This window comes from Dermacentor silvarum, chromosome 4, assembly GCF_013339745.2.
Source record: "Dermacentor silvarum isolate Dsil-2018 chromosome 4, BIME_Dsil_1.4, whole genome shotgun sequence".
Taxonomy (NCBI): Eukaryota; Metazoa; Arthropoda; class Arachnida; order Ixodida; family Ixodidae; genus Dermacentor; species Dermacentor silvarum.
The window spans coordinates 174,887,581-175,031,759 of record NC_051157.2 but is presented as its reverse complement, the minus strand read 5'-3'; the positions used below and the strand labels follow the sequence as shown (position 1 = coordinate 175,031,759).

The window sequence follows — 144,179 nt, the reverse complement described above, 5'->3', positions numbered from 1 at the left end:
CTGAAGTCGTCGCCAGGCCCCAACAGATATCTCCGGCTGCATCATTCAGCTACGCGGAATTCGTCGCCAGGCCCCACCCCTTCCCTCAAGGTGGGCCTCACACTTAGGCCGACGTCTTCACTGTGCCCCGACCACAGCCCGCAATGCCACCATATCACCAGCCGACCCGCGCAACGCGTCCTCCTACATGGACGGGGCCCAACACATCGAATCGGTGGCGTACAGCTGACAACCGGCCTATCTGTTTTGCGTGCGGCTACGCAGGTCACGTCGCACGCTACTGTAATCGCGTGCAGTCGCCTAGCGCTACAACATATGCGCCAAGTCGTATGGTCGGTTCTCCCCGCCCATATTACGACGACTCTTCGGCATCGTCACCTACGGTCCGCCCAAGCCCAATACCCGCCGCTCACCTTCTCCACGCCGACGCTCGCTATCACCGATGCGGCCTCGTCCCGCAGCTCGGGAAGAGGAAAACTAATCGTCGCAGTCCACGAGGCAAGGGCTGCGACGCCAGCGAAACGCGAAAGTCCTCAGGATAGCCCGACGAATGTGATAGACGTGTTTGTTGATGGTGTTCACACATCTGCACTCGTGGACACCGGCGCCGCCGTATCAGTTATAGACGCAAAACTTTGTCGCTTGATTCAGAAAGTTACGATGCCCGTTACTTGACTGTCCCTTCGCACAGCCGGCGCACAGCGTGTTCACCCGTTAGCGGCATGCACAGCTCGTGTTGTTATTGAGGACGTTGTATACGCCATCGAATTTATTGTAATTTCGTCGTGCTCCCATGACGTTATCCTCGGCTGGGATTTTCTCTCCCGCCACAATGCCGTCATTCATTGCACACGAGCCGAACTAGAGCTGTCGCCACTCTCATATTTGACGCTCGCCGACAATGTTTCACTTCCGAACAAACTACTCGTCAGACACGACACCACCGTTCCTCCCAACTCGTCAGTGGTTGTCTCTATGTACTGCAGCAGCCTCTCCGACGCCGTCGCAGTACTTTCTCCGTCAGGCCGCTTTTTCACTCGAAAAGGTCTACTGCTACCTTTTGCGACGGTGAACATCATCACACAGGGCTCTACTGTTATATTTATTTGCAACCCGTTCCCGTACCCTGTGTTGCTACTCCAAGGATAATGTCTGGGCAGTGTGGAAGCTATCGCAAACGTACAAATTACGGACGTTCCCGAAGACCCATACTGTGCCCGTTACAGTACGCTCGGCTCGATTTCCACGTCTGGCTCATTGCCTATCGATGTGTTCAATTCTTCTATTGCCGATGTCCTTGCACCGGGCCAGCGATCACAGCTACTGTGCATCTTACAAGAATTTCGTGCTTCTTTCGACATCGGGCAACCTTCCCTGGGCCCGACGTCAACTGTTACGCACCACATCGATACTGGCTCTCAATCGACATTGCGGCAACGCCCATATCGTGTATCGGCTACTGAACGTCGCGTGATTAATGAACAAGTGGCCGATATGCTCCGCCGCGATGTGATCCGACCTTCCCACAGTCCATGGGCATCTCCCGTCGTCCTTGTTACGAAGAAATACGGTTCTGTACGGTTCTGTGTGGACTATCGGCGCCACAACAAGATCCCTCGTAAGGACGTTTACCCGCTTCCGCAATCGACGACGCTATTGACAACCTACAAGATGCCGAATGTTTTTCATATCTCGATCTGCGCTCAGGGTATTGGCAAGTACCTATGGCAGATGACGATCGAGCGACGACAGCCTTTGTCACGCCCGACAGCTTATAGGAATTTAACGTCATGCCGTTTGGACCTTGTAATGCGCCAGCAACTTTTGAGCGCATGATAGATACCGTTCTGCGCGGCTTGAAATGGCACACGTACTTGTGCTAATTTGATGACGTCGTTGTTTTTGCTCCGGACTTCTCCACGCACCTTCAACGCCTCCGGCGTGGCTTGACGTGTTTGCGAAACGCCGGCCTACAACTAAATTTAAAGAAGTGCCGATTTGCAGCGCGGCAGCTGACGATACTGGGTTACGTCGTTTCCAAGGATGGAATTCTACCCGATCCAGCCAAGCTTCGTGCCGTCGCCGAATTCCCTAAACCTACGTCCATCAAAGAACTGCGAAGTTTTGTAGGTTTGTGTTCCTACTTCCGACGCTTCATTCGCAATTTCGCCGCCATCATATCACCTCTGAGGAAGCTCCTTGAAAGCAACGGACCCCTTCATTCGTGGTCGTCAGAGTGCGAGGAAGCGTTCGCAAATCTCCGTTGTTTGCTGACTACTCCCCCAATTTTGTGCCAATACGACGCGACGGCCCCTACAGAGGTACACACAGATGCCAGCGGTGTTGGCCTCGGCGCTGTCCTTGCGCAGCGCAAACCTGGCTTTCCTGAATATGTCGTGGCCTATGCCAGTCACACCCTTACGAAAGCCGAGACCATTTATACTGTCACGGAAAAAGAATGTCTGGCGATCATCTGGGCTCTTACTAAGTTCCGGCCTTATTTGTATGGCCGCCCATTTGATGTCGTCACGGACCACCACGTACTATGTTGGCTGTCATCGTTGAAGGATCCTTCAGGTTGTCTTGCCCGCTGGGCACTTCGCCTGTAGGACTACGATATCCGCGTGCTGTACCGCAACGGACGCTAACATTCTGACGCCGACGCCCTATCACGCTTTCCCTTGCCTGACGACAATACCTGCTGCTCACTATCCCAGCTCGCTGTTTCTTCAATCAACCTTGAGACTATCGCTTGCGAGCAGCGCAAGGACCCGTGGATTGCTTCGATTATAGGCTTGCTTGCTGACCCATCACCACAGTCAACCACTCGTACGTTGCGTCGTCAGGCTCGTCATTTCACGGCTCGCGACAACATGCTTCACTGACGCAGTTATACCGTAGACGGCCGCCAGTGGTTGTTAGTGGTTCCTCGCAGTCTGCGCTCCGAAATCTGCGCATCCTTTCACGCCGATCCAAATTGCGCACACTGGGGAGTTTTCAAAACCTACCAGCGCCTTCGACAGCGCTACTACTGGCGAGGAATGTACCAGTACGTTCAACAGTTCTTTCGCTCCTGTCCCGACAGCCAGCGCCGGAAATCTTCACCCCAGCTCTCGCCGGCTAGTCTGCAGCCTCTACCCTGCCCTACCGGCCGTTCGGGTGCGTTGGAATTGATTTGTATGGGTCACTTCCCTTAACGTCGGCTGGTAACCGCTGGGCCATTGTGGCAGTAGATCACCTCACACAATACGCCGAAACCGCCGCTCTCCCAGCAGCTACAACGCGCGATGTTGCCTCATTCCTGCTTCGCCGATTCATGCTGCGGTATGGCCCACCCCAGGAATTGCTCAGTGATCGCGGACGTGTCTTCCTGTCGGAAGTGGTTGAAGCCATTCTTAAAGAGTGCCACATTATTCATCGCACCAACTCCCCGTACCACCCCCAAACCAATGGCCTCACAGAACGCTTCTACCGCACGCTCGGCGACATGCTTTCCATGTACGTCGCCTCCGACCACACGAACTGGGACGCCATTCTGCCATTCGTCACCTACGCGTACAACACCGCTACTCAGAGCACCACTGGCTTTTCGCTCTTTTTCTTACTCTACGGTCGGCACCCGTCGCACACCATCGACACAATTCTACCTTACCGGCCGGATGCATCCGACGGCTCGCCTATTTCTGCCACATCAAGGCATGCTGAAGAATGCCGTGACCTCGCACCTGCGTTTACTTCCAACGACAAAGAGCGCAAGAAGAGCACTCGCGGCGACTCCACTTCCGCGGTCAGCCTGCTTCCTGGCGCGCTTGTGTGGCTCTCTGTCCCGTTCACCGCCCCTGGCCTCTCATCGAAACCACTCCCGAAGTATGAAGGCCCGTACCGCATAGTAGAACGCGCATCTACCTTGAATTTTGTTATCGAACCAGTTCAACCGCCTCGGACCAGCGCCGTCGTGGACGAGACATTGTCCACGTCGACCTGCTCAAGCCATACTACGATCCTGTCATCCTGACGAGCTGTTAGGTCGCCGGACGGCTCCCTTATCACTCCCGGGGTAATTGTAGCGAAGAGAGACGCTAGTGGGTCCAGCTCTAGTCTTCCCAGACGCTAGTGGGTCCAGCGCTTTGGCTCGCCACGGCGCTCGTGCTTGAAAGCTGTGGCTCGTTTGACTGTCGACGCTGCGCTGCTCCGATCTCTAGTAAACCCTTTACAACCTTTTATATATATATACCTTTATATATATAAACCTTATTATATATATATATATAACTCCGACAATTAACATATGGCCCTCAGTCTCCTGTGGCTGCGGAGCACCAGACCAAGGCGGCGGTCAGACCTGCTACGTGGCCGAGGGTGCTAAGAATCTCTGGGTCGGGACAGGCCGCCAATGGAAACTGAACCTGGCAACGTTCAACACGCGCACCCTCTCAGGTGAGGCTAGCTTAGCCAGGACTATTTGAAGAATTATCAGGCATTGCCTGGGACAATATTGGCCTTAGTGAGGTTAGAAGAACTGGTGAGGCTTACACAGTGCTGACTAACGGCCAAGTCCTATGCTACAGAGGCCTTCCAGATAAGAAAGAATCCGGGGTAGGATTTCTAGTCCATAACAACATAGCGGGCAACATTGATGAATTCTACAGCATGAATGAGAGGGTAACAGTCGTCGTAATAAAGCTGAATGGAAGGTACAAAATGAAGGTAGTACAAGCCTACGCCCCAACCTCTAGTCACGATGATGAAGAAATAGAACAGTTTTATGAAGATGTTGAATTAGCAATGAGAAAGGTGAAAACTCAGTATACTGCAGTCATGGGCGACTTCAATGCAAAAATGTGGAAAAACCAGGTTGGTGAGCAAGCAATTGGCAACTACGGCATCGATTCTAGGAATGCAAGAGGAGAGATGTTAGTAGAATACGCGGAAAGGAATAGGCTCCGAATAATGAATACCTTCTTCAGGAAGCGCCGCAACAGGAAGTGGACCTGGAAAAGCCCTAATGGAAAAACAAGGAACGAAATAGATATCATACTCTCTGCCGATCCAAGCATAGTGCAGGATGTAGAAGTGTTAGGTAAGGTAAAGTGCAGTGACCATAGGTTTGTGAGGTGTAGGATTTCTCTCAATTTGAAGATAGAAAGAGTGAAATTAGTCAAGAGGAAACAGGCCAACCTAGAGGCAGTAAGGGTAAAAGCAGACCAATTCAGGCTGGTGCTCGCAAACAAATATGCGGCTTTAGAAAAGGAAGATAAAGACAACATAGAGGTAATGAATGAAACCGTAACTAGGTTGATCTCAGAAGCAGCAATTGAAGTAGGAGGTAAGGAACCAAGGCAACCAGTAGTTAAGCTCTCCCAAAAAACAAAGGACCTAATAAAGAAACGACAAAACATGAAAATGTCCAACTCAAGAGATCAGATAGAATTCGCTGAACTGTCAAAACTGATCAACAAGAAGAAATAAGGGATATTCGAAAATATAACGTGGGAAAGATTGAGGGAGCCGTAAAATATGGACAAAGCATTAAATCAGCAAGAAGAAAGCCTGTCATAAGACAAGGGAAGATGTATGCACTGACAGATAAGCATGGTAATATCATCAGCAATTTCGGTTGCATATTAAAAGCAGCGGAAGAATTCTATACTGACCTTTACAGTTCCCAAAACAGCCAAGCTACTTTCATTCGAAATAGTGATGAACCGGATACAGAAACTCCTTCTATAACTAGCGATGAAGTTAGAAGGGCCTTGAAAGACATGACCAGGGAGAAAACGGCTGGAGAAGATGGAATAACAGTAGATTTCATCAAATGATGGAGGAGATATCGTGCTTGAAAAGCTTGCGGCCCTTTATACCCAATGCCTCACAACCTCAAGTGTACCAGAGAGCTGGAAGAACGCCAATAATATACTAATCCATAAGAAGAGAGACGTTAAAGAATTGAAGAATTATAGACCCATTAGCTTGCTTCAGTATTGTATAAAATATTCACCAAGATAATTTCCAATAGAATCAGGGCAACACTTGACTTCAGCCAACCAAGAGAACAGGCTGGCATCAGGAAGGGATATTCTACGATGGATGATATCCATGTCATCAATCAGGTAATCGAGAAATCTACGGAGTACGATCAACCTCTCTATATGGCTTTCATAGATTATGGAAAGGCATTTGATTCAGCAAAGATACCAGCAGTCATACAGGCATTGCGTAATCAAAGAGTACAGGAGGCATACGTGAATATCTTAGCAAATATCTACAAGGATTCCACAGCTACCTTGGTTCTCCACAAGAAAAGTAGAAAGTTACATATCAAGAAAGGGGTCAGGCAAGGAGACAAAATCTCTCCAATGCATTTCACTGCATGCGTAGAAGAAGTATTCAAGCTCTTAGACTGGGAAGGCTTAGGAGTGAGGATCAACGGTGAATATCTCAGCAACCTTCGGTTTGCAGATGACATTGTCCTATTTCAGCAACAGGACCTTAATCGAGAAAGTGTAAGAATTCCGTTGAAGATGAATATGCAGAAGACAAAGATAATGTTCAATAGCATGACAAGGGAACAAGTATTCAGGATCATCAGTCAGCCTCTAGAGTCTGTAAAAGAGTACGTTTATCTAGGTCAATTACTCACAGGGGACCCTGATCACGAGAAAGAAATTTACAGAAGAATAAAATTGGGTTGGAGTGCATATGGCAGGCATTGCCAAATCCTGACTGGGAGCTTACCACTGTCGTTGAAAAGAACAGTGCACTAATCATTGCATTCTACCGGTGCTAACATATGGGGCAGAAACTTGGAGGTTAACAAAGAAGCTCGAGAACAAGTCAAGGACCGCACAAAGAGCGATGGAACGAAAAATCTTAGGACTAACGTTGAGAGACAGAAAGAGAGCGGTGTGGATCAGAGAACAAACGAGGATAGCCGATATTCTAGTTGACATTAAGCGGAAGAAATGAAGCTGGGCAGGCCATGTAATGCGTAGGATGGATAACCGGTGGACCATTAGGGTTACAGAATGGATACCAAGAGAAAGGAAGCGCAGTCGAGGTCGGCAGAAAACCAGATGGGATGATGAAGTTTGGAAATTTGCAGGCGCAAGTTGGAATACGCTAGCGCAACACAGGGTTAATTGCAGATCGCATGGAGAGGCCTTCGTCCTGCAGTGGACATAAGATATACGCTGATGATATGATGATATATATATATATATATATATATATATATATATATATATATATATACAGAGAGAGAGAGAGATAAAGAGAGAGCAATAAACCACAGTTGTGCCCAAACGACGACGCATCGATTGCGATAGCAAATTAGTACACAGCGATACGAAATAAGGGTAGTAGTTTTATCGGCCGTATAAACTTGTAATATTCGTTTGCTAACTCAATAAACAAGCATGGTGTCAGCGCGCACAGGCAAACATGAACACATCACACTCGATGACCGCGGACACTCGCTGTCAAAACGCTGGTGCCTGGAAGCGCGGCAGCAGCACCGAGCGAAGTGACCTTAGTGCTGTGTATCGTTTCAACGCAAACTGAGCGACGAGAACACCGCACGCATAAAGGTATGAGCCGACTGAAGATTGCTTTCAAGATAAGGTGCGCGCGACCACGGGCGACCGTGCAAGGTACAAGACCGTGCACCCGTGCAATAACGTACGCAGTTGGTGCCGGAGTCAAACGCCGCCTCCCCTCCCTCCACCGCTGCCTGCCTTCTCCGCGCGCGAGATTAAGCCGCAATCGGTGGGTCCCATGCACGCGGTCGTAAAATGCGCACTTGCCGTCGGAGATCACAATGGTGGTCATCCCATTCCGTCTTCTGAAGCAACGGGAATATGGTGGTGTGCCTTCTCGAGGTCAAGACTAGAGAATATCGTGCATCAGCGCAAGCCCATCGTGAGTTTGGATGTTGGATAAGGGGCAGCGGTTTGAAACAGTTTGCCAAGTTTAGGGCTGGGTAATCCCCACCTAGCCGCCAGCTCCCAATTTTTTTCGGAACCATGTGCAAGGGCGCCGACTAACTGCTTGATGACGGGCAAGCAATTTCGTTCTCAACGATGTGCTCGGACACCTCACGTGCAATAGGGAGCTTTTCAGGTGTGAGACGACCTGGTGTGGTATGGGTCGGCTGGCCTTTGGTGACGACGCGATGGAGGACGTCATCCACCACAGGTTTAGTCCAGTATGGTGCAGCGGTGCTAGAGGGAAACCCCCGAAGCAAATCCCCGTATGGTGCTGGAACTGCCACAAGAAGAGCAAAAGCGAGCGGGTAGAGGCGACAAGTACCCATGAGTGAGAGACCTGTGATGGAGCCAAGGTTTTCTTTCGGGCCATGTCAACCAGAAGATAGATGGATGGATGGATGTAAAACTTTAATGAAAGTCCTGAGATACGCGACTCAGCGCGCAGCGGGCCGCTCCCACGTTGGGACAGTCAGGCCATGCCCGACCGCCGCATCGTGGGCCCTCTGGACAGCCCATAGTTGCGCCCCGGCATCAGGCTTTTGATAGCGGAGAGCCACTTGTCCTCATTGATTTGTTCCGTGTCTCGCAACGAGGGGCGACGCCGTAGAATATGGCCTAGGCTAGCGAAGTCATTGCAGTGCCTGCAAGAACTACTGGCATAAGTGTCGGGATAAAGCTTGTGTAATAAAGCCCGGCTGGGATACAAGCCTGTTTGCTATAATCTGAGCGTGAATGCCTGCGCTCTATTTAACTTCTTGTGAGGAAAGGGAAAGTCTCTCCTCCCGAGATAAAAGTGCTGCGTAATTTCGTTAGATGCGGTCGGTTGATCTCTGTTCTCCACCACTGCGAGTTGGCCGGGGAGTTCTCCATGGTCGCGGAAAGCGAGACCTCGCGCCTTAGAGTGGGCCACCTCGTTGACGTTTGTGGGGCCTCCCATGATGGATCCCATGTGAGCGGGGAACCATGTGAGAGTGCAGGTGGCGATGCTTTTGCCGTCGAGGATGCGACAGGCTTCCTTACACACGCCGCCAACGCTGAAGGCGGGGATGGCTGCCCTGGAGTCACTGAAGATATTGGCATGTTTGTCGTCCAGGAGGGCCAAGGCAATGGCCACGTGCTCAGCCGCACATGACGACGTGCTTCGTAAACGGTCGAACCCCTGTGGTTGATCGATACTATTGTGAAATTTTTGCTGTTGCCATATTGCGCCGCGTCAACGAAGCCGCTGCAGTCAGGGAGTTCTCTCGTCCGGCGTAGCCGCGCCGCGGCCCTGGCCTTCCTTCTTTCCACGTTGCGCTCGGGATACATATTGCGCGGGGCGGGGGATATGATGGTGTGGTCTTTCTGCTCTTTCGGAAAGTCCTGGTAGGAGTCTTCGACCCTAGCCGGGGGAACGCCCATCTCTGTTTGGAGTCGTCTGCCCGCCGTGGTGCCGGAGAGTCTGAGAATCTGTGCCCTTTCTTGTGTTTCTGCAATTTCTTCCAGTGTATTATAAATACCCAACCACAGAAGTCGGTCGGTGCGTGTGTAGTTTCGTAGTCCGAGCACGCTCTTGATCCCCCTCCTTATCATGGCATTTAGCTTGTCTCGCTCGGCCTCTTCCAGACGTGCATGGCCGTTACGTACGTGAAATGGCATAACAAGAAAGCATGGACTAGCCTTATCAGATTCTCTTTGCTCAGGCCTCTCCTTCTGTTAGCTACCCGCTTGATTAGACCGATGACGCTATCCTTCTTCTTTGCTAGTTTGTGAATGGTGATACTATTTGTGCCCGCCCCTTCGAGTGTCATTCCCAAGATTCGAATGGACGCGACTTTGGGAATCGGATCTCCGCACTTGATGTAGAGATTAATGTCGATTTCAGTGGGGGATTTCCAGTTCTGTGGCTTGCGGCGCTTTCATGTTGGGCTGTAGAGAAAGAGTTCCGATTTCTTTGGGGAACACCGGAGTCCCGTGTCCGTTGGAAAGCGCTCTGTAGTGTCGACAGCTTCCTCCAGAATGGGTTCGACTTGTCCGTCATTGCCTCCCGCGCACCAGACAGTGATGTCGTCTGCGTATATTGTGTGACCGATGCCCTGGATCTTGCCTACGTATCTCGAGAGGTCGACCATTGGGATGTTGAAGACTAGCGGTGAGATGACTGACCCCTGGGGGGAGCCTCTTCCGCTCAGCTTCATTTTCTCTGATTCCAAATCTCCAGCCTTGAGGATGGCGCATCGTCTGCTCAAGAAAGACCTGACGAAGGCATGGAAGGACGAGCCCAGGTCGAGTTTGGAGATGACGTCGAGAACAAACTCGTGACAGATGTTATCAAAGGCCTTCTGCTGGTCTACACCAAGGATGGCTCTCGTGTCGCGAGTGCAGCGTTCTAGGATTTGGATCTTGATAAGCCTCAAGGCGTCCTGGCTGGAGATTCCTGGCCTGAAACCTATCACGTTGAGAGGGCAAAGGTTGTTGGTCTCGATATACTCGATAATTCTGTTATGGATGGCGTGCTCGGCCACCTTCCCTACACATCACGTCAGTGAGATGGGGCGGAGGTTGTCCAAGCTCGGTGGTTTACCGGGCTTTGGGATAGTATGACCTTCGCCATCTTCCATTGTTCCGGTACAATTCCCTCCTCCCAAATGCGATGTATCTCATCTGTGAGAAACTCGACTGATTCGTCCTCTAGGTTTCGTAGAGCCTTGTTGTTTATGTGATCCAGGCCGGGTGCCGACCTACCATTGAGGTCGTGCAGGGCGCGGCGGATTTCACAGACTTGGAAAGGCTCGTCCAGCGCGGAGTTCGGCTTCCCTTTGTATACTGGGTGGGCCGCCTCATCGGCCACAGTTTTGAGCGGCAGGTACTTCTTAGCTAGCATCTCTAGCACTTCCTCTTCCGAAGGCGACTTCTTGGCTTCGTGGAGCGCTTTAGCGAGGACACTTCTCTGGTTTGACTTGATGTCGGAGTCGTCGAGCAAGTGTTTGAGAAGATTCCACTTGCCTCCCGTGCGCATCTGCCCGTCGATTGAAGTGAAAATTTCGTCCCATTGCTGCCTAGACAGGGTTTGGCAGTGCTCGTCGATCTGTTTGTTGATGTCGGCTATCTTTTTCCTGAGCTTGCGATTAAAGCGTTGGCTTTTCCACCTCTTGAGGAGTGATTGCTTGGCCTCGAGTAGGTGTGCTAGCCTGTTATCTATTTTGTCTGTCTGTAGATCCGTCTCTATGATTTTGGTGGTGGAGCAGACATCTTGCAGAATTAGTTCGGACCACTGGACGAGACTCTCGGGCTTTTCTCCACGGGCGGCGCGGGCCTTGCGAACCTCATGGAATTTGTCCCAGTCAGGGATCGAGAAGGCCTTCTTTATTTTCTGCTCCACTTGTAGGCTGGTGGCCGTGATGTAATGATCGCTACCGAGGTTTATGAGCACATTCGACCACATGGCTGAGCCAGCGTTTTTAACAAAGGTGAGATCCGGGACAGAGTCCCTGGTCGAGGAGGTGCCGCGTCTGGTGGGAAAGGCTGGGTCGGTTAATAGAGAAAGTCCCGCATCTCCCGCCTCCTGCCACAGGCTTCTGCCCTTGACCGTGTGGGGCGTTGAAATCGCCGGCCACAACCAGTGGAGAGTTTCCAGCGAGTTTCGTTGCCCTAGTGATGATGGTTTTGAAACGTTGTCTGTGATCGCTTGGGCTGCTGTATACGTTAATTATAAAAGTGCTGGAGTTGTTGGATTGACTTGGGTTGACTTTGACTAGAGAGGTCTCCGTCTTGCTAGGCCGGACCCCTAGATCATATGCGACGAAAGTGAACTTGCTGCTGACTAATGTGCAGATTCCTCTGCCATCCCCACGGAGAGCAAGAGCTTTGTATCCCTGGAGTGAAACCTCATCAATCATCGTTTCTTGCAATAATATAACATGTGGCTTTTCTTTGTGAGTGCGAACAAACTGCTGCGGGGTGCATCTTTTATGGTGGAGTCCGCTGCAGTTCCACTACCAAATCCTAAATTGAGTGCGTGGCTCCATCCATGCTGTATAGAGCGCCTTCCGGCATTGCTACTAGGGACTGGAGGGAGGGAGGTCCGGGGATGTGCAGTGGTGGCGGCGTAGGTACCGACGCGCCATCCGGGAATAAAACTGGACGTATGCGGGTCGACGACCTGATGTCCATTTCCTGCACCTTGGACTCTATTTCTTGCATTCTGTTTTCTAAGCATTGAAATTTGACGTTTTGCGCGTCTATCTTCTGATCCACTACCAAGAGTCACTGATCAACTGCAGAGAATCGTTCGTTAATCTTCTGGATCTCGAATCAGATAGAATTCAACATTTCTCTGATTTCGCACTTGGCTTTAGCCTGTACATTTAGCGCATGCTGAGAACGGCCTTTCTTTTGGCTGGATTGCCCGAGTTGCTCGCCTCCACGACCACGGGAACATCTGCGGATGTCTGTGTAACGGGGTGAGGTTGATTACAATGATTAGCCATTGGAACTTCTGCGGGTTGGGGAGAGGGGGTCCCCGAGGGGGTTGAACTAGGGGCTGGAACGGGGTGAGGTCGATTAGCCTTTCTGAGCTCTGCTATTTCGGCTCGCATTGACTCCATTATTCTGCGCATCTCGGCATTTTCTTTCCTAAGCTGAGCTATTTCATACGAACCGTGCTCTGGCACAGCGCCCCCCGTTATCTTTTCGGCAGGTCTCCCTCCGCTCCGCACCCTGGCTGCCCAAGCGGCGCCTTGTTTCCCAGGACCGGTTGGCTCCTCGAACCGTACGCTGATCTGTGGGCCCCGGGAGCGGCCTCCCGATCGGGAGCGGTCCCGGGATCTGGACCTGGAACGGCTCCTGGACCTCGAGCAGGTTCTCGAGCGGGAGCGCCTGCTCGAAGGTATAGCCGGTTCGCTGCCAGGCGCTTGTTTGTGCTGGTGACGGGTCTCGATTCCTCGATTCCGCATTTCTTTCCCTTCTCCTCTGCCGAACGATGTACGGGAGTTGAAATCTTTACTTGCAACTCTTGTCCGCTGTGGCGTGCGGGGGCCCCGCAGAGGCCACAAGTAGGCGAGCAGGTGTGGTTTTCGTCGGGGTTGTTGGCCCCACATTTCCTGCATAGTTTTCCCTCTGGCGTTGGGCAGACGTCGGCTCTGTGGCATAGTCTACCGCGGGCATAGTAGCCGTCGTACTGCCTGAGGTACAAGGAGCACTTCACCAACACGGAGCCGTAGAAAACGAAGTTGCGGACCTTGTAGCCGTCGAAATCGATTACTACCGTTTCGCTATTCTTGATTCGCTTGGCTTCGAGGGCTAAGATATTTCTCTCGTTGAGAATGCTTCTCTCCTGGTTGGCCTGGCACTCCGACACCTCAATTTGACGTATGACATCCTTGCACGTGGCGTGCGGCGCGGCTCCGTAAGTGCTGAGTTTGTACTGTTTGATTCCCAGGGTGATGCAATTCATTTTTAGGTAAGCATCTGCGTTATTGCGAGACGCGGTGCTGAGGACGATGATATTTTGTGTTGCGTTGGGGCAGACGATGTCGTGGCTAGCTTGCTCGGACGTGAGTCCTGCCGCGGCGGCGACGCCCCGACTAAGCCGAGTGGAGCCCGTCTTCTGAACATCAAACCCCCCTAGGGCGGGCGATAATCTTCTAGTGTTCCTTCGGGAGCTGGGGCTTTCGCGATGACTTGATCATCTTGTTCTTTAGGCTAGTGGGCTTCCTGTTGCCATTGAGACGCTCGCGCTGCCACTGGCTGCTTGCCGGTTCACGGGTGCTGTCGCGACGAGAGACGCGCAGGGCATTTTTCTTGGCAGCGGCGGAGCGCCAGCCGTGCTCCGTACCCAATCCTTCCGGTGGAAGATCGTCTACTTCCATTACAACAACCATGCGCTCTGTCATGACGAGGCCGGCGGGGTACGGGACTAACCCTGCCCGGCGAACGCTGGTTAGGCGTTGCCGTCAGACTGAAGGGAGCGCGGCGTCACGGTAGAGAAGCAGTTCGAAAAACCTACGAAAAGGCCACCCACCATTGAACAATTGGTATCCGTGGGTTCCTCTTGTCCTTCTGCATCCGTTGGTGCAAAAATCATCGAGATCGAGAATTTCTCACTGAAGATATCGAGGAAAGCAGTAGCCGATGTGAGCACGACCGTACTACTCGGCGCCTTCTTCTTCTTCCAACCAGAAGATAGAAGTGGGAATTAAATCTGATCCTAGTATAGCGTGGCTCATGTTGGCGACGAGACAAATCCAAGCCAAACGATCGGCGCAGGAAGGTGCTTACAACAAGCGATCAACGTCGGTATTTAGGAATGCTCTTATCATTCACCTTTTGAAGATGATAGATGGGTGAAAGGGCATGGTCGAGAGAATTTGCGGGCAGGACACTGGCCTTGGCGCCAGTATCGACAAGAAACTTGACTTTGCTTGTTGTGTCGGTAATGCAAAAGCGGCGAATTTGAGTGTCGAGAGCAACTCGTCGCCACTAGTGGTCCCTGTCGTCGCTTTCCGGCTAGGCAGACGGGCGTGTGCAGCACTCTGCGGCAGCGTTGTAACGCCGATGGTAACAGCAAAGGCGAGTGCCAAGTTGCGGGCTGAGTGAGCGGTTCGGGAACGGGGATCGAGTGCGGCACCTGGTGTAGCGTGTGCAGGATTTCTTGGATGATCCAGAGAGCGAGCCGGGGTTTGCCATTTGGATGGGCTTTCGAAAGCATGGAACCAACGCGTCCTCGGAGGCTCTTGATGTCTTGGCACAGTACCAAGATCTAGTTAGGTGAGTTGGCAGACTGAGTTCTGACGTTCTTCAAGGAACGTTTTTAACACCGACATGAATGACTGTAGACGCGGTCCTGGGTAGGTACCACTGTTCGAAGAAAATCTGACGCCGGCTTGGAATACTGGGTGTGTGCCACTCGCTCTGTGGTAGTCTCTAATGAACGTCTTTGATACTAACTTGGGTTACTGGGTATGTGCCAATATGTGTGTATGTGCAAGTAGGTCCCTTTAGTTTTTCCTATGCGGGGCGCAATCGAACCCACATCCCAAGGGTTCCTCAGGGACTGCAACCCGACGCATTTGAAGGCTGCGCCAGAAATGCACTGTGTATGTGCCGCTTTTCAATGATCGCCTTTTACGCCAAGGTTTTAGCGAGCTGTGCCATGAATGCGTTGCGTATGTGCTGCTCTTCAGTGAACCTCTCGCCAACTTGGGTCAATGAGAATGTGCCACTGGGTGTGCAACAATGGAGGGAACAGTTTTCTGCGGTCGCTGGCACCGGCGTGCCAGCTTCTCGTCTCGGAGGACAGGCGTGAACTTCTCGGCAGCGCCACTCGATGGAGCAGCCTGTCTAAAAATAAGCGCGAGAGAGGATCCCGGTTTCCGCTTGACGCGTTTCTCAGCCTTCGCAACCATCAGCGTTCCATGTATTTTGGATGCCACATGCAGGTTTCGCGACGGCACTGCTAGATGGCAGTGTGTGCTCTTCAAAAAACGCGAAAAAGGAGTCCCGCTGCAGTGCGCGCCTTGTGTATAACTCGTTTCAACGGTGGCAATACGTTGTTTCGCTATATTATTCAATGTTAAACGCATTACCGTCGACAGTCGTCGTGAGATAGGTCCTTGCCGTTTTTTTGTGTTTGAGTGGCGACATATTTATCGGCCGAGGCCACTAAAGAAGAGCACGCTGGCGGCTGCCGTCTTCGAGGTGGGAAGAGTTCACAAACACAGGAACCTACATATTAAAAAGGTGAGTGCATTTGTTTCGCGTATGTAGGGGATATTATAGGACGCCAGATGGGGGTGTACTAGAAAATGGCGCACAAAGTTTGAGTGTTTTACAAGCATGTTTAGATTATTTATATTTCTCGAGACTGCTGCCTTAAAAAATCCACCCAGCTTCGCAATGCGTTTCTTTCTTGTCACCTGAATTCGATCGTTTGCAGCTGAGTTACTTGTAGAAAGTTCTCGCAATGTTTGTGGTTGCTTTGTAAGCGTTCCAGTTTATTTCGGTTCATCTAGTTACTGTACAGCATCCATTTGTCAATTTGAGACAGTCGAGAGCACGGTTTCTGTTTGGCTATTGGATGATTGTGTTGCATTTCTGTGCTATAATCATGTCTTATAAATCCAGGTTGACTAGAAATTCAAACTACAGCTATTTATGAATAGTTATTGCAGTTTAAGTTTGATCAGAAAATATGCATTCTTTGAAAGTTATTTTATTTAAATTATTATTTTCATACGCCCACAAGCTTCGTTCCTAAATAGCCGTGTTCACCGTGGGAAAATTGTGCTACCGCACTCAACTCCTGCCTATGCGAGCATTATCACATTATATATACACTATTGAAGCCATGCTGGCCAATATAAACGGCTTGTAATTGCCTAGTTTTTTCATTAACCGACTTAAAATAGTGCCATAGCGTAGGGCACGTGCAAATGGTGGTCAATGAATATGGCGCGAATTCCAGCATGTCGATTTCGATACCATTGTGCCACGATGCCACCATTGTGTCGATTTTGTACCATTGTGCCATTGTGCGAAGGGTTCTCCTTGATCTCGCAAGTCATACCGAGGAACAGTGCTTGTTATTACTGTTCTAGATTAAGCATCATTTGCTGCAAGTGGAAGTGGCAGCATTATTTCCCCTGTTTAGATGCAGAAATTTCTATTTGCGCCAGTGTTTCCTTGCGCGCCCATTCAAATTTCACTTGTAAAATTTTGCACGCTGGCTGCTTTATATCGACACTGTTGAAACTATGCTTTTTACGGTCGGCAATGTTTTGTTGCACGCGTGTTTTTTTAATTACGAAGTGCTACGTTGAGCACGTGTGAGGTGTAAAACTTGTAAAGTTTCTATGTAGACATGCCCCCTGGTCACTGGCGATGTCTGGAACCTGCAAATGAAGATCAAATTCGACATCACACGCCGTGAGGGGGGACCCGTCATTGTGTGCTTCCAACCAGATGGCGAGACATACGTCGGGCTGTCGGAGGAGACGATGACCACGAGTCTTCCGGAGACGATTTCCCATATAGCCAAAACTACTGTAGGTAACCTTGTCACTCAAGGTAGCGTCACTGTCGGCATGAGTCTCGATGATTTGGCGTCTTGGTTAGGAAGAGCCCTACCGGCACACGAAATGCGGAAGCCAGCAAATTTCACTTACTAACTCAGGATGTGTCATTACGGCTTTAAAAGAAATGCAGATGATATAGATGGCCGAGTCGCAGCAGCTCTTAGGACTGGTTATTTTTGCTGCAGAGAAAAGCGCGAAAACCTTTTTGTGAGACCAGACTTATTGGATGGCACTTCCTCGGGCGTAACTTTTTCGCTGGATTAATACGAATATGCCTGTAAGAAAAACCAATGGACAACCAATGAAGACCACATGCATAATATCGCATCTTTTCTCTGTGGCAACGCATGGAATTGGTTTGACTTGCAAGTAGTATCGCATGCCAATTCTTCTTGGATTAAATGGCAGAAAAGGTTCTCAAGTGCTTTTTAGATGAATTCTCTAGAGCTCTGGAACAGTGCTATTATCTACAGGCACAGAGGCACTAATATCAAAGAGTACTTTTTCGGAAAGTGGCGGTTGGTCCGTACTACTGACCCGGCACTGGCGGATTCTTCTGCCATCGCTCTAGTTATACATGGTATCACTAGATATTACCAAAGACAGATTCAAGTGAGGTCGCTTACCACTATGCACGAATTACTACTAGGAGTGAAGTGTACTACATGTCCGGAATACCGTGCATATTATAAGGAGATTTCGGTCAGTAGAAACGATTACCGTGACAAAAACACAGTCATACCATTAGGGGCAGCAGAAGCACTGATTTTAACCGACACTGCATCGTGATGCCCAATGTACAGTGTCAGGACATGCTCAAGAGTGCTGCACTGTTGAGGAAACAGTATTTCTGACCAAGACAAGCATTTCGGTGACCAGGTGCACGGCCGCATTCTGTCAGTTTTAATTAATGCTGGTGCTTCTGTAAACTTATTCAACGAGAGCCTATTCGAGTCTGATAAAATTGTGCATGTGAAGACCATTTATGTCTGCGGCTACGATGGTTCTTGCCGATAATATAATCTCTGCTTATCTGGATTTGGAAGGCGAATACGTAAAGGCTGAAGCATTGGTGGTGCCCAAAGTCAGTTTTTATTTTATCTTGTCAAGGCCTGATATAAAACTCATGAATATTAATATCATCTGGAATAATTTGGTCACCATAGGAAGAGGATATCACCAACTTCATACCGCCCAAAGTACTGATCATAAGCTGATATTCTACCATTGAAGCTTCCAGGGGTTTTGTGCATTGGCTCATATCCAGAAACCGCAACAACCACTGAGGTGCCTTTCCTATTACGTGAAAGCACTGTAGTCAAGAGAAACCCACATAGCCTCAGTCATGAGAAAAGAGTATGGTTAAAGCCGGAGCTTAAAGGAATGCTGGAGGTGGGAATCATCAGGCCTTCTACTTCATATTTTGCCTGGCTCATTGTTTTTCCGAAAGAAGATGGGTCATTTTACCTCGATGACGAGACGGGAGCATGGCAATGGTTTTCCTGCGTTGACCTGTGCAAGGGATGTTTCCAGGTGCTATTGAAAGAGGGTACTAAGAAATTTACAGCATTTCTTACCTGTTTCGACATATTGACGCGAGATAGAGTGGCCCCTGCGGCCGCCGGCTACTGGAACCAGGATGACGAAGTGCGTAGTGGAACGTGTGCTCTCCGAGTGAAGACAACGAAAAAGCGGAGGCGAAGAAGTGGCGGTGCTGTTCGAGTCATGTTGCGGGGAATTGGTCAAGTATCGGGCGGTTTATTTTTCTTTAGCTTTGTTTAGTACTTTCTTCGTATTGTTCTGATTAATCACTAATCTGATTGTCAGTTCCTAATGTTTCTTTCGTCTCCCGGCCAGAGGTTTTTCCTCTGGGCGGCTTCGCTTCCCACTAATGACATTCCTATAGAGGCTTTCTTGCGCAATGGCATTCACAGCGTTCCAGTGGCCCTAGTGCCGACCAATGGAGGATTCATCCGCGTGAAAAATCCAAAGAGCTGCGGAAAACAACCCCGCAGTTCCAAAGCCTAACTGATGTTTGACCATTTGGCTGAGGAGGCATTATATGCTGCTCGCCGGACCAGACCTGTGTCGCCGACATTCTGAAGTGTCAAGTGTTCGCAAATCACCCGGTGAGACCTTTTATTCCTCCTCATCTATCTTGCGTTAAGGGGCTAGTTCGTGGAGTCGACGCGAGTCTGTGTGCTTCTGAGGTCCTGCAAATGTTCTCCCCGGCAGGTGTCGACCTCAGTCTACCGATTTTCACGCGTTTCTGAGAATCAAAGAGTCCCCACAGAGTCACTCATTGTCACCTTTGCAGGAACGACTAGGCCGTCAGAGATCAAGCTGTGGCCCTTAATATGTAGGGTGGCAGCACTTTCGCCCCGCCCAGTAGAATGTGTTCAGTGTTATTGATATGGTCACAGTAATAAGGGATGTAGGTCAGATCTTCGGTGCAGCTTTTGCGGAGAAGGCCACGATGGAAAAACGTGTTCCTCCCAGAGCGAACGATGCTGTTTGTGTGAAGGTTCCCACCTTGCGGACTGTATGAAATGCCCTGCGAGAGACCAAGAGCTCGAAATTATACAAATTATAGAACGGAAATGGTGTTCGCGTCGTGAAGCTCGTGCCCTTGCATTAGAGAAATCATGTGGTTATGCTCAAGCTGCTGCTCGTCACTCTAAAGCTGTGGATGCATCTCTTGATGATGTTGTAGCTGCAGCTGTAGAGACGGCTATGGCAAAAGCCCTTGACAGTTTATTTACGAAACTTTCAGAGACCATTGCGCAAGTTTTTACTTCTCAGTTGTCGCAACTTTTTCATGTTACTGCGCGTCCAATTGTTCCTTCTGAAATGACAGTTTCGGATGAAAATATAAAGAAACAGCTATCGGCAGAGGCCTCACCTCGCAGTACAGATGACGCCGCAGCTCCCGCAAATCATGTCGAACTTGAGGGCTTTAACAGTCACGAGTCCAGTCCAGATACCACTGAGAACATGGATTTGGATGCTAGAACGTGTAAACGTCGTGCTTCTCCATACTCCCCGAGAGCAACTACCTTCCTCAAACATAGTTAAAAAGAGTAAAAATGGCAGTTTAACAAAGGATGATTTCCTAACGGATAACATTCTACAGACGGCAGTAAATACTGCTGGAATATCGTCAACATAGGAAGCTTGAAAGTGATGCAGTGGACCTGTCGTTCCATTTTTGCTGCAGCCGCTGATCTGTTATATCTCTGTGAAGAACTTTCTCCTGATTTGATTATTTTGCAAGAAACTTGGTTATCCACAGAAAAGAGTTCTCGTTTAAAGAATTATCGCAGTTTTCATTTAGATCGCCCTTCTGGTAGAGGGAGATTAGCATTTTTATTCTCGAAGAAAAATTTGTCATAGAGCTAAGATTAGTCATCAGTCATCCTCTGCTGAAAGTGAGATTCTAGCATTGGATTTACCACTTCCTGGATGCGCCCCATTTTCGGTAGTCAATGTTCATTTTCCTACAGAAGTTGTCAATACAGGTTCTCTTGATGCCTCGGTTGCAGCATGCAGGAAGGATGTAATCATGGCTGGTGATTTTCATTCTCACCACGTATCATGGGGTTATCGGTCCGACTCTTGTGGTAAAAGATTTTGGGATTGGGTTTCGTCAAATAATCTTAACTGTGTAAATTCGAGAACCCCAACTTATATATCCGGCAAATCGCGTTCGTTGTTAGACCTAACTTTTTCCAGTTCGGGTTGTGTAATTTTCTCCTGGTCTGCTATCACCTCGGCCACAAATAGCGACCATCTTCCAATAATTTTTGAAGTCATGCGACCACTTAATTTGGTCGACAAGCATGTCCGCACCAATGTAAACTATAGTAAATTCCAAGATTCACTGCGATCAGCTTTAGAGAGATAATTTATTTGAAGGAAGGCAGAGAGGTCGGTCTGAGCTAACATGCTCTAGCCTGCTGTGATGATTATGGACGTTCGTCACTTGTTTGTGTGTCTTAAGACGAGAAAAACGCGCAAAAAACGCTAGTAGGCAAAAAAATGTTTTTTCTTTCAAACCCACGATCGGCAAGGAAAGGAAATGAAAAGAAAACAAAACAATGTCACAGAGGAGTTTCACGCGCACACTGATGTACGCGACGCTCAGTCCTACACCACCGTTCGGCGCGTCAAGAGTTACGAAAAACCATCTCACGGTTTCGGTCGTGATGATCGACTCGCTTGTCGCTGCCGCGGTACTGTCGCCGAGGCGAGCCGAGGCAGAGGTGGCACGTTTGCTGCTGCTGGAACCGTCGCCGGCACACGGCTGCGCTACCGTGTGCGGCGCCTGGCTATGTTGAGGACAACAATGCGTTGTCCGGCCGCAACTCACGAGGGCCGCGACCCAGGGTCGGCCCACGCAGACAGCACCTCGGTAGGCCTCGACCAAGAACAGCCCTCAGCAACTGCGCCCTGGCAGGAGCCGCTCAGCAGGCCTCGTCCTTGGTCCCGGAACAGGCCTCCGCATGTGGACCGGGTAGGCACGCCTTGGTCACTCGGCCGCAGCAGGAACCACGGCCCGAGCTCTTCTTCCCGAGCGTCGCACCCGATCTGCTGCCACCGTGGCTTCGCCGATCGAGCTCCTCCGCCCGTTCGCCACGTAGCACTTCTTTTTCTTCGTTTTTTGTTCTTTTTTCTTCCAGCTCCCGTGCCACCTGCCCTCAGCTCGTCTTCTTCACTTCGGTATGCACTTCTACTGAGTCCACAAGTCTCGGAGTACACGTAAGAAATATATTAAGAAATATTGTGTCTTTTCCCCACAATATCCCCCCGCTCAAGAAAGTTGTTAAAAAAACAACTTTTAGAAAAAAAATTCACAAATGAGTTCATTTATAAACGATGAACCGAAAAGGATGAGAAGTCCAGAAGTCAAACGCGGCTGGGGTAGTCGGCACCTATGTTTTCGGCGCCCTTAATGTATTCAACCACGAAGTCGTATTCGGTTAGCAAGAGACTCCAGTGGAGCACTCGGCTATTCATATGTTTGGCAGAGTTTATGTAAGCGAGAGGCTGGTGGTCCGTTTACAGCACGAAACGTTTGCCGAAGAGGTACACATGAAACTTTTGAATAGCCCACACAAGTGCCAGGGCTTCTCTCTCGATAGTTGAGTAGCGGGTTTCTCGTGCGAGGAGTTTACGGCTGGCATAGGCAACTGGATGTAGCACCCCGTCATGACGCTGCAGTAAGACGGCGCCAACACTGGACGAAGATGCGTCCGTGCGCACTATGAAGGGCTCTTGTAACTCCGGTGATCGTAAAACCGGACTAGACGATAGCAGGCGTCGTAACGTTTCAAAAGCTTGTTGATGACATTCTTCCCAGATGACCTTATTCGGACCTCGCTTCTTGGTGAGTTCTGTTAGAGGTGCTGCCACAGCAGAATAGTTTGGGATGAAATCTCTGTAATAACCCGTTAAGCCAAGAAAGGAGCGAACTTCTTTCTTCGTCTGCGGTCGCTTTGCAGCCTGAATCTTCTCTAATGTCGCAATCTGTGGCCGGAGAAGATTGTTCCCGACGAAACGTCCTAAGAACTTTACCGAAGCAAAGGCAACCTCACTTTTTGAGGGCTTTATGGTCAAATGAGCTGCACGAATACGTTTCAGGAACTTGGTGAGAGTGGTAATGTGCTCGTCCCAGGATTGTGTGGCTATTAGCACATCGTCAAAATAGTGATATATGTTCGGTATTCCTTCTACCACTCGTCTCATGAGTCGAGTGAACACCGCAGGTGCGATCTTGATGCCGAAAGGCATAAATCTGAATTGGTACAGCCCAGAAGAATCTTGAAACGCAGTGAGGGGCTTCGATGCTTCGTGCATAGGCACCTGCCAATACCCTTTTGTGAAATCGAACTTCGAAAAGTATTGGCTTTGACCCAGTTTGGCAAACATCATGTCCACTCGAGGTATGGGTCCGTTGTCAGTAACTACAACTCGATTCAGCTGTCTGAAGTCACTGCAAAGCCTCATGCTCCCGTCTTTTTTCTTCACCATGACGATAGGTGTTTGATAGGGAGAGTCGGAGGGTTCAATTATACCTTGCTTTAGCATGTCCTGGACTTCCTGTTCTACAGCTTCTTGGATGGCAAATGGTATAGGGTACGGACGTACATTTACCGGCGTTTCTGTTGTGAGGCGCAACTTGCACTCGACAACGTTTGTCTTGCCCGGCACATCTGAAAACACATCTTGAAACTCTTTCAGGAGATCATTAATCTGGACTGTCTGCTCGTTACTCAAGTCAGTTGCTACTAACACATTCTTGTATGTTTCCCGTTGGTGTAGTGCAACAAAAGGCAATTCTTGCTCTTCTGTGTTGTCCGTCTGCACAGTAACTGCGGCGTGTTGCAGGACGTCAGCCGTGGACTCCCGTTCCTCGTATTTCTTTAGGAGGTTGATATGAAATAGGCTCATTCGACCTCCGAGGTCTACCAAATAGTCATATTCATTACGTATTTCCACGACTGTGAAAGGCCCCTTCCATGTCAGAATCAGCTTGTTCCTATCGGATGGTAGGAGCAGCAATACCTTGTCACCTGGTGATAGCTGTCGAACTCTCGTTTTTAGGAGCGAAGCTCCTTATAGCGGCACCCGTTCCGTCCCCGTCGTAGTAGTAGTAGTGTGTAACCAGTCTGAGAAAAATGAGAAAAAAAATTCCGAAGTTGTGTCCGTAGCGTGGAATCGAACCAGGGACCCCTCGCTTGCGAGCGCGCGGCGTTAGCCCACTACGCCACGAAGCGCACATAGACACACGCTCCACGATAGCAATAAATACCCAACATTAACGAAAGGCCGCGTTTCTAGCGCGTTTCTAACGCGTTTGTGCTAGCGCGTTACGGCCCGTGTAAGAAGCTGGTGTAAGACGCTGTGGCCTCTCCGCCTTACCTTCAACGCGTTTCGAACGCGCTGCCCAAGCGGTGGCAAGTCAAGTTCAAGTCGAGGAGCGTTTATGAATACGGGGGTATACTCTCTCAGCAGTCATGTGATGGCGTCGGCAAACGCGGTGCACGTTCCGGCATGTGTAAATGGCTGCGTAAGACGCTGTGGCCGCTCCCCCTTACTAGAGAGTACTGCACGTTTCTAACGCATTTGTGCTAGCGTCCCCTTAAGCGGGAGATCCGATGATTCCCTCCGGAGCTTCGCCCACTCATCATCATTCACCCCTTGGATATGCTGTGATTTTTTTATCGTAATACTTCATTTGTATGACTTTGGCCTTCTGTAGTTCTTCATGGGCTACCTTGCTGGTGTTTTGCAGGCGCTCCTGGAGCTCTACAACGTATCCATAAGTTGTCTTCGTTTCCGCATCAACGTTATCGCCTGTCCACAGTTCCTTCAGAATGGACATCGGTCCCCGGCCGAATCGACCGTAAAGTAGGTCGAATGGCGACAATCAAAGGTTTCCTTGGAGAACTTCACGGTATGCGAAAGGCAAGGGAGCCAGATATCTATCCCATTGTTTAGGGCACTCTTGGCACATGCGGCGGACCATTTGTTTGAGAGTTCCATTGAACCTTTCCACCAGCCCATTTGCCATGGGATGATAGGGAGTTGTAGGAAGTTGACGAAATGAAAGTAGTCGCCCGAGTTCTTGCATAAGGTTAAATGTGAACGACTTTCCACGGTCGCTCACTATTTCTCGTGGGACTCCAACCCGGGAAAACATTTCTAACAGTGCGTCTGCTACCCGCTCTGTCTCAATGCTCGGAAGTGCTACCGCGTCCGGCTAACGCGTAGCAAAGTCCACCATCGTTAGCACGTATCTGTTTCCCTTAGCTGAAGTTGGGGACAGGGGGCCAATAATGTCGACGGCGACCCGTTGAAATGGTGTGTCGATGATGGGCATATTACCCAAAGGGATTCGACCAACGAGGTGCTTTGGTACTGTCCTTTGACATATGTCACACGACTTTACAAAACGTGTGACATCCGCCTGTACACCAGGCCAATAAAATTCTTCAAGGACACGGTCTGTAGTCCTTCTTTGCCCCTGATGACCAGACAGAAGACCTTCATGTGCCATTTTCATCACTGTGTTCCGGAGATCCTTGGGGACCACAAGTTGCTCCAAGTCTCGCCGTTGTACAGTGTGGTATCGTCGGAAGAGAACACCACGTATCAGCACAAACTCTATGACTGCTGATTTCTTGGATGTGGTTTTCTTCCCCAACGATGCGAAACAAGTTTCTAGCGTGGGATCGGTGCTCTGTAATTTCCGCAGCTCCTTCGGGCTGATGTCCAATGGATTAATCCATGGAACGGACAGTACTCATTGTTGCTTGTCTTCTTTTCCTACAGCTGCTGGCACATTATCTTTCCGTCCTCTATTCGGTGAAGTTATGCGTTCACTTTTGTCTTGATGGGTAACCTGATCCGTGTGGACCAGTGCGGACCGAGGTCGCTGTGCCGGCTTCGGGATATGGGGTGTATCTGAAATTACTCCGGTAACGTTGCCTAGCACAACTTCATATAAAGGGTTCTCCATGCAAACAGCAAGAACCTGTCCCTTGAAAAACGGAGAATCAATACACACTTCAGCGTCTGGTAAACTCTTCGTAGACTGATCCAATAAGCGGATAGTGCGGATGCTACCAGTTAGTTTGGAGTCGGGAACCAACGACCGTTTCACCACAACTGTATTGCATCCCGTATCCCGTAATATGGTAACTAATTTTCCTTTCAGGTAGCCCTTTGCTGTCGGCATTTGCTTCGATCCGCCATCACATGTCGCATTGCTTTGTGTACAGTCGCAAATGTCATGACTCTGGGTTACCCTTTTCTTATCATGTCCCGGTTCCACTAACTCTTCATGCTCCGCTTTCTCGAAGAGCATGATGCTTCCCCTCGTTTTCCAGAGTCAGAGGGGCAACTATCGGATCTGTGTCCTGTCTTCTTGCACGTCCAGCACTGTGGCGACTTCGGTGCTCGGGATTTGGTCCAGCAATCTGCAGCTCTGTGGCCCTGCCTGTTGCACAGAAAACAAAGCAGTTTTCCTTTGCTTTCGTTTGTAGTGCCCACTTTATCAGTGACCATAGAGTTCCCTTTTTCTTCTTGACCCTTAGCGAGATTCAAGATTCCCTGGGCTTCCAAGTACTGGTCTGCCGTCGTTGCCAGCGTGTCTAGATTACGACATCCTCTTTCCTTCAGAAAGATAGCCAACTTCTCGTCGCACCGTCTTATAAACTGTTCGGACACCATCTTGTCTCGTAGAGCTTCATAAGTCTTCGACGTCTTCGCTAGCTCTTGCCAATGGTCGAAGTATCCCAAGAGGCGCCCTGCGAACTGTCGTCCTGTCTCAGCATTTTCGGGCCGTGCATCCCGAAACTTCACGCGGTATCCCTCTTCTGTGTAACGGAACCGCTGTAACAGCGTCTGCTTCAGCTTTGCATACTCCGTAGAGTCTTCAGCAGACATGCGTCCTACCACCGTTAATGCTTCTCCCGTGAGACACAAACTTAGCTACAAGGCCCACTTGTCTGTTGGCCAACCTTGGCTTGTGGCCACACTCTCAAATCTCTGTATGTAAGCATCCAATTCATCTCTACCCTCATTATAGCGCGGAATCATCTTGTGCGGGCTGCGAAAACTCTGACCACCACCTGTGCCGTCGCCTACCGAACTTATATTCGGACGCTGCGCCTATGCAGCTCGACGTCGCTCCTCAAGGAGGGCTCGTTCAGCCTCCATGCGAGATAGCTCCCGCTCATGATTTGCCTGTGCTGTTATGCGCGCCTCTTCTCGTTCTTTCGCTCTTTGGTCCCTCATTTCCTTCTGCTCAGCGCTCACCCATGCCACTAACGCCTCTCCACTCAGCCCCATCTCCTTCCCTAGCTCTACTAGCGTTCGCTTCTCGTCCATTCTCGTCTACTGCACACAAACAACGTGAGGCTCTAAGATGGAAAGAGAGCTTCGACCGTGTCCTTTCCCCACACCTGCTACTCTGCACAGGGGGAGGGGGAACGGGGACATAAAGGCTGGATGAGGGGTGATGATGACATAGAAAGAGGGATTCACAGCGGTAAAGGCAAGTTCAGCATCTTAATGGCAATGAACAAAGTCCAAAAAGGTCATTCGAAAGTGTCATATATGCGATCAGCTTTAAATAAACAGGTTGGCCTAAATGATGAAGTTATGGCAGTTAATTTGCGTCAAGTGATAAGTGACAGTTACAAGAAATCCAGCTTCAGTATGCAGTCAACTAAAGGGGGTACTTATTCACGATGGCAGAATCCGGACTGTGAACGCGAATATAGAAGAAGAAAGGCAGCCTGGAGAAAGTTATTGTATAATCAATCTCCGTGTAATTGGAATGACTGTAAATTTGTTTCAGCTACATTCAGGCAAACAGGCAAACATTCTACAACTACATTCAGGCAAACCCTATCTAGGTTTCCACAGTCTAAAAGGATTGTTTCAGCCCCGATAAATGTAGAGTCTGTTAGCTTAACTTCCACTGAATTGGTATAGTCACTGGAGGAGATTACAAAAGGCTTAGAGCGTCGATTCACTTCACATCGCCCCTATAATATACCGGCGCCTGAAACAGTTAATCATTACATAGCAGTCACATTAGAAGAAGGTCCGGATGGCAGAACTACAGCAATGATAAAAGTATTATACGAATTATCTCCCCAAGATTTGCTGAATTTTGTAAATGTCTCGATTAAAAATGCATCGATTCATTCAGATTGAAAGGTTGCCAAAATAATTAGGCTACTCAAAAAGCCAGGTGATGGATATACAATAGACTGCATTTGACCTATTTCTCTGACCTCAAATCTCGTAAAGTTAATCGAGAGAGTTCTGTATGGTCACATAGATAGGTGGATAGGCGAGAACCAAATAATAAGTGATTCTCAAATAGGATTCAGGCCCGGCTGCTCAATTTGGTGTGCTCATGTTGACTTACAGAGTCAAACTCAACCCGCTCGTCGCAACAACCAGTACGCGGCCTTAGTGACATTAGACATGGCGAAGGCGTATGACACTCTCGATCACAGTACCTTAATCAAGAGACTCGAAAGTGTGAATCTCCCACAGTATATGGATTCAAAATTTTCTAAGCGGACGCACATTTTATTGCTATCAAAATGGTGTTTCTTCTCACAGTTACAAACAGCCAAGGGGCGTTCCTCAAGGTGCAGTACTTTCACCCGTGTTATTTAATATTTTACTAAATCACATCCCGACACATCATGACGTACAGGTATATGTGTACGCTGGAAGATATCGCATTTTTCTCGGTATCAAATGATATACATAGCCTATATAAAACTTTGCAATGGTACTTGAATCAGATTGAAATGTGGCTAAAAGGAATACAGATGCCGCTAAATATCAACAAAAGTGCAATCATTGTTTTTCCCTTAACTTTTCCTATCCGAATAACACTGGCCAGGAGATTATTCCGCAGGTGCAATCCTTAAAATATCTGGGAATGATTTACTCAGAAAAGCTTAATCGGAAGACACACATAGAATACATCGCATCTAAAGGAGCACGCGCTCTTGGTTTATTACGAAGAGTCAGCAGCAATCGTTTTGGAATGCGCAGGGAGACCTTGCTGATTATTCATTGTATGTATGTCCGCCCCATTCTAGGGTTTGGATGCGTGTTGTCTTCTGGAGGTCCTACTTATAAATTACGTCATCTGGTTCTTTTAGAACGCGAATCACTACGTCTATGTCTCGGCTTTCCAAAATCTGTAGCGAATAATATTCTTTATCATGAAACTCACCTGAATTCTCTTCAAACTTGATTTCGTATACTGACAGTCCAAACATTACTGAACATATATACTTCTCCCCAGAGACGCTGCTTCTCTATGTTTATTAGAGAACCGACTGCATTCTTTGAGAATGAATGGTCCAGACTGCTTTGTCCCCAGGTATTTTTTGTGCAGAAACTATTAGAGCCATTACAAATATCAGTCCGTGATGTGGCTTTTCAAAATTTACCTAAAGCGACAGTGAGCGTTGAATTCGATGTTATATTTCCTAATAACGCTAAACTCCTGCCTATTCGATACCTAAAAGGTTTGTTAGATGACCACCTCGAGAACCTCCAAGCAAATGCTGTAATAGCCACAGATGCTTCTGTCAGGGAAGAGAAGGCAGGAGTGAGTGTTTTTCGGCATCATTAAATTGGACTTTCTCTCTTCGACTACCCGACTTTACGCCAATATTACAGGCGGAGTTATTGGCGATCATCCTAGCTCTACGAAAACTTCCCACATGTATTACTTCAGCCGTAATCTTAACCGACTCCTTGTCTGTTTTCTCCGTTTTATCAGTGCCCAATTCATCTATAATTCTCCAAGAATTTTATTCATCGATACCCCAACATTTACGCCTTATCCATCTGGTATGGGTTCCAGGTCACGTGGGGCTCACTTTAAGCGAATCAGCAGATGCACTAGCAGCGGCATCTCCTAATTAAAGGCCCGGTACTCAGGATCCTAAGACCTTCGGTATACGTCACTTCTGTGAGATTTAACAAATTTTCCGTCCGAGAAGAACATGCCAAATCATGTGTACTAAATAACACCGATTTTCAGCACCTTAGATTTCCTTGGCACATCAGATGGCGTTCAACAAGAAAATTTGAAGTTTCATTTACTAGAATGCGTTGCCGAATATCAAGGCTTAATTTCTATTCCCATGGGTCTGGTTTGGCACCTTCCCCTCAATGTTTTTATTGCAATGAAGCCGAAACTATGGATCATTCCGTTATAGAGTGTCGTAGGTTCACCATGCATAGAAAACAACTTCTAGAAGGTTTCCTCCGCCAACTTGAATTGACAATTACGCTACCTATCATTCTATCTCTGGGGGTGTCGGCACTAGGACACTGTAACAGGAACATATGTGATGCCATATTTAATTTGCCACGCAAATGTTTTTTTCACAACAAGACAACAAAAATAGTTGCTTCAAATTTTAGGATGCTATAGCATGAAAATTATTATTAACGACTAGAATTCACTCATCATCTCATTCTTAAGTAAGAAAATCCCATTTAGGTATCCATCATTTTTCTTTCCACTGCCGCCCGATTCATGGCCAATCTCCCGTAGTGGGTTGTGTTATTTCTATAGGCACCAAACCAAACCAAATCTGCTAGTGTTAGCCTTGATTAAAACAGAAAACCCTGTTGCCGAGGCCTAGATTGACAAATCCATGACATTTGCTGGTGCAGGTGCTGTGTAAATGATATGATCGCCCGAGACGCAGCGTACTCCTGACGCGACGTCAGTGAGTAGCCCGACGGAGCTCACCCCTGTGCACGTCCGTACCAGCCGTCGTCTTCAGGGGCTCCAGCAACAGCACGGTCTGCTACCTGATCCTACCAGGACAATGAACCAGCCGTCTACTGCTGCGCTTGCTGCGCAGACGCAGATCCTTTTGCATCAGCCGCAAACACCCACTGTGTTCCACGGAGCTGCTCTTGAAGATGTCGAAGCCTGGCTTGGCCACTTCGAAAGGGTCGCTGAATTCAAATGTTGGACCCAGGAGCGCAAGCTCCGTAATGTGTAATTCAATCTCGGGGATTCCACAGAGACGTGGTTTGAGAACCGCGAGGCGACATTGACATCGTGGGACGAATTTCGTCGGCAGTTAGTTACCGTCCACACCAGCTCCGACAGAAAGGAGACAGCGTAGGTGGCGATGCAGGCAAAAATTCAAGCTCCTAATGAGAGCGTCACCACGTATATTGAAGAGATGGCTCGGCTCTTCAGGCGTGCAGACGCTTCCATCCCCCAAGACAAAAAAGTGCGATGCCTAATGCGAGGCGTAAAGCAGGAATTATTTGCCGGTCTTATCCGCAACCCACCGACTACGATTGCGGACTTTCTCGCTGAAGCCGCTGCAATGGCAAGGGCACTACAAGAGCGCTCCAGGCAGTACAAACGAAACGTCACTGCACTTTCGAGTAGTGTCCCTAGCATGACACTGGGAAGCGACGTCAGTGACCTGAGAGATTTGATCAGAACTGTCATAACAGAAGAGCTCCAGAAAATGCAGGTGGCCGAGCCCCCTTTCGCGCGACTGTATGTGCCGGAGATGGTGAGAGACAAGATCAGGCAAGCCATCCAAGTTCCTGAACGCTGCGGGGCACCACAGTAACAGGAACAATACGGGTCACTTATACGGAAGCCCTACGATGTCCATCGCTGTATAACACCTCAAACGTCGTGCGCACCGCGGCACAGACAGATGTTGGGTTGAAGCACCGCTATCCACCGTTCATGAACGAGTCTACGCCAAGAAAGAGTGATGCCTGGCATGCTCCTGACCACTGCCCCCTCTGTTTTCATTGCGGCAAAGCCGGCCATATCTACAGGACGTGTCCTTATCACCGCGTGGGCGCCCCTAGGTTCTGCCAGAAAGCGCCGCGTCCAAGACCTGGCGAGCGCCCGCTGGAGATGGAGTGTCCTCGTCAGTCGTCAAAATTTCTTCGAACAGCAAAGGAACGAGCCTCGCTCCTCATCACTTCCTCCGTCTCGGTACCGGTTGCCAAGTCCTGGGTTCCCTCGAGACGCCCCTAGGCGTCGTTCGCCCAGCCCTGCAAGCCGGGAAAACTGAGTGCAGCGATCTACGAAGGTGAGGCCGCTGACGCCGAGTGTACCGTATATCCTCCATTGCGATAAAAGCGACGAGAGCGATGACAACAGACCGACGTTCAAACGCACTCAGGTGATCCAAGGCCCGTGGTAACATCGGATATACCAGTAAGCATAGACGACGAAGAAGTCACAGCTTTAGTCGACATTAGCGCGGACACCTCGGTTATGAGCAGAGAACTTGGCGTCAAGCTGAAAAAGGTTTACACGCAGTGGACTGGAGCGCAGCTGCGTGCTGCCGGAGGTCACCTCATAAATCCTGTGGGCAGGTGTACAGCACGAGTGAATATTCGCGGCTTTACTTACGTCGGCGATTTCCTTATCCTGCCAAGTTTTTCGAGAGACTTGATTCTTGGAAAGGACTTCCTGCAGGCTAATGGGGCCATCATAAATTTGCAAGAGTCGCGGGTAACGTTTTCGACAGCGCACGCCATAGTAAGCCGCAAATGCTACAGTCATGACAATGCCTTGCCCGTCGTTGACGACAACGTCACAGCCCTTGTAACCTGCGACGCATTCGTCGACTATGAGGGCACTGCCGAGGCAAATATTCCGCTGCTGCTCAAACGGTATATCTGCATAGCTCGAGGCCTTGTTCAGTTGCTGAGCAAACGGTCACTAGTTCTTCTGAAGAACTTCAGCAAGGAGTTTCAGAACGTCCCTCAAGGCATGGCTGTAGCCTTCCTCAACGAAATTGCTGACTTCTCCTACGTCGCCGCATTAGAGGTGACTTCACCGGACGTAAAAAATGCTACCACCCTGAGCAGTCGCATTCACATTAATGCCGGCTTGCCGGAACTACAGAAGCAGTAACTATTAAGGCCTCGTGGGCGAATTTTCAAACTGCTTGTCCACGGTATCTAAAGTTCAGCGCACCTCCGTTTCGAAACAACGTATTTTACCAAAGGAATCGGCGCGCCCAGTCCGTCAGCATCCATACCGCGTGTCGCCAATGGAAAGAGAGGTGATTAAACTCCAGGTTAAAGAAATGCTGAACGATGATGTGATTCAGCCTTCGACAAGCCCGTGGGCGTCTCCGGTTGTCCAGGTAAAAAAGGACTATACACTACGCTTCTGTGTTGACTAAAGACGGCTTATCAATGGTCAGCAAAACACAATGTTTACCCCCGACCAAAGACCCACGACACCTGGGACCATCTATGCCATGCCTAGTTCCTTACCTCGTTAGATCTTAGGTTAGGGTGCTGGCATATCGAAGTCGACGAGCGCGATCGCGAGAAAACTGCATTCGTAACTCCTGACGGTTTATACGAATTCAAAGACCTCCCATTCGGTCTGTGTTCCGCTCCCGCCACATTCCAGCGAATGATGGGCACTATACTCGCTCAACTGAAGTGGCAGACGTGCCTGGGCCGGTATTTTGTAGCAATGCCTTTCCGGTAATAATGCCTTTTCGCGCTTATCGCGCTTTGTCAGTGGTCGGAGCGACGGTCCGCTCGTGTTATCCATGCAATCAGCCGGCCGTGAGCGGTGGATGATAAGACTAGAGTGGAATATGTCATAATGCCTCGCTACAAAATCGCGGCCCTCGTCTACCTGAATGACGTCGTTGTGTTTTCAAGCACGTTTCGTTAGCATCTGGCACGGATGAAAAGCATTCTTAATGCTATCCGCAAGGCAAATCTCACCACCAAGCCCGAAAAATGTCACTTTAGTTTTCAAGAACTCAAGCTTCTCTGACACGTGGTCAGCCACCAGGGCGTTCGGCCAGACCCTGAGAAGCTGGCTGCCGTCGCTGAGTTCCCTCGTCCTAAAGACAAGAAGGCTGTTCAGCGGTATTTAGGGCTCTGCGCTTACTACCATCGTTTCATTGAAGGTTTCTCAAAAATCTCTGAGCCTCCTTCGAGATTAACACGCCACTACGTGCCCTTCGTGTGGACGGAAGAGCAAGAACAGGCGTTCACAGAATTACGCAAACGACTTCAAATAGCTCCGGTGCTCGCACATTTTGACGCACATTTTTCTGAAACTGAAATTCACACAGAGGACATCAACGTTGGACTCGGAGCCGTTCTTGTTCAGTGGCCAGAGGGCACGGAACGTGAAATCGCTTACGCGAGCAGTAGTCTCACCAAGGCAGAGGCTAACTACTCGACTACTGAAAATGAGTGTTTAGCAGTCATTTGGGCCATAATATGTGACAAGTTTAAAAAACCTAATGGGTATCTAGTATCACTCCTGGAATGCAAATTACCCTGGAAGAGGAAGTTAACATGGTAAGTGGATATTCTTGTTCAGTCTCGAACTCTGCAAACTAGAGAACATCATTCCACCAGTAGAAAATTTCAGCTGGAAAACAAGAACTTCCCACTACCAGCAGTACCAAAGAAGTGTGCAGTATTCTCGTTACACTCCAGGAATTAGACAGGGTACTTTCATCTGGGAAAACTCAGGAGTACCCTAACCCAGGATTCGTAATGCAAGCTGTTACAGTTCTCCCCAGCTGCCCTTCTCAAGTTTTTACCATGATTTCAAAGTCAGGTCAAATACCCCAAAAATATAAAAGGTGCAATAGTTTCTTTCTCTAGATTACCAAAACCAGTCATATGCGCTAGCAGTTACCGTCCAATAGCACTTTCAAGAAGAAGAAGAAGAAGTAGTTTATTGATGTGAAAAAGTAGAGAGGTCGGCCGGAATATGGAGCATCTGGCCTGCTACTCTACGTAAGGGAAGGGGAGGAGGGGAAGAAAGAGGGTCACAATGGGGGATGATAACGGGAGGAACTAGGTGAAAGGACACATTGCACAAATGATTATCACAAGCGTGATTCCAGGCCCGTGTCGCCTAAGAAGCGTGAAAAAGCACTTTCAAGCTACCTGGTTAACTCATATGGAAGTATTATAAATGTAACATTGCCCTTCGCCCTTCAAACACGCAGTCTAAGAGACAAACACCAGTGCGGTTACAAGAGGACATGCTCAAAAACAGACTTGGTTGCACTTGAACACACAGTACATGAAGAGTTTTATACAAGCCGCAGTGTCTTGCACTCTTTGACTAAAAAAAAGTGTATGATACAACTTGGACTTTCGAAATATAACAGGAACTCACTCTTTTGGGATCCGCGGCCAGCTGTTAAGCTGCCGAATCCCTCAAACTTAAGACGGGCATACTACGCAATGTTACCTATCTACTAAACAGCTTACTTTTGTTAACCGAAGCCAAAGCACACAGCCCCTTCGTAAATGGTGATCTCGGCACGCCCGTTTCAAGTCGGATTTGTAGCGTGATTTTGCAAATTTGTTCAAGAACGGTATACTACTGGGCTGCCCTATGAGTACGACACGTTTAACGCGATAGGGTTAAGGGGCCCGTGTCGCAGAAAATCCGGCGTTGGCGTCGGTGTCGGCGTCGGCGTAAGCATCGGCGTCTGGCAGAAATAATGCCGAAGCAGATCATCCCGAACCACCCCGACCGGTCGGGCCCTTCGCGTGGCGCCAGGCGTTAGTGAACAAAAATGGAATTTCTCAAAGTAAAATCAGTCAGAAAAATCGTAAAGTATGACGAATAAAGTAGGACCGAGTGCATTACGGGCACAACCTACAGACGTGATATCGCCGGATTGTAATTTGAATATATGACAAAAAAGCCTGATAAGCAGCCGGGGATCTTTTAAGGCTATTGGGGTCCAGCTCTTAAAGACGAAGCTTAAGCGTCATCCAATTCTGATGGTGTTTAGCTGTACTTTGGTTCTAGGCAACATTGAGGGGAATGTTGAACATGGAGCCTTTGTAAATTTTCATCGTGCCCCATGGCACAGAGAAAACGGTGTCGGTGTCGGCGTCAACCGCATCCAATAACGCTATCGCGTTCCACTCTTAAAGGTGAAGTTTAAGAGTACTCCAAGCTTTTTGTTGTGATAATGAACATGACAAATAAAGTAATATGTACTTCGATGATTCACTCATTGTATGTCGACATTCAACACGTAGCACACCACGCATCAAGAATGTCAACATGCGAGAGGAAGGTGTAGAAAAACAGTTTTTAAATTTTCCCTGAAAAAAAAATTCGGGGTAGTTAGCACTAGTGGCGCAAGGCTAAAGACACAGAGGAGCTGGGGTGCTATGCACGATGCACCCAGTTTTGTGAAACTCGGGATCTTCACGAGCTCTGGCGACGCCCCAAGATGAATGAACTAACGGTACGAAGACAACGTTTGTCCGTCGGCACGCCTGCAGTTTCATTGGTTTATGGAGATTCACTCTGGGTGGCTATCATCCCTTGGGCGCTTCCATATGGGCGGTAGACAAACTCGTGCTCACGTGACCTTACGGTCGGTGCATGATCGTGCCTTCTTTCACTTGTTTGTCGTTCAACTGAGTGCATTACAGGCACACTCAAGTTATCAAAAATGCGTATAATACAATATTATTAGTTACTTTAACTTGTTTTGTAAGAATTTTAAAGTTTACAAGATGTCCACTGAATGTGTATTAGTCTAATAAGTAGTTTGATACGTTTCCCGTTATACCACGAGGGGACACTCCCCGTCCTCCTCTTTTCTCTTGATTGGATTGGCGCGGCTCGCCACGTGCTTGCGCTCCATTTCCGAGCACAGATTGGTGTGCGCCTGGTTTTTACACTGCGCTTTCAACATATCGCTCATTATTCGCGCTAAAGTACGGGTACGAGACGAAGTGAGCGTCGGTTAGCGCTGAAGTGGTTTGCCGCGCGCTTACCGTGTAAGCACTCAGCAATGCCGGAAAGCATTTATACAAGTAAAGGGTCAGAAAACTACGCTTTATTTTCTTTTACTTTGTGATGCACCTTCATACTGGGTAGCGCCGAAGCCGAGCGACGGCTTCCAACGACCGCAGGAAAGAGTCTTCATACTGGGAAGCCCCGAGCGATCCGTGGATTCTAACAAACGCAAGAAAGCGTCTTTGCAGCGCACATGGCTGTTAATTGACTGCCACCTCATCCATCCCAGGTGGAACTCCAGCAGTAGTGCAGTTACCCTGTATCCACCGTTGACGAGGTGGTGCTTCACTTTTTGGCAATAACTTTCTTTTTTCTACGTGTGAACGTCTGTGATAGGGTCCGCAATGTTCACGCTGTGGTTGACTGTCTCCAAATGCACATTTAGGCTCGCCCCGTTAGCATCCACTAAATTTGGGATACAGTTGTATGCGGCCCATTTGTAACTATGAATAATGTTAGGATAGATAGTTGGGCCTGTTGGTTTAGCATGATTTGAAGTGAAGGCGCGAGACCGACGACGGCTCTCTCTTCGTCCGTCATCGTTCTCGCTCCTTCACTTCAGATTATGAATAATGGTTCCCGGTTGAACATTGGCTGCAGTAATTCAAAACATTGGCTGCGCAGCCACACTGTGGCTGCGCAGGCCATGCCGAAGACCCATGGTCCATGATCTTTTAACCCCGCCGTAGTTTTGGCGGCTCGGCGGAACGTTGTCGCCCATCATCAGGCGGCCTCGATTGTAGTTTCGCTTGCCACAAAGAAGGCACTTGTCCATTTGCGCTATCTTCTCGGGGCCACCAAGTGGAGGTCGCGCCAGCAGCTCGTCCCTCACGACCTCACGGGCGCAGTTCCTCCAGTCGAGGATAACGTGCTCCGACAGAGCAAACAAGTTGCCGTTCATCTCCTTCACCAGCCACACGTCTACACTATTGCTCACGCAGTACGGGAGCCAAATCACTTGCAGGCTGGAAAGATGCACGTTCGGACGGCCGAGGCGATCCGTGTTGGCGAAGTAACTGCCTTCGCCTCTCTACCTGTACAGTGCAGAGTTACCGTGCAAGTGCAAAAACTGCTTTCGGCACCTGTTGCACCGGAAGGCAGCCAGGCGTCCATTCTGAGTCTTCCTATACAATGTGGCGACTACAATGGGACCAACCAACCACAGGTCCGGTTTGAACCCCAGGTTCTTGTAGGTGCCCCAGTACTCTGATGACGCCGCAAGATCTGGCCTGGCGCTGGGGCGTGGTGGACGCACAGATCTTGAGGCTGGAGAGAGCTGAAGGGATCGCATGAACTCTTCCTCCGCAACCTAGTCACGCTAATCTGTGCTTTAGGAAAGCATAATTTGCCCACCACGTTGTCTCCGCAGACGAGGGCCTTCGGCTAACTCCTCACACAGCCAGCGCACTGACGTTTTGGTAAGGCGAAAATCACGCTGAAACTCTACGTCGGTCATGTAGCAGAACGGGTCCAGACAGTTGCTGCTGGTGGATGCGATGACACAGGCTGCTGCTGCACCGCCATGTTCCCGGGTTCAACTCGAGTGGGGTCTTGCGATATACGAGTGCTGCACGAGTTCGCCTGCCAATCAAAACCATAGGTAACGCGCCGCGTGAGGCATGTACATACCTCTTGTGCACGCACCCACCACGGTTGGGCCACGCCCTACTTATTCTTCGGCAACAACGACGTGCGGCGCTCAACTGAGGGACATGAACAATCTTGACCGCCGAAATAAAACACGCACAACGCACTGTCATCAGTGATGGACTGAGCACCACTATCAAAAATAAAGCATCGACTTTCGCTGGCTGATGCATACATCTTCTTGGGCTGTGATGGCGCCACAACAAGATTCAATGCCTGCATTGTGGCGACGTAGTGCGTAGCAAAAAATTATCGGAACGTCACTGTAGCTGCTTGCAAGGCGTCGTTGTGCCGTGGTCGGCAACCATGCTGAGTAGTGCGCATAGTGTTTTTCAACGACAACGTATCGCAGCTGTCATTCGAGATGGCTGCTCTGTCATCGGTGATGTATCGGAGCCGCTGTGTTGCAAACATGGCCACCGTTGGGAATGGCTCACTTTTGTACACCTAGTGCGATGACATAACTTCATCACAAGCCCTGCACACCAAACAGTTGCAACACCTTCCTCCGTTCGAAGTCTAACTTCATAACTGCACACGAGAGCTCTCACCCGCCAAAATGCGATTTCAGCGGTGTTGTAATGATATGCGCATTGAGGCACCTTTACTGGGGAAGCGTTGACAAGCGAAGAATTACGAACGTTAAACTCCCCAAATAACGTACGTTATCATAGCGCACGTAAACCGCAGAAACCGAATAATGTTCTGAGCATGCGCAGTGATGACGACGCTATTTTTCATGTACGTAATGCGTTTACGTTTGCTTGCAAACGCTAAACTAAAACTGTCTTTTAAAGTCTTTATGGGAGGCGTTGGTTTACGGACGCTAAGAAATAACGTTGTGAAACATGGCGGCACCACTGGCTCCCGTTTCAGCATGAATTCTCGTGATGGTTGCGCTCTCACTCGCGTAGATCACCAGTAACTATACAAATGAACTTTCGCTCTCTCTAAACTCACCTGAAACGTTAGTTTTGAGCGCATAGCGCGCCCAATTTCTGAGATCGTTCGCCGATTCCGGCGACCATTGGCCTAACGCGACGCGTCCGCAAACGTCGCCGTATAGCAATACCAGGATCGATGCTAATGGATTATCTTCTCTTGGACGAGTTTGCTGGCGGTGCCATGGTAACGCGAGTTTCTTCTTTGAAAACAGTCTAAAAAATGGAGGTCCCCGCAGGGGCGTCTGCGCAAGCAGGCGTTTGGTGAGTTGCGCCACCACGGACCCGAGCACTCGAGGGTTGGACCCTCCCACGTTTACCGTGCGCGGCTTAGCCGTGTCCGGGGAAAAGAGGATCCTGGGGGTTGAGCCGATCCCGGGTGTTCGGACCTTTATGGCCCCCCGGCGGAGGCAACACACCCCTTTGGCCTCGGCTTCACGTAGACGGCACCCCCGGACTGACCCATCCGGGGGAAATCGGTAGTTGCCTTTTCCTGTCTCTCTCTCCAATCTTCGTCTTTCTCTCTCGCCTCTTCATCTCTCCTGTCTTCTACTCACTTCCTATTACTTCCGATCTTCTTGGCAGCGAGGGTTAACCCTGTGTGAGTAACCAACCTAGGTTATTTCATATTCGGTTATAGTGGTGACGTACAGCTGGCGTCTGCGGGACCTGTGTTTACAGGCCCTGCAGCGTCCCCTTGTTGGGCTCCATGGTGGGTGGCTGGCGTTGCTGCCGAAAATTCCATATATCCTTATGGCTAGTTCCTTCCCATCACTCCCTGATCGCCGTCTGAAACGAGGGCGCACCGAAGACGTGTTCCAGTTCTTTGGACATCAAAAACAAAACTTTCCACGATTCCATGTAATTCACTCGGAAAAAGCAGGAAAACAAGTACGAACAATCTCCCCTTTTCTAGTCTCTAAATCCCTTACTGATGCTCTTGGGCCAGGTTATAAGGCATCGAGGATGGCCAGTGGTGATCTCCTCTTGGAGCTCCATGATCAGAAGCAATATGAAAAGCTGCCTAATCTAGTCTCCTTTGGGGACATCCAAGTAACTGTAACCCCGCACCGCACCATGAACACCACCCGTGGCGTTGTCTCAGACGACGATTTGTTGGAACTCACTGAAGCTGAACTCTTGGAGGGCTTCAGTGAACAGAATGTTATCAACGTTAAGCGAATTAAGATGAGGCGTGACGGAAAAGAAATCCAGACCAAGCACCTAATACTCACTTTCAATTCAAGTGTTCTGCCCGAGTCCATCGAGGCCGGGTACATCAAACTTCGTGTGAGGGCATACGTGCCAAATCCTCTGAGATGTTTTAAGTGCCAGCGATTTGGGCACAGTTCACAGAACTGCCGAGGGCGGCAAACTTGTGCGAAATGCAGTAATCATGAACATACCTCTGAATCCTGTGAAAACTCTCTTCACTGTGCGAACTGTAATGGGGAGCATGCCGCGTACTCGCGGTCCTGCCCATGTTGGAAGAAAGAAAAGGAAATTGTTACAATTAAAGTAAAACAAAACATTTCATTTAAAGAGGCACGTCGGCAGGTGTCCTACCTGCCAAAAACCAGCTTCGCCGAAGTGGTGCGTCAGGGGGCTGCACCACAACGGCCTTCGGCGGCTGCCTGGCACACGCGTAGTGAGCCAGCAGTGACGCCATCCGCCCCTTGGCGGGTGCAGCCAGTGCTGCTCCGCCATCCAAAGAGGGCCCATCAACCTCCGGGCTGGTGGGCTCCAAGGCCCCGTCTTTCGAGGCGAGGCTTTCAAGGCAACCACATCGCTCGAAAGAGCGCGTGTCCAGTGCCTCGCAAGAGGCCATGGACACAACACCGAGCGTGAGGGCGCAGTCAGCGCCTAAGGAGCGGCGCGATTCCATCGACCGCTCCAAAAAAGAAAAATCTCGTGTCACGGCGCCTGGAAAGGGCCCGTGAGCTAACTCTATATTCTTGAACACACAGCATAAAAATTTATCAAAATGAACACACAAATCCTACAATGGAATGTGAGAGGATTTCTCCGTAATCTCGATGATATCACAGAACTCCTCCATAAATATACGCCAAAAGTGCTGTGTGTTCAGGAAACACATTTAAAACCTACACAAACAAACTTCCTCAGACAATATGCTATATTCCGTAAAGACCGTGATGATGCTGTTGCCTCGTCGGGAGGTGTAGCAATAATTGCAGATCAATGTGTTGCATGCCAGAATCTCTCTCTTCAGACACCACTGGAGGCGGTGTCTGTGCGAGCAATACTTTTCAACAGGTTGGTAACAATCTGTTGTATTTACGTACCGCCAAACTATAAACTCGGCAAAACGGAATTTTACGCACTAATTGACCAGCTCCCGGAACCATACATAATTGCCGGTGATTTTAATGCCCACAGCACTCTGTGGGGAGACTCCCGGTGTGACGCCCGTGGTCGGCTTATAGAGAACTTTTTATTAACCTCTGGTGCGTGTCTCTTTAACAAAAAAGAGCCCACCTATTATAACCTCCACCATAATTCATTTTCTTCTATAGATCTAGCGATTGGCTCTGCTACCCTCCTGCCTTATATAGAATGGAATGTCATTAAGAATCCATTTAGCAGCGACCACTTCCCTGTGACGTTGACCTTGATAGAGGAACATGACAGTCCTCCCCACGCGCCCCGTTGGAAAATAAAATCAGCTGACTGGAAAGGTTTTAAAGAGTCAACCTACTTATCACCAGATTTTATCAACGATTTTAGTACTGACGACGCAGTAGCATATTTTACTAGTTTTATACTCCACGCAGCTGAAAAATTCATTCCACAAACAAAAGGCCTCTCATGTAAAAGACGGGTTCCCTGGTGGAATGACGAGTGCAGGCTGGCACGAAAGAAACAGAACAAAGCCTGGGGCGCACTGCGTCGCTCCCCGACTGCGGAAAATCTTATGGAATTCAAACTGGCAAAATCCCAGGGACGGCGTACGCGGCGACAGGCAAGGAGGGCTAGCTGGGAGAGGTTCCTCTGTGGCATAACATCCTACACCCAAGAGTCCAAAGTATGGAATGGCCTAAGAAAGCTAAAGGGGCAGGAAATCCACCCATTGCCTTTAGTTGACGACCAAGGGAATACCTTGGAAGACCAAGCCAACGCTCTGGGCGAGCACTTCGAGCGTGTGTCAAGCTCCATGCATTACTCAGAAGCATTCATAAAATATAAACAAGTAGCTGAACTTAAGTCACTGGATCGTAAATGCCGACCAAATGAACCATACAACCGTCCATTTAATATTGCCGAGCTGAGAGCTGCCTTGAGCGTATGCAGGAGCTCTACACCGGGAGCTGATAGAATCATGTATGACATGATCAAAAACTTACACACTGACACGCAGATGACACTTCTGGGCCTTTTCAACTCTATCTGGGCTGCCGGATACATCCCATCCTCATGGAAGCAAGCTATTGTTATTCCAGTTTTGAAGCTGGGTAAAGACCCTTCCTTGGCGGCAAGTTACCGCCCGATAGCTCTCACAAGCTGCCTGTGTAAGCTTTTTGAAAAAATGATTAATCGCCGACTTATACATTTCCTTGAACTGAACGATATGCTTGATCCCTATCAGTGTGGCTTCAGAGAAGGGCGGTCCACAACTGATCATCTTGTGCGAATTGAAGGACATATCCGTGATGCATTTCTACACAAACAGTTTTTCTTGTCGACATTCCTTGATATGGAAAAGGCGTACGACACAACTTGGCGTTACGGAATTTTAAGAGACTTGTCGGGAATGGGCATCCGTGGAAATATGCTAAACGTAATAGAAAGCTATTTGTCTAAACGTACCTTCCGTGTGAAAATCGGCAATGTTCTATCACGTGAATTCATACAGGAAACTGGTGTACCCCAAGGAGGTGTGCTCAGCTGCACACTGTTTATCGTGAAGATGAACACGCTTCGTGCTTCACTACCGCCAGCTATTTTTTATTCTGTCTACGTAGACGACATACAAATAGGTTTCAAATCCTGCAACCTCACAGTCTGTGAGAGACAAGTACAACAGGGCTTGAACAAAGTGTCCAAGTGGGCAGACGAAAACGGATTCAAGGTGAACCCCCACAAAAGCTCTTGTGTTCTTTTCACCAGGAAGAAAGGGCTTGTTGCAGATCCCACTATCGAAATGTATGGACAACGAATACCTGTCAACAAAGAGCACAAGTTCCTAGGCATCATACTTGATTCTAAACTTACTTTCATTCCACATATAAAATATCTCAAGGTGAAATGTCTAAAAACAATGAACTTACTAAAAATTTTATCTCACACATCCTGGGGTAGTGACAGGAAGTGTTTAATGAATCTTCACAAGAGTCTCATTTCATCACGACTGGACTACGGTAGCGTGGTATATCACTCTGCCGCCCCTAGTGCGCTGAAGATGCTGGATCCCGTCCACCATCAAGGTATCCGCCTGGCCACTGGCGCTTTCAGAACAAGTCCCATTGAAAGTTTATACGTCGAATCAAATGAGTGGTCACTCCATCTGCAGAGAACATACACCAGCCTCACATATTTCCTTAAAGTCCGCTCTAATCATCAGCATCCATGTTTTAATACCGTTAACGATATGACGTGTGCTACACTTTTTGGTAATCGTCCCTCTATAAGACAGCCTTTCTCATTGCGTGTCAGGGAGCTTAGCGAAGAAATGGATATCCCAATTCACGACCATCGCTTAATGCCTTCAGCGAAGCTGTTACCACCTTGGGAGTGGCAGGTGGTAGCATGTGATATGTCCTTTGTAGAGGTTACAAAGCACGCTTCAGAGGTTGAAATCCGAATGCATTTCCTAGAATTACAGTCCAAGTACCCGTGCGCAGAATTTTACACAGACGCTTCTAAATCACATGCCGGTGTATCCTATGCAGCCGTCGGCCCGTCCTTCTCGGAATCCGGCGTGCTTCACCAAGAAACAAGTATCTTTACGGCTGAGGCCTACGCAATATTGTCAGCTGTAAAGCATATAAAGAAATCAAAACTTCAAAAAACTATTATATTTACAGACTCTCAAAGCGTCGTAAAAGCCTTGAAGTCACCCTGTAAACAGAAAAACCCTATTCTTATTGAGCTCTATTCTGTTCTTTGTAGAGCATACGCAGCTAACCAACATGTCATTATATGCTGGGTGCCTGGGCATCGAGGCATCGAGGGCAATGTTCTTGCCGACCAAATGGCCACATCAGTCACAACAACCGCTATTAACCCTACAGCTGCTGTCCCTGCAACAGATTTGAAACCTTTCTTGCGAAAGAAACTGCGAAGCCACTGGCAACGCTTGTGGGACGCAGAAACAAGTAATAAGCTTCATTTGATTAAGCCACAGTTAGGCTACTGGCCCTCCGTAACAAAAACACGACGAACTGATGTCCTATTCTGTCGTCTCAGAATAGGACACACCTACGGCACCCACAATTTTCTATTGAATGGTCATGATCCTCCAACCTGTGGTAGATGTGGCGACAGGCTCACCGTCCTCCACGTCCTCCTGGAGTGTCGGGAAGCCGAAAGAGAAAGAAAGAAACACTTTCCTCTAGCATATCGCTATTGTGTCCCTCTGCATCCCGCCATGTTTCTTGGTAAAGAACCACTCTATAACACCAAAGCAGTCCTCGCATACTTGAAAGATGTTGTGCTACATGTTATTAGCCCAGCAAGTTCGTAGCGCATCCTCTCTCAAGAGGATGTTGCTGTGATAGTGTTTTTACAGCACATGCCTACAAGCTCTTGTGTCTCAAGGGCTCTGTTTAGGCACTTGTGCTTCTGGCCAATTCTTGTACCTTTAATTTTTTGTAACTCGTATCATTCTTTCGCAATGCATTGTTCATGTCCATAGTACACATAATCAATCATTGCCATAATCTTATTACTTATAAGTTTTACGCACTTTACAGCGACTGATTTTAGGCCCCTTTACAGCCATGCCACATCTAATGTTCATGTAATTGACTATTCATATACCACTAAAAGTCATTACCATCGTCTTGGCGCTCTTTGGCCACATCTGGCCCTTGCGCCAATAAACCACAATAATCATCATAAAAAATGGAGGTTGTACCAGCGCTTGTGAAAAACATGCAACTTGCGACGAAGAAGGTGTTCAGCGGAAGAACCCTGCGTGAGAGGGGCAAGCTTCTGCTAGCGCATTTCGCCAAGAATGACCGAGCATGTCTTCGAAAGTAATAGGCAGCCTCGATTCTGCAGAATGTCAACACACAAACAAAAACTAACGTTATGGTGTCTAGATGGGTAGGTGCGCCGAGCGGCCCGTCTGGAGCGCAGTTCACCGCTTCTTCGCGTCATGACGCTCACCGTCTGCCACCTGTAGCAGACGGTGAGAAAAAATAAACCCCGTATTGGAATAGTAGTGTGTCGTCTGTTCGTGTCAGCTTGAAAGGTGAGTAGCTCCGAGTCGCTCTTACTGTTTGAAAGTTCTTAAGATATGTGAAATGGGGAACATCATTTGAACGCTTGAAATGACGCTGTAGTGGTGACCGAAGAAGTCTTTTAAGCCACACAGGCGGTTCGGGCAGCCCAGGCGACGCAAGCACATGCGCAGGGCTTCTAAGGCAGACACTCTCACTCCTTGAGGCTTGTCACGTAGTCCGGCACTTGTAACGCTATCACAAGAACAGGCAAGTCTTCTTTTTCAAACCGGAATCGGCGACGGAACGTGTGGTCTGGGATGGCATCAATGTTGATGAGCCCATTCCTGGCTGCATACATCCTGGGTCTTCGTTTGCGCTCGCGCATCGTAATTTCTTCAATGTCGTGCCAGCTTAGGTAAGCCAAGCAAAAAGGGTCCCAAAGAACACTTGAGCGCTCCATGAGTTTGCGAACAGGAACAGGACGTCCGGCACAGAACCTGCTGCTGAATCGTTTTCGCGACGTTCTCGCGCACACATAAACGGACTGGCCACTTCCTCAGCTACATGTGACTCGCTTGTAGCCAAGACAAGAATTGAGCGTTGATTTAGGCAAGAGATGACGCTACGTCCGCTTACGTTTTATATTACGTTTACGTTCTCGGAACGTTAAACTAAATGTCTTTCAGTGACGCACACCCTAACGTCCTGTAAAGTGTTTGCGTTTAGCGTGCGTCAGTCGAGAAACACTGAACTGAAACTGTCTAATAGCTACAGTGAAGCACCGGCGGTGAACAGCCATGCCGCAGAGCTGCGTTAGCATTGCACTAATAGACAGGGAATGAACAGGTCACTGTCATGACTAAGTTTAACCATAGAGAAAGGAATTCAACAAGAGCGGACATTCCCATAGAGTCCAGCGGCCGAATTGACGCGCGCGTTTAGAAAGCTATCTGGCACGCGTTAGGGAGGCTGCGCCCATCAGCTTTCTTTTTATTTATTTTTTATTGCTCAACCACTTCGGGTATTGGTACGGAATTGTTTTATTATTTGGCAAAAATTATTGCGAACGATCTTAACAAGCCCCATCGAATGCGTGCCACGTGCAATTTCACAAAGTAAACGCAAGACGCCTTGTCTAATGAGGAAATGTTTATTTCGCTTTATATAAATACTCGGTCCGGGCTTTTTGTGCATTCATTCAATTTTGTGGCCCGAGGAAAGCAGTAGTTCCCGTACGAAGCTCCACCGGACGGTATCAGCTGAAAAAAAAGTTAATTACAAGCACTTGTCATTTTGGTATTTAGACATAGGAATACTGCGTGTAGAGGCGAAACGTGTGAAAGCGGGGAATGGGTGGCATTACAAACAAAAACAATTCACTTTTACATACATGGCGTAGAAAATATTCGACTCATCCCAAACAATAACATAAAATATGAAAACTTATTTTCAAACATTCCCCCGTTCCCGGGCATTATTTCCTGCACATTAATAGCCCAAATACAGGGCGACTTCGCGTTTCCAAAACTTGGCATCAGGCGACGCGATGGTACGCTACGCACACAGATGAACGCAACAGACGCTCCCAGCCGGACCATGCTAAAAGCTCGAAGAATACTCGCGCTCAAGACCAATGCGTGGGTGCAAAGCCTGGTTTCAGTCCTTTATAAGACGGAATTTTTCAATTACTAGTTTCGGTTATGTTCCTCGGCTTTATCGTCTACGCGTTCTGCCGGCGGCAGCAACAGACTTTCATGTTATAACTCTTGGTAATCGCCCATCGCCTTTTCGACAAGCATGAGTACCGAAAGAAGGTATATGTTTTTGCGGGGCCACAAAAAACGTCGCAAACTTGTCCCACTAAGATTCATTACACGCCAAACTAACTTTGTCACCACGGCTGAGATGCTTATCGCTAACTAAAACATAGCGCCCTGTGAGGTAGGAGTGTGAAAGGACAGCCGATATTGTAAGTCTTATTACTTCAGGTTTACTTGCCGTCTATAGACAAAAGTCGTTAAACTCGGCCCAACCCTTATACGCTATAACCAAGCGGAGGTACAGGCGGATAATACGGAGCTACGTTTCATATAAGCCATTGGGATTGTATATACTGCTGACATTGCTTTAAAGCCTTTTTGTAGAGTTTAGTATAGACATTGTGTATATACTTCCGCATTTGTTCACCACATTATATGACCTCCGTAGTCGCTCTCGGCAATCCCAAGACAGTCTTCACAGTTTTTTTTCATAGCATTACTTTTGCGGCTGTAAAACAAAGAAAGCAAAATCCCGATCCAATCATGTAAATAGAGGTTATGAGTGCCAGCTTTAGCGAGAAGCAGATTCCAAACAGGTATCAAGCTAACAGCACAGAGACTCGTAATGTGTATAGCTGACAACGCAGAATTTGCGAGTGTGCGATGAACCGATGTCGCGTATGTGGTGTGCGCCTTATGTGTCGTCTGATTCTCAGATACTAGTTAGGTTCTCCCCATATCTAGGCTGCATCACTAACATCGGGTGGTTTTTCGCAGACTGATATCCTGCCCTATAAATTCATTAAAGCTTCTCATTCACTTACAATGTGCGGCAGATACTCTGAGCCCACCCAGTCTTTTCCAGGCGCTGGATGCCTGTGCAGCCGACCATATGCGTACGTCATTAGTGTATTGATTGCTTTGACATATATCACCGGAACAGACAAATGTGCACTAACATGTGCGCAGGTATCCCATTTGGCGGTACGTTGGAAGCTATGCTAGAAATGCACTGCATTACTCATCGTCGTTGGCCATAATGCTAGCGCCTGACGTGCGTGCTAACGGTTTTTACAAACATTGCGTTCATCCAAGTGTGCGCTCCAGCTCCATGCGATAACTCACAGCGTTTCTAATACAGCGCGCCAAGGCATTTCCTTCCTCCATCGAAAGAACTGGAAAATGGAAGGTAAAATCAACCGGTTTCGCGCGCATGGAACGCAGAGAGAGAGAGAGCGACAATAAAAAAGGGAAAGGGCAAAGGCGCTCGGTATTCTCGGAGCACGCACGCCGTCGTCGGCCTGAGGGCCTGCGCATGCGCAGTGGCAGCAACGGCGGCGCGCCATCTCTCCGCGCCGATTTGAATTCTCAACGGCTGAACCTGGCAAGTCAACGCTTGTTGCTGCTGGTGAGCTGCCTTCACCTTGGTGTTTGTGTATTCGTCTCGACTTTGTGGCATCACACGTCAACTACACTGAAAAATAAGGTTTAGCGAAGATGTTTTCCGTCACTAGCTCATGACTAGGTGAGCGTATTTCGTAGCGCGAACCGGCTCACGCTTCTTCATTTTACCGTCACTGTCAATGTCCGTGAAAAAGCAAATACTGAGCAGAAATAAGCGCGGATTGTGTGTGTTAAGCGGCGTACTGTAGGCAGGTCTCGTTTTGTGGCGCTCGATCGGCGGCCATAAACGCTGCGCTGCCTGTCTAATTGAACTCATCTGAAGCGCTTTAGGTATATACGTCGAAATGTGCTAGAGTGACGAATTGTCTAAAAGAGACGTACAGTTGAATAAATGCTAGCGTACTCAGATGAAAGGCCGTGTTTGCGGGGCATGCATCAGCAGTGTGTGCTGCCGTTTTCGTAAGCCAAAAGTAGGAGTATTTATGGGGCTCCTGGCAACCAGTATAAATATATATATAACCGCGAAAGCTTTCAGAGCACGAAACTCGCGATAAGCTCAGTCAATTGCAGCTTCGCAACTTAACCGAAAGAATTGGAGAACAATAAATTAGTGGCTCGGGGAAGCACCGTTTACACGTTTAAAACTGAAGCCATTGGGTTTGACGAGAGTTTGAAAATTTTCTGTGCTGTGCTCGTGTTGCCATGAATTGCGAACTTGGCCAATCCCTTGTCAGCTTTATTAAACAAGTGATTCAATTCAGCTGAATCTAATATTGCATTTAAGTGACTGACGTGTTATTCGTTATAACTACAATTATGTACTGACAGTAATTTGGCAAGCATTAAACCACAATATTTTTATTTCACCTAAACTGCGGGTGTCATAGACTGCCAGGGAATTTTCATGAAAACAGCCAGGGAAAGCTTGAAAAAAAACATCAGGTAAATTGAAAATGTCAACATAGGTATACTGTCTTGTTATGTGCCATACAATGTTTCCAGAGAATCGCAGTCTTAAACATATTTTTGAAGCATTTCACCTCCCAAAATAATTACAATTTTCTGAAAAAGAAATGAAAGTGAAGCATGCTGACATGGCATTTCTTACTCAATCTTTTTGCCTTACCTAAGTGTCCTGAATCTCGAAACTCTAGAAACAATACTTAAGTCTTGGAGCGCCTTCAAATATTTACTATAATAGCATTCATTCTAATTACAGTTTCAGTTTTGTTTCCCAGGAGGTGCATATGTGTCGTGCCACAACACAGAAAGTGCTCGCGGGGTATATCTGGTGCTCATGTGGTGTACCTAACTCGCACCTAACCTAACCGTGTCAGCATGCCCAAGAGATATGATTATCTATAAGAAACTAAGTGGCCATATCAACACAATCAATCCATCTGCCTTCTATTGAAGTTATGGCCAATGATGTATCAGTTAAGAGTACGAGAAATACATTTAAATGTGTATTAAGGAAAATAAATTACAATCCTTGGCATGATACTGTCAATACTCCAGTCACTCTTCTGAACATATCATTCTGCGCGACTATATTTAATTACCAGCCAAAAAATGTAGACAGTCCATCTGGGTAGCCTTGTTTCAGCAATTAATATAGAGATCATTTGGGTTAATTAAGTACATCAATGTGTCATATGGACTTCTCATAAATGTAACTGACTGTTGCTGGCACCAGCAGCAATTGTAGCAGTTTAATTGTTCATCGTACGGTAGAGTGAAAAATTGTGCAATGGTACTGTTTTGTATTGACCAGCAGCCATTAGTCATAGTTAAACCATAATAAGGATTGACTTAAGTGGTTTGAGCGAATATATTAAGCTGCCTAATGAACGTACAAAGAATACACATTTGTTATTTTTGCCGCTCCTGCAGCACCTTCGGAACGGCTGACACGAAGGTCAAGGCCAGCCTGGCAACCATGCTTGCCAAGGGGAAGCAGCTGTAAAAATGCAAACAGTCTCTTTGGATGATAGCATGAGACATGCATTTTATTAAACTAATGTATTATATCGTTCAATAAAAGCAGTTAGTTCAATATCGGTGCATTTGTTTTCTTTTTTGCACTGCTTGAGTCAGCACTAGTGGAATTGCTTGAAATATTTGTTCCTGCAACATATGAGAGTGCAGATGGTTCAGGGTCATTCTAAATCTATTAACATGAATGCATAAATGCAGATGGGAAGCAACAGGCCTGTGCACATGCATAATATACGTTCAAAATTTTGTTCCCGCCATGCTGATGTGAAGTATTTTTTCTTCCTTCAATCGCATGGCTGCAAGTTAAATTTTAATTTTGCTTAGTACACACGCTATGTATCACATTTAATTTTGGTTTTCTTGTTTTGAAACTGTTTCCTATGCTGTATGTTTTATTTCCGAATTTTTTGTCTTTATACTACACGTTTGTGCAGCTTCTGCGCATGTAAGAATTCAAAGTGTAGTGGGCCAAATATGTAATACGTGTTAGCATACAGTGTGCTTACTATTGTTTAACATTCATATTCCCAATTATTCCTGTCTTGTTCGCAGAATAACTGCCACTGGCAAATACCTCGCAGACGCGTCTGCGTCAGCAGACGCTTGGTGAGTTGCGGCACCACGTACCCGAGCAATGGGGGTGGACCCTCCCGCGTGGAGCCGTGCGCGGCTTAGCCGTGTCTGGGGAAAGGGGGATCCTGGGGGTTGAGCCGATGACGGGTGTTCGGACCTTTAAGGCCCCCCAGGGGAGGCAACACACCTCTTCGGCCTCTGCTTCACATAGACGGCACCCCTGGGCTGACCCACCCAGGGGAAATTGGCAGTTGCCTTTTCCTGTCCTCCTCTTAAATCTTCGTCTCTCTCTATCACTTTCAATCTATCCTGTCTTCTGTTCACTTCCTTCACTTCCAATTTCCCAGGCAGCTAGGGTTAACCTTGTGTGGGTAGCCAACCTTGGATACTCCATATTTGGTTATAGTGGTTACGTACAGCTGGCGTCTGCAGGTCTTGTGTTTACAGGCCCTGGAACGTCCCCTTGTTGGGCTCCATGGTGGGTGGCTGGCGTTGCTGCCGAAAAATTCATATATACCTATGGCAAGTTCATTCCCTCCACTCCGTGATCGCCATCTGAAACGAGGGCGCACCGATGAAGTCTTCCAGTTTTTTGGTCACCAAAGAGAAACTTTTGCCCGATTCCACATAATTCACTCAGAAAAAAACAGAGAAATCAGTATGAACAATTTCACCCTTCCTTTTGTCAAAGACTTTGACTGATATTTTTGGACCAGGCTATAAAGCATCCAGGATGTCAAGCGGGGATCTCCTCTTGGAGCTCCGTGATCTGAAACAATATGAGAAACTGCCTAACCTAGTGTCATTTGAAGAAGCTCAAGTAACAGTAACCCCGCACCGTACCATGAATACCACCCGGGGCGTTGTATCAGATGATGATCTGTTGCAGCTGAGTGAGGCTGAACTCCTAGAGAATTCAGTGAGCAGAATGTAATTAATGTTAAGCGGATCAAGATGAGGCGCGACGGTAAGGAAATCCAGGCCAAGCACCTGATACTTACTTTTAACTCGAGTGTTCTGCCAGAATCCATCGAGGCCGGATACATCAAACTTCGTGTTAGGCCATACGTGCCAAATCCTCTCCGATGCTTCAAATGCCAGCGGTTCGGCCACAGTTCACAGAACTGCCGAGGCCGCCAAACTTCCGCGAAATGCAGTGCTCATGAACACTCTTCCGAGTCTTGTGAAAGCTCTCTACATTGTGTTAACTGTGATGGGGAGCACGCCGCATACTCGCGGTCGTGCCCATCCTGGAAAAAAGAAAAGGGAATAGTAACTATTAAAGTGAAAGAAAACATAACTTTCAAGGAGGCACGCAGGCGGGTATCGTACCTGCCGAAAACCAGCTTTGCCGAAGTGGCGCGTCAAGGGGCAGCGCCACAACGGCTTCCGACGGCTGTCCGGCCCACACACAGTGAACCGGCAGTAACGCCATCCGCCCCCTCGGCGGCTGCAGCTAGCGCTGCTCTGCCAACTCACAAGAAGGGGCCATCGACCTCCGGGCTGGTGGCCTCGAGGGCCTCGTCTCTCGAGGCGAGGCCTTCTCGTCAAACCAACCGCTCGCAAGAGCGCGTATCCAGCGCCTCGCAAGAGGCTATGGACACAACAACCAGCCAGACGGTGCCACTTGCGCCTAAGGAGCCGCGAGAGTCTCGCGATCGCTCCAAACAAGAAAAACACCGCATCACGGCGCCCGGAAAGGGCTCTGTGAAGTAATTCCTCTTTCTTAACACACAGCACAAAACCCACATTCAACATGGATACACAAATATTACAGTGGAATGTCCGAGGACTCCTCCACAATCTCGATGACATCAAAGAACTCCTACATAAGTATAATCCAAAGGTGCTGTGTGTCCAAGAAACACACCTCAAACACACGCAAACAAATTTCCTCCGACAATGCGCCATTTTTCGTAAGGATCGCGATGACACAGTCGTGTCTTCCGGTGGTGTGGCTATTGTAGTCGACAGAAGTATTGCCTGCCGGGAACTAAAACTTCATACGCCCCTAGAGGCAGTTGCTGTCCGAGGGGTGTTGTTTGATAAGCTGGTCACTGCCAGCTCTATATACATCCCTCCCAATTATCAACTACATAAAACTGAATTCCAAAACTACATAAATGAACTTCCGGAGCCATACATAGTTGTCGGAGATTTCAACGCACATAACACTTTGTGGGGCGACTCACGTTGCGATGCGAGAGGTCGCCTAATTGAAAATGTTCTGTTTTCTTCAGGCGCATCATTGCTTAACAAGAAAGAGCCTACGTATTACAGCGTTACACACAACACATATACATCCATTGACCTAAGTATAGCATCGAGTACACTAATGCCATACGTGGAGTGGTCCGTTCTCAAGAACCCCTTTGGGAGCGACCACTTCCCCATTATGGTAGGCTTAACAGAACAAGATAGATGCTCGCCACACGTTCCCCGATGGAAGGATGACTCGGCTAACTGGGAACGTTTCCGACAAATAACATATTTAAGCCGTGATGACATTGCCTCTTTTAACATAGACGATGCTGTGGTGTATGTAACAGGTTTTTTCATTGACGCTGCTGAAAGGTGCATACAACAAACTAATGGACTGGCTAATAAACCTCGCCTGCCTTGGTGGAATGATGAATGTCAAAAAGCACATAAAAAGCAAAACAAAGTCTGGGGATTGTTTCGCAACACCCCGGCAGCTGAAAACCTGATAAATTTTAAAGGGACACTAAGGGAAACAGGAAGTTCAGCTGGAATAAAAGAGGGATCTTCAGGAATGCATGCAGTTTTTGTTGGGTGCAAAATTATGAGTTATTAGCGGAGAAATTCGTAAACAAAGACCAAATATCTCTTCCTCAATTTCTCTCACCCGAGATTTGGCGCTGAAGCAGTGTCGTCACAGATTTCATTGCTCTCGGCGAATCAGAATGCGCCATGATACGTCACCGCTTGCGTAAACGGCCGAGGCACTGGATGCATCATGGCTGCATGCATGGTCGCTGCGTTTGCGTTCGCCGCGATGGATACCGTTGCTGCAGCTGAACCTTGGAACGAAGAGCTCGCCAGGGAAGCAGGACTGCATTTCAGCGATATTCAGTGAAATGGAGCGCGAAATGATCCTCCGTGCTCGAGCGGTAGGTGTTTCCGCGTGCTATGGCGGTGAGCCGCCGGCCGCGCCGGCGGAGAGCTTCGTTTTCGTCGACGGAAGGCGAAGCGTCCGGTCCGCCAGGCGACGATGTTCCCGGCAGAACAAGCGTAGAAAGTTGCGCACGTACTCGGTATGGTTATTTCGTGGCTTTATTTAATGACATTCAGCCCTCACCGAGCCGCCAGTTTGCTGCTGCAGGGGCACCGGAAGGGGGTTTGATGAAGGCCGCATTGAGGGAACAACTGCTCGAGAAAGGACTGGCCTCTGGGGCACGCCAAGATACTTTCCGAGGGCGAGAAATGCAGAGAGCACACCATCGATTTCTCTGGCTCTTTTGCCATTTTATCATCGGCAGAGCACTGAGCCATTGCGAACGCCGGGGAGCCGGGGCTCACCGCGCGACACCACATGAAAGGACACAATCGAGTCAACACTGCCTCTGCCCCTGAGCAAGCGTGTTGGACCATTTATACAGCCCTCAACAGTACACACACAAGGCATTTTCTGGTTGTTTCCCGCGAAGTCAACGTTTTTCGAGCCACGCAACACGCAACCAAACACCGTAGAGCGGAACAGGCGCGCGCGACGATGCATTTACCGAAAACGAAACTACGAAACTATCACGACCGGATGTATCGCCATGCCATTTTTCCTTATTTACTTAATTTTGTGCTAAACTTGTACTTCCTCGCTTGAAACGGTTTAAAAAGTTGGCAAATGCTGTTTATGTACGTTTAAGGTGTATTTCATTTTGCGTTTTATTACCAGCGATAAATCGCTCTCGACCAATCGCGACCGGCCTGCATTTGTAATCTCCGACGTCAGAACGTGTAGTGCGGGAAATTCAAAGGGGCGTCAGCACCTATCCTTCAGTTTTTCGCTATTTTCTCGCCTATTAAACATCTGTTTGCAGTAAGAATGGCATGGCTGTGATCGTGAAAGGATAATCTACCATTTCAGTTCAAATTCCGGTTTCTCTTTACTGTCCCTTTAAACAAGCAAAATCACAGGGCAGAGGAACGCGTCGACGTGCAAAGAGAAAGAGTTGGAAAGGTACATTTCCATTATAAATTCATACACCGACGAAACAAACGTCTGGAATAGGGTAAATAAACTAATAGGCCGGGAGTCACATCCTCTACCCTTAGTAAGTAGCCAAGGTGATAGCCTGGAAGACCAGGCGGATTGTCTAGGTGAACACTTTGAATACGTATCAAGTGAATCGCATTATACAGAAACTTTCCTGAAGTTCAAAGAACGCGAAGAGCGGCAGCCTCTTAACCGCAAAGGTTCTTCGAGTGAGGCTTACAATCAACCATTCAGCTTAGCCGAACTTAAAGGATCTCTCACTTGTTGTTACAACTCGGCACCAGGTGGCGATCGTATCATGTACGAAATGATTAGGTACTTACACACCGAAACACTGACAACACTCCTGTCTCTTTTTAATGCCATGTGGGAGGCTGGCTCTATTCCGTCCTCATGGAAAGAAGCCATAGTCATCTCGGTACTTAAACAAGGCAAAGACCCATCCTTAGCCAGCAGCTACAGGCCAATAGCTCTAACAAGCTGCCTGTACAAGCTGTATGAAAAAATGATAAACCGGCGTTTAATCAGTTTCCTAGAAAATAACAAAATACTAGACCCCTTCCAGTGTGGCTTCCGAGAAGGTAGGTCGACAATAGACCACCTTGTTCGCATCGAGGCAAACATCAGAGATGCGTTTATTCATAAACAGTTTTTACTTTCTGTATTTATAGATTTACAGAAAGCGTACGACACGACATGGCGCTTCGGAATTCTGCGAGATCTTTCTGCGATGGCGGTCCGCGGAAATATGTTAAACACAGTCGAAAGCTACTTGTCTAACCGCACGTTTCGCGTAAGAGTGGGCAATTTTTTATCTAGAACATTCACCCAGGAGGCTGGCGTGCCGCAAGGGGGTGTACTTAGTTGCACACTCTTCATTGTAAAAATGAACTCCCTGCATACAGTGATTCCACGCAGCATGTTTTCTTCTGTGTATGTCGATGACGTACAGATAGGTTTCAAATCATGTAACATCGCTATCTGTGAACGACAGGTGCAGCTTGGATTACACGAATTGTCTAAATGGACGGATGTAAATCGGTTCAAAATAAACGCACAGAAAAGTACATGCATACTCTTCTTAAACAAAAGAGGCGTGACACCGGTGCCAAATCTCACGATCAATCGAGAGGAACTATCCATGAGCAGTGAACACAAATTCCTGGGCATAATTCTGGACTCTAAGCTTACCTTCATCCCCCATCTTAAATATCTGAAGACAAAGTGTCTGAAGTCTATGAACCTTTTAAAAATTATCTCGCACACAACAAGGGGTAGTGATCGAAAATGCCTCCTAAACTTGTACAACAGTCTTCTCCGCTCACGCCTTGATTACGGAGCTATAATTTATAACTCCGCAACGCCAAGGGCATTAAAAATACTGGACCCCGTTCACAATTTAGGTATCCGCCTCACGAACGGTGCTTTCCGAACAAGCCCAATCCAGAGCCTCTATGTAGAGTCGAACCAGTGGTCACTCCATCTGCAGCGTTCATATAGCAGTTTCACGTATTTTCTACAAGTACAAGCAAGCAATGAACATCCTTCTATCATAAACGATATGACCGCTGCTACACTCATCCATAACCGACCTGCAGCGAGGAAAGCGTTCTCTTTACGTGTAAGGAATCTTAGTGAGCAAATGGGTGTTCCAGTGCTTCAACATCGACCTATGGCTCCTGCTAAACTGTTACCGCCGTGGCAGTGGCAGATCATAGAGTGTGACACATCGTTCGTAGAGGTCCCGAAAGACGCTCCAGAGGCACACATTAAAATGCATTTCCTAGAGCTTCAATCCAAGTACTCGTGTACAGAGTTTTACACAGACGCTTCTAGATCACATGCCGGGGTTTCTTATGCAGCCGTCGGCCCATCTTTCTCGGAATCTGGTGTACTCCACCCGCAAACAAGTATCTTTACGGCTGAGGCCTATGCACTATTGTCGGCTGTGAATCATATAATGAAAACAAAACTTCAAAAAACAGTCATATTTACAGACTCTCTAATCGTTGTGAAAGCCCTGATGTCACTCTGCAAACACAAAAGTCCTGTACTCATTGAGCTCTATTCCACCCTATGCAGAGCGTATATAGCAAACCAGTATGGAATAATATGCTGGGTGCCGGGCCATAGAGGCATTGAGGGTAATGTGCGAGCAGACCAAATGGCCACATCAGCTACATCACACACTAGTAATCATACAGTAGCTGTTCCTGTAACAGACTTGAAACCTTTCTTGCGAAAGAAACTGCGAAGCCACTGGCAACGCTTGTGGGACGCTGAAACAAATAATAAACTTCACATGATTAAACCACAGTTAGGTTTCTGGCCCTCAGCTACGAAAACACGACGAATTGACGTAATATTCTGCCGTCTCAGAATAGGACACACGTACGGCACCCAGAATTTTTTGCTTACGGGTGATGAACTACCAACCTGTGGTAGATGTGGTGAGAGGCTGACCGTCCTCCACGTCCTGCTGGAGTGTCGGGAAGCCGAAACGGAGAGAAGAAAACATTTTCCTGTAGCCTACCGCTATCATATCCCTCTTCAACCCATGATGTTTAGTGGTGAAGAACCACTTTTTAATGCCAATGCAATCCTCGGCTTTTTGAACGATGTTGTGGTACACGTTATTAGCCCAATAAGTTCGTAGAGCATCCTCTCTCTAGAGGATGCCGCTGTGATAGTTTTATATACCACATGCCTCCAGGCCCTTGTGGTTCAAGGGCTCTGTCTAGGCAGTTGTGCTTCTTGCCAATTACTGCATCTTAAATATTTTAAATATCGTGTCATTCTTTCTCAATGCATTCTTCATTGCATAGTACACCTCATTAGTCATTGCCATGATTTTAGTACATGCATATTTTACGCACTTTACAGCCATTATTTTTAGGGCCTTTTACAGCCACGCCTCATCTACTTCTCAGAATTCATCGCTCCACTGCAAACTCACAAACACTGGCATGGCGCTCTTTGGCCATACTTGGCCCTTGCGCCATTAAACACCATACATCATCATCACCACTGGCAAATACACATTTGATGAGCTTAAACTTTTTTAAATGATACACGAAGGCCAGTATTCACAGGCCTGCTGTAATGCTCTTGCTGCAGGAACTTTTTCCAATAAACGTTCACATTTCACAGAAGCGCTTGTCCCGTCCGTCTCGCCTCACTCTGTCCCGTCTTTCGAGCTTCACCACACTCAAATATGCATCACTAACGGGTACAACATTCCATTCTACTGATCACCATTGCTATTCTTGAGGTGAGCAAATGAAAATGCACAATTCTGTAATCTCAAAAAGACAATAAAAAGTATTTCATCTTTGCACTTCTGGTCTACACGCGCCAGGTGCATGTAGCTGCTTCTGTTGAGTGTGGCCTCCGAGATCTGATAGCATCCTGAGGGTTAGTTAATGTATACGTAGCACTGTCAATGCAACCGAGTGATAAGCAGTAACAGGTACAGTCGCCTCTGCTAATTGACGTTCGCAGGACTCCAGGAGTTAGTTGAATTATCCGAGAGATTGAATTAACGGTGGCAGAATAAAAGCAGGTATTTTTGTTTACCCGAGGTGGTCTGTAATGTCTTCCTGCTTGCTCTTAAAGCACAACTCAACCGACACGCATCAACGAGCGCCAACATGTTTAACACTGCCTCACTGTTAAACTGTAAGGAAAATTTAGGCTCTGGAAGTTTTGAAAAATAAAAGTAAAGTAAAGGCAAAGTGAAACAGCTTCACACCAAGGGAAGCAGTAGAGCTGTTTTTTGAATTTCTTGTTTTTGAAGCCTTAGTTGCCGCTGCTCGCATGAGGGGACACTGTAGAGGCTGAATTCACCAAAGTGGCGTGCTTATGCATTCGAATAAGTGTGTTTTGTTAGATAGCAATATGTGGTTTCTTGTATGGACATTGTAGTGTGTTCGAAAGTAAAAAGTCAAATCAACCGACATCAAGTTACTGAGAGTTGACTGTATACATGTGTCATTTTTTTGTTGTATTGTTGTGAAAGTAGCCGACCCGCCGGGGTGGCTCAGTCAGCTAAGGCGTTGCGCTGCTGAGCACAAGGTTGCGGGATCGAATCCCGGCCCCGGCGGCCGCATTTCGATGGAGGCGAAATGCAAAAACGCCCGTGTGCTTGCGTTGTAGTGCACGTTAAAGAACCCCAGGTGGTCAAAATTAACCCGGAGCCCTCCACTACGGCGTGCCTCATAATCAGAACTGGTTTTGGCACGTAAAACCCAAGAAAGAAGTGAAGGTAGCCGACATAAAACTGCCTTTTGCTATTCTTTGTTTTTCGCTATGGCACGCCCCAGCTACGCTCTGATAAAGTACGGGCTTGCCAAGTGGCATCTTTTCAAGAAAAGCTTACGCCATAACATCTTGTACTGCTATAGTGAGGAACCACAGAACTATATCATGAATGTCCACACAGCTGAGGACTCGCCGAAATAAGATGCAAGTGCTACAACACCAGTTACCTGCTCGACATGCCACTCAGGCACTCGTCTGATGGCAAAACATATATTGTGGGAGTTCCGCAGGCTACAAAGACACCGTGTACACATATCTGAAGCTGCACATTAGGGCTTAAAAAAGGACAATACCCAATAACAACAGCCCACGCGACACTATAGTCCTTCACTACAGTCGACATTACAGTCCACGTCTGCAGTCTACTTTGACACTACAGTCCACGCGACACTTCACTCCTTGTTGTCGTACTCACTTCGTCCCGTCCTAACGCTGTTTGTTCCTGTCCTAATGATGTATCAACCAGCCCAGACCAGCACACTCCGTCTGCGACTTCATACACGAGGCATGGATGGACCATTTTTGTGATTTCTCCCTTTGTCCCCTATTTACCCCATTTCCCTACATAGTCTTTCAAGCCAGTAGTTTCTATGCACGTAAAAATTTATTGGTGACTTGCAGTGGAGATGTAGGCAACGACAGAAGTGTCAAGACAACAGACATGCGGCAACGTTTAACAAAAATATTTATTTTCGCCGACCCATGTTTATAGCCGTCAGTCACCACATTGCCCATGCGCAATTCGCACCCTTAGGAAGAAAGTTTACTCTTTGTCTGACAGGTGCACAGATGGTGTGCTGATACACACAGAGCCAAGTCTCGAAATCTTTTCAGCCTCAATCATTTCACGTGTTAGTTGATCACCGCTTCTGCTGGAAACAGTACGCTGAGCAAACGACGGTGCACAGTCACACGAACTGCAATGACATTCAAGCCTACCGTCACGCACGTTTTTTTTTTTACATTGTATGACTGTTCTCCCAGCCGGTCATTGATACAGCATCCCATTTGACCTATGTGCTGTTTACCACAAGAAAGAGGGATACAATAAACTACGTTGCTAAAACAGGTGGCGAACAGAATTTGGTGTTTTGGTTACAGATGTGTGGCGTGCTTCGACATTGCCTTTGATTACACAACTTCAGAATCATATGCAATTTTCATGATATTGTGAGAGCTTATGAATATAGGGTATGACGGCCAGTTTTTATGTCTGTCAAATGCAGTGACCGCAGGACCTCTACTCTGAAAAGCGGATGCGCCGAGTGGTTGCCATGTGGTCACTGCATCTGACAGACTAAGTGGCTGTCATACCATACATTCATAAGCTGCAGTATCATGAAAACTGCACATCGTTCCAAAGTACAAGTTGTCTTCTCTGGACCTCAGAAGCCTATAAAGTTACCCGCCGTGGTTGCTGAGTGGCTAGGGCGTTGGGGTGCTGAGCACGAGGTCGCGGGATCGAACCCCGGCAACGACGGCCGCATTCCGATGGGGGCGAAATGCGAAAACACCCGTGTACTTAGATTTAGGTGCACGTTAAATAACCCCAGGTGGTCCAAATTTCCGGAGTTCCCCACTACGGCGTGCCTCATAATCAGATCGTGGTTTTGGCACGTAAACCCCATAATTTAAGCTTATAAAGCTTTGCAATGAAAGGAAATGTCGCAGCGCAGCACACAAGTGTAACAAAAAGCACAAAAATCCGTTCGTCACCTAGGTTAGGAACATCGTTTAGTCTACCCCTCTTGTCGTAAACAGTGCATAGGTCAAACAGGACACTGCATCAATGACCGGCTGTGAGAACACTCATACAATCTCAAGAAAAACGTGTGTGACAGTTGGCTTGAATGTTGTTGCAATTCGTGTGCCTGTGAACCATTCTTTGCTCGGTGTACTGTTGTCAGCAGAAGCAGTGATCAACACGTGAAATTATTGAGGCTGAAAAGATTGCGCGACTTGGCTCTGTGTGTGTCAGCATCTGTACACTTATCAGACAGAGACTTGACCTTCCTAGGGGTGTGAATTACGCTTATTGCAACGTGATGAGTGGCGGCTATAAACATGGGTTGTGGAAAATAAAGCTTTTTGTTGGAAGTCAGCACACCTCTATTGTCATCGTCTTTTCTGTCGTCAATATCCTTGCTGCAATCTACCGATATGTTGTACCAACAAGTCAAATTTATCACTCACTCATTCGAACTTTCTTTCATCACGAATGAAATGTGTTTTTGGTACCGTGGTAGAGCATTCACTTCATTTGATAATTATTGCTCTGTTCCACGATTGAACTTGATGTAACAGGCAGCCGTGGCATTGCAAGGAAGCTTTAAAAGGAATATATTGATACCAACGTCTTAACTGCTTAGCGCAATAAAGGAAGTTGTGGATGTTGTTTATTGTGCTTTGCTTGCTCTTGTTTCCAATCATATGGCTCTAATGATTAGGTTTTACTGAAATTTGCTTTTAATGTTTTGCATTATTCTGCGTAAGGTCACTATTGTTTGTTTCACAGTTATGTGAAGCTTAAGTTGTTTGTAAGCATTTTCATAGCCTGTTTTCACAGCAAACATGGCTTACTTCAGATTCTCAGATGGCACATCATTGTTTGATGTAGTTCATGTCTCTGCAGGTTTCCGCATTATTGACTTGGAAACCAGTGAGGTCTCTGGATGCAAGTGAAGCTACCGAGGGAAACATGTGTGCATCGCTTGTGCTGCTGGCCATCCTCTGCAAAAGAAGGCTGGCTGTCAGGGCTTGGATGACTTTGTTACTCTACCCCCTGGACTGTGTTGACTACTTCGCACTTGCTGCCATGTCTGCAAGCTTAGGCAAAAAGACCGGCTGGATGCTTGGCAGGTCGTAGTATCCAACCGCAGTGGTACTATGCTGTGTTTTTGTACATTACAAAGTGAAGGAGGACAGTATTTGTGCTATTATTAAGAAGTATAAATTGTGTTCTGCCATTGAAATAAGGGAACTCGACGAAACAAAAAATGTCGAAGTCTGACCTAAATGGGAAGGCAACATATATTGTGTTGTAGTTGTAGCTGTTAGTAGAGTGTCTTGAATGCAATACAAGACCTTGATGTTCAATCAAAAATATATTTAAATGTGTTATCAGTGCTGTTCAGGTGGTTTTTTAAAGTTACTATTATTATAAGCGTCATTATTTGTTTGCCAGTATGATGTAAGCAGACGGCAAAGAAATGCATGGTTTGACATTATAGCCAGGTTTGTCTGACATATTCACTCTTATTTAAGGTGGACCAATGCATATTCATGGGTGCATATTCAACCACCACACATTCCTTCTGCACAAACAATTCCTACATACCAGCATTTGTTCTTAGCAGCTGATGTTGGCTATTGTCCAATTTCTTGAAAGCACATGCAGCTACCGAGAAATGATTTTTAGAGCAGTAAGTCGGAACGAAAGAAACTGATTTTTTCTGTGGCCTAAGCTTTAATTATATGTCTAAGGAAAATGAACTTTTGTGGAAGATTTTTACTTTCCTGCGGTGAGAACCTTTATACGTGAACCTCTGCACACTGGATGTGCACGCTGCTCTCTTGCTGTTACAGCCAAAATGAAAAAGTGTTCTTATGAACCACTTTGTAGCTTTGCATTACGCACTTTTACTTGCAGTCAGCATCTATATGCTGTGCTATGGACAACAGCAAGACAAGTCAGGCAAACCACCATGTGAAACAATTTAAAGATTCTGCATTAGGGCGAGTTGGTACTTTATATAGTGCAAGACAAATCAGCTGCCCGTACAGCAGTGCTGTCAGCATGACATGGCTGACAGCACCGCAAACCCTTAAATTTCTATTTGTTTGACAGATTATGCATTCTAGTAGTTTTCATGTTTTATATGCATGAAAATGTAAACAAGAATTGGTGAAAAACAGCATTCTTTTAAGTATATATCTTGTGCATCTCACCACCACAAGGTAAGATACACAGATATCTTGGTAAGATACACAATTTATATATATATATATATATATATATATATATATATATATATGTGTGTGTGTAGTGTGTAAAAGAATGTTGTTTTTCAGCAATTCTTGTTTCACATTTTCATGCATATGCAACATGAAAACTACCAGAATGCATAATACGTCAAGCAAATATAAATTTAAGGGTTTGCGATGATGTCACCTATGCCATGCTGACAGCACTGCTGTTATGTATGTCTATAAATATTCTGCAATGTCATTTTAGTGTTGCTTGAACGTCACATACGTACGTTGCCTGAAAGCTCAAGTGACATAAGGCAACATCAGGATTACGTTGTCGGGAAGTTCCGTTAATGTTATGTCAACGTCGTGAATGTGCTGCTCAACGCTGCCACAACGTTACGGCCCAACGTTGCCTGGCGATCAAAAAAGCGCACATTAGCAGCATGTATGCAACGTTATGCACCGACACTTGTGCACATTCACAGAACGTTACGGCAACATTTTGCGTTACTTGGGAATTTATATTAAGTGTATAAGCATTTTCTCGTGGTGGGAACGCCTCGCGAAGCACTTGCAGTCCGAGCACACGCAGGGGAAGTGGGGCGAAAGCTAAGCACAATGTACGGACGCCGCGCAGTAGACTAAACGCCGGGATGACGCCACGGTGCAGCTAGTGGAAGCTCAGCCGAGCCGCCGCCAGAGGCGCCTGCTGCACTCACGGACACTTCGAGTGTTCGGCGCTAATGCGGGGAAACGGAGAAGCGCGGTTGGCGTCGGCAGCACCTCTGCGTGTTGCCTCGTTGGTGGTGCTACAATTTGCTTCTCTCTCTCTATCACTATCATTTTCTATTTCTCTCTCTCGAGCATAGCGCGCCACGCACGCACTCTCTCTCACTTTCATTTTCTCTTTCTCTCTCCCAAGCATAGAGCCCGACGCATGCACTCTCTCTCGCTCTCATTTTCTCTTTCTCTCTCCCGAGCATAGAGCGCGATGCTCCGCGAGGTGGTGGCTAGGCAACGCAGTGGCAGGCAGCTGCGGCATTGCTGGTTGCCATGGCTACGGCGCAGCTAGCTGTTCGTGAAACCCGCACGAAGCTTAAACAGCTTCGATGTTAAAATGAACAAGCACGGTGTCCCGCACGCACAAGTAAACATCAACACATCTCGCTCGATGACCGCGGAAACTCGTGATAACACTGGAGTGAGAAAGCTCGCCAGCGGCAGCGAGCAAATTGACCTTCGCGCTGGCTCTCGCTTCAACGCGAACTAAACGTCGAAAGCGCAGCGCATACGAAGCTACCGGCACTCGGCGAATGCACTTTGTCCCATCGCAGGTCGCTTTGAAGATGAGGCCTCCGCGGACTCACACTTCATCCGCAACGCAGGTCGCTTTGACGATAGCTCCGTGAGCAGCAGCCGTGGGAACAGAACGCACCCCTCCCCCCCCCCCTCCTGTCGCCGTCGCCTCCTCCCCGTGCCTCGCGTGTGAACGAAGATTGTATACTTCCGGCCGCCTTTCTCTCTCGCGTGCGCAAGATTAAGCTATGGTTGCCGGCTCACCCTCACACGCTTTCACTTGCACACACAGCGCACTGCGCGCGGCGACGATTTTATCGCGTTGAACTTTATACGGAACCTCAAGGCAACGACGATGGTGACGGCAAAAATCTGCTTGGTATGTCCATGTAATTGCTATCTAAATAAAAATATGTCGCAGTTTCGCCCGAAAGGCGCAGCATCAATTGCGACAGCAAATTAGTGGAGAACTATACGGAGTAGCGATAGTAGTTTATCGGCTGCTTAAACTTAGACACATTCGCTTACAAACTGAATTAACAAGCGTGGTGTCAGCGCGCACAAGCAAACATGAATAGATCGCACTCGATGACCGCAGACAACCACTGTCAAAACGTTGGCGTGAGCAAGCGCGGCGTGTCGCAGTGAGCGAAGGTTCATGCGGTCTATTGCTTCAATGGAAACTGAGCGGCGAAAGCACAGCTTATACAAAGGTTAGAGCCGTGTGGAGATCGTTTTCAATATACCGTGCGCGCGACAGCCCGCACCGGCGCAAAGTACAAGTACGCAGTTGTTGGGAGAGTAGAAGCTGCCCCCCTCTTTCCCACGCTGCCTTCCCGCTTTCCTCCTTTCGCGTAGAAGATTGAGTCGCCAGTTCCCCTTGCGCCCGGTTGCAAGATACGCATTTTGTGCGGCAGCACAGCGTAGCCCCCCTCCTTGCTCCCTCCCATACCCCCAAGGCCTTTTGCGCGACGGAAGAAGTCGCGTTTGCTCTCCGCCGCGTGCTCGCTCTCCGTGAAAGTACGCCTCCCCCCTCGCGCTTTAACTCCCACATACGGCGCGCGGCGATAATTTTATCACTCTTGGACTTTATGCGGAAGATCACAGCGACGGTGGCGACGACGATGACGCCGACGGTAGAAATCCGCTTGAAGTGTCGATATAATTGCTATCGCAATAAAAGAAAAAGCAGAAGACCGGAGGACAGGACACGCAAAACTTACGAATGCTTATTTTGGGACACCTCTGACAGCTTAGAAAGCGTCATGCAATACCAACCGGCCGAGACCGCAACCCTTGTGAGCCTTGAAACATGTCTGAATGATCCTTTCGAATCCGGCTCTCCCAGCAGTCGTTGCATTACCCATTATACCATGAACTACTCAGTTACCACAGTAGGCGTAAAAGAGGTTAGGTACGGACAGACATATTTCAAACTGCTTGAGATTCCCAAAGAATTACAACCCCATTAATAATCAGACCTGATTAAGCCGAGCTTGAGCAAAGTGTTTTTGTCAGTTACCTATAGCATACTCTCTAAACGTTCATAAGCACGTCTTTTTTTGCCAATATATTTCTTCATACTTCCTACAAAGCCTGCTTGTTACTTTTAAAGCGAAAATATTATATGGCTTATGAAGCGGAAAATCCTGCGCCGTTGCCGGAGATGGCACAAAAATCAAGGGGCCACGGAGACGAGCTTGCGCGTTCGTCATCGTCACCTTCCATAGCTCGCTCCGATGCCACTCATCATGTCAGCGTTCCCATGCTCCCCTCCTCTGCGAAGGCACTAACCGCACTGGCCCACTACCAGTCGTTGCGATGATATCGGTGAGCTCTGTCATGCTCTCCGATGGATGAACCTTCGATCTTGGTCAGTAGCTGTGCTTGGCTCCTTCGGACGTCCACGCAAGTACGCGAATGAGGCACGTGATGCGAGAAATTATACAAGGCAATGTGAAAACAATACCATTACATTTCGTAAAAGGAGTCGCCATCGGTAAGACGTCACAATGCTTTCGCATTCATCCACGTAGGGATACTACGCGCCCTTGAATTTTATTCTTCCGATAATCAGTGTTATTATCATCATCATCAGCTTATATTTTTGTCCACTGCAGGGCGAAGGAGTCTCCCTGCGGTCTCCAATTACCCCTGTCTTGCGCTACCTGATTCCAACTTGCGCAAGCAAATTTCCTAACTTCATCACCCCACCTAGTTTTCTGGCGTCCTCGACTGCGCGTCTCTTCTCTTGGTATTCATTCTGTAACTCTATTGGTCCACTTGTTATCCATCCTACGCATTACATGGCCTGCCCAGCTCCCTTTTCTCCTCTTAATGTCAATTAGAATATCGGTTATCGCCGTATGCTCTCTGATCAACACCGCTCTTAACATTAGGCCTAAGATTTTTGTTCCATTGCTCCTTGTGCGGTCCTTAACTTGTTCTCGCGCTTCTTTTTTAACCTCCAAGTTTCTGTCGCATATGTTAGCACCGGTAGAATGTAATGATTGTACACTTTTTTTTTCACCGACTGTGGTAAGCTCCCAGTCAGGATTTGGCAATGCCTGCCGTATGCACTGCAACCGAATTTTATTATGCCGGAAATTTTTTGCACATGATCAGGATCCCCTGTGAGTAATTGACCTAGGTAAACGTGCTCTTTTGCAGACACTAGACGCTGACTGACGATTCTCAATTCTTGTTCCCTAGCGAGGCTATCAAACATTATCTTTCTCCTCTGCATATTATTCTTCAACCCCACAATTACACTTTCTCGGTTAAGGCCCTCAACCATTTGTTGCAATTCGTCCCCATTGTGGCTGAATAGGACAATGTCATCTGAAAACCGAAGGTTGCTGATATATTCACCGTTGATCCTCACTCCTAAGCTTTCCCAGTCTAAGAGCTTGAAAACTTCTTCTAAGCATGCTGTGAATTGCATTTGAAAGATTGTATCTCTTTGCCTGACGCCTTACTTTATAGGTAACTTTCTGCTTTTCTTGTGGAGAACCAAGGTAGCTGTGGAGTCTTTGTAGATATTTGTCAAGATATTCAGGTACGTCTCCTGTACTCCTTGATTACGCAATGCCTGTATGACTGCTGGCACCTCTACTGAATCAAATGCCTTTTCCTAATCAGTGAAAGCCATATAGAGAGGTTGATTGGATATCTTTATTATCTGATTGATGACATGAGTATGATCCATCATAGAATATCCCTTCCAGAAGCTAGCCTGTTCTCTTGGTTGACTGAACTCAAGTGCTGGCCTGATGCTATTAGAAATTGTCTTGGTGAATGTGTTATACATACCTGGAAGCAAGCTAATCGGTCTATATTTCTTCAATTCTTTAACGCCTCCCTTTTTTATGGATTAGTATAATGTTGGCATTCTTCCAATTCTCTGGTACACTTGAAGTCGTGAGTCACTGCATGTAAAGGGCCGCAAGCTTTTCAAGCATAATATCTCCTCCATGTTAAATTAAATCGAGTATTATTTCATCTTCTCCAGCGGCTTTTGCCATGGTTATGTCTTGCAAGGCCCTTCTAACTTCACCGCTAGTTATAGAAGGAGCCTCTGTATCCTGTTCATCACTACTTCGAAGTAGTGATGATTTGTGTGCTAAAACGGTGATGGTTTTGCGTGCTAAAATGGTGACAGCAACGGCTTCTATGTGACTATTATTGGTAATTTCTCTGGCTGCAATACCTCCCTGCAGAACAATGGCTACACTACCCGAAAGCCGGCTTACCTGGGGTATACGGTCGCGCCTTACCGCAGTGAAGCCTTTTAAAAAAAATTTATGTTTTTCGCCTAGGTTTGTTTCCTGCAAGCACAAGGCCACAGGAGAGAAGTTATTTAGAGTGTCTTTGTTGTCACCTAAGTTGCGTAAGAGTGCTCTACAATTCCAGTGGATAATAAAAGCCATTCTGAAGCTGAAAGGTAAAAAATGGGATGACGAATGAATAAGAAATAAGAAAGATGTTTGGTGACATAGAGCTAAGGAAGGCTAATACAAAGGAACAATAACCTTTAGGTTATCACTTTCTTAATTAGGGTGGTTATTGGGACTTTGTCCCTTTTTGCGCGATCGATAGAGCGCTTGTCCTTCGGCGTCGACGACACCCGAGTTTTTGCGTCGACCTCCATCGCTCTCTCTGAGGCACTGGAGGACCGGGAGTGGGGAGCCGGGACACCTGTCTCGGGCCTTGGGGTTCGATTGAGTTTAGGGCCCTGCGAGACTGGTGTCTGCGGGCCCTTCGAAGAGGATGGAGCAGCACTGGCGGCTGCCACCACGGGGGCGGGAGGGGTCACTGCGGGACCACTGTGCGTGGGCTCGGAGGACTCTCGAGGCCTCTGTGACGCTGCCCCCACCTGCGTCACATCGGCATAACTTCTTCTCGAAAGGTAAGACAATCGCTTCTGTGCTTCAAAGAACGAGATTTTTTCTTTAACAGTTAGGGCAATGACTTCCTTTTCTTCTTTCCAGCAAGGGCAAGACCGTAAGTAAGCTGGATGGTCCCCTTTGCAGTTAACACAGTGTAGTGAAGAAGTGCAATTGTCAGACTGATGATCATTGGAACTGCATTTAGCACAGGTTGTTTGTCCTCGGCATGCGTGTGAAGCATGTCCAAACCTTTGACACTTGAAACATCGTCTGGGGTTCGGGATATATGGTCTGACATTTACTTTTACATACCCTGCATTGAGAGAGGTAGGCATTTCGCTTGTTCCAAAGGTTAGTATACCATGTTTTGTGGGAATTTCTTCATCATTTCTGCGGATGACAATTCTTTGTACTTTGGTCACGTTTTGCTCCTGGAAACCCTCCAGCAGTTCTTCATCGCTCAAGCCAAGAAAGTCTTCCTCGGATATCACACACCTGCTTGTATTTAGTGTTCTATGGACTGAAATTGTGACTGTGGCATCGCCAATAGTGGCAAGTTCCAAGAGCTTTTATACTTGATCCTTGTCATTTAGTTCTAGAAGGAGGTCCCCACTAGACATTGTTGAGGCTTTCTATGTCGGTCCAATTTTGTCTTTCAGGCACTTGGCCACTAGGAAAGGAGAGAGCTTTCTCACGGGTGCGTTGTTTTCACTATGGACTACATGGTACTTGGGGAATGTTGGGACGTTGCTCCGAAAGGAGAACTGGAATGATGCTTCGGTGCGGCCTCTTTTCAGAGGCCGATCATATACAACAGAAGTTTGCGCTGCCATAACAAAATGTTCGTGTTCGGCAGCAGCGCCCACCACCCACCACGGAGCCCAACGAGGGGATGCGGCAGAGCTTACACACAAGTCTGCACGACGCCAGTCGTACGCCGCTACTACAACCAAATATGGTTTACTCAAAGTAGGATAGCCACACAGGGAGCGAGAAAACGAAGTAAATGGAAGAGAGAAGAATACAGGAAAGGCCAAAAAGTGTGAGAGAGAGACGCAGATTTGACGAGAGAGAGATAGGAAAAGGCGACTGCCGATTTCCCCCGGGTGGGTCAGTCCGGGGGTGCCGTCTACGTGAAAGAGGTGTGTTGCCTCCGCCGAGGGGCCATTAAGGTCCAAGCACTCAGCATTGGCTCAACCCCCAGGATCCTCTTTTCCCCGGACACGGCTAAGCCGCGCACGGCTACACGAAACGGTCCAACCCTCATGTGCTCGGGTACGTGGTGTCGCAACACACCAAACGCCTGCTTACGCAGACGCCCCTGCGGGGAAACGGATGTTCAGCGCAAACAAACGGAGTACAACGCTCGTCCAATTGTACAAATCATTCGCGGGATGCAGCGTGCCTGCTTTAGACTTTTCGCCCGCCCTTAACGAGCGCAAGGCTCCCCGCTACGTGCAGCTGTGTAAGGTGAATCGATGTGGGGTAGGGTTCAAACCATTCCTGTTCTTCGTTCAGGAGCATCAGATTCCTCGCCTGCTTCTATTAAAGAGTTTGCGGTGCATTCATCCTATGGATATGATTGGCGACCGTAATGCGATTAGCACTCTTTCTCGCGAAAGGTGTTTAATTGGAGATCATACGTGATGGATTCTTGTGCTGGTGGAATTAATGAGACCGGGACATGGTTGTAGGATATATTCAATTGCAGAATGTTTATTCATTTTTATGGGTTAGTTGCTTTCTATATGCAGGTTTCGTGGCAACGGCGCTTGATGGCACCGAGTATACTTAGGGAAACGCGAAAGAGGAATCCTGCTGCAGTGCCTGCCTCATGCATAACTAGTTTCGACTGTTACAAAACGCGGTGTCACTATATTCATTCAAAGATAAACGCATTATCGTCGACAGTGATCATGCGATGGCTTCTTCCGAATTTCGTTTATGGAATACAGTCTATAAACAAATCAGATTGGCTGTTCTGTAGGCTGAGGGCCTATTTTATCGGCTATTATGTTATAAGTATCTCTACACAAATTTGCATAGAGTCTCTTTAGGCTCATTATAGGCATATCCGCGCATTTTTTATCGATATTGTTGATTGTAAGTATATGGACTAATCCTATACTGCATGGACCATATAGAGTCTATAGACTGGCTAAATCTCTTTTTGCAATGTTAGGTATGTGCCACGCCGCAATCAAATGCTTTAATGTCAATTTGGATTACTGCGGCATGTGCAACCGGGTATGTGCCGCTCTGAAATGAACCTCTGTCACACCTACTTGGGTCACTCCATATGCGTCACTTGGTATGTGCAACATGGCGTGCGTCGTTCTTCAATGAACATGTTTCGCGCCAAATTAGGTCGCCGGGTATGTGTTATTAAGTGCCGCTCTTCAAGAAACCTTTTTGGCGCCGACTTTGGTCACTTGGTATGGGCCGTGGGGCTGCCTCGTAATTGACAAAATAATTTAAAATTAATGTGGCGCTTGGCGGAATCGAGCCCAGGTGATATTTGGCTGAATATATTGTAAGGCAGCAGCACAGCTGTTGTCTCGTCGCCTTTATTTGGCTGAGTCACGCGCTGAACGAAGACGACGCGCACAGTGATGATCATTATGTACAGGTGAAGAAGATGAAGGATTATTATTTTGCTCACACTAATTACCCCCTCGCACGGGAGCGGCCAACCTGGCCGCTGGTTATAGCGGTGCGGTACGTCGTTGGAATGGCATTAGGCGCGAAACGTGGACAATTTCTGTGCCACGGTAGCGGCCATCGGAAGGCGTGACAACGGGAGTGAAGGGGGGCGAAGTTTGCTCTACAACAGTGTAGGGCCCTACAAAACGCGACTGAAACTTTTCGCACAGGCCAGGAACTCGAGTGGGTGTCCACAATAACACTTCATCGCCGGGGCTGAACTGAACGACGCGGTGAAATGCATCGTAGCGAGTCTTCCTATCCTGTTGACTTGCCTCGGTGTTAAGGCGGGCGCGATGGCGACACGCGGCAAGGCGAGATATTAACTGCTCACTCACTGACGCCGACGATTTCACGGGGGCATCAAAAAAAGACGTCGAGGAGAGAGGTCGGTTGACGCCCGTAAACTAGAAAGAATGGTGAGTAGCCAGTAGTGCGCTGTCGAGCGGTGTTGTAGGCAAAGGTCACGAATGGCAGGATGGTATCCCAGTTGGTGTGGTCAGCGTTGATGTACATGGAGATCATGTCAGAGAGAGTTCGATGGAAGTGCTCTGTGAGGCCATTAGACTGAGGATGGTAGCTGGTAGTCGTCTTATGGATGGTGTTGCATGTGCGGAGGACGTCCTCGAGTAGCTTCGACAGAAACGCCTTGCCACGGTCACTGAAAAGGACGCGTGGCGCTTCATGTCGTATAAAGATGGCTTCCAGGAAGAAATTCGCAATCTCCTCCGCGGATCCTGAAGGTAGCGCAGCTGTTTCGGCGTACCTGGTCAAGTGGTCAACTGCAGTGACGACCCATCTCTTGCCGCTAGCTGATAATGGCAGCGGTCCGTAGAGGTCAATCCCGATGACTGCGAATGAAGCGTCAGGACAGGGAAGAGGTTGCAGCAGTCCAGCCGGAGGTGAAGTGGGCCGTTTGCGGTGCTGGCAGAGCGAGCAAGAAGCAACGTATTTCGCTACGCAGGTGGCAAGTCCAGGCCAGGAAAAACGACTGCGGATGCGTTCATAGGTCTTGTGAAAGCCGAGATGTCCAGCCGTGGGATGATCGTGAAATGTCTTCAATATCTGTTCCCTGAGTGATCGCGGAGCGACAGGAACCCAACTCTGTCCTTCGCGGTGGAAGACATACCGGTAGAGGATTGAGTTTTCACACTTGAAGTTCTGTAACTGGCGACGGGCTCGCGCGTTAGGAGGACGAGATGAGCTGTGAAGGCGTTCCATAATTGAGTGGCAGTAAGCGTCATGGCGTTGGTGGGACGTGAACGTCTCAGGGTGGAAAGAAGGAAGACCGTTGAGAGCGGCGAGTGAAAGAACTGCAGAGGACGCGTTTACAGGCTCGGTCACGGATGGAGGCAGGCCAGGAACGTCGGACTGCGGTGGTAACGGACAGCGGCTGAGAGCATCTGCATCGTTGGGTTTCTTGCCGGATTTGTACGTGACGTCGAAGTCATATTCTTTCAGACGAAGTATCCAGCGACCTAAACGGCCAGATAAATTCTTTAACGTCGACAACCAGCATAAGCCGTGGTGGTCGGTCACGACCGTAAAGTGGCGGCCGTGTAAATACGGTCGGAATTTTTGGATGAGCCAAACAACGGCGAGGCACTCCTGCTCAGTGATTGTATAATTTTTCTCGGCCGATGTTAGCGTCCGACTTGCGTATGCGACCACGCGTTCCTCAAAACGTTGCCGTTGCAAAAGAACAGCGCCGATTTCATGGCTGCTGGCATCAGTATGGAGTAGAGTGGGTGCGAACTCATCGAAATGACAAAGCACTGGCTCAGACGTGAGGGCACGCTTTAAAGTGCCAAAAGCCGCTTGGCACTCGCCTGACCATACGTATGGAGTTCCTAAAGGAAGGAGTCGGTGAAGCGGAGCCGCGATGGTAGCGAAGTCACGTATGAAGCGCCGGAAGTAAGAAGCCAGGTCAAGAAAGCTGCGAAGTTCTTTGGAGCGTTGGGGCCTCGGAAAGCGGAGGACGGCGGTAATCTTTTCGGGGTCAGGCCGAATGCTGTCTTTGCTTACGAGGTGGCCCAGTACTTTAATAGTCTTGCTGGCAAAGTGGCACTTTTTGGTATTCAGCTGAAGACCAGCAGCAGAGAGACACGTCAGAACTTCATCGAGGCGCTGCAAGTGGAGTTGGAAGGTTGAAGAAAATATGACTATGTCGTCAAGGTAGCACAAACAAGACTTCCACTTAAGGCCCCGCAGAACAGTGTCCATCATTCGTTCGAAGGTTGCTGGTGCATTGCAGAGGCCAAAAGGCATGACGTTAAATTCGTACAGTACATCAGGTGTTGCAAAGGCAGTTTTTTCTTTGTCGGCCTCATGCATCGGAATTTGCCAATAACCCGAGCGTAAGTCAAGACTGGAAAAGTATTCCGCGCCTTGCAATGAATCTAAGGCGTCGTAAATGCGAAGCAAAGGATATACGTCTTTTCGGGTTATTTTATTCAAGGCACGGTAATCAACACAAAATCGCACTGAGCCATCTTTCTTGCGCGCCAAAACGACGGGTGACGACCAAAGGCTGGCGGAGGGGCGGATGATATTTCGCTCGAGCATGTCGGCAACGTGCTTGTCGATTATCTCGCGTTCGGCGGAAGAGACGCGATATGGTCGACGGCGGACAATAGAACTTCCATCGGCGTGTATGCGATGAGTTGCCGCTGAAGTCTGTCCCAAGAGAGGTGAGTGTACGTCGAAGGAAGATTTATGTTTCGACAACAAGGCCAGTAGTTGATGTGCTTGCTGCGGAGTAAGATCCGTACTGATTGCGCTGGCGAGAGCAGTAGCAGGAGCAGCTGCAGGTGGGCGTGGTTCTGCAGTACCAGTACTCGAAGCCATCACCGAGACAGGCTGTGTGTCCACACCGCAAACCACGACAGCACCTTTGGGAAGCAAAATCGGCTCATTTGTGACGTTCAGTACTGTGAGAAGGGCCGTGCCGTTGATGAATCGAACGAGACTCGACGCTAGTGCAGTTCCTTTGGAGAGGCAACGGGCTGATGGGGCGACTAGAACATCGCCATTGTCAATTACGTCGGAAGCAATCACAAGAAGTTGCTCGTGGCCAGGTGGGACCACACAATCGGCTACGGTTCGCAGACGGTGGCGGGACTGAGGCCCCTTGTCGGTGTCATCGGTCTCGCGCATGTGGACAAGGCGTTGTCGGCAAGAGATGAAAGCGGCAGCGGCAGAAAGAAAGTCCCAACCAAGAATGAGCATATAAGCGCAGGAAGTCAGCACTGCGAACGAAATATGGTGGCGAATCCCATCAATAAAAAAATCACAGCATATCCACGGGGTGAATGATGATGAGTGGGTGAAGCAGCATCTTCGCGCCGCTGCCGTGCCGCTTCGGCCTCCCGCTCTCGTACGGCAGGATCTTGGCGGCGGCGTCGCGCAGCTTCACGACGCGCTTCTGCATCACGGGCTCGCACCTCGGGATTCTGTCTGCGAGCGCGCGCTGCCGCCGCCTTGCGCGCTCGCCGCTCCGCAGCCTTGTGGCCTTGTTTGCCGCCATCCGGTGACTCCGAGCGAAAGTGAAAGCGCGCCAACAGCGAGCGGGTTTTATTACAACGCTCCCCTAGCGTACGTCGCCGCACTAATTCGAACGATTGACTTCCACCAATGACACTGCGTCATATGTAACGTCATTCATATTTTATAACAGCGCCCTTCATTATAATTGCACCATCTCCCGCTTAAGGGGACGCTAGCACAAACGCGTTAGAAACGTGCAGTACTCTCTAGTAAGGGGGAGAGGCCACAGCGTCTTACGCAGCCGTTTACACATGCCGGAACGTGCACCGCGTTTGCCGACGCCATCACATGACTGCTGAGAGAGTATAACCCCCGTATTCATAAACGCTCCTCGACTTGAACTTTACTTGCCACCGCCTTCAACGCGTTTCGAACGCGCTGCCCAAGGCGGTGGCAAGTCAAGTTCAAGTCGAGGAGCGTTTATGAATACGGGGGTAAGGCGGAGAGGCCACAGCGTCTTACACCAGCTTCTTACACGGGCCGTTAATGTTCGTTATTTATTGTCATCGTGGTGCGTGTGTCCATGTGCGCTTCGTGGCGTAGTGGTTAGCGCCGCGCGTTCGGAAGCGAGGGGTCCCTGGTTCGATTCCGCGCTACGGACACAGCTTTCGGAATTTTTTTTTTCATAAAAGTAGACATGGTTACCTACTACTACTACGACGACGACTACTACTACTACATACTACGGACGAGGGACAGACCCACACACTAAGGAGTTTCGCCCCTAAAGCTCGAACGGTACACGGTGCCGATGGCCATATCGTAAGGTTATTCGCGCAACGTAAAGGAGTACCATGGTAAGGTGTAGTGACCTTGCGTAGACGGGAGCACAAATCGGCATGAATAATAGAAATAGCGGCTTCCGTATCAACTAATGCTCGAACAGGCACACCTTCAGCATACACTAATAACAAATTGGCCGGGCTCCCAGGAGGTGTTGTTTGTCCGAGCGATGCAGCTTTCCCTCCAAAAACTGCACCATCTAGTTTTCCGAGTGGTAGTCGGTATGGGTGACTGGCTGGAGTGGCGATGTTGAGCGTCGGAGAGGGCCAGGAGAGCGGCGGCGTCCTGGACGGTAGTTTCGAGGAGCGTCGGGTGGAGCGGGTGGGGAGAAGGAACGTGTTGAAGGGCGGCGCTGGTATTGGCTCGGAAAGGACACCAGATCCCTCTCGTAAGCATCGTAGCCGCGGCGTTCGTCCTGCTGGCGCTTTCGACAAAACCGCGAGATGTGGCCTCGAATGCCACAATAATAACATATTGGGCGGGAGGAACGCCAGGAGGCGTAAAATGCAGGAGCAGGTGCATGTGGTGTAAAGGCTGCGACGTCGTTCTGAGGAACCGGAAGGGCACGCTGAGCGACGGAAGGTTGCATGGCAGCAACTTGGGCTTACGTGAGTGGCGGATTTGGCGGTGTCGGAGGGTCAGGGCGTACAGCGGAAACCAAGGAAGACAGCTCGTCTTTGATGATGTCTCGTAGCCCAGTGGACGTAGAGTGAGCTGGAGGAACAGCAGAGCACGACAGGCCTTGTGCTTGAAGCTCTTCGCGGATCAGAGCCCGAATCAACGTGCGCAAATCGGCATCCGAAGAAGGTCGCGTGTCACAGACGTCTGGCTGTAACCGGATGGCTTGTAGGGTACCCAGATGCTGGCAGGTCGCGATGACATCGTCTACGCTGGTGGGGTTTTTAACAGCTAGTGCGTTAAACTCAACGTGTCCAATGCCTTTTAAAATGCGTCGAACGCGATCGGTCTCGCTCATTGCCGCGTCGACGCGGCGGCAAAGGGAAAGTACGTCTTCGGTGTACGAAGTGTACGTCGCCCCTGGTTGTTGCATGCGCACATCGAGCTGCCGCTTTGAAACTTCAGAACGGATGGATGGCGTTCCGAAAATCTTCCGGACTTGGTGCTGGAAGGTGGTACAATCGGGCAAAGCCCTCTCATGGTTAAAGAACCACGTCTTCGCGACATGAGACAGGTAGAAGGCGACGTGGCGATGTTTCTGAGTGTCGTCCCAGTGGTTGTACTCACTCAAGCGGTCATAGTTCTCCAGCCAGTCCTCGACGTCGTCGCGCGGGAGGCCAGAGAATATAGTGGGGTCACGCTGCAGGGCGGTAACAGTCCATACGGAGGCGGCTGCTTGGGGGGCAGCGGGGTGATGCCGGAGACTCCGGGTTGCGGTACTTGGGTCATGGCAGTGGACAGGCGGATCAAACGGCGACCCGAACGAAGTTCCAGTGGAACTCGACGTCGTAGAGGACTAGGGGATCGAAAGCAATCTCCACCACTTTGTAAGGCAGCAGCACAGCTGTTGTCTCGTCGCCTTTATTTGGCTGAGCCACGCGCTGAACGAAGACGACGCGCACAGTGATAATGATTATGTACAGGTGAAGAAGATCAAGGATTAATATTTTGCTCAAAATATATGCACATGTCACCACGCGTGGACTTCTCGGTGACGCCGCTAGACGGCGAAGCTAGTCCATAAGTTAACGCCGGATAGGCTCCCAGGTGCATACACACCTCATACGTGATTCTTTTTTCTGCGTAGCAATATGGTGTGTCGCTACAGATTGCTTAAATGATTATCGCCCTACCGACAACATTTTTGGTGAGAAGGGTTGTGCCGGAATTTTCTCACACATTGCGAACAGATTTACTCTCGTTGAAAACGCATAGATGTGCCAGTTCACAAATTAAAGATATATGTGTAGCTTTACGTAGCTACAGATTTTAGATGCCTGAAAACTTAATATTTACGTATATTGACGTGCGCACGCGAGAATAACACGCCGCTATTTTTTACGGCGCCACATTGCCCTATACGGTTTCACCTACTTCAAGTTCGTTAAGTAAAAGTAATAAACAGGATCTCACGTTTGACAAGCAAAGGAAGAAAACAAACGTTCTTTAGTGATTTATTTATTCATCAACACATTCATGTATTTTTGCAAGAATCTTTAAACACTATCTGTAATTGGGGGCTAGCCCCGCAGGCGTGGCCATATATACTTTTACAATTCTTATCCATTCCATTGACTACCACGGAATCGGTGAGGAGAACCATGCATCCCTTTCCTGGACAATGAAACAAAAGTAACCATGATTAGCCTAACGAGAAGGAATAAAAATAAAGCAAGTGTGGCCAAACGTAGCATATTTTCACTAAATATCATTCGTTGTCAGTTCCTTGCATTGCCTATGAGGTAACTTTGTCTCACTTGATGAAAAAAGTTTGTATGTACTCCCAATCTCTTTGCCGTAAAGGCTCGATTGGCTATCTGCATATATATACACTAGTTGCCACTTATCATTCTTGACTTACTTAAAATATATATAGTAGTTATTTAAAACATTTATGTGGAGCATGCTACGTTGACTTTGTCGTAGTACAGGGATGACACACAATCTCGATTCAACATACCGGTATTCCAACCTATACCGACAACTTATGACAAAATAAGGATTATCCATACATCAGCATGCCAGAATATGCACGAATTATCACTGAAATGTTCTGGTATGTGTGTTACAGTGTCTAGTTTCCCGGTGCTATTTTCATTCCACTGTTTATGCATACCCCAGTTTATGAAATTTGGGAGGTCCATTTTTACCAATTTCCCTCTGTAACATACTGAGCGCGCTATAAAACGTAAGCGTGACGCACTAAAGCGTTTTCGTAAACCCGCGACGGCATAGGTACATATCGAATTGCATCAACCATACGCACAGGATAGCGCGGACCACCAGAGAGTTCACGTCTTCCGTACCTTCAACTTCTATCCGTATTTATCACGCAATCCACAGTTTGAATATCTGCCAAGTCACTCCTCTTTCAGTTCTACAACTGCATGCACGATTGCGCTAATTTAATTCGCTATTTCAGGTCATCCAAGTGCGCGACTGCTTCGGCTGTTCTGTAACAGTGCCAGCTACAATAATTGAGCCATTACCAGCAAGACATATTTCAACAATTTTCTACGAATTCATAACGCAGTAGGGGTAACGTGACAAAGATAGGCGTCAAATTGAATTGAATTGAATTGATGGGCAATCAAATTGAATCCCAGCGCTTATATCCAATGAAGGTTGCTTTGAAAGAGGCACGTATTGAAAGGAACCAGTAATAACGGCAGAGACACCAAAATTAACATAAGGAGACCGTTTTTGCGAAGGTGTAAGTCGGGAAAAATAAAACAAAAGGTAGAGCGTTAAAAAATGTCACCAATAGGGTAAGGTTCTAGTAATGTCAAACCACTGCATGAGAATATCAACCAAGCGACAGAAATGCAACTTTAGCAGGCGTTCCAAATAAAAGTTGTTCCATCAATTAATTCGCCAAAGTGCCACCAAAGTGCCAAAGTGAGGGAGAAAGAAAGACAAGGAGGTTAGCCAGTCTAAATACCGGCTGGCTACCCTTGACCGGGGAAAGGGGTAAAGGGAATAAAAGGTGATAGAAGAAACAAATTTAGAAAATGAATAAAAATTCGCGCAATCACGCGACCCTACACTACTTACAAAACTACATATTTACAAAACTAGCAGGTGTTGAGCTGGAGAAGGTGAATTTTATGTGGTTAAGCTTTCTTATGGCCCTTTATCAGTGCGTTTAAATGGCGCCCCGTCTGACCTGTTTAAATAATGCAGGAGGACCTGGGCACTTCGTGTGCGACACCGCTTACACATGACACAAATTTTTTAGGTGCCTAATGATGCAATATGTTTATTATTTAGCCCTTAGCCTTCTGTCTAGTTTCTTCCAAGCCACAGCAGAAGCTTTTACAATTGGTATAGTGCATTGAAGCCAGCCTCGTACAGGGCCCACATCCATTAAAAATCTGAAATAAGTGCGGGTCCCCCATGCCTACAGACGTTGTTCTTTGTTGTCCACCACACATAACCTTGTCTATGCTTCTATAAATTTTTATCTTGTATTCACGCCCTTTTGCTTGTGCATTCGTGGTGTTTTTGTTATTACTTGTGAGTTATGTCTGTCTCCTTTTACCAGGACAATTACACTCATCAGCCGAAACTTGAGATTTCTTTAGAAAGAGCTAGAAAATGTAGCGTCACAAAGTATTGTTTGGATATAAATGTTACTGTGCTCGAGAACAGTTTTTGTCGCGAGACCTTTGCAACACGCTCAATGCCGGCAATTTGCGCAGTACCATCGCAACACTTACTCGTGTGAAGCGCAATAGTAAATTTTAACACGATAGTGTAATTGACCCCTGTCACATAAAATTCGGTGTCGGCGTCGGCGGAGTTGTCCGTGAACGAAAATTACCGCATATGTTTAGGTATATGTATATGCCACGCTTTTCTATAAGACATGCGGTATATGCATGTTATATTTCCACACCGTTCTATCGGTAAAGTTGTACGTACCTTGCCTTTACACTTTTGAGAAAAATATTCCTGGGAATTTTGAGAATGACAGCCCACAAACAAATGAGATGAAACAAAATGCCGACAGTGAATGCATTTTATGTTAAATCTTAGTGACTGAAATAACAAAAGGGCGCGACATCAACAGAAACCTGAAAATGATGCCATTTTTTTGGCGCGGCGGTGCACGACCTCCGGGATCGGCCGAAAGAGGCCGCGTTTCTACCAGGAAGCTTGCCTTCGAGCATAGCGTTCGCCGCTAGCGTTTGCAGGTAAACACTACCGTTACATAAGCTGCAGTTTGCCGGGAAGTGTGAGAAGCAGTCAGGGATCTTCAAATGCTCTTGCGTTCCACTCTTAAAAGTGAAGATTAAGCGGGATCCAAGCCGCGGCGGCTGCATTCCGATGGAGGCGAAATGGAAAAACGCCCGTGTGCTTGCGTTGTAGTGGACGTTAAAGAACCCCAGGTGGTCGAAATTCATCCGGAGCCATCCACTACAGCGTGCCTCATAATCAGAACTGGTTTTGGCACGCAAACCCTCGGTAACTAGAAGAAAGCGGAAGCGTGCTCCAAGTTTTTCTCCCGACCGCTTTAACGTAAGCGAGGATGCATTGATACGCTCTGTTTGAACCACTATTTGGCATGTAGGCTGCCATTGCTCAATCTTCATATTTACCAGAGCGACGGACTCTGGACAGTTTCCTAGCCAGCATTAGCAGGCAGCCACTGTCAGAGGGCGCTTTTCTAAGCCCATGACCGGATTTTCAACTGCGAGGCAAACAATGGAAGCCTTGTTGAAGTTACCGCGTGACACAGCGGCCTTAGTCGGGATTCAGCAGCATAATGTACATAAGCATCCACTCCCCCTATTCTCGTTATTCAACCCTTAGTTTCACTAACTCTTCCAGGGTGCCGATTAGCAGACTAGAGAGCACCCGATCATATCGACCTCTCTGCATTTCATGCAAATAAAATCTTTCTCTTAGCTTGTTCTTTCTCTGTCTCTAAGAAAGGCGCCTGTAAGCCTGGCTGTATGTATAAGTGGGAGTTGCCTAATAATATGAAACCATTTGGCCCTTGGACAATAAACAGTGGCATGTCATCTGTCTTTTAATGAGCTTCTAACGGGTTCTAGATAGTATTTTGTCGCTTGTTTAACCCATTCTTTTTCAATAGAACAGAGAAATTGAACACAGGCATGTGGGAAATGCCTTGTGCAGCTAATGTCTGGATGCAGCAAGCTATCGGTGTTTTTGTTGGCTCCCGCTTATCGCGAGCAGCGTATTCCACGTGAAGATCACAGCTTACGTATTCTCCTGACGCTTGCTAAGTAAGGCGATCAGAGAAGTACTTTTAACTCGCTTTTGTGGCCACTGGTATCACTCCGCCCGGGCACTAGCCATGTGGCGATATTTGTCTTTCACACACTTTAATTTAAGCCCAGAAAACACAATTGCGCAGGATACACCGCTCTGAAAACGGTTAAATAGTACCCTCTATACTGTTTCTCGGGGGAAGTCACCCCCTGAATTCATAAAATGGAAAATGTGACTCAAGCAAATCGTAAACAATGTTATCGTCTTGGTGGAGGACGACTGATAACCGAAGACCGTCGGTCTCAAAATTGTATAGGTTGCACTAGTTTTTTGTTTTTTTTTAAGCGAAGCTTTATAGGCTCACAAATTTCAGTGAAGGTGGTGGTGGCGGTGTCACGCTGAAAAGTGGACCGATCTTGGCGATAGTGCAGAAAGGGTCCAAGCTCAATGGCACATACCAGGGACAACAGAGAGAGAAAGAGAGAAGGAAAGAAAGAAATAAACAGAGAGAGAAAGAAAGAGAGAGAAAGTGAGATAGGGAAAGAAAGAGATAGAGAAAGAGAGAAAGAAAGAACGTGATAAAGAAAAAAAGAACGAAAGAGAGAGAGAGAGAAAAGGAAAATCACCAGCCCTTCCCCTGTCGAGAAAATGAGGGTAAGCGAAGGTTGTCTTTTGTGTACTTGACCTACTACTTTCCCTTCCCTTTCCTACTACTTTTCATTCCCTTTCGTGGTACTTTTCGTTCCTTGTCCTTTTACTTTGGTTTCCCTTTCGTGCAACTTTTCCTTCCGTTGCGTTGTACAATTTCCTTCCCTCGATGAATACATTTATTTATTAAACGTTTATGTTATATTACCGTGACAAGTCGTGAACTTTACGTTACCCTGACGAAGGCCAGATACACACACAACAAGCTTCGCTTACCTCCATTTCGTCGACAGGCTGGTGATTTTTTAATTTTTTAATAGCTTGGCCAACGTTGCGCAGGCGCTCTGCAGAGAACAGCTATTTTTATTTGCAGCGAATGAGCAGCACCTTATATAAAACTGCCTTCTTCTGCCCGGATGGTTATTAGGAATATATAGAGAGCGTTTTTTGGTTTACGCTACGCTGCGCGGTACTTTCTCATGAATGATGGACACTAGACTAGCCGAGTTGCAGTGAAACATTTGTCTCGTTACTTCGATGATGCAATCGTGTTTTCAAACCGCTTTACGCAGCATCTTGCAAGACTGTGCAAGGTACTCGAAGCAATACGATCGGATAACCTCACATCATCATCGGCCGATTTTTATGTCTACTGCACGAGGAAGGCCTCACGCTGCGATCTCCTATTGTCCCTGTTTTGTGCTAGCTGACTCCAATTTCCACCTGCAATTTTCCTAAAATAACACCCTAAAACTTGAAAGCCGTATAACGACTACTTGAACTCGATGAAGGACAATGTCTTTCTTGTGAGTAGGGGTTGAGAATGGGGCGTATGAACAGTATGTATTGTGACAGCCACGCTAAAGCGAGAAGGTTTGATCGACGTCAAGTAGAAGCTGGACCACTGAAAAGACAGCTGGGCTAGTTTCACTTCTGGAAATACAGCGTTGCTATGTTCTCTATCGGCACCCAAAAGTTCAATGCATGATGTATATTTGGCTCTATCTTTGGAAACTACAAAACAAAATCCGAGGGCACCTACGCACGCTTTATGAGTTGTGAATGAGCAAGCAATAATTTGCAATTGAATACCGCTGAGCGGTCTTTCGAGTTTGGCGCTGCGAGTAATGTACTATAGCTGTACGTGCTGCCCGAGCTAGCAAGCAGCAGCAGCCTGCGGTGCCAACGCCGCATGGCACCGACATCCTGCCTGACGAGAGACCGAGGAAGAAGCAACGGGTACGAAGGCAGGCGGCGCACGCAGTAGCGAAGCCCAGTGGGGTTGAGAAAGATATGGACCGCATGTCAGCTTCCGAGAGTGAGGGTGACGTGGCATCGCGGCAATGCCCTCTCTCCTCACGCAACACCCGAATCAGCGAATCAGCGCGACTCCCCGCTCTACATCGTCGAGGTGCGCTTGTGACGAGCCGTCGCAGCCAATTCGAATTCAGGGGCCGTTTCTCTGCTACAGACTACAGACGCCAGAGTTTGCGCTCAATGGGCCGTTTAAGGCTTACGCATAAATAAAGCTAATTTAGTGACATGACTTTAGAAATACGCTGCTCTCCTGCATGTTCTCAATTTTTTGGACCTACTTAAGCTTTTGGTCGCTTCATTTGATGTGCCAAAAGGCAACACATTTGCTGTAATCGGCTCATCTGCTCCGTCCATGCTATGTACACGCCGTGCATGCTGGGGACTTCCGTACGCGGTACACTTTTTTCTCTCATGCAACGACACTGCAGGTACCCCTTAGTTGAGTGACTGCTATCTGACTCGCTGTCGGAAATAGTGCGTCATTATACAATAAGCAGGGTAATGAAAGATAAGCAAGGTGATGTCATCAACAATTTCGATAGTGTAGTAAAATCAGCGGAAGAATTCTCCACTGACCTGTACAGTTCCCAGTGCAGCCAAGCTACTTTCTTTCGAAATAGTGATGAACAGGATACACCGCCTCCTTCTATAACTAGCGATGAAGTTAGAAGGACCTTGCAAAACATGACCCGTGGAAAAGCAGCTGGATAAGATGTAATAACAGTGAATTTAATAAACGACGCAGGAGATATCATGCTTGAAAAGCTTGCCGCCCTTTATACGCAATGCTTCACGACTACAAGTGTGCCAGAGGACTGGAAGAATGCCTACAATACACTGATCCATAAGAAGGGAGACGTTAGAGAATTGAAGAAATATTGACCCATTAGATTGCTTTCAGTATTCTATAAGATATTCACCAACGTAATTTCCAGTAGAGCCAGGGCAACACTTGACTTCAATCAATCAAGAGAACAGGCTAGCTTCAGGAAGGCATATTCTACGATGAATCACACACGTGTTATTAATATAGGTAATCCAGAAATCCGCGGAGTACGATCAACCTCTCTATATGGCGTTAATTTATTATGAAAAGGCATTTGATTCAGTAGAGATGCCAGCAGTCAGGGAGGCATTGCGTAATCAAGGAGTACAGCAGGCATACGTGAATATCTTCGGAAATATCTACAAAGATTCCACAGCTACATTGGTTATCCACAAGAAAAGTAGAAACTTACCTATCAAGAAGGGGGTCAGGCAAGCAGACACAATCTCTCCAATGCTATTCACTGCATGCTTAGAAGAACTTTCAAGCTCTTAGACTAGGAAGGCTAAGGAGTGAGGGTCAACGGCGAATATCTCAGCAACCTTCGGTTTGCAGATGACATGGTCCTATTCAGCAACAATGGAGACGAATTACAGCAAATGATCGAGGACCTTCATCGAGAAAGTGTAAGAATTGGATTGAAGATGAATATGCAGAAGACAAAGGTAATGCTCAATTGCCTGGCAAGGGAACAAGAATTCAGGATTGCCAGTCAGTCTCTTGAGTCTGTAAAGGTGTAATTTTATCTAGGTCAATTATCCACAGGGGACCCTGATCAAGAGAAGGAAATTTACAGCAGAATAAAATTGGGTTGGAGTGTATACGGAAGGCATTGCCAAATCCTGACTGGGAGCTTACCACTGTCTTTAAAAAGAAAAGTTACAATAATTGCATTCTACCGGTGGTAACATGTGGGACAGAAATTTGGAGGTTAACAGAGAAGCACGAGAACAAGTTAAGGACCCCACAAATAGCGATGGAACGAAAAATGTTAGGCCTCACGTTAAGAGCGGTGTGGATCAGAGAGCAAACGAGGATAGCCAATAATGTAATTGACACTAAGACGGGAAAATGGAGCTGGGCAGGCCATCTAATGCGTAGGATGGATAACCGTTGCACCATTAGAGGCACAGGATGGCTGCCAGGAGAAGGGAAGCGCAGTCGAGGGTGGCAAAAAACTAGGTGAGGTGATGAAGTTAGGAAATTTGCGGGCACAAGTTGGAATCAGTTAGCGCAAGACATAGGCAATTGGAGATCGCAGCGAGAGGCCATCGTCTTGTTGCGGACTTAAATACGTGCTGCTGCTGATGATGATCATGATGACGATGATACATGAGATAATGCTTTCTATTCTCTTAAGGAATGGAAAACTGACAATTTACCTTTGCTGAAGACGTCTGAATGCGTAATGCACAAAAGAGCAAGTTAGATTTGAGGGCACTGCCCCGGCCTTCTTCGGTTGGCTATACATTCCAAGTAGCTTAGCGCTTCGCGCTTTACTGAAACCAATTCAGGGAGCACTGCACGATCAAAAAAATAAACACGGCCAGCGCTGTCTTCCCCAATTTGGCTGCTACCGCGCTAGACGCCATGTGATGTTACGAAGCGAAAATGTACATCGGCGCGCCAAGAAATTGCCGGCTTGTGTTTTCGTGTTGGTGAAATGTTCCTCTCCGATGTACAGTGTTCACGGTTGCTGGCTAATAACTAAGCACCGAAGGAGCTTTTGCCGTAAACAGGTGAAGCAACTTTTGCTAGATCAGCGCCAGCATCTGGCGCTAATCTATAGCCACACACTCTAAGTTTTGTTCAAGCTATACGGCACGACTTCTAGCCTCAATCAAATACATTAAAAATTTTAAATGCCGACATGCTTTTTGAGATAACCACTAGACGGATTTGAATTATTTCGTTGCATTTTAGATAAAGTGTTTACGTTAGGGACTCTGGGATGCAGAATGTTCATTTAGAGGCAAGAAGCTTCAACTGAAATTCGCGAGAACTGGCTAGCTTCAGAGACTTTTAGGCACGAACTTTCTACATCTGTAATCCAACCTCAAAAAACAGATATCGCCATTCCGTAAAGGAATTCCGTTAGTGCTACTAAAGCAGAAAATATTGATATATGAATTCGCCGCTGAAGTGGAATTGTTACAATGTTCACGAATGCACGTAAAATTCCTAGTCACAAATTAGTAGTACGTTTAGGAGTAGTCTACAACACATTAAATTTGACGGCTTTATATGCCGCAATATCTGTAGTTCATATAACTCTGGTATTATATTTATTTTTCAGTTGCAGAGTTCAAAACAGGAAATCGCTTCCTTATGTTCTGACTTCCACAATTTTTGGGGGGGAATCTTGACAGAATGCACGTCTACAAAGAGTATATTTATTCTCTTTCTGTTAAATAGAACAAATTTTCTGAAATTCAGTGCAGTGGCTGACGATTTTTACTGTTTTATGTATTTAGATAGGAACCCATCGAGAAAAAGCTGCCCGGTTGCATAACCGGTGAGTAACCGGCACTAAGTTGTTTTGAATCCACGTCCTCTCGCTGCAGAGGCGGACACTGGACCACAAGGTCGCGGCTGTGATTCTATAGCAATTCTACACTAGCATTATAAGGATCAGAGTTGCACATACCATTGAGTTTACGAGGCACCCGGAAGACATCGCAGCCGTCTTTCTCATACACCAACCTGTAATCTCTGATGTCTGGATTATCTGTAAAGTATATAAATATAAATAAGCGCATCAAGCCAGTAATCTGTACGATAGCAATGTAAATTTGTAACGCCACAATAAATATATGACTAGAGACCGGATTTTAGGCAAATGCCTTTTTTGTTCCTTGCGCTCCTATCGCCCCATTTTGATATATGAGTATGAATTAGAGCATAAGAAGGGCTTTTATAGTATTTTTATAGTGCCTATAAATGCCTATTTGGGCGTCTGTGCCTAAATACCTATAAGTGCCTATGAGTGCCTATTTTCAATATCGGCGCCTATATGAACACTATTTAGCCGCAAGTTTTGCTTTCGAGTGCAGTTAGAGACCGTTATTCATGTTACCGGGCAACATTGACTGTTCGGAACTCTATGGGGTACAACTTAGTCATCTCGTTCAACCAACTTTCGGAAAACAACCGCTAGGAGCAGTAAAATGGCACGCCCCGCATGCGAAACTGCGGAGAGCCGTCAGGGGTAAGGAGAGTAAAGAGCGAAAGAAGAAAGAAAATGTGATGTGCACGCGGCTTTTGTTTTGTTTGCAATTTACTTTTTAAGGTGTTCACTGCCGTCAAGCGTTCCTTCTCAGCGTACAAGATCATTCTCAGTGACAAAAGGAACAATTTTGAATCCAAAAATCTGGAGATGGTGGTAGTTTGATATTGTTTCCACAGCCTTCACAGTGATTCTTAGACTACGTTCCGCGTGCTCTCCAAATAGGTTTCTTCAAACACGTGCACTTCAGATGGGCGGAAGTGTATTTGGCAGTGTTGGGACGTTTAATTTGCCTGTACAATTCCGATAATGTCATTGTATATGATAAATTTGCCAGAGTTGTACCTAACAGTCCTCATGTAAGAACATGTTAATTTCTTAATAAATTGTAGTCTCTCTTGCATTTAATATTTGTCTGTTTTTGTTGTGTTTTAATTTAATTGCGTCCGGCGGACATAAAGTAGCGCTTTTTTTAATCTTTATTCCCAGCTTGCAAGTATTCTTCTTCATGCTTGTTTCACTTTATGCGACGCTCGAGTACAGTGGCAATGGAACATGAATATGAGCCGTGTGCTTTTTGAATTCCGTCAAATGATCGTTAGTCCAGCAGTATTATGGGCCAATTGTACGGCTATGTTCAACTGCTGGCACCTTTGTGCCATCATAAACAATAACAATTCTTGTTTTTCTGTTGTAGATACCGGTCGCGCACGTCTTCGTTTGAAATTATTTGCATTTATGTAAACATTTATTGTGCCTATATTTACGACGTTGGAGGCCTAAAACGTTGCTTTGCCTGGCTCTTTTTGGCGCCTAAAACGCGCTTTCTTAGTGCCTAAAGATCCGGCCTCTGTATATGACACGTGTAGTTCCACGAAAGTAAAGATTATTGCCACCACTGAAGTTCACAGCAAATAGTTAAAAATGATCTCTTACTACAGCCATAAAAAGGCGCCTTTCTTTCAGTAGTTCTCAATTATTTCGGCTACATATATAGGACATTTTTGCTATTGATGAAGAAAGGCTTCATGTTATTTTCTGCTCAATTAAATTGAGCATGCAGACTAGATCTTTTGTAAACCGGCTTCCTCTTGTCACAGTGAACTACAACAGATTGCACACTTAACACGAAAGCGAGTAGTCTCATGATGTCTTATAAAAATATTTGTTATAGTTACAGAATGGCGCCATCCTCCTAGAAAGCGCCACTGCCCAGTTGAAATGACGTTATTTGCATATTAATACCAAATAAATTATGTGTTTCAGAAAACGTAGATAATCACAGGAAGTGACGACTAAAATTGTTTATTATATTTTCTACTAAACGTAAGTAGTACAGATTATGGTTAGAAATGTTTAAGAAGTAGAGGTGGGCGAATACTTGAAGTGTCGAACATGAATCGAATATTACACACCAACTATTTGTATTCGTATTCGAAAATTAGCTATTCGGCATTATCGAAACTAACGAAATGTTTCGCCACTATAGATTGTTAAAGACTGGTTACTCTGCTCCGTTTGCTAAACAAGGTATCGCAAATTATCAAAATTGAAACAGCTACCAATGTTTTCAAAGCAATGCTGCAACATATAGGTCATGCATGCAATACCTGGGGTGCTATGCAGGATGCGCCGAGTTTCTCGTTCGCACGACTTTTACCCGAGTTTCCTCGATGGCAGTCAGTGAACGGAGATAGCACGGAACGTGGAAAAACAGCAGGCAAAAAGAAATGTCGAGATAAAGCCGCGTATGACAACATTAGTGCACCCTGCGCGCACAGTGCTTCCGCGCTTCAAGCAGAGAAGACTGCGCAACAAAACGCGCCAGCGCCGCGTATTGTTATAAACGCATTATCGTAATTTAGCAATACCGTCACTGTCGCACTGTCTATCTGAGCACTTGCCGGCCGTTAGCCGCTTGCCGGCCGTTAGCCGCTTGTCACGCCTTTCTCGGGCGTGTCAAGGGCGTGCCTCCTCTTTCGGGCATTATCTTCCTATCATCTGTCGAATGCGAACAGGGCACATGCGGTGCATTCTGCCACCTGCACTTTCCCTCAATCGAATACTTTAAACTACAACAAATAAAATAACGAACATTTTATTTCTTAATGAATCGGTTTTTCGTTTGAATGCTATAAATTTGTGATGACAGACGCAAATTGTTAAATTTTACACTTTTTTGCCGCGAGTGGCGACATTCAGGAAAAAGCTTACAAGTGGATATATTCTAGAGGGTCACACGCACGAGGGAGTTCGTACGGTGAACAGTCGCCAGGGGCGCTGCAGTGCTCTGTTCGATAAAGTCAGTCATGACAATGATCTGTCCATTCCCTGTCCATTAGGGGAATGGCAACAGCGCGCTGCAGCATGGCTGTTCACCACAGGTGCTTCACTTAGGCGGCTATTAAGGCCGGCGCTTTACCAACTGAAAGGACACTCTAGCCATAGAGACGGCAGCAGCGGCTGGCCCTGCAAAATGGCTGTGCGGTATTCTAGGGTCCGTATTGACGCCGCACAGTGAAAATACGCCAGTTGATATGCGTGCGCGAAGCCTCCGCGATACATGGCAATGAACAGCGTGCTGCCCAGCGACACAATTCATCTCTTGTCATCGCTTGCCCAATGAAGGTGCCTCCATGCGCATGTCCGCAGTGTTTGAGTGTGTTGTGCACTTAAAGGGGCTTGCCGATTGCCTCTGGTGCTCAGCTAACAGCGTTCGACTCCTAACAAAGGTCGACGGTCCAAAGCCTTTTTGTACCGTTCGTGTCGCCGGCGCTTTTTCGCTCAAGGTCGACTGACTCATGAGGCATATCATATAGGGCTTTCGCATTAAAATCGCATCCGACGGACATCAGTCGCTGTCTTCAACATGTCGTAGTCGCCATTGTGGCTGTGCCGTGGTGGTCTTATCTTTCGCAAGTCCATTGCCAGAAGAAGATAAACATTGTACGTTTGTCAGTATTGGCTTTAGACATTTTCTAGGTATGATAGACAGCTTACACCAATTGTTCCAAGATACCACTAAGGTTCCAAAGAGAATTCATTCTGTTAACACTGCTGTGGCAAGAAGCATTATGGTCATGATCCTGCTACAATTACAACTTCCAAATCATGGATTTCTACACTGTTGCAGTCGTGCCGTAATCGCGCTTGCGAGTTGTCGAGATGGTCTTGTCTTTATCACGTCTGTTACTACTTCATTCGCTCACATATAATACCCCTGTCACACGGGAACTCGAAAGTTGAGCAAAATGACATCTCCCAAAAAAGAGTTTCGCCCTCAGACACACGACAGGGAGCAATCTATATTTCACAAGTGGTCTTTTCTGGAAGCGGAGTTCGTCGATCTCCTTTACGGCGAAAAGGAGTAGCCTCAAAACCAGTGGGCGCCAGCAATTATTATGTATTAAAAAAATAAGAAAATGCGTATTGTTCTGTCGCCTTGGCTCATCATAAAAAAAAGTTGCAGTGGCTTAGCTCGGCTATGCCAGGATATACGTAGCGTTAGCAAAGGTTCACCTGATTATTCTTAGCTTATTCTGAAGATTATTATTAAGATAAGATTATTCTTATGAGTCAAGCTTCTCCGTTCTACTGCGCTGTTGAGCAGCATTTGCGCTCGCCTTCTCCATGGCTATGCCACACTGGCAAACGCCAGTCAGAAGCGCAGCGCCTCCAGCGCAGTGTCAGACGGCGACTGCACAGCGAGCGCGCGCTGGCGCCAGTGCGTCTACCACGGCTACGACGTCACTCCTCTGGAATGCGCAGACCGGCGGCGGTGAGTCGCGCGCGGCGGCGGCGGAGTGCGCGAGAGGTGCCGGCTCCGGTGCGCAAGCCGTGTGACATCACTGATCCTTGCGCATGCGCAGCACGGCTCTTGATGTGCCGCGCGAAACGGGCTTGGCTAGGCCAGTGTAGCAAACGCTACAAAATAATTTTGTCTCTCGCAGAAGGTGTAGTAAACCCAGTAAAGCTAGAAAAAGAAGCCCAATGTTGCCAGATAGGCATGTGCACCTCGCTAGTTCTGCAAACTACTACACTAAATTTTTATATTATTATTGCGATAGCAATTATATGGACACTTCAACCGGATTTCCGCCGTCGCCGTGAGGTTCCCTATAGATAAAATCTTCGCCGCGCGCCGTATGCCCGAGCGGAAGCGTGCGGGGACGCGCGCTATCACGGAGAGCGAACGCACTGAATCTCCCACGCGCAAGCAAGGAAGCGGGAAGCCAGCGCCGGAGGGAGCGGGGGGGGGGGGGGGGGGGGTGCACTTCCACTCTGCCAACAACCGCGCTCGTTGCTCGCTCGCACCGTCTCTTCTCTCCACACGGCTCTGACCTTTATGCGCCGTGCATTCGCCGCTCAGTTTCCGTTGAAGCGATAGACCGCACGTACAGCGGTGAGCACTGTTAGGGTAAACACGCGAGCGCGTGGCCGACGGCACTGTCAGCGCCCCGTTACGGTCATCACTGGAAACATTGCGCATGCGCATCACGCCTTCCGCGAAATAATTGTTCCACCGCGCGCATGACGTCATGAATGCACTTGTTCGTCGTCTGCTAGCCGCATTTTTGTTTTCTAAGCCCATGCATCCTGCATTTTAAGATTTCTTTAAACATCTGTGCTTGAACAGAACAAGACAAAAAAACTTGTATATCTATGGGGGCGTGTCTATTCGTTCCCTTCAAAGTTGTTGTGCATGCAACGCCGCATATAAAACAACCACACATCTTTCGCAGCCGTTCATTCTGTCGCCAGATCGTATTATCGCTAGGGTTCCCGATGATGAACGGCGCTCAATTGTCGATCTTTCCCTGAAAGGTTATTCCCAGCGGTATATTGGCGCTTTAGTTAATAGGCCCCTGAAGACTGTGAACAGGATAATTCAAGCCTACAAGTATGAAGGTCGCATTCAGGATGCACCCCGCGCGCCCCGCCCTAAAGCTACCACAGACGATGAAGACGCCCTCATAGTTGCAGCTGCTGTTTGTAACCCTTTCTTGCCAGCCCCAGCAATACGCGAGGACTTGGATTTGGACGTTTCGGACACCACTGTTCGACGTCGCCTTCGTACTGCGGGCCTTCGCAGTCGCGTCGCAGGGCAGAAGCCACTACTAACGGCGGCAAACAAGGACGCACGACGGCAGTTCGCTGAGCTGCACGAAGCATGGACATCAGAAGAGTGGGGTCGCGTCATCTTTTCGGATGAGTCGACGTTTTCGACGCGACAAGACCAAAGATTGCGTGTTTGGAGACTACCAGGCACACGGTGAGGCAAACTTCTTGCTTTGAAAAGCAATTGTTTTAGTTAACGTCACAATGCCACGCAGGAACGACCCGGACAACGTGCAAGGTGTTTCTGCCAGTGGGAGATCGAGTGTGAACGTGTGGGGTGCTGTTTCAAGATATGGTTTAGGGCCCCTGCAACGTATACGTGGACACTTATCGTCGGAACAATACTGCAACATTTTGAACAATGTGCTGTTGCCATTTGCGAGCAGTTTATTCCCAGACGGTGATTACCTGTTCCAACAGGACCGGTCACCGATACACACGGCGCGGGCTGTCAAGGAGTTCCAGGCGGAGCAGCACATGCAGCTACTGGAATGGCCTCCGAAAGGAGCGGACCTGAATGTGATATAAAACGTGTGGGGCCGTCTGAAAGCTTCTTTGGCAAGGAAGCCCCTTTATTCCGCGACTTCGGACCAGTTGTGGGCGCAAGTCAGTAACGAGTGGGAAAGGCTGAAAGCCGATCGGGAATATGTTCGATCACTTTATGACTCGTTACCGTCCAGAATAGCTGCAGTCGTTGCTGTAAGTGGTCACATGACTCGCTATTAGATTTGCTCATGTTTTTATATTTGTTCTCATGGTCTTGTTTAACTTGAATTGCAAAAGTGCAATTTTCTTGAATAAAAAGTTTAATAATTATCCCTCTTACACTCACTTTTTTCCTTCACGCGCCAATCTTCAATCCAGATGGACCTTGAGATGCAGAAGGTATCAGCTCAGCGAACAAAAAATGCGGCTAGCAGACGACGAACAAGCGTATCGATGACGTGATGCGCGCGGTGGAAAGAGTGTTTCGCAAAGCACATGCTGCGCATGTGCAATGTTTCCAACGATGGCTGTTACGCGGCGCTGATAGTGCCGTCGGCCACGCGCTCGCGTGTTCACCCTAACAGTGCTCACCGCTGTACCTTCGCCGCTGCGGCGTATCCGCTTGCTACCAGAGTTTTGACGGTCGTTGTCTGCAGTCATTCAGTGTGATCTATTCATGTTTGTTTGTGCGCGCTCACACCACGCTTGTTCATTCAGTTAGTAATAGTCGGGCCACATTTTCCAACGCACGCAACACATGCAATGCTGCCCGGATCGGCAGTGCAGCGCTACAGGTGTGTCCCTTCGCACGCGCTGCCCACGGGAAGCGCTTCTCATCAACAACACCGTTTCACACGCGCCTTCTCGTGGTCATCGAGTCTCTCTTCATGTCGGTCTACTTACGCCGCAGCACACCTGCTTACTTAATCAGCTCATGTTTACTACAATTCATATTGCTATCAAAAGCTCAGCAGCTTGCGCAACAGGAAAGATTGGCAAAAACACGAGCCGGCAGGAATATACTACAGGTAATAGGGGCAGAGCTAAATAGGTCAAGGCGCCCACTGGAGGATGAAGTGGAGTTGCGAGCTGAGATTAGGGATCTGATTAGAACCACCCCTCTCCCTAGAAACATGCATCCAGAGCACAATATCAAAAGGAGAAAGGCAAGAGCTAAAGCACTCTTGCGGGAGATACAACAGCAGAATCAAGAGGCGGCTTTCGTAGATGCTGCCTGGGTGACAGGGAAAGAAGCATATACTGCCGTAGTAGCAAACATTCAAGGGAAGGTGCAAGATGCCATCACTGTATTTACCAAAGATTCCATGGTGGCGGAGCAAGTGGCAATTGCTCTAGCCATCAGGAACAATAAATGGACTTTTATTTACAGCGATTCGAAAGCTGCTATAAAGGGTTTCGATAAAGGCTACGTGGCCGCGGTTGCAGCTAAACTTATTGAAAACACTATGAGTATGAGAACTGAAATCCAATGGTTTCCTGCGCATATGGGAGAAGTGGACGAGACCCGGGCTAACCTCAATGAGGTTACTCATGACTTGGCACGAGGACTTGCTAGCCGTGACAGTCACAACCGAGCCGTCCACCACCAGGCCGGGGAATTTAGAGATAAATTATTAACATATAACGAGATTACTAAACACTACTATCTAGGACGCAGACAATTTCCATTGCCACATTCAAAGCTGAACAGGGCTCAGGCAGTTTCAATTAGACTATTACAAACAGGAACTTATCCCACGCCGTACCACCTTGATAAAATGTATCCAGAAAGAGAGGTCAAGAAAGATTGTCATGCGTGTAATGGCATCACTGGGATCAGACACATGCTCGCGGGATGCCCTGCGACTCTCACCAACCCTGAAGAAGAATGGCTCCATTGGAAGAAGATGCTAGAGAGTTCATCTTTTCAAGATGAGCTACGGGCTGTCCAGAGGGCCCACGATGTCGCTGAAGGGCTGGGCCTAACGGTGCCATCGTGGGAGCGGCCCGCCTCGACTTGAAATAGTCGAGCCTCAGGACTTTTGTAAATAAAAAGTTTTTACACACACACACACACCAAAGCCGCTCACCTTACTTCGTATGACATTGCTGTGTTGCTATCGCATTCATTGCTTCGCCCTTAGGGCGAAACTGTGACATTTTTGTTTCTTAATCTGGCGTTGTTAAATTTATTTGAAAAAAGTGTAATACAATAAGTTCTCACTTTATATTTAGAGATACATCAGTGTATTTTGACCGATTTTGTGTCGAACGATAGCACCATGCTTTCGGTAGTGTCCAGAAGGAAACACTAAAATGAGATCGTCGGTGCCGTGTGTCTGCTGCTCAACACCTCTTCATTAAAAAGTCTTTGAACTTGGTAAAAGACCACTTGCGTGAAAGAGTTTTTGCATGCTCGTGTGACAGAGGTGTAGGTTAGTATTATTTGTCCTGTGAAATATTTCTGCTCATTTTCATCGCTTAAATTGCAAACATGTTTTGTAGCACCTGTACATTCTGTTTTATACAATACCCGCACATGTGTAGACTACATTGTATAAAATACCCGCAATTTAAGTAATAGCGCAAAGGTGTCTTGCATGGCAAGGCTGGCAAGGAAAGAAAAGTGCTAGAAAAGAAGCAGGAGTGTCACAGGTACCATTTCAGTGTATTATTTAGGGCTTAATTATATAGAAAATGCGATTCAGGTATTCATATCATCGAAATAACGTCAAATAGTCTTGACTTCTGTAACGCAGCAATGTTTCGCACAAAACCTCACGATTTCTGCTTTTTATCGACTGAAATAAGAAGTGAAGAAAAATACCTTTATGTTTCACTGCTCTCATACTGTTGTAGCTTTCGCGCGATGCCTGTTTTACATCGTGGTCTTCACCATCATCCTTGGAGAATGTTGCATGATGTGGAAGTGATTTCCTATGAGTCAAGAAATGTAAACTCAGGAAACACATAACACTTGCTCTTGCGAAAGTATTAGGCAGAAGTGGCGAGCTTAGTTGAAGGATAGACAAATATTGAACCACGTTAGGTAGCGGGTGCATTGAATGAATATAATTATCGGAAATAAATGACACCTAGTTAGCACGATAACATGTCTTTATAAATATTGTCAATGGTCGAACAATGAACAGGTTGTTTCCACTTGTTTGACGTATTTCTCGTTGAAACGCTCTGTGTTTCGGCACATGAGTCAATTTTCCGCTATTTGTGATGTTCGTACATGATCTCGCTGTTTCTGTCTTACCCGCTGCGGTAGCTCAGTAGCGATGGCGCTGCGCGGCTCTACGCCAGGTTGCGGGTTCCAACCCGGCCACTGCAGCCACATTTTGATTACCGCGGATAAAAGAACGCCACTGTGTTTGGTGTGGGTGAGACAACGCCGCGTAGTCGGAATTATTCTATGGCGGGCTTCATAATCAGATCGTGGTTGCTGCACGTAAAACCCAACAGTTTAATTAAGGTTACTGTTTCCTCTCAGCAAGTGAATGAACAGCAATAGATAAACTATACCGAAAGTGACGCCAGAATGCAGCGCATGAACCATGCTTTCTAAGGTGGAACATGCCTGCTGCAGAACATTTGAAAAATCCCTGAAAGTGGGAAAAACAGTTCACAACGTTTTCAACCAACTGTCAGATGTTATACGTAATATTTCACGCAAAGATGAAATCCCATGCTTTATTAAGACCATTTTCTATCGTAACACTGAACACAAGTCAGGTCTGATACTGACACAATATTTTAATGAACTAGCCCGACAGCCCTACGGCCCTACTACGCGCTGAAAACAGCGAAATACCGTTCATGTAGCACAAATACCATGCCTTAGGCAGCATAACTCTTCAATCGCTCCCTTCCCAATCAGGGGCGGAATTCACTTAGCTGCGCTGTTCGTGCGCAATTTCTTAGCCAAATGTTGTTACGCTGAGATAAGGGTGCAACCGAAGTGGCAGCACATTTAACTTACGGTGTCGTATGAGAGCGAGAAGGGAGCAAAGCTCGTATTACATGACAAGAAATGAAAGAAGTGCGGTCACCTGATAACATGATCGCACATGATGCATATGTAGTCGAAGCTTTATTCTGACTGCAAATCAATGCACACCCTTCTTCGACAGCTTCCATTTCCGGGTGTCTGCTACAGCACCGACAAGCTCAACCGCGCTCGCCCGTTCACCACACCGTTGCCAAAAGAATTGCAGTGAAAGTGTTACGCATTCTGCTCACAATTTTGCGAGAGACAGCACTCGGACACATGGTAACGTGACGAATATCGCTGGAGCGTCGGAGCTGCTTTTCCTCGCAAACTGAGCTTCTCCCTAGAGACGTGAAGTGGAACGCGCGAGCACATGTCAGGACGCGCATGGTAGGCGTCCGCCGTGGCCGGCCCCGCCGGGAGCCCTCTACCCCGAGCTCTGTTTCGCTAAGCACTTGCTCGCCGCGACAAGTGCTACGAATTGCTTATGTGGGACCATCGCTCCCGCGACCTGTCTTGTTGAATGGACCGCCGGTTATCCCAGCGGAGGGGACAGGCGTACTCAATCAGCCTTGCGGTGAGCCGTTCGCCACCAAGCTGCGACTATCGCAGTCTGGTACGTCTGTTCAACTCAAAACGAAATAGCAGTGAAGTACACTGCGTACCAGTAACAAAAACAAAAAGTTAGTCATTGTTCTAAGAGTAATTGCTGTAAATCATGGCGTGCCCCACCCACTATAGAGATAACTGAAGCTGTACACAGGCTGTATCTTGAGGAAGAAAAAAAACGCCTATACTTGTTAGGTACCACTATCGCAACGTTATCTAGATGTACACAGCGAAGAGAACCACTGGATGATTTCAGACTACAATAATCTCCACACAAATATATTCTTTCTTGGAAAGACTGGTAATATTGCCACGGGAATGAGAGTAGCCAAAAGGGACGGGAAATTATATTTACAAGATATATACAGAGAGAGACGGCTGCAGGCAAGATGGCAGAACAACAACACGAGCGCTGCCAAGATCGTCGTCTTCACCGTCTTTCAGGGGTAGTCTTCTATGCTCGGCAGGATGCGTGCTTCAGTGCGTGGGAATAGTGCGTAACAATATAATATAACGGAAGTATCAGTTGAAGAGCAACGTGTTTTACATCTCCAAGCTCTTCATACGTTCGTAGCATCAGCAAACACCGAAATACATGAATCGTATACCTAGCAGGAAAACGAAATGTGTTGGATTTAGCGATTTAAGGTAACAAACCTTTACCCCATGCTTACAGGTGACATGGGTACAGTTGATACTATTGCAGTCAGAAAAATTAAAGGCGGTGGAATTTTGGTGTTGGTAAAAATGAGTGGAGCCCAGAGAAAATAGACTTGTCGGTAATTTTATATCAACAGCGGGCATGATATTACCCTTGAAACAAACTACTTTTCTCGTTTGCGCGTTTTACCGTTTCGCGTCTGGAGATATCCAGAAGTTTGATACTGAATTGTAGAATAAATTGGACAAATTCAGAGAAAGACATTATATGCAATATACCAGTATTGTATACAATTCTGGGTGGGTGACGACAACAACTGTTGCATCTCCAACTGGCCCTGCGGAGAGGCAGCCAGCGCAAGCAAGCACGACGACAGTAGCCGGACGAAGATCCCTTTAATCGATTAGTGGCGGGAATATATACAAACTAGGGGCCACCCGTGGCGCCCTCCAGTACAACATAATAACACTAACATCCTCCCCCCTAAATAAAATGAGCCACAATGGCGGCTCATTAAACTACCTTCAAAATGACAAATCACATTTCATAGTCTGCGAACCGTGAAGGTTGCCTTCTCTCTAGGGCTGATCGTCGCAGGGTTGCTGGTGGTTCGTTTCTTGCTGGTGATGCTTGACCTGCGCTTTCGGCTCGTGACAGTCCTGTTGTGGTCTGAGGTGGTTCAAGGGAGTTGCGTGTGTCATCGAACTCAAAGTTTGCAGTGGCAGCGGGAAGAAACTTAATATTGTGCTCCCCAGAGTACGGCACTAACCGTTCCCTGTTCCACGTGCGGCCATCTTCCAGTTCGTAGTTGTCTTGGTGCCGTTGCCTAACCACAGTCAAGGGCTGGGAATATCGTACAGCACCTTTGGGAATGTTCCCTGGCAACTCGACTCATACCCGCTGGCCCGGATGAAGCGCCGCATGCTTGGCAACTCGTCGCCTATCCGTGTACTGCTTACTTGCCTGCTGATGTTCGGCCACTCTGTGACGCAGCGCTTGCAACTCTATGTCTGGCCTCTGGAAGAGCTGAACACCTGGAGCTCCGACTAAATCCAGTTTAGTTCTTGGGTGACGACCATGCAGCAGCAGAGCAGGTTTTTCACCGGTCGTCGCGTGTGGGGTGCACCGGTATAGTCCCAGGTACTCCGTGATGGCATCCCTCAAGGGCCGCCTTTCCTGCCAACACACCTGGACATAATCCTTAAGCACACGCTTAAATCGCTCGATCTGTCCATTCGCTTGGGGATGGTAGATAGCGGAAAAATTATGATGTATCCCTCTATCTTGCAGGAATTGTTCAAGCTCGACTGATGTAAATTGAGGCCCATGGTTGCTCACAAGTTGTACGGGGTAGCCCTCTCTATTGAATACACTGCGCAAAAAGTATACAACGTTAGAAGACGTGACTTTCGCTGTGAAGAAGACTTCTGGCCATTTGCTAAAGTAGTCAATTAGGGTGATGGCAAACCGGGTATCCGTGGGTGCATACACGAATGAGCCAACTATATCAATGCCTATTTTCTTCCAAGGACCTGAAGAGAACTCTACTGGCTGTAAAGGCGGCACTAACGGTCGCGCCGATTTGTCCACGCACTGACAGACAGTGCAAGACTGAATCAGGTGTTCCACCTGTCTGTCCATTCCTGGCCACCAGTAATTCTAACGCAACCGTTCTTTGGACCGTGAAATACCTGGGTGCGACTCATGAGCTGCTTCCTGTAGACGTCCAGTAGGCGCTGCGGGAACGACAAACTGCTCGCAACGAAGAAGCCCCCCTGCGACAGACAGCTCGTCTCGGATGCGATGAAACGGATGTCCATCGAGGGCAGATCCTTACTTGGAAGCCAAGACGAGGTGGTCCACCGGATGACGTCCTGCAGCAGCCGATCCTGCGAAGTTTCAGCAACGAATTCTTCATGGGGTATGCAGGACGAAACAACGCACACTACGTCATCAGACTCTTCCAGCTCCTTGTGTCCCGCGCGTGTAGATTGGGGCATTGTTGACAGCGCATCCGCCACAACGTTTTCAGTGCCCTTCTGAAATTCTATAGTGCAGTTGTAATCAAGTATCCTAGCATGCCATCTTGCAATTCTGAAGGGTCTGCTACCCACCCCCTTAGTGGTCAACAGAGTTACCAGGACCTGGAGATCTGTGCGCAAAGTAAACAAACGGCCCTATAAGTACACACGCCAATGTTCGCAGGCCCAGATACATGCCAAAGTTTCAAGCTAAGCAGTCGAATACTTCTTTTCCGCGTCTGTCAGTCTCCTGGAAGCGAAGGCAACGGAAACCAAATCCTGACCACGCCGCTGCCGCAGTACTGCTCCGAGGCCAATGGCGGCAGCATCAGTTGTAACGATAATCTGCAGGGCAGGGCCAAACAGCTGCAAGCATCTGCCCGACAAGAAACGACGTACTTCGTCAAAACAAGTTTGGCACCTTGAATGCCACTTGAACTCAGAGTCGTTCCACAGCAACTCGCGGAGAGGGTCAACCATCTCGGCGTATCGTGGAATGAACTTAGCATAATAGCCAATCATTCCAAGAAAGGAGCGCAACGTTGCCCTGTCTGTCGGCGCAGACGCATTCTGGATGGCATCAATGTTGCTGTGCAGTGGCTGCAAGCCCTTATCACTTACGATATGACCAAGAAATGGAAGTTCCCTCACACCGAAAATACACTTGTAATTTAGCTTCAGCCCGTTATCGCTTATGCGCTGCAAAACTTGCCCGAGTTTTGCGTTATGTTCGTCAAGCGAACTGCCAAATGCAATAATGTCATCAATGTAGCAGAAGGTGTTTCTCCAAGATTGCAAAATTGTAGTCATCATTTTTTGGAAAGCTGACGGTGCTGAAGCAAGCCCGAAACATACACACTGAAATCGGTACAGTCATTGGTCCATAATAAGCGCTGTTAAATCAATGCTTTCTGCGCTCAATGGAACTTGGTGGTACACTGCAGCTAAATCTAATCTCGAAAAGTAGAAGAGCCTTTTGCAGGGCCTGTTGGTACATACTTATAGAAACGATGGAACCCAGCCTTCAGGACACAAACACCAGGAGAGAAGTAGACGGACACACGCTGGGACTAGCAACAAGTTTAATAAAAACAACCACACAGAAGTTCGCAGGGAAGCCAGAGCGCGCATGCGTCGTACATACCACGTGACAAAGAAAAAACACTAAATGACACCTTGTAGCCCCATTTTTCTAAAATGTGGCTACTAGGTGTCAAAAATGTGGCTACTAGGTGTAATTTAGTGTTTTTTCTTTCTTTGTCACGCAGAAAATGTGGCTACTAGGTGTCATTTAGTGTTTTTTCTTTGTCCCGTGGTATGTACGACGCATGCGCACTCTGGCTTCCCTGCGAACTTCTGTGTGGTTGTTTTCATTAAACTTGTTGCTAGTCCCAGCGTGTGTCCGTCTACTTCTCTCCTGGTGTTTGTGTCCTGAAGGTTGGGTTCCATCGTTTCTACTCGAAAAGTACTTTGCGCCATGCAGCTTATTGAGGCGCTCTTCTTTGTGCGGCAACGGGAATTTATGGACAACAATCGCCTTGTTAGGCTCGCGTAGGTCAACGCATAAGCGTATGGACCCGTCCTTTTTCCGCAGTACGACAAGCGGCGAGACCCATTCAGAATTATCAATTTTTTCGATGACACCCATGCGTTCAAGACGCTTCAGTTCATCGGACACTTGGTCCCATACTGCCAACGGTAATCGTCGCAATTTCGCAATAACTGGGGTTACGCCTTCACGAACTCGCACATTGTGAATGAAGTTCCTAGCTACACCTAGCTTCCCGTCAAAGAAGTGTGCAAATTCTGTGCATAAATCATTTGGAATGCCCTGCGGCACCTGCAAAGATGTGATGCAGTTAACGAACCTGCCATCGATTTGCAGACGTAGGGCGACGATGGCGTCCGACCGCAGGATGTCCGTCCCATCAGGTACGATATGGAAGAGCACGTCTGCCTGGCGGTCGCGGAACACAACGGGAGCGTCGAAACATCCCTGAACGGCGATGCGATTGCGTGAAAAATCTAAGAGGGTGGCGGAAGACGATCGCAACAGAGTCGAAGCCTTCAGATTCTTGTATGTAGTTGCAGACAAAATTGAGACCACAGATCCAGTGTCCACTAGAAGTGAAATAGTGACAGCGTGTACTTGCACGTCTACGTGTATTCCAGTTGTATGCCGTCGGCCAAGGTGAAGAGCTGTCATGACTTGAATATCCTCTTCGTCAGTGACCTCTCGAATGGCTAGCGATTGCCTGGGCTCTTCTAGGCTTCTGCACGTACGTTCGAAATGACCCAACTTACCATGATTCTGGGAATCATGGAAGCAACGGCGCACGTTGCAAAGTCAGAGGGGAACCTTCTAGCAGTAGTCGCTCCCGTAGCTGGCGGTGGCCTGTCTTTTCCACGAGCTGGTCCCGAATGAATTCTTCCAAATGCGTACCGAAGTCACATGTAACAGAAAGCTCACAAAGAGCTGTGGCCAACGAACACACCGATTCCCCCGGCAGTTGAGCACGCTGGCGGAACCGCTGCCGCTCAACAACGGCATTAGTTGTTGCGACGAAGTAATCTTCGATCTTTGCCAAAGCGATGTTAAATTCATCCTGTTCGCCCGTCGTCTTCTGGGCCGTGCCCAGAACAATGACTGTTCTTCCGGTAATGCGTAGAAAATGCGCTGACCTTCCACGCCCAAACAGTGCAGCAAAAGCGCTTTGCGGCGAGCATCAGGGTGGGGTGTTGTGCCCCGAGGCCAGCAGATAATTTTCAAACAGCTTGCGCCATTGCATCCACAGAATGGCTGGCTTTCCCGGCGCTGGCAGGAGTTCTGGTGGCTGAATGAGGCTCATCTTGCAACTTATTCGAGTCCTCTCCTCTTTACCCTCGTCGCCATCTGTTGTATCTCCGACTGGCCCTGCGGAGCGGCAGCCAGCGCAAGCAGGCACGACGACAGTAGCCGAACGAAGATCCCTTTAATTGATTAGTGGCGGGAATATATGCAAACTAGGGGCCACCCGTGGCGCCCTCCAGTACTACTTAATAACACTATAACAACAACCGAGTTGCTCCTAGTCGCACACATCAATGTATCTGGTTTTTTTTTCTTTTTATTTCTTTACTGTAGACACCAGCATGAGTGCTCGGTTGAGCCACGGGCCTTCAAAACTTCGAGGACGCTTAAGCTTCGCCTTTAAGAGTGGAACGCGATAGTCTTGCGCTAGCTGATAGCAACTTAAGCTTGCAAATTACCTCAATTCTTCATCCTGCCTAACTTTCTGCAGTCCTCGGCTGTGCTTACCTTCCCTTGGAATCCATTCTGTAAATCTAGAGGTAAACCGGTTATATGCCCTACGCATTACATGGCCCGCCCAGCTCCATTTCGTTCTACAGCACAGCTGTCTATGGCTAAGATCCCAAGATTTATTCGTGCCGTAACATCGGCAGAAAACAATGGCACGTGGGCCGATCCCAGTGTAAGTTCAGGGCAGAGCAATGGCTCATACTGCTGTAAGGCTGGGATTTCAAGCAGTGACTCATCGCAAGAGTAATCAACGTCTTCTATTCTCTATTTCTACACCCATTACCATTCCCCAAACCCAGAGTTGCAGGTCAGAACATCGCTTCAGGCCGACCTCACAGCTTTTCTCTCATAATATATATATATATATATATATATATATATATATATATATATATATATATATATCGTCGCAAGCAAACAGGAGTTTGAGGGTCCGCGTAACAGAATTATGTTTTCTCGTATATTCAAATTGCAGTCTAACGCTTTCATGTGTGTAGGTTATGTGTAAGTCGTACTTTACGAATTTCCAGACGCACTTTACTTTGAGGAATTCAATTAGTTCAGAAATGCCTATGGGCCACGCGGAGGACCTGCGTGCTTCGGGATGATTTGTTCTGACGGATAACACCGCCGACGCCGACGCTGACACCTGATTTTCTGCGACACGGGGCCCTTTACGTTTTCGCGTTAAAAACGGAAACGGGGATCACTTTAGCAGCCGACGTTTAGCGCGGCTGGTTCTACGTGCAAAAACAGCCAGCCGAATATCCTATGCGCACATGTCCGCTCCAGTAATTCAGTGCAACGGCGGGTAATAGATGATCTCAAAAAAAAAAAAAAAGAAGAAGCGGCCATGCTGTCATCGTCCGTCTGCACCCGCAATGCCTCAAAAACAGGCGTCCCAGAGTTCCTGCTGAGTAACACTTGGGTGCTGGGGACACTCGGTACATAATGCAAACATTGATTACAGATTAGAATGTTGACCATTATTACAAGCGAAGCTTGTCTATATGTAGCCTGAACATCCGCGTCTGTTCGCAGATACTATCATCATCAGCAGTGGCTCGAGTGTCATCGTCTCCTTCCAAAGCTGGCACGTTGGCGCCCCTCGACGCAACCACGCAAACGCGATCATGCCACTGCTCCCGCGTTCGTCGTCGCCGTCTTCTTCCACAGCTGGCTCCATTGCCGCTCAACATTTCCGCGTTTACTCCTCTTCTGTCGTCGTAATGGAGAGGCCGCGTTTACGAGGGTATGAGCCCTTCATTGTCTTACGTGAAGGACAGATTAAATTATGATGAATCGCAAGCGGCAATAGCGGGTGGATGCTGCTAACCACGCCGCCGAGCAAACTCGACACATCGAGAGCAAGCGTTTGTGGTTCGACAACAACTTGTCCCTTATCAGTGGGATACGCTCCGACGAACAGCGAATCAATACCTTGAATGTGTTGAATGAACATTACCCCTTGCAGTATACCACAGCGATCACAATGCTACTCGGCTAATTTGCAAAAAATTGACTGGTGAAGATTCCGATATTCAATAAACATTTCACTGCCATCTTGTCTTCATTGATGTCACCAGTAACCATACAATGTACATCTCCTTATTTACAAGGGCACATTTCCGTAAACATAAAGTTGATGGCAAAGGCGACTGTTACGTATACACAGGGAAAAACTTCGCTTATCATCCATCTTCACGGAGTGGAAGGGCTTAGGATTTTTTTAGTTAAATGTAACGTATAGTGCCACTTTGGGGCCAGTTTTATTACTTAATTCGGAGACGGCGCCTACGCAGGTCCGTTCCTCAAATTATTTTGCTCATTTTCATGCTGTACTTAATTATGAGGTGCTTCTTTTGAAGAGAAGACACCCGTTGGATTCAATGTGAAGACCACAACCGAGAGGCGCGAGACAAATCTCGGCACAATTTAAATGAAATACGCCATGAGTCTCACGCATTTTGACATATTACGCTACATATACAAGTTCTCCTATTTAAATCATCAAATATTTCCAGTTTTGTTTTTATTGGTTCATGCTTTCAAAAACACTTACCATTTACCGTCCAATAATACGTTGTACGTGTAATTTAATTCGTTATCTGACAAGCCTTCTGTCACAAAGTAGACGCAGGCTTCAGTTTTGTAATCGTAGTTCATGCCATATAACCACAACTTCTCACGTGTAGTGAATACCTGAAATTGAAACAGTGTTTAGCTCACACAAAACCAACCTGTGCTAGCCGAGGACGCCTTCGCTTTAGTGCAACTCTTAATTTATCACACCTTCGCAGATGTATCAAAGGAATAATTTATGGCGCGACAAAATGCATCCGTGGTTCCTTTCACCAACATGGAAGCTACCGTCTTTCTGACTCTATAATGAAAGTTACTGACTGCTTTCTGGATTCTTGTGGTGTCTCAGCTCCTTGTACTGAGCACGGGGTCGCCGTTTCGTTTCCCGTCTGCAGCGCCTGCATTTCTATGCTGGAGGGGGGGGGGGGGGCATTTATCTAAAAACGCTCGTGTGCTTATATTTAGGTACACGTTAAAAACATCAGGCGGTCGAAATTATTCCTAAGTCACCAACTTTTGCATCCCTTACAGCCAGTGATTAAGTTGCATTATAACGAAAAAGTTGTTTGTTTTGACGACTTATGGTTTTAAGATGCACGCCTTCTGGCCCTTGTTCAACTCTTCAGACTGTCCTAACAAAGCAAAGTGCACAAGAAACAACAACAGCTTGTTAGGAGTGTGCACATTCCACGGGTTCTTTTTTTCATTTTTTTAGTTTATATGTTTTTAAGCACTCGCGTCTGACAAAGGAGTTCACACGTTGGCAGGGGAAATTCTTTCACTGCTCGTATTTTATTTTGATCAAGGCGTACACCAGAAGAATCGATGAGATGGTCGAGAACAGAAATTTCACGATGACCGAAGTGTCATATGGTTGAATTTGGTTGCAGCCTCGCATGACGGAAACAGATAAGATCTTCGATAGATGTTTGACGTGCGTGAGTAAATTCCGAGAAAAAATATGTCACAGTTTCGCCCTAAGGGCGAAGCAATGAATGCGATAGCAACACAGCAATGCCATACGAAGTAAGGTGAGCCGCTTTGGTAGCAATATGAATTGTAGTAAACACGAGCTGATAAAGTAAGCTGGTGTGCTGCGGCGTAAGTAGACCGACATGAAGGGAGACTCGATGACTACGAGAAGGCGCCTGTGAAACGGTGGTGTTCATGAGAAGCGCTTCCCGTGGGCAGCGCGTGCGAAGGGACACACCTGTAGCGCTGCACTGCCGATCCGGGCAGCATTGCATGTGTAGCGTGCGTTGGAAAATGTGGCCCGACTATTACTAACTGAATGAACAAGCGTGGTGTGAGCGCGCACAAACAAACATGAATAGATCACACTGAATGACTGCAGACAACGACTGGGAAAACGCTTGCAGCAAGCAGCGGGCGAAGGTACGTGCGGTCTATCGATTCAACGGAAACTGAGCGGCGAATGCACGGCGCATAAAGGTCAGAGCCGTGTGGAGATAAGCGACGGTGCGAGCGAGCGACGAGCGCGGTTGCTGGCAGAGTAGAAGTGCGCCCCCCCCCCCCCCCCCCCAGCTCCCTCCGGCGCTGGCTTCCCGCTTCCTTGCGTGCGCGTGGGAGATTGAGTGCGTTCGCTCTCCGTGATAGCACGCGTCCCGGGCCCGCACGCTTCCGCTCGGGCATACGGCGCGCGGCGAAGATTTTATCTATAGGGAACCTGACGGCGACGGCGACGACGACGCCGACGGCAGAAATCCGGTTGAAGTGTCCATATAATTGCTATCGCAATAAAATGCAACAGAAATTCTGAGAACTGTCTACGAATGGGTAAGCATTCTTTAGATCCGCTACTACTTCATTTTGGTTACTTTTATAGCTAGCTTATGCATGTCTACCCATAACTACCAATCTTCTACTATTACATTATTACAATCACAACTTGTGTTCACTTGACCAATAATGCATTTATTTTGCAGATATATCGTATCAATTGCACCGAAACGCCGTCATAACAAGGTTCTTTATTTTTTGTGCCACACCACAGCTTTTTTATGATCCTTTGTTTTTCAGGTTCCTTTTTTTTCTTACGACCTTGAAGCGGCGATGGAGAGGCCACCAATCTTTTTCCCGTTCTTTTTTGATGGCTACCAATCGTATACAATTCCTTTATTATCTCATCTACCAATCAGCTACTATATTTTTTATACTCCGCCATCCCAAAGTAGGCTTTCTTGCACGAAAACCAGTAATGTAGAAAAGTAAGCGTTCAAGGGGGCGTGACGAGACCGGTTCTCTTATATTTATTTCTTTATTTTGTTTTTCCTTTTTCCATTTCTTTCTTATCGAATCTAAAGCTAGGGATCATCTACATTTACACTAGTACAACGATTAAGTGTCTTAACTTCGCCAGTTGCGTATTAATTTGGCAAATAAAGGGTGTGACACTTTTTGCGTTACGGACTGAGTTTGGTCGGGTACTGGCCAAAGAATGCTTACGCATTAAAATGACCACATCGTCCAGGTAGCAGACGCAGATGGACCACTTGAAGCCGTATCGGGGGGCGTCCACCATTTGTTCAAATGTGGCGGAGGCATTACATAAACCGAAAAGCATCACTTAGAACTGATAAAGGTTGTCGGGCGTTAGAATTTAGAATCTTATTTCATTCAGTGAACTAAACAAGCTGAAGTAAGCAAAAACGTGTACTTAGAACAAACGAACTGACGAATTGCAAGCGCACGTCTCACAGCCTTGCAGCAGCACTCACGCGCCACCTGCTTCTACTCACCAGCGCGGCATTATTAAAGAGGAATTGGCCTCCCTGCAGAACGCTCACCATGCCAACGCTTCTCCGTGCCCACAACCGGCTTCTTACGCCCAAGTTGCAGCAATGCCAGCCGCACAGTCTCCAGTCACACCACCTCCGCCTGTTCAAGATCACCCTTTAGTCGCCCGAGCACTTAACGCGCCTTACTACTGTGCCTGGCGTTCGTCGAGGCATATCTGCTCTTACTGCGGCTTTCGAAGACATATCTCCCGGTTTTGCCGACGCCGGCACCAAGACGAACGTCATCGTTACGCTGCCTTTGAACGCGACGAGGGACTTCCTCGCGTCTACCGCCCTCATGACGATAATCCTCCCGCTCGCCGATCTCCATCTCCGGCCCACTTCTCGAACACCGCCCACAACACACGTGCCTCGAGCGCCGCTCCCCATCGCCGCTCCGGCATTCTGTTTCACCACTTCGGCCTGTCTCCCTGCTCCATGCCCAGCGACCGGAAATCTAATCAGTGCATTTTTTGGAGGGAAAACTGCATCGCCGCCAAGTGCTACAAGTCCTCCTGAACGTCCGTCGAACATTTTATTGGTGTCTGGGGAGGGTCTGCGTTGGTTAGCTCTGATTGACACGGGAGCTAGTATATCTGTTATCCGTGCGGACCTGTTCTCTCGTCTGCGGCAAGTGAAAATGCCTTATGTTGGATCATCCTTGATTGCGGTTAATGGAGCAATCATTCAGCCAACAGCCCAAAGTACAGCACGCGTCTTCATTGATGGTATGCACATTAAGTTCGTGATTTTATTCCCGTGTGCGTATGAACTAATTTTAGGTTGGGACTTCCTGTCGTCAGCGTCCGCTTTAATTTCTTGCCGCCAACGTGTAGTCCATATGAACGAGACCATTCATTGGAGCGGGAGTGCCGATGATCCACTATTGCGTTTTCTCACTGCTACCGATTCTGTACTGCCTCCCGGCCACGAGCAACTCACAACACTCTCTTCCACGGACATCACCTATGGCGACGTGTTCATCACTCATTACGGCCGCTGTTTTGCCCGTGGGATTGTCTTCGCTTCCTACCTGGTGCGGTTCCAAGAAAGCTCTGCATTAATCATCGCCTTTAACACGACCACTGAGACGATCGTCCTACCTCAAGGCTCTGCAGTGACCTGTTATGTGGGCTCCCAACCAGTCTCCATGCTTCCTCTTGCCGCCTCGCCAGCTCTTTCTCAATAGGACAAATCTGCTTCATCTGCCCTTGCGCCCGTGATAAGCCCTGACCTTACTGCTGCTCAGAGTGAAGCCTTGCTAAAATTCCTCACGAAGCATCAGGCCTCCTTTGATATGAATACTTCGTAACTCAGACAGACCTCCTTTGCCTCCCATCGTATCGGCGCCGATGACCAGACGCCGTCGTCCCTACCGAGTCTCTTTGGCCGAACGCAAAATCATCGAGCAGAACGTCGCCGATAGGCTGAAAAGAAACATCACACGTCCCTCCGCCAGTTCTTGGTCATCACTCGTCGTTTTAGTGCAGAAGAAGAATGGATCGGTACGATTGTGTGTTGACTACCGCGCGCTAAACAAGATCAGCCGTAAGGATGTATATCCGATGCTCCGTTTCGATGACGCCCTTGATTATTTGGAAGGCACGCAATAATTTTCCAGCCTTGATCTTTGCTCCGGATATTGGCAAATTCCAATGCATGAAGCGGACAAAAAAAAAGCCTTTGCTACTCCGGACGGTCTTTACGAGTATAACGTAATGCCTTTCGGCCTATGCAATGCTCGCGCCACATTTGAAAGAATGATCGACACTCTTCTTCGCGGCCTCAAGTGGAAAACTTGTCTATGTTACGTCGGCGCCATCGTCCTAATTTCCTCGACTTTCTCTGACGATCTGCAACACTTAGATCAAGTGCTGACATGCCTTTCTAATGCCGGATTTCAACTAAACACGAAGAAGTGCCGTTTCTCTAGCACAACGATTAAACTACTGGGTCATCTCCTTAGCAAAGACGGCATCCAGCCCGATCCGGACAAAATTTCCGTAGGGCTCAAATTTTCAAGCCCACTTCGTGCAAAAGAACTGCGCAGCTTCCATGGACTCGCCTCATATTTTCGACGTTTTATCCGGAACTTCGCCACCATTGCCTCGCCCCTCCACAAGCTGCTTGCTAGTTCCAGTTCCTTCGATTGGAACGATCAATGTGAAGCCACGTTCCAAGAACTCCAGCGCGCACTAACATCCCCACCTGTTCTTTGTCATCTTGGCGACAAGGCACCCACATTATTGCATACTGACGCTAGTGGTCAAGGAATTGGTGCAGTACTGCTGTAGCGCGACCGCGAATTTCGCGAAAAGGTTGTTGCATATACAAGCCGCGTTCTTACTTCCGCGGAAAAGAAGCACTCAATAACCGAAGAAGAGTGGCTGTTGTCTGGTCCATTCAGAAATTTTGTCCATGCCTCCACAGTCGACATTGCACGGTTGTGACCAACCACCATTCCCTATGTTGGTTGTCGACAATCAATAACTTGTCTGGATACCTTGGCCGCTGGATACTTCGATTAAAAGCATACGATTTCGATGTCATTTTCAAGTCCGCAAGAAAGCACCAAGATGCCGATGCTCTTTCAAGATGCCCATTACCACCATAATCGGAGCACATCATATCACCTTGTCAAATTGGCCACACGGAGGACGCATCGTCCATTACACCGATTTCCTCCTTGACTCCATCAAGCCACCCTTCAGTGCTTTTCACTCACCAGCGCTCCGATTGTCTTTGCCATGGTATCATCTATCGCCTTAGCTGTGTTTCATCTCCACCCAATGCCAGGCTACGGAAACAGCTCAAACTATTAAAGTTGAAGACGACGTGCTCTACCGTTACATTTTTCACCCGGAAGACCATCGATGGGTTCCCGTTTTACAGCGCTCTCTTCGCACTGACGATCTGCAGGCCTCACACGACCATCCTACGTCAGGCCATTTGGGTTACCACCAAATCCACGAGCGCATACGCAGCCGATTCTTTTGGCCAGGTCTTTGCACGAGCTTAGCTAAATATGTTGCCTCGTGCACGCTTTGCCAACACCATAAGCGACCTACTACTGCTCCGGTTGGGACGCTACAAGCATTTCCTTGTCAAACAGAACCCTTATCTGTCGTCAGCATTGACCTTTTCGGACCCCTCCCAACTACTCCAGACGGCAACAGATGGATCGTCACTGCTATTGACCGCTTGACCCGGTACGCTGAAACTGCCTCAATACGTTCAGGAGCTGCCTCGGAAGTAGTGGCCTTCTTCTTGCACGCTATCTACTTACGTCACGGGGCTCCTCACGTTCTTTTGAGCGACCGAGGCAAATTATTTCTTTCAAATACTCTTAATGAAGTTCTACAAGCGTCCAACACCGTGCACAAAGCAACGTCTAGCTTCCGCCGTCAAACCAATGGCCTAACAGAACGATTTATCGTACGCTGTGCGACATGCTATCCATTTTCAACTTGACCATCGTAACTGAGATGCGATTCTCCCATTTGTAACATTTGCCTACGTCTGTTCAACGAACCACCGGATACTCTCCGTTTTTCTTAGTATACGGCCGCCACCCAACCTCATCACTGGACGTTTCATTCTTCTCTGGCCTCGTCAACGCTTCACCATTCATTTACGACCTGTTTGTGTCTCGTCTTGCCGGATGTCGTCGTCGTGGCCGTATGAACACTGAAGCAAGCCAAGACGATCGCAAACATCGGTACGATGCCTCTCACGGCGTCGTTTCCTACCGCCCTGGTGACGATGTGCTCCTATGGACACCTGCACGAGCACCCGGTCTATGTGAGAAGCTTGAGTCACGATATATAGGCCGCTACTAAGTCATAGACTAGACCTCGAACGTGAACTATCGCGTCACACCTGTTGATGCCCCAACTAACCGACGCTGCCGCGGAACAGAGATCGTGCACGTTTCCCGCCTCAAGCCCTTTCATCTCCGTTCCCTAGTCTAACGTGCGGCCAGGCTGGCCGCTTCCGTCTACGGGGGAAATTAGTGTAAGAATTTATGCGGACTTCATCTTTATCTGTACGAAGCCATAATCAATCATTGGCTCGCGTTCGTTTTGCGTCGGCGCCCTCTTTCCTTGTTGGAATAAAGCATCGTCTCGACCGTGGTATTTCAGTAGATACAAGCGTGTCTTTCCAAACTTTGTTCAGTTTTATAGCACAATCTTCATTTTAACGATTTACATTTTTTATGAGATTCATCTCGTTAATAATACTTTTATGCCGGAAAAGTGCATTAGTTTTTCTTTCTGTGTATGTATTACATTAAATATTGAGTGCAGTATTTCCTTTAAAAAATCTGCCATAACATACAAAATACTTATTTCCCCCATTGTAGGGAAAGAGTTAAATCAGACTCCAGCTAGGCGGGATCTTTCAGGCTCTTCTACACTGATTGATGACATCTTTTCTTTATTCGATTCTCAAAGAGTTAGCAATTGCAAAAAAATATTTTATATCTTCGTGCAATAAAACAAAATTGATTCGTCAGGTTCAGACCACAAACTGGGATGACGTATATATGGCAAGTTTTCCTGAGAAGGAAATTTCTGTGTTCCATTTTCGAATAACTGAATGTGTTGATCAGCGTACTACTTATTCACATGTCACACATCGGTATACTACTCCAAGAATTCCTTAGATCACAGAAGCCATGTCGCGTTCCATAACAAGAAAAAATAACCATCACAATAAAAGTAAAATCACAGCCCTTTAACATAAATTTTAAAAATCGCTTCCGTACATATTTAAACATTTCTGCACCGTTCTCATGCACGCGAAACGAGACTACTAGGAAAACAAAATACTTCAAAGCGGAAACAATACTAGGCGTAACTGGAAACTAATTAGACCGGTTCTTAATGTGAGAGAGTTTTATCCTGGCATCAGAAAAGTTGTCCTCAGTAATCATAAGTGCACCAAAGATACTGATGTTGCTAACGCATTTAGTGAGTACTTTTTTGCTCCTGATAATAGTCTTCCACCTAGCACAGTGCCTAACGTTTCATGTAGTTCATGCTTATTTTATATTTGTCCTGATTCACCGCGTGAAGTCTACAATGTATTTCTTTCCAAAACTCAACTGGATCTAGGCTTGTTTCTATCAGACCAGCTCATATGAAGCTTCTTTCCACTGATATCTTACCTGTCCTTACTGATATTATTAACAAGATATTCCGTTCTGGGGTATTTCCTAACTCACTTAAAGTTGGTAAAATAATTTCCGTAACTCGCCGGACTATAAATAAAGTTATCGTTCTTCTTCGTTCCAAGAAAGGCAGCCGTGAATATATTAACGATTACCGTCCCATTTGTATCTTGTAATTGTTTACCAAGGATATTAAAAAAGCTTATCTGTACTCGTCTCATGAACTACCTCAATAAGTTTAGGCTTATCAGTCCCCTCCCGTTTGGGTTTCGACATGGCTATTCAACTGAAGTGGCGCTAGTTCACTTGCAAAATTAATCAAGCCATTGATCGGGGTCTAATTGAAGGGGCTATATTTATCAATCTAACCAAGTCGTTTGACGCACTAAACCATTGTATTTTATTAAATAAGCTAGAGTGATTCAACTTTACTAATTCGCCTCTCGAACTTTTCCGCTGCTACTTATCTAATCGTTCCATAGTTGTCTATTAAAGTGAATTACCACTGCTGTTCCTCAGGGCTCTATCCTAGGTCCGTTGCTTTTCTTATTATTCATAAACAACTTACTCAATGTACTGACCTATTCAGACTACTTATCATACGCCGATGATATCACATTATGCTAATCTCAGAACACACTAACCGCTCTGAGAGCTACACTCATTACTGACCTCTCCAAAGTCCGCACGTGGTGTGCATTAAACTAACGGCGTATAAAACCAGTGAAAACAAAGTTTCTGCTGTTCAATTGTCCACCTAACGTAATAGTGAATCTCATAACTATTTCTTTGAATAATTATAGACTAACAATATCTGAGAAAGTGAAATTTCTTGGTGTTATCCTTGACAAACACCTAACATACCACTCTCACGTCGGTTCATTAGTGCGCAAAGTGTCATTTGGTATTCATGTTCTCATCAAATCACGTGCGGACATTGCGCCACATATTCTTACTTTGTTATATCACGCATATATAGGCAGCCATAATACGTACTTTTTGTCTACATGGGGAAACAGATATCCTACTCACCCCAAGCGTTTAGACCGTCTTCAAAACCAAGCAATAAAACTCGTGACATTTAGACCACTGCGCTGCCGTTTCCTGCCTACTTACCAACCTCTTCGTATTCTACCCCTTCGGTACTTATTTCAGCATAGGTTATCACTTTTCATCTTTCGCTTCATTGATCTTGATATACCTACGGATGTCCTTTCCTGGTGTCACATCGTTAATTCGTACAACACTAGGAGATTTCTAGAAACACTAGATTTCTGAACGGAATAACCTCCTTTTACGCAATATAACATCACATTATGGAAAGTTTTTCCTCGGGTTCGGTGATATAAATGTTTTGAACGCAATTCTAACAGGTATTAAGGTTACCTCTTCTTTGTATTCATTTCAACGAAAATTATAAAGCTGAGGACACCCAAGCACTTATGATGTGTGAATGCGAAATCATGATGACGATGATGATGATCATGTAGTGTCCAAATCAACGCCGCTTAGCCACCCTTCGAGTTATGCACTCCTTGCGCGCGCTTACACGCTTGGTACGTTTTCATTTGGCCTTACCGAGGCGAAGTTAGAATGCAGGCTAGAGCTTGCGCGGACAAGTACGCGCGGATAGCGCAGGCTTCGGACAGCGAGAGCGAGAGGGACGTGGCATTGCGGCAATGCCCTCTCCCCTCCCGCAACAACTGGCGCACTACTGCGCAGCAGGTGTTCCCTTTTGCCTGCTCTGCTCCGTCAAGGCGCAGCTCGTGCCGCGGCGTCGCAGCCGATGAGAACTGCGTTGAGTCACGCTCGTGACACGTCGTTAGGCCTCAGCCAATCGTAATTTAGGTGCTGTTTCGCTGCTACAGACGCTGGCTTTTTCGCTCAATGAGCCATTTGGCGCTTTCGCATCAAAATAAAATTGTTAGAAGAGCTGCTTTCTCGGTGATTTCTTTTTCTCTTTTCTTGCTGATCCGTGTGCAATAGTATTTTTTGATAAAATGTATAAATTTCTTCACGCTTTGTGTTTATATATATTGATTTTAAGCGAATACTTTTGTGTTGTATTGTTGTAAATTCACGAGTTATGCGATCTTGATATTGTGTCTTTATGCCTCTGTTAGCTTATCATAATGCAATATTCTTTTTATGAGCATAGTTGTTTATTTTATTGATTTATCTTGTGATTTCGTATGCATATAACATTCTGCCGTGTGTAACAGCTTGTTGGATGCATCCCGATGCGGTTTATATAATTATCTTGTACGCATTGTGAAACGGACAGTTCTACATTGGGACCTCCTAATCTACTGCTGAAAATCCATGCTTGTTCTCTCGCGCTACAAACTTGAAACATAAAAAATCATAAAGATCTAGAAGAAATAGTTCCCCTCATATAGCTAAACAGGCGTTCGCGGTGCAAGTGTTGGCCATCTTGAGTGCTAATTTGCACGAAACTTACACGGCGAAAGAAATAAGTTTTATTTTTTCTAGGCGGGGGGAGGGGAGTTATACACGCCACAGTAAGCAAAAATACATGGGGGAACGAGATCAAAAGCATTCCTTGCGTTGGTCATTGCTGGGTATGCAGATGTTATTTATTCGCTTATTTTTATTGCACATCTCTGAAAAAAAAATCGCAGTTTCGCCCGAAAGGCGAAGCATAAATTGTGATAGCAAGTTTACTACTAGAGAGCTATACGGAGTAAGGATAATAGTTATATCGGCTACATAAACTTGGGCACATTCGCTTACTAACTGAATTAACAAGCATGGTATCAGCGCCCACAAGCAAGCATGAGTAGATCACACTCCATGACCGCAGACAACCGCTGTCAAAACGCTGGCGTGAGCAAGCGCGGTGGCTACCGAAAGTTCCTGCGGTCTATTGCTTCAACGGTAACTGAGTGGCGAAAGCACAGCGCATACAAAGGTAAGAGCAATGTGGAGAGCGCTTTCAACATACGGTGCGCGCGACAGCCCTCAGCCGCGCAAATTACAAGTACGCAGTTGCTGGCAGAATAGAAGCCGCTCTCCCTCCCTTCCGCGCTGCCTTCCCGCTTTCCTCCTTTCGCGTGGGAGTCGCCATTTGCCCTTTCATCCCGTCGCAAGATACGGATTTGTTGCCGCAGCTAAACGGGGCCTTCCCTATCTCCCTCCCTTCCCCCCATGGCCTTTCGCACGACGGAAGAAGTTGCGTTTGCTCTCCGCCGTGCGTTCGCTCTCCGTGAAAGCGCGCGTTCCTCGCGCACTTTCACTCGCACATAGAGCATACAGCGCGCGGCGACGATTTTATCGCCGTTGGATACCGAACCATACGTCGACGACGACGGCAGAAATGCGCTTGGAGTGTCATTATAATTGCTATCACAATAAAACAAGTCTAGTTTGTTGCCGCCATTGCCACTAACACGCTTGCTTTGCATATAGCAGCGAACACGAGTGGAAGTCCACCACAGAACATGGGTGAAAGCAGCGGCTATGCGTGTCGGTATCCGGTCGAGCGGGCAGTTTCGTGTTGCCGTGTCTTAGACAAGATTACAAATGGCGCTTAGCTGCAAGTTGGTAGATGGTGATATTGCGGATCCCTTAACCGGACGCTCCTAATATTGTAGCGATAGCTACATTACGTCAGGCTTTCGCCTCTTCGCCATCGCCACACTTTGAGCCGCGGCCGCACTGTGACGTCACAACACGGCTCTCGATTCTCCAGCAACTCAGCTCGTCGCGGTCGCCGCACGACCACCGCTCCTGCCGTTGGGCGCTCACCACGCCCTCTGTGTGATGTCGCACCACGGGCCTCGATTCTCCGACAACTCGCGTCGATATCGCCTGTGGCTATCGCTACTCGACTAGGTTTAGCCAGAGCTGAACCACAGCCAATTTTTCTCGTGTTACTTCTTTAATTTAAAGGAAATGTTAAATTATGCCACACTTTCTTTCATGCAATATATATACATTGCGTGAATTTATCGATATTCGCCTTTAGTAATGTTGCCACTACGTAGGGAATTCTTGGATGGCTTAGCTGCGTAGTTAAACAATTATTTACATTCATTATTTTATTTAATTGTTAGCTACAGCTACTTATACTTCAAGTTATCCTCACGGGTGGGCCTTTAGTAGACAGCTCGCTCTCTCCTGCCTACGCTACTGAAGAAACAGCTGTCTGCTGTTTATTAGCCATGTCATGAATGTAGAGATTCTTGCTTATCAAAAGTTACAAAAGCTATGCCTGCATGTTATAATGTTGAGGGCAAGCGGCACAAACACGACTTCCTACATGAAAGCGTCTGTATCGGAATTGGAATTTTGAAGACCAGTTGTTCGTTCAGAGAGGGAGCCATGGCGTCTCCTTGAAGCCAGTATATTTTCTGTGGGCTTTCTCTGATATGAAAATGGCAGTCATAAAGCAATGCGAATGACGCAGAACGTTCAGACACGCAGCATTATACGAGTACTTTTGCAAGTCAACCGCGTTAAACACAGTTGTGAGTCTCCACCACACTCTTTCCTAAATCCCTATGACTGCAATATGACTCTTTTGCCAGAGATTCAGGATGCGCAACTACAAATTTACCCAGAGGCGTGAATTGGGACATGTCGATTCGTTCGTTCTTATGCACACTTACGTGCACGCTACTTGTTTATTTCCATCAGTAATCACGATCGATTGTCCTCTCTCAAAGAAAACCTTATAAATAGTTGCTTTATAAGTAGAAGACTTGAATTGGCTGTAAAGTTGAAGCCGTTTTCACACAACAATATCTATTTCTCTTACCTTTGCGATGTTTTGATATTTGAAATACTCTGGCTCAAAGTCTATGCGCAGTTCTCCATGCTCTCCTCCTTCAGAAGGGTTGCATAAAAAAGGTACGAGGATGGCAACGGCAAGGGACCAAAGTCTCATTGCCTTTCCGTGCATATTCGGCATGACAAAAGCATACGTTCGCATCTAGACGACGATTAAAAATACAGAGTGAACCGCTCTTTTATATACCATGCGCACCCCAGATCAATGTCAATGTTGCAGACAATTGCGTTGTCCGTTCCTTTGTACGCATGCAGAAATAATAAATGGGCTATCACGCACAATTTCCAGGACAAGATTAAATTCAAAAATACCAGTACTTCTAGTGCATATTTTTCTCTTACTGAAGCAAGAAAACTGCCACTATGCGAAAGTTTATGCCGAGTTAACTTGATGGCGTTGCTTGTTACACTATGCAGACCGCTTTTTGTATGTGAGAGCTAGAAAACACAGGTAGCTTACTTCAATGAATTTTATGCTGGTACGCGATAGCCTGTTTTCTACTAAGCTACCTCAGTTATTCAGGTGTCATGTCTACCAGCTTCAGTGCCTGCTTCTGTTTAATTTCTTTCGATGTGTTGCGAAGTCGTATTTTTACGCTAGAAGACGCCGACAAAGAAAGCGCATACAGGACACACGAAGCGCTAATTACAACTGATCTATTTCCAAACAGAATATATGCAATATATAACACGTGGTATGGTATTTTCACTTTAAGTACGCACTATTGTTTAGGCAAGCAATTTCTTTGTTGGAAAGCGAGAGGGAGGACAAGCTTACACAATCATCCCCTAACTGTCTTATCTCGATGGTTTCGGTGATTTCTCTAGCATATTTCTTCTCGCTTCCACCTGCAGCTCAGCCTGTGATTAAATTTGGTTTACAAAGGCAATCCCTGCAGTGAATAGCGAGATGACTGTGGTCTTTTTCTTTGAACTTTATATAAAGCTTTGCGCTTTCAGGCGTTCATTTTCCGATCTTAATACATGGGAAAGGAGAAATCGGTTTTCTCGGCAACCACTGCGCCAAGTTTGATGACGTTTGTGAGTTTTTAAAGAAAAACTTAAAATCTAGTCACTGCTCCAAGCATATTTTTTATTTAAGACGTCGATTTCTATACCAAAAATATTGAAAATCGCAAACTGAAGAAGACCAATAGTATCAATTTTAGAACTGTGTAACTGAGCAATTGAAGATATCACAATTTTGAGAACTGCGTTTATTAATACGTCTAAAGTGGACACAATATGATATATAATAATACACCCCTGGCATCTATATTTCTACTCTGTACAAGACTTTTGCAAAACCCTTGTAAAGATTGCAACAAATCTATGTCAGCTGTAAAATATTGCACCGTATTTGTCCGCTTTAGATGCTCGAACCGATGCAGTTTACAGAAGTGCAATATCTTGGTTCATACAGAACTACAAATTTGTAAAATTCATGCTTCTATTTATTTCATCCTTTCCTATCTTCGGCAATTTTTATTTAAAACATTCAGGTCGTAGATAGAAATTCGTCTTTCAACAGTAACTATATAGTGTGGGCGTTTATTACGCACATGTTCCTCATCTGTATGTTATCGTCATCATCCTCACACTTTTACCTATCCTCCTCTTCGCCTGTATGTGTGATCATCATCATCGCCTGTGTGCTGCGCTGGTTCGCTGACGAGCTCCCGGGCCTAATAAACGTCGTCCCAACCGAGACGTCACAATATTGTCACAGTGCGTAAGGTGGAAAGAAGAGGACATGGTTGGTGCCCTGGGAGACGACGAAGAAGATTCTGGGTTTTCGCTTCTCTGCGCAGCCATTAAAACCCGTCTGTAAAACCAGTGCGTTTATTCCTTCCCGTAACATTATTGGTGGACGTGCGGGGTACTCACTTGCGCAAGACGGAGCTCCGCAGCGGACGTAACCTGGCTGCCATGTCATCCGAAGGGGAGTCTTCAACCGCGGCCCCATCGACGCCACCGACGGTCATCCTAACCCAGCCCCGCGACCCTGGCATGTTTTCTGGGATTGACAACGTTGACGTCGATGACTGGTTGGCAAATTACGAACGGGTCTGCGCCAGCAACAGGTGGGATAACACGCTTATGCTGGCCAACGTAATATACTACCTCAAGAAAACGGCACGAGTCTGGTTCGAGACACATGAAGAAGAGATTACCAGTTGGGAGCAATGCAAACAGAAGCTTCGTGATTTGTTCGGCAAGCCCATCGGCCGCCAACGTGCTGCTCAGAAGGACCTTGGGACCCGTGCACAGACGTCCACTGAATCTTACGTGGCGTACATCCAGGACGTCTTGGCTCTTTGCCGCAAGGTGGATAAAAACATGACAGAGGCAGACAAGGTCAGTCACGTTTTAAAGGGCATAGCGGACGACGCGTTTAACCTTCTCGTGTATAAGAACATCACAACAGTCAATGAGATCATTAACGAATGTCGCCGCTTTGAAGAAGCGAAAAGCCGCCGCATAGTTCAGCCGTTCACGCGCCTACCCAACACCGCTGCTTCATCGACGTGTGAAGACCTTTGTCTTCCGCGTGAGCCCACTCCCTCCGAGAACGTCGTACGTATAGTCCGGCGAGAAATTGAAGCAGCGTCTCCTGCCACACAAGTGACGCAGTGCTTTGACGATTCCCGGCCGCTCGTGTCCCTCATTCAATCGGTCGTTCGCCAAGAACTTTCCAATGTGTGTCTGCAATCCATCTGCTCCGCCAACCGTCCTGACTTCGCTTCGTCTGCTGCCTCTGCCCCTGTTTACCGGAACCAGAGCGGTCCTTACCCGAGCTATCGCAACCCGGCCGAATGGCGCACACATGATGATCGACCCATCTGCTTCTATTGTGGACGTGTGGGCCACATCTCTCGCCATTGCCGAAGTTCCTGGCCGGCCCTCTCTCGACCAAGCTTTCCCGCCTACCGCCGCTCCCCACTGAATCCTCGCCCGCCTGCGCCCCCCACCGAGTTCGAAGATGCACCTGACAACGCCCGAGTCACTGCGACTAACCGCTCATCATCACTGCACAGTAGCCGCTCCCGTTCACCCCAGCTGCGTCGTTCCTCGTTCCCTGCTTACTGTCGCCGCTCTCCGACGAGAAACTGACTGGGGCAGCTCCGGGAGGTGACGCTGCTCTAGCACCCCGGCCTGAAATTCCTCTGTTGACCCTGCCTACTGATCGGAACCTTTTGGACGTGGATGTGGATGGTTTGCCTGTTACAGCACTCATCGACACTGGAGCGCAAGTTTCCATCATGAGTGCTGACCTTCGAACGCGCCTGAAGAAAGTCCTTACTCCTGCTCCGACTCGACTGCTACAGGTCGCCGACGGTGGAACTCCGGCTGTGCTCCGAATGTGTGCTGCACGTGTCAGTGTCGCCGGACGCCACACGTTCGTTTTGTTTAGTGTGCTCGAACGCTGCCCCCACGATGTGATCCTCGGCCTCGACTTTTGACCACCCATTCTGCTCTGATTGACTGTTCAGCCGGTGTTGTCCAACTTGACCTACCCCTTTCCATTGACCTTCCTGCTCAAGCCCCAACTCAGCTTTGTTCTGCGGATTTTATTCATCTTCTTCCCCAAGCAGCAACCTGCATCACCGTTTTCGCCTCTCCACCTGTTCCAGACGGAGACTATGTCCTCACTCCCGCGACTTCAGTCCTGCTTTCCCACAATGTCTCCTTCCCACAAACCGTCATTTCTGTAGCGGCCAATCAGACCTGTCTTCCCATCCACAATTTCGGCCAGTGCCCTCAGGTACTTCCTCGAGGGATGTCACTTGCCACGTTGTCACCGTCCCGCGAGTGCTATATTTCAGCACTATCTGTTGCGACATCTTCGACCAGTGCTCGTTCTGCGTCTTCTGCATCTGCCCCGGCCGACGACATTGCAAAGATGATTGCGCCGGACCTCGACCCCCAATCTGCCGCAGAGCTCCATGACCTCCTCGAGTCCTTCGCCGACATTTTCGACCTGAACGATCGCTCTTTGGGTCAAACTACGGTTGTGAAGCATCGTATAAATACCGGCGATGCGGCACCTCTTCGCCGACGCCCATACCGGGTGTCGCCCTCTGAGCGACAAGTTATCCAGAGTGAAGTTGACAAAATGCTTGCCAAAGGGATTATTGAACACTCTTCCAGTCCGTGGGCTTCCCCTGTTGTGCTCGTCAAAAAGAAGGACAACAGCTGGCGATTCTCCGTGGACTATCGTCATCTAAACCAGATCACCAAGAAAGATGTATACCCGCTTCCACGGATCGACGATGCTCTGGACTGTCTTCACGGTGCCACTCATTTTTCATCAATAGACCTTCGCTCCGGATATTGGCAAATTGCCGTGGATGAAATGGACCGTGAGAAGACCGCATTCGTTACACCTGACGGCCTCTATCAGTTTAGGGTAATGCCTTTCGGCTTGTGCAATGCCCCGGCGACCTTTGAACGTATGATGGACATGCTCTTGCGTGGATTGAAATGGTCCATCTGCTTGTGTTACTTGGATGACGTCATCGTATTCTCTCCAACTTTTGCGGCCCATCTTGAACAACTTTCATCTGTGCTTTCCGTTTTTCGCGCCGCTGGCCTGCAGCTCAACTCGTCCAAGTGCCACTTCGGTCACCGCCAAATAACCATGCTCGGACATCTCGTCGATTCGTCAGGCATTCGCCCCGATCCCGCTAAAGTTCGTGCAGTGCAGAATTTCCCTGTACCGACCTCTGCCAAAGATGTTCGCAGCTTTATCGGTCTTTGTTCTTACTTCCGCCGGTTTGTGCAAAATTTCGCGCATGTTGCTCGTCCCCTGACTGACCTCCTCAAGAAAGACGTTCCTTTCTGCTGGGGCTCTGAACAAGTGACTTCTTTCTCGCGCCTTATCACGCTACTCACCACACCACCTGTTCTCGCCCATTTTGACGCTTCTGCTCCGACAGAAATTCGCACTGACGCCAGTGGATACGGCATCGGCGCAATTTTAGCCCAACGCCAACGTGGGCACAACCGCGTTATCGCCTACGCCAGCCGCCTCCTCTCCCCGTCTGAGCGCAATTATTCGATTACTGAGCGGGAATGTCTCGCCCTCGTTTGGGCTGTGGGCAAGTTCCGACCTTACATATATGGTCGACCATTTACGGTTATAACCGATCACCACGCCCTTTGTTGGCTTTCTTCCCTCAAGGATCCCACCGGACGCCTCGGTCGCTGGGCCCTACGCCTTCAGGAATACACATACACTGTAGTCTACAAGTCGGGTCGTTTACATCAGGACGCCGACTGCCTGTCTCGTCACCCCGTCGATGCACCGAACGATTTAGTGGATGCCACACCGATCTGCGTTCTCTCGCTTTCCGCCTTGAAAGACATAGGGGCTGAACAGCGACGCGATGAATCGTTACGGCAGCTTATCGAACGCCTGCTCTCTGACCCGTCTGACCCATCCCTTCACATGTTCGTACTACAAAATGACACCCTGTATCGCCGCAACATGCACCCAGACGGGCCCGAGCGGCTAATCGTCATTCCGTCTCATTTTTAGCAGACTGTACTCCAGCAACTGCACGACGTTCCCACTGCTGGACACCTTGGTGTCTCTCGGACCTATGACCGAATTCGGCGACGATTTTCTGGCCCCGTCTCAACCGCTCCGTCCGTCGCTATGTCGCCGCGTGTGAGTCGTGTCAACGCCGAAAACGACCAGCTGTACAACCCGCTGGTCTGCTGCAGCCTCTGGATATACCGACCGACCCTTTTTTTCGCGTTGGCGTTGATCTTCTCGGACCTTTCCCTATATCAAACGACGGAAATAAGTGGATTGCCGTCGCTACGGACTATACCACCCGCTATGCCATTACAAGAGCCCTTCCCACCAGTTGCGCTACAGACGTCGCTGACTTCTTGCTTCACGACGTTATCTTACACCACGGCGCACCTCGTCAACTTCTCACCGATCGCGGGCGATACTTTCTTGCCAAAGTCATCGACGACTTACTTCGATCCTGTGCTACTAAACACAAGCTTACTACAGCCTACCATCCTCAAACTAACGGTCTTACTGAACGCCTCAACCGGACAATAACTGACATGCTCGCGATGTATGTTTCCTCCGATCATCGCGACTGGGACACTGCTTTACCATTTGTCACGTTTGCGTACAATTCCTCGCGCCACGACACAGCTGGTTCTTCGCCCTTTTACCTTCTATGTGGCCGTGAACCGACCTTGCCTTTCGAGACTCTTCTTTCGACCACACTCGACTCGCCGACGGAATACGCTCGTGATGTCATAACCACAGCGACCCAGGCACGCCAGATTGCCCGTCTTCGTCTCTCTGCTTCATAGACACGTCAGAAGTGCCGTTACGATCAGCGCCACCACGATGTCGAATACGAACCAGGTGCTCTTGTGCTAGTTTGGTCTCCATCTCGACGTGTCGGTCTTTCGGAGAAACTCCTTTCGCGATACTACGGCCTTTATCGCATCCTCCGCCAGGTGACGCCTGTCACATATGAAGTGTCTCCACTGGATGCTACCGTGCCTTCACCTCTATCTGACGTCGTCCACGTCAGCCGCCTCAAACCGTTCCTTTCTGGAACCAGTGAGTCGCACCAGTAAGGTGCTTCTTCTGACGGGGGTAATGTCACAGTGCGTAAGGTGGAAAGAAGAGGACATGGTTGGTGCCCTGGGAAACGACGAAGAAGATTCTGGGTTTTCGCTTCTCTGCGCAGCCATTAAAACCCGTCTGTAAAACCAGTACGTTTCTTCCTTCCCGTAACAATATTTTTACTGTTTCTTTCAAATATAACGCATTTCATTAAAAATCGGTGAATGATTATCGCACAAAACGCATTTCTGCGTTTTACATGAATTTTAATACGTGGAATTGTAATTTACCCCGAGTTAAAGCTTTGTCTTAAGGCACAAGATAACCGGATCTGGTATATCACAGCTTATTTGCATCGGACGTACATTATGCATTGTAGTGCATCCTGGGGTCTTCTCGCGCGTATTCCTCATCTTGCACATGTCTTTTTTTTATTGCGATAGCAATTATATGGACACTCCAAGCGGATTTCTGCCGTCGTCGTCGCCGTCGCCGTGAGGCTTCGCATCAAGTCCAACTGCGATGTTGTGCTTCGGGACCAACTGCGTACCTTGCGACCGGCCACAAGTGGAACTGGCGACTGAATCTCGTATGCGAAAGGAGGAAAGCGAAGGCAGCGCGGGAGGAATGGTATGCGGCTTCTAGTCTGCTAGCAACTGCGTACTTGTACTTCGCACGGCAGTGGGTGGTCGCGCGCATCGTATATTGAAAGCGATCTGCACACGGTTTCTACCTTTGTATACGCTGTGCTTTCACAGCTCAGTTTCCGTTAAAGCGATAGACGGCACGAACCTTCGCTCGCTCCTGCTGCCGCGTTTGTGCACGCCAGCGTTTTGACACCGGTTGTCTGCGGTCATCGATTGTGATCTATTCATGTTTGCTTGTACGCGCTGAAACCATGCTTGTTAATTCATTTAGTAAGCGAATGTGTCCAAGTTTATACAGCCGATGAAACTACTATCCTCACTCGCCTTTAGATGATGATGCTTCGGCTTTCGGGTGAAACTGCGACTTTTTTTTCAGTGACATTTATTAAGTAAACACGGTGACCCCCCTTTTTACAAATGTAGTGTAATCTTCGCAATCTACACTTATTTCTCGCCACCTTAACGCACTGACAACCACAAAGTTTTATGTTGCTGTTTTTCAGAAAAACCAATATTCTATAAATAAATAATCTTTATCTACTTAGGAGGAAATCTATTTGTTGCACTTGCCGTTTTTGAAGTAGCTCAACAGACGCAATTTCACGCTTTCATAATTCGCAAGTTTTTTATGCATTAGACTACCTTCAGTACAGATGGTTAACCAGCGAAGCTGAAAAGTGCGGCCCCGGGATGTGACCTCGACGACGGGATTGGTTTCTCCGCCACGTTGGCGACTGAAGACGGTCTTTGAAGCAATACGCGCAGCTGGTCTAACTTTGAAATCTTAAAAGTGTAAGTTTGCTTTAGAATACCTTCAGTTCCTCGGTCATGTCGTTAGTCATGAAGGTGTCCTACCTGACCTGACCCTGATAAAATCGCGGCCGTCACTGATATCACGACACCATCTCATAAAAAGCACCGCAGAAGCACTCCGTAGAAATGGTTAACCAGCGAACCGGAAACGTGTGGCCCGGTGCTTATCACTGGGTTAATCCCGACGGTTCAATAAAATCTTTCTCAATATTTGCTTACGTCTGTGTTGCTTAATGATGTTACACAGACGTTCGGCGGCGACGGAGACAACAACATCACTGACGGTGTGCCCGCCTTCCGCCGAGTCGCATTGCCGCTTGCGATGATTCAAAGTTACATTGCTTCGAAATTAAACCTGTCTGTCACATAAGGCAATGAATGCCTCATACTGCCTAACGAAATCCCCCATACCCCCTTAAACGCGACCACCCCATTACCACGACAGAAGAGAAGCGAAACTCTACGATAGAACATGGTGAGCGGCAACAGAGCCAGCTGTGGAAGAAGACGGCCACGACGAACGCGGGTGCAGTGGCACGAGCGCGTTTGCGCGATTGCGCTGAGGGGCGCCAACGAGCCAGCTGTGGAAGAATACGACGACGATCGAGCCATTGCTGGTGATGATAGTTTCTGCGCACATCGGACGGGCGGATTTTGTTTTCGTCTAGCCATATACAGATTCGCTGTAAAAGGCAGTGCGAGGTTTTCTGGGCATTTGCGCCTACTACCGGCGGTTTATTGCAGAATTTTCGCGCATTGCGTGGTCATTAACACGTCTCGCCAGAGAACAGGTCCCCTTCGTGCGGGGCGAAGACAAGCAATGGGCATTTCACGAGCTCCAGTAACGGCTGCAGACGCCTCCTGTGCTCGCACACTTTGATGAAAACGCCTCGACGATTCTTCATAGCGATTCTAGTAATGTCGGTCTTGGCGAAGTGCTTGTTCAGCGGCAGGCCGGCACCGCAACAGCGATTGCGTACGCGAGCACGACGCTATCGCGAACCGAGGCTATCTATTCCACTGCATAAAAAGAATGCGTCGCAGTTGTATGGGCCGTCTTGAAATTTCGCACAATACGTGCACGCTCGCTGTTTCACCGTTGTCAGCGCTTACCATGCACTTTGCTGGCTGACTAATTTAAAAGATCCAGCTGGTCAGCTTGCGCGCTGGAGTCTGCAGAAGTTTGACTTCACTGTTGTGTACAACTCGGGGAAGCGGCACGCCGACTGCCTTTTTGGTCACCTGTTGATACTGCAGTGCACAACAATATCGACGCGGCCTTTCTAGGCATCGTAACTACTGTCGCCGCTTCATGCCAGCAATTCGAGGACTGAAAACTGGTTCCCCTTATTGATTACTTAGAGGGCAGAACCAGCAGCGTGCCGAAATTTCGTTGTTATTGTTCCACGACGTTCTCTATAAAAAGAACTTTTCACCTACTGGCAGCAGCTGCCAACTCGTCATTCCTGCATCTCTTCGGGACGAAGTCCTACATGCCTGTCACAACGAGTCGACGGCTGGTCACTTGGGCTACACCCGCACATTGTCAAGAATTGGGCTAAAGTACCACTGCCCGAGACTACCACCGGAAGTGAAACTTTATGTCCAGTATGACTGGATTCCCAGCACCGCAAACCTCATCAGGAAGCAGCAGCCAACAATAGTCTTTTACGCAGACACAAATGCTACATGAACACGAAGACACAATAAACATGTAATCCAGAGTGCCTGTTAATAATAACAATGCCAGCAATAACTGATATCTGACTTAGTAATTTTGTGATATTTTTGAGTCCTCCAAAAATTGTACTAAGGTGCGTGCAGCAATGTTTTGTAGTTTTTCTGTCGGCCATGGACCCAAAATTTGTCCTATGGATAGTGGTCGTCTATCCAAGCCATGCAGTTTTTCTGAAAGCTTCTTACGGGAGCATCATGTTTTTTTAGTGTAGAAGAAGGTGTTCTATGTCTTGTTCAGCCTCTCCACATGAGCATGTAGCACTATTAGTTTTTCTTATCCTATACAGGAATCCTTTAGTATAGGCAGTGCCTAGCCGAAGCATATGTATTCCATAATTTTTCAACCGATCGGTTAACTTAAACGGAATATTGAATTCCATTCCAGGATCAAAATTATATTGTTACGAGACTGCGCGCAATGGGACAAAGATGACGTTGACCATTTGGGTGAAGACGAGGACGATTGAAGAGATTGTCTTTCGGCCATCTTGGCAGTGCTACAGCCCGCTGTAGATATTTTGTAAATATATTTTCAGTTATACCGTTTACCGTGACATTTTGGTGGAGGTGCTGGGTACTACTCAAGACGGAACTCCGTAGCGGACGTGTCCTGCCAAGTTCCACCATGTCAACAGGCGAGGATATTGCGTCAAGCGCACCACCAGCACCACAGCCAGTGATCTTGATCCAACCCCGCGACCCAGGATCTTTTTGCGGCACCGACAACGTCGACGTTGATGACTGGATAAGGAATTATGAGCACGTCGCAACCAACAATCGGTGGGACTCGACAGTGACACTCGCTAATGTGGGTTTCTACCTGAGTGGGACAGCACGCGTCTGGTTTGACACTCATGAAACGGAGCTGACCAGCTGGGATCTATGTAAGCAGAAGCTTCGTGACCTATTTGGCAAACCAATTGGCCGCCAGAGCGCCGCTTCGAGAGATCTCTCCTGTCGCGCCCAATCTCCCACGGAGTCGTACGTGTCGTACATCCTTGACGTTATCGCCCTTTGCCGCCGAGTTGATGCCACCATGACCGAGGCGGACAAAGTAAGTCACGTCCTAAAAGGCATTGCTGATGATGCTTTCAACTTGCTGGTCTTTAAGGACTGCTCGATCATTGAAGACATTATCAAGGAATGCCGGCGTTTTGAAGCACTCAAGAGTCGCCGCATCTCCCAACAATTAATGCGGCTTCCAAACACGGCCGCTACATCGTCCTGCGCAGTCGTTCAGCCGCCCAATCAGCAACCGACCACCGATAGCCTTGTCCGCATCGTTCGTCGTGAAATTGAGGCGGCGTCGCCACCTTCCTATTTCGCACGCCCTTCCGACGACTCCCGACCGACAGTCTTTTTAATCCAGGCCGTCGTGAGGGAAGAGCTGGCTAACGCAGGACTCCAGCCTGTTGCATCCCTGCCTCACCCTCGGGTCAATGCTGTTCTTCCGTCTTACAGAAATACAGCGACGTTGCGCCGCTATCGTGATCTGGCCCAGTGGAGAACCCAGGACGATAAGCCCATATGTTTTCATTGCCACGGCGTTGGACATATTTCCCGTCACTGCCGGTATCGCCAACCTTCCTCCCCTCGCTCATTTTTTGACATTCGCCGCGACGACAATCGACCCCTGCAGTTTCCCGCTCGTAACAGCTCACCGCTCCGAGACGCTCCTGTACCAACCCGCAGCTCCAGCCGTTCACCTTCTCCGCACGACCGTCGTTCCCGGTCCCCTCTGCCCCGCCGCTATTCATCGCCGCACCCCTCTGGCCGCTCTTCCCAGGAAAACTGAGCAATGCAGCTCCGGGAGGTGACGCTGCATTGGACCCACGACCTGAAAAGCCTCTTCTCACCTTGCCCACGCACGAGAACCAACTTGCCGTAGAAGTGGATGGCCTACCCGTTACCGCCGTTACCCGTTAACGCCACTTCGGTCGCCGCCAAATTACCATCCTCGGGCATCTCGTCGATTCCACTGGCGTCCGTCCCGACCCCGCCAAGGTTCGTGCTGTCATCGAGTTCCCTGTACCAACTTGTGCCAAGGATGTTCGGAGCTTTGTGGGCTTGTGCTCGTATTTCCGACGCTTTGTCAGAAATTTTGCAGACATAGCCCGTCCACTAACAGATCTTCTCCGGAAAGACGCTCCGTTTTCGTGGGGTTTCGCTCAAGCCACAGCCTTTTCACAACTTATCACGCTACTCACTACCCCGCCGATTCTCGCCCACTTTGATCCCAATGCTCCAACTGAAGTACGCACAGACGCGAGTGGCTATGGCATTGGTGCTGTTTTAGCCCTATGCCAACGTGGTTGTGATCGAGTTATTGCGTACGCCAGCCGGCTTCTTTCCCCTGCCGAGCGCAATTATTCCATTACCGAGCGCGAGTGCCTCGCTCTTGTTTGGGCAGTTAGCAAATTTCGCCCCTACTTATACGGGCGGCCTTTTACTGTTACCACTGACCACCACGCTCTGTGCTGGCTTTCGAGCCTCAAGGACCCAACTGGGCGTCTAGGTCGCTGGGCTCTACGTCTCCAGGAATTCACGTACACTGTGGTGTACAAGTCTGGCCGACTACACCAGGATGCCGACTGCTTGTCTCGGCACCCCGTTGATGCCCCCGAAGCTACCACGGAGGATACACCACCTGGCCTTTTCTCGCTCTCCGCTTTCAGCCACATTGGTGACGAGCAACGGCGGGACACGTCTCTAAATGATCTCATCAACGGCCTGCAGTCTGGCTCGTCGGACCGGTCACTTCGCCTGTTTGTCATTGTAAATGGCACATTATATCGCCGTAACATGCACCCCGAGGGACAGGAACTACTACTCGTCGTTCCCGCACACCTTCGGGCGACCGTACTCGAGCAACTGCATGATGTCCCAACAGCCGGCCACCTTGGTGTTTCCAGGACGTATGACCGTGTACGGCGACGCTTTTTCTGGCCCGGTCTCTACCGTTCTGTTCAACGTTATGTCGCTGCCTGCGCGTCGTGCCAACGCCGGAAGAGGCCATCTCTTCCTCCAGCTGGGCTCCTCCAGCCTATTGACATACCCGCCGAGCCATTTTTTCGTGTTGGCCTCGACCTTCTCGGCCCCTTCCCTCTCTCCACCGCTGGCAATAAATGGATTGCCGTTGCTACGGATTATGCGACCCGTTACGCTATCACAAGACCTCTCCCGACCAGTTGCGCTACAGACGTCGCCGACTTCTTGATGCAAGACGTAATTTTACATCACGGAGCTCCTCGACAGCTTCTCACCGACCGGGGTCGCTACTTCTTATGCAAAGTAATTGAAGACTTACTTCGTTCTTGTGCCACCAAACACAAACTTACGACTGCGTACCACCCCCAAACGAACGGTCTTACTGAACGTCTGAATCGCACTATCACTGATATGCTCTCTATGTATGTTTCGTCTGATCACCGTGACTGGGACACTGCGGTTCCTTTTGTCACCTCTGCATATAACTCCTCACGCCATGACACCGCCGGCTACTCTCCCTTCTATCTTCTATACGGATGAGAACCAACGCTCCCGTTTGACACACTTATTTCGACCCCTGCCGCACTGCCTACTGAGTACGCGCGCGCCGCCATTGCTACAGCAGAAAAGGCACGTCACATTGCCCGTCTTCGCCTCTCCGCGTCGCAGTCACGACAGAAGTTGTGGTACGACGCCCACCACCGGGACGCCCGCTTCAGTGCGGGTGATCTTGTCCTTGTCTGGTCCCCGTCTCGGCGCGTTGGCCTTTCCGAAAAACTACTTTGGAGATACTCTGGCCCCTATCGCGTCCTGCGACAATTGACAGATGTCACTTACGAAATAGCCCCGCTCGATCCTACCACGTCTTCTCCTTCCTCAGACGTCGTGCACGTGGCCCACCTCAAACCATACATCGCGCCCACCTCCCTGTCTTAGGCGCCGGGTCGGCGCTTTTCCGGCCGGAGGTTAATGTTACGAGACTGCGCGCAATGGGACAAAGATGACGTTGACCATTTGGGTGAAGACGAGGACGATTGAAGAGATTGTCTTTCGGCCATCTTGGCAGTGCTACAGCCCGCTGTAGATATTTTGTAAATATATTTTCAGTTATACCGTTTACCGTGACAATATAATTGAGAGTTCTGCGCATCATTTATGAACCAAGTTTCCTTGGACAATTTACCGCATAGCTTGTTCAATAAACAACGCGCATCACTCGATGCTAGAGGAACTAGTGATAATTCATTGTTTTGATGAGCTGCACGTGCCATGTGATCAGCCATTACATTTCCTATGATTTCACAGTGACTTGGAATCCACTGGAAAGTTATGTCGTGTTGTAGATCTTTCGCTATGGCGTATGTCTTCTCTATTTGGTATGCCAATGTGCTGTTTGTTTTTCTTAAGCTGATTTCATTTAAGCTCAGCAACTAGGCTTGCGAATCACTCAGAACTACCTAGCGAAGAGGTCCTGAATGCTGACATATGTAACGTAAAGCAGAAAGTATTGCGTAAAGTTCTGCCATTGTGGACGTTGTAAATTGGCAAAGCTTATAAGCTCTTTTCTCTTGGTATGCAGGCATATAAAACGCTGATGTAGAGCTTTGTTTCCGGCATGATCCATCGGTATATACGCGAATGCGATCTACGTAGTTAGTGTAAAGATGTGATAAAGTGAATTGCTTTATCGCAACTACGGGCATATCAAATTTACGACCTACTCCAGGAATTGAAGTGACTATTTCTGGAATTGCAAGTCGCCATGGGGGATGAGTTGCGCATGCAGGCCAGTATTCGTAAGCAGGTAGTAAGTTTTTGCACCGCCGTATTTCATCATGTATGCGTGCAGCGGTTCTACCTTGAAGGTCTTGGCATAGTGGATGATTAGCGTGTTGTGTTGCCAAACGAAAAAAGTGACAAGTTTCCGTAAATCTTAGTGCATGAAAAGTTGGTTGGCGGGACTCAGCAATTATCAATGCACTGGCAGATGCACGGGGAACGCCAAGGCATGCGCGAAGGCTTCTGGCCATTAATCTTTGAATTGTTTCCTCTAGATTACGGGATATTCCATGTAGTACAGGGGCAGAGTATGCTATTCTTTGTCTAATGATCACCGAGTGAATGCGTATATAAAAGAGGTTGAACTGCCCCATCTCACTCCAACAAATTGACGAAGAATGTTGATTATGGAGTTGACTTTCTCCTCTAATGCTTTTATTTGGGGAGCCCATGATAGCCGTCTGTCTATAATAATACCCAAGAACTTGTGTTGTCACACAAGTTGCAAACGCTGAGAGTCTAGCACGAGCTGGAATCTCTTGAGGCATTTCCTTGTAACAGGAAGTACAGCAGATTTCTCCAGTGAAATAATCATACCTCTACTTTAGAGCGCGGCATTCAAGAGGGACCTAATTTGCAAGTGCCCAACATCTTCTGTGTGAACATCTTGGTTTTGTGAACATTTATGCTTTGTGAACTCAAGTGTTGCGTGTGAACACTTCGGTTTTGTGAGTATTTATGTTATGTGAACTCTTCTGTTGCGCGAACATTTATTTATATTGCAAGTAAGACTTATTACGTGAATGTTCGTACATGTGCTAATTAGTCCGGTTTAGTGATTTTTGACAACTTTCTGAGGACAACTATTATGTAAGAGAAGAAGAGCAGCCGGCGCCACATATAGGCACCAGAATCTCCTTAACCACATTTTATAAAATAATGCAGCAGCCAGTTCGACAGCTGCGTCCTGTTCAGATACCGGAAGCGCTGTTCGCACAAATTGGCATAGATCTTATAGGTGCATTTCTCATGTCTACGCCTCACAAACTATCTAACTACATGATCCGGAATAGGTGCTCTCCAAAGGGGAACAGCAGCCAAAGAAGCACGATCTTTCATCGAAGCTGTCGTCATAAGGCAGGGCGCTCCTGCTGTGGTCACAGCCGACAGAGGTACTGCGTTCCCGGCCGCCTTTCTAAATACCGTTTTGCGACTGAGTGGTACCACTCACCAAAAGACAACACCTTATGGCCCCAAACCAATGGGATGACCAAACGTTTCAATAAGACTCTGGCAGAAATTATGATTATACACATCGACGTCGACCACAAGAACAGGGACGAGAATTTAGCTTGTGTTACATGTTCGTACAACACGGCTAGCCAAGAGACGACACGCGTGGCACCTTTCAGCCACGTTTAAGGCCAGTAGCTTATAACAATGCTGGATGTGATGCTGCCCCAGGAGTGTGGTGATGACAAGACTCCTGTCGAGGAAGTTACGCAATTCGCGGAGGAAGCCAGGCAGCTGGAGCACTTGCGAATCCAAGAACAAGACTACGATGCCAGACACTGCAATATTCGGCACAGAGCCCTCACGTACAACGTCAGCAACCAGGTGTGGGTCTAGGCTCCCATTCGTCGGTGGGGGCTATCTGAGAAGCTCCTGCGGAGATACTTCGGACTTTACTCAGCTCTGCGCCGCATCAGTGATGTGAATTATGAAGTTGTTCCCAACAGCATTTACTGCTCCTTAGCAGCTGTGGCGTTGTGCTGCTAAGCACGAGGTCGCGGGATCAAATTTCCATGGGGGCGAAATACAAAAACGTCCCGTGCATTGGGAGCATGTTATAGATAATGAAATAGTGGATTTGGCACGTAAAACCCAGAATTAAATTCAGTCCTTACTGCTCCAAACGCCGGCGGCATCTGCCCGAGGTTGTGCGCGTGGTTTGTATGAAACCATACATTTCCTACTCACATCAACTTTGCACCTCCTCTGCACTACCTTCGGAGCTTAGGACATCAGGACGATACGTTTTTTTTTTTTAACAGCGGAGCTGTTTAAGGTCTTGCTGAGGCCTCGTAGTGCGAATAAAAAAAGTCACAGGACTGCGCGGTACACGCAGCACAGTCACAGCGTAAGCTGGTAGAGCGGCTCAAGAGTAGCTCCAATTTGGGCACCACGCACAACAAGGTCTTCGCGGCAGTCTCTTCGCCTCGTTTTGACGAGAACGATCTGAACTGTCCGCCCGGCATCGACAGCGAGCTGCGGCTTGTAATGCTCTCTGCACAGCAGTCTGCTGAGCCCGATCAAGCCTTATAACTGCAACTTAGATGTCGGGCGCGCCGTGTTTGCAGGCACCTTAACTAGATGGCGCCATCATACTGGCGGAGGATCGGCAGCTCGGGAGCGCGTTGATTGCGTGCCTCGTCTGAATCGCATAACGTCGTTTGCGCCTGCGGACGCTGCGTTTGCAGGCATCTTACCTAGATCGCGCACCATACTGACGGAGGCTGGAGTCGTCTCCCCCTGCGTTTGCCTGATAGGGTATTTTCCGCCGCCCGATAGCAAGCGCTTGCGTGGCTCAGTGGTAGAGTATCCGGCTCCCACGTAGCGGGCGAGCATTCGATCCCGGCGGGAATCGGGTACTTTTTTTCGCGTTTCCGGCGGCGGCATCATCGCGACCCGAAATGGCTTCCGGCTCCCACGTAGCGGGCGAGCGTTCGATCCCGGCGGGAACCGGGTACTTTTTTTCGCGTTTCCGGCGGCGGCATCATCGCGACCCGAAACGGCTATTGGAATGAGCCCATAACAGCTTACGCTGTAAAAACTGCGCCTGGCGATGACATCACCGCGCGTTGCCTAGCAACGCCTCACACAACTGGAGAGAGGCGTTGCTAGGCGACGAACGTGACGTCATCGCTCGGCGAAGTTACCATCATCTGGACACTGGCGGATGGCGCCTAACTGGACGGACGCGTCGCGTCGAGCTCCCGCTTTTTGCTCAAATTGAGTGCGACTTTTGCGAAACCAGTGCCGCCGCACCGCGGCATCACGTTTATGAAGACATATGCTTATTTCAAAACTATTTTCGACCCTGTGAGTTCATTTTGTGCACTTCCGCGAGAACTTTTGTGCCCGAGGCGGGCGCCACGTCGGCTAACCCTAACGTCGGTTAGGGCACCGCTAACGCTAACGCCGTACCCGCCGACGAGTTCGCCGCTTGGACGGACGGCGGGGCTCCCGCCGGCACAGAGACATCTACCCAAGTCTTGCCAACCGCACTACAATGCCTTACGAAGTCACCGGCCGAGAAATCGTCCCATCGGACGTTTCCGTCAGCAACGGGTGGTGCGACATCGCCCCACGAAGAACGACCAAGCCTAAGCCTAACCTCAACGTCACCGCCAACGTGGCAGCAGCGGCGCCAGAACGAAAGCATCCAAGCCCGAGTCGGCCCGTAAAGAAATCATCAAGGCAAGTAGAATGCCCTTACTCCCGCAAAACGAGACCAAAGTAGTAATTCGCATCCGCGGCGGACTGAACATCGCCAAAACCGGACACGTGGAAATTGTGCAGGCCATTCAAGAAGCAGCCGGACTCGAAACGACGCAGTGCGATGGGGACACAATTTGCCCCAACCTCAAACAGAACATCGTGGTCGTGAGTTCCCCGCTACCCGAGAATGTCCACGGATATTTGAAAATTAAGAGCGTCACCATCACCGGACAGACGTACGAGGCATCCTCCTACCAGACTGCACCGGACGACACGTGTAAGGGAGTCATTCGCAACATTCCGCTCCACCACCCGCAAGAAAAGATAACCAGGTCTGTCGTCAACCCGAGAAACCCACTCGCACTTGCGGCGAAGCGCATTAAGGAAACCGGGAGGGTGATCGTGGTCTTCGAAGGACACAAAGTTCCCAACCACGTGATGTACGGATGTGCATGCGTAGGGTGCTCGCTCTACAGGAAGCAGATCGCCATATGTCAGGCTTCCGGAAAACTAGGGCACCGAGCAGACGTATGCCTCACACCTGAGAAGCAGACTTGCAGGGGCTGCAGCATTGCAGACCCCGCAGCAGATCACGTTTGCGAAGCGGTCTCTTGCACGTTCTGCGGCGAGAAACACCCCACGGCCAGCAAGGAATGCAAGAACAGATACCAGGTCCCGTACGTGGTACGCAAGCGAAGAATCGAGATCAAGCAGGCAGCCATTGCGGCCAAGAAAATTCGAGATAAGGCGACGAGTCCCTTAAGGCACAATGGCGCAGATGCGGCGCAGTAGCCAGACGGACAGCGCGAGCACAGAGGACGCTCCAGATCCAGAGGGAGCTCGGGATCCTGATCGGCCAGCAGAGGTCGCAGGAGCCGCTCCCGCACACCCGGGAGCCGATGCCGCTCAACCTCGGGGGTGCGCTTCGCACCCCCGGCCGGAGCCAACAGCTGGGCCCAGCGAGTCAAGGTGACAACGGGATGCCAGGCCTCCGCAAAGGCGGTGACGCTGCCCACAAACCGCGGGCCGTTGAGGGACCAATCTCAGGTGAGCTTGCAAGCGCGGCCAGAGAATAATATACACAAAGACATCTTAGAAACAATCAAAGCACTCGAGCACGAGAACGCTCAACTCAGACGCACAATGAAAGAACTGGCTAACGAGAATAGATTGCTTAAACGCAAACCAGCAAACCAAGCGCACAGGCAAAGGACACGCACATGGACACTTCACCCAGTCCAACTCCCCCCAGCGGAGTGGAATCGGAAACGGCTAGTCAAACCCCACCTGCGGGCACACCAGCCACCAAGGCCAAGACAACGGAAGGCGACACGCCTGACAAGGGCACGGTAAATTGGACAAGATCCTTAGTACCCTAGGTCCACTCCAATTCGATGTCGAGTCGCTCAAGAAGGGACACGACAGACTAGTAGAGGCGGTCGACGGCCTAACGAGCAGGGTAGAAGTGATGGAGAAATGCTTCGGCGCCAGGATCGAGGCTCTCGAGAGAACCGTCTTTACTAACTCCACGGCACCGGTCAACTCCCCCGCCTACCCCATGGTCAGAAGGAACACTGCAACAAGTGATATCGTTACACCAGAAACGGCGGTAAAGTCCGCAACCAAAGTAGAAAGCAAAAATGGAGAAGGCAAATAAGCGAGAACCAGCTGAAAGGCACCAAGCGCAAATTAGCAATCAAGGCAAGCTAATAATCTGGCAATGGAATTGTCGCGGGCTCCGCAACAAGAAATCGGTCCTACAACAACACATCAGACACACTACAGATAAGCCGGACATCATACTCATTCAAGAGACCAACACCGACACACCCACGCTTCCGGGATATCAAGCAATTGCCGTTCCACCCACAAAAGCCTGCAGCGGTGTAGCGACGTTTGTCAGTAACAGGCTCGCGTGGGCCGAGATTGACAGAAGTAATCCGGACAGGAAATGCGAATACTTGCTCATCGAAGTGTTTCCCAAAGGCAAAAAGGCCAAGAGCATACTAGCACTCAACACACACAGTAGCCCGAACCACAAAACGCAAAGTTTCAGACGAATGTTGAAGAAGGCCAGGGACAAAGCCGGGGACAACCCGCTGATTACTGCAGGAGATTTCAACGCCCCAAACGTAGAATGGGGATACGGCGTCACCAGCGCCAAAGGCAGAAATCTTGCCACTGATGCGGAAGAGATGGACCTCACCCTAATCACGTCCGCGCTCTACCCCACCAGGATGGACAACTCGGTCTCGAGGGACACCACCCCAAACCTCACATTCGTCCTCAACGTCGAGAGGGCCACCTGGCATAATACCGACGAGGACCTCGGCAGCGACCATTACATTGTAGAAACGTCAATAGCAATCGCCTCGAAACCACTCTGAAAGTGGAGATAAACGGATTGGAATCTGTTTAGACAGGTAAGAAAGGAACGTACCGGAAAGCCCGCTACACTAGAACAGTGGACGCACAAACTCAAGGAGGACGCCCTCAAGGCGACCAAAGAAATAGAAACGGACGTCCAGACAATCGGGATGGATGCTAAGCTCGCTCACATGATGGAAGCAAAAATATCCATATTGCAGAGATTGCGTACCCAGAGACTCAATAGAAGACTCAGGAAAAAGATCGCACTACTGAACAAGGACATTGCGAACCACTGTGCGGTACTCTCCAACCAACAATGGCACGAAGTATGCGCAAGGGCCGATGGCAGCATGACATCGGGCAAAACCTGGAACCTGCTCAAACACCTTCTTAACAGGGGTCAAACCAAGAGCTCCCAGACCAAGGCGGCTGACAAGATAGCGAAACGCGACCTCAAAAAATCCGACGAGCAGGAATTTATGGCAAGACTTGCCGAAAGATACATGCCACTCTCGAGCAGCCACGAAAATGAGGCCGAGGCACCCGGTTCCCCGTACACGGGAGGGGACAACCCCGACCACGACGAACCCTTCACCCTGGAAGAAATCAGGACCGTCCTTCAAAACCTGAACGGCACATCGGCCCCAGGTCCCGACGGTATTAGTAACAAGGTCCTTCGTAACTTGGACGAAGACTCCATCCGGTTCCTAGCGGATCGAATCAATCAGGTCTGGGATTCCGGCATGGTCCCGCCAGAATGGAAGCACGCCACTATGGTTCTCATCCCAAAGCCCAACAAGCTCTCGGGCGTCGAGAACATTAAACCCATATCGCTCACGTCGGGCGTGGGTAAGGCGGCGGAACACGCCGTTCAGAACAGAATCTCCAGATTCCTCGAAAACAAGGGACTGTTACCACACACCCTCATAGGATTTAGACCCGGTCTATCAACTCAAACCACCATGATTTTAATCAAGCACCAAATCATTGATGACTCCATTAGAAACGCCAAGGCCATTCTCGGGTTGGATCTCGAGAAAGCGTTTGATAACGTATCTCACCAATACATTGTGGACACCATTTCCGAACTCAACCTCGGAGCTAGATTCCACGCGTACGTCAAGTCATTCTTGGATAATAGGACGGCTACGCTCCCATTTGCTGACCTCTCCACGGAGACACTCTCGCTGGGGAGCAAGGGCACCCCCCAAGGCTCGGTCATCTTTTTAAGCTTGCCATGGCAGGACTTGCCGAGAAACTCGGACAGATCCATGGGCTCGATCACACCATATACGCAGACGACATCACTATATGGGTCTCCAAAGGAAAGGAATAAGGTATGGTCCAGTACATCTTGCAAGAAGCAGTGAACACCGTAGAAGAATTTCTAATTCCCACAGGACTCAGATGCTTGCCTACCAAGTCGGAGCTGCTCGTACGCAGACCCACGCAGAAGGGCCGAAGGCCATATTCAACAGACTTCGATTACAATCAGGAAATTACCGTACGAACCAATTCGGGACACGCCATCCCGTGCGTCGACAAAATCAGAGTCTTGGGTATGATAGTAGAGACTAAATACGTCAATGCCTCTACGGTTCAGAAGCTCAGCACGAAGACCAGCAATGCTATCGGACTCATCAGAATTTCCAATAGACACAGGGGCCTCAAGGAACGTAAACTCGTCAAACTCATAAACGCGTTCGTCACCTGTCACTTCGCATACGTTGCGGCAATGCTCAATTGGTCATGATCCGGAAGAGACAGACTCAATGCGCAAATCAGAAAGGTCACCAAGCAAGCCCTCGGCACTCCGACCAGCACCAGCAACGAGAAGCTGGGGCACCTGGGCATGCATAACACCCTGGAAGAAATTGCTGAGACCCAGCAGCGCGCCCAGCTTGCTAGGCTTTCGACGACGCCTCCGGGGCGCACGATCCTAGCGAAGCTAGGCTTTGCTCAAGGATACATAGAAAAAGACTTTGCGGACCTGCCACGGGAAATCCGCGCTAAGATCACGTTCCGAACTATACCCAGAAACGTACACCCCGAAAACAACAGGGGCAGACGACAAGCGAGAAGACAATTCCTCCTTAACCATGCCTTGGCAAACCGCGAACGCTCAGCTTTTGTGGACGCGGCGGCATACGCTGGAAACAAACCTTTCAGAGTGGCGGTGGTGGACGGCCGCGGATCCACAAGACATGCAGCCACGGTAATCGCAAGGAAGCCTTAACAGGCTGAACAGGTTGCGATCGCAGTTGCGCAGACCAATGACAATATTTCTCACATTTATAGCGACTCCATAGCCGCTATTAGAGCTTTTCAAAAGGGCACGGTCTGCGCACAGGCTCTAAGAATTGTCACAAAGAAAGAGATTAAGCACCACGTCATATACTGGTTCCCGGCACACTTAGGACCAAAGATCGGCGACGTCCCCAACCTTAACGAGGCGGCACACGCGGCTGCGCGCGCGCTTACAGACCGCGCGGCTTCACCCGACCACTCGGAGAACAAGGACGCTCCCACTACATACAATGAAATCACTAAACACTACTACCTACAACGTAGATAGTTTAGCACGCCACACCGCATGCTCACTCGAGAGCTCAAGCGGTTACTCTCAGAATGCTACAAACGGACACATACCCCACGCAAAACAGACTACACCACTACATGCCTGAGCTCTACGACAAGTCTTATTGCACCAATTGTAATACATCCCTTAACGTTTATCATTTACTCTGAACATGCTCGCAAGCTCACATAAACTCCGAACCGGACAAGCGCAACTTTTAAGAAGCAATGCGGAGCGAAGAACTCGCTCCCCAACTCTGGGCCGTCCAGCAGGTCCACGACGCCGCCAGGAAACTCAACCTCCCGGTTCCGTCGTGGGAGACGCCCGCTCCATGAGAGCCCCAAATCTCTCGTGGCCTGCAGGACCTTTAATAACGTTGATTTCGTTCCTTCCTTACCATCATCTCCCAGGTTTCACTCGCCACAGCGCGAGGCGCGGCCGACATATACGGCGTTCGTCCGCGTGCCCCGGCTGCAGCCGGCGTCGAGATGCGACCTCGTCACCCAGAATGGACCGCATCCGCGTCTCGTTGAGCAAGATGCGGGTGCATCTTGCTCGACGAGACGCGGATAGCCGTGACTTTAGTGGTAAGCACTGATTGCGGAAGGCGCGAAAACCGACCCCTCTATAGTCCAACGTGTGCACGACACCGCGTCGCGCCGCGCCTATACGCATGCGCATTTTATACGAAACTAGGAGTTTCAGGCTAATCCACCGCCACCAGTATTCATCAGCCCACCTTGCTCGACGAGACGCGGATGCGGTCCATTCTGGGTGACGAGGCCGACGCGAAATGCAGTATGTCGCATCTCGACGCCGGCTGCAGCCGGGGCACGTCAACGAACGCCCGATCCGTCGGCCACCCCTCGGGCTGCGCTATCGCTGGCGTAGCCTCCCCGTGCCGAGCGTGTTCGCGCGTCATCGCTACGTCGCACTCTAAAGTGGCCTTTAGAAGACTGCGCGCCGACCCCGAGTATCGTCTCGATACTCGGGTTCGGCTAAGTTTGGCTTCGCGCTGCGTAGTGTGAAGCTGCCCCTAATTTTGGTTTCCTTTCTCATCATCATCATCATCATCATCAGCCTATATTTATGTCCACTGCAGGACGAAGGCCCCTCCCTGCGATCTCCAATTACCCCTCTCTTGCGCTAGCGTATTCCAACTTGCGCCTGCGAATTTCCTAACCTCATCATCCCACCTCACTTTCTGCCGTCCTCGACTGCGCTTCCCTTTTCTTGGTATCCATTCTGTAACCCTAATGGTCCACCGGTTATCCATCCTACGCATTACATGGCCTGCCCAGCTCCATTTCTTCCGCTTAATGTCAACTAGAATATCGTCTACCCCCGTTTGTTCTCTGATCCACACCGCTCTCTTCCTGTCTCTTAACGTTAGACCTAAGATTTTTCGTTCCATCGCTCTTTGTGCGGTCCTTAACTTGTGCTCGAGCTTCTTTGTTAACCTCCAAGTTTCTGCCCCATATGTTAGCACCGGTAGAATGCAATGATTGTACACTTTTCTTTTCAACGACAGTGGTAAGCTCCCAGTCAGGATTTCGCAATGCCTGCCGTATGCACTCCAACCCAATTTTATTCTTCTGTAAATTTCTTTCTCATGATCAGGGTCCCCTGTGAGTAATTGACCTAGATAAACATATTCCTTTACAGACTCTAGAGGCTGACTGGCGATCCTGAATTCTTGTTCTCTTGCCAGGCTATTGAACATTATCTTTGTCTTCTGCATATTCATCTTCAACCCAATTCTTGCACTTTC

The 144,179-nt window shown here is 48.1% G+C and overlaps 1 protein-coding gene across 2 annotated transcripts; it reads right to left on the bottom strand.

Moving 5' to 3' along the window:
• Positions 1-78,514: 78,514 nt before the first annotated feature.
• On the bottom strand, positions 78,515-119,528 carry LOC119450777 (uncharacterized). Of its 2 annotated transcripts, XM_049666221.1 has the most exons (6): positions 119,357-119,528; positions 106,586-106,725; positions 96,762-96,871; positions 87,752-87,832; positions 86,487-86,624; positions 78,515-78,686 (listed from the first exon to the last, which is right to left on the bottom strand). In XM_049666221.1, exons 1-5 carry the CDS (start codon positions 119,507-119,509, stop codon positions 86,530-86,532), a joined length of 579 nt encoding a protein of 192 aa, XP_049522178.1. In that variant the 5' UTR covers positions 119,510-119,528; the 3' UTR covers positions 78,515-78,686; positions 86,487-86,529. The 2 variants fall into 2 exon arrangements, with proteins under 2 accessions (XP_049522178.1, XP_049522177.1); XM_049666220.1 differs by lacking the exon at positions 86,487-86,624.
• Positions 119,529-144,179: the final 24,651 nt, after the last annotated feature.

Excerpts from the sequence above, each read along its gene's own strand:
- LOC119450777 (XM_049666220.1), bottom strand. The coding sequence starts at position 119,509 with ATGCCGAATATGCACGGAAAGGCAATGAGACTTTGGTCCCTTGCCGTT. Across the intron at positions 106,726-119,356 it reads AATATCAAAACATCGCAAAG|GTATTCACTACACGTGAGAA; the intron begins GTAAGAGAAATA and ends TTTCAATTTCAG. Across the intron at positions 87,833-96,761 it reads GAGAGCAGTGAAACATAAAG|ATAATCCAGACATCAGAGAT; the intron begins GTATTTTTCTTC and ends TATACTTTACAG.